Here is a 138,462-nt window from a genome sequence, read left to right as displayed (position 1 = left end):
AGAGCAAAAATCTTATCCCTGTGAAGCAATGGGACCAATGCACCAAGTGGGCTAAGAGGCATCGTGATAAAGAGGTCTTTTGGTTTTGATGGTAACAAGGCTTTTTATGTGATTATAAAACTTCTCAGCGGTGCTTTCATTCCAGGACTTTTGTAATACGCTCCAGCTGAAGTACCCTTATTCCATTTCGTTGATGTCAGCTGAAATGGAATGGGAGTGGGCTCAGAGGATTCTGGGGCTCTTGTGCCTCTGGAAAAATAACCAGAGTCCTGGATGAAGGTATATAAATCTGAACTGCTGTGCATGAGCTGAATGCACAAGGATGGATGCTATGATAAGATAAATTTGTATCACGCTTTATAGTACACTGTTTATAAAGACTTCTATATTCTACTGTTTTAATCCTAAAACATTTCTTAAGGTTAGCAGGGCAGGCTTTATTACCAACACTTTGCAGAGAGGTAAACTAAGTCTCAAAAGTGACTTGGCCAGAAGCAGATGGTTAGGAAAGTGCTGAGCCAAGAGTTACACCCAGGAGTTTGGTTTCAAGTTCAAGCCCCTTGGGTTTTGTAGCCTGAGCCATGGGACTCCCCTGAAATTGCTTGCCCTCTTTAATAGGGTCACACAAGAAAAGCCAAGTGCCAGTAGAAGTTTGAGGACATGGAGAACTGCTAGACACACAATCATCAAGTTACAATATCAGCAAATTCTTGAGTAAGACCAAATGCTAGAAATGAGGAGCATTTTGGGGGGAAATTTCTCAAGCTGTTATATAACCTGTGCTCCCAAGGGCATTGTGGGTTGATCTACACAAATGGAGAGTGCTCAAGACTGAGCAGAGAATAGCAAGGTTGTCCAGGTAGATGACCATAAATAAAAGCAGTCCAGCTCTGGCCATAAGCTCTCAGGAGCATGGGACCTGTCATATGATGAACCTGTCATATGATGAGTCTATTCAAGGCCCTGGTGATCTAAGACGTCCCTCAAAATACAAAATTACCGCAAAGAAATCAGAAACCATCTCCGGTTCCTCTCCCCACTTCCATGGACTATACTGCTAGCTTCCTTACCCTGTTCATCACCCCTGTCCCAATGTTCCGTTTTGCAAGCCAGGGGTCCTTTTGCAATTGTTTGAAAGCTTGTGGGTAATAGGCACAAAATCAGCTGATTTTACACAAAATTGTCAGTACTGGCATAGTTCCTTATTTTTTGTCTTCTCAAAGAAAACAAGCACCTTAGAATGTGTCTCACAAGCCAATAAAATGGAGAGATGAGACCTCCTCCATCCTGGAAGGCTCACGGAGAGGCCTTAGCTCCAGCCCAGACGAGAGTCAGCTCCCTTACTGGTGTCTGGGTTGAGCGGGAGATCCACACAGTGGACCCAGTGGTAGGACAGTGCTGCATTTCCAGCCCTGTCTCAGATGTTGGGGTACACTTATTCATCAAGGAGCTGAGCCTGGCCCTGGGTTGTCTGGGGTCAGGATCTCTTTATTGGGACATTCAAGACTGATGACTTCCACCAGGCTCATGTTTTACTGAGTGTGAAACTGGGGGGCTTCAGGCCAGTACAGCTATAGAGTGGCCCAGATGGGGAGCCAGGGGTTGGGGAAAGTGCAGCCCCGACTCCAGCATTCAAGGGGGAGGTATCTACCCGCACTTGTGGGGCCAGCCCCTTTCTGGGCCACAGCACATGCCTGTACATGAGCCAGGACAGGTGATCAGAGGCCAGAGCTGGGAATAGACAGAGGTGTGCTTGAGGGCTCGTGCCAGGGTTTAAATTCAGAGACCTGAGATTGAAAAGAAAGCAGATCAGCCCTGATAGCTCTCACATTCCCATTTTGTGCTCACGTTCATAGCTGGGCCCAGAACCCACTACCCTTAAGGAGTCCCAAGTCACCCTGTCCTCTCTGATCCATCCTCACAATCAGGGCTTAGCCTTTTCCCTAGGTTGAGCCCCACTCCCTTAAGGAGCACCTTTCTATCTGTAGTGCTCACGCCAGGCCGTGAACACAGCTGAGAAATTAGAACTTTACATCAAGACCTCAGAAAAAAAAGATACGGCCCTGCCGGCGCGGCCCAGCAGTCGAGCACTGGCCCCCGAGCCAGGAGGCCCCAGTTCCCTCTCGGTCAGGGCGCCCGCCCGGCTGCGGCTGCGGGCTGGTCCCCAGCAGGGGGCAGGCAGGAGGCAGCCGATCCCCGACTCTCAGCACTGATGCTTCTGCCTCCCCCCCCCCTTCCTCTCTCTGAAATCAATAAAAATGTATTTAAAAAAGAAAGAAGGATACAACCTGAAACTCTGCAGACCTTCTCCCTTCCTCATCAGCAGTCAGCGGCCCTGTCCCTTAAGTATCTGAAACAGGGTCCTCCTTCCACTATCCTTTCCCCCAGCTGTGGGGTGACGTGAGGGAGGGGAGCTCCCTTCCTGCATCCCGCTGGGGGGGCAGCTCAAGGTGAGCCGGGAAGGCAGCCCCAGGCACCATTTGCTGAGCCTGGGGGGGGGGGGGCAGCCCTGCAGCCTCCGGGCCCTGGCCTTGGTCTGCACCCCAATCCATGTCAGCCCTTTCAGGAGATTTTAGTGGAGATGAGCTCAGACCCGCAGCAGTCTGCCAGCTCCTCTTCTCCCAGCTCCTCCGTGGCTCTTGCATCACCTCTTCTGTCTCTCTGGACTCTGGACCAGCCCTCCATCAGGCCCCACCTATGAGCAGCTTCCCCCCCACCGCCTCCACCCCCAGATTCACATCTTCCTCGCTGTCCCTTTTCTCCATCAATCCCCTGCCTCCTAAATCCCTCCCACCCCTTTCTTCTGGTCCCCCAGGGCGTGCAGCTGAAGGGAGAGAGCCCCTGCAGGACTGATGGGCATTCCCCACCCTTCCCCTTCCCATCTGTCCCCTCCCCCAAGCAGCCACAGATTTCCCCCTACAAAAGGCAGGAGGCAGAGGCCGGTGAGATCAGCCGCTCTCAGTCTCCCTTTGCCCTCTGCTGGCCTGGCTGGGCTGGGCCTTTGCTCTTTCCCAGGTGAGAGTGGATACCTGACGTGTCAGGTCCCCCACCTCACTCCCCATGAATGCTATGGGAAGTCCTGAGGGGCAGGAGCTGCAAAATCTGGGGAGCAAAGCTTGGGACAACCCGGCCTACAGTGGTCCCCCCACCCCACACGGGACGCTGAGGATCTGCACCATCTCCAGTGCAGTGCCCCCCCAGCCCCAGCCCACGAAGCCTGAAGATAGACTCCAGGAGAAGGCACGCAGGACCCTGGTGTCCCGCTGCTGCCTTCAGATTCGTCGATGCATCAGAGGTAGCTGGTGGGGGAAGGGTTCTCCTAGGCTACCAGAGTTGGGAGAAGGGGGTCACCAAAAGCTTTGGGGGGAGGTGTGACCTGAAGAAGAGGTTGCATCTCAATGTCTTGTTGAGGTTTGTGAATTGTCTGTGTCAGAGCTGCATGCCCCAGAACACAAAAGCCAGCCTATGTTCCCCAGAGGAGAAGCTTGCAAGGTTGATCATCACTGGGAGGCCTAGAAAGTATGTGGGAGCTAGTCTGAGGAAAGACATGGGTGTAGGCTCCCCATCTGGAACAAGCGCCCCCTTCCCAGGTCTTCATTCAGGGCCTTTCATTGAGGAGGGCAGGCATGGTTAGAGTGGCTAGATTCAGCCAAGAGATAGGGTGATGGGTGAGGAAAGGGGCTGGGGTGGAAATGGGAGTAAAATACAGGGACTGATGGGTGGGAATAACTGGGAGGGGCCCTGCTGTTGGGGATCCTGGGCATCTTTCCAATGCCCCTTAGGACTTTGGGGAACAACCCTGACTGAGAACACAGCTGAGAACCGGGAACTTTATGTCAAGACCACCCTGAGGGAGCTTTTGGTGTACATCGTGTTCCTGGTGGACATCTGTCTCTGTGAGTAACACCTGTCTCTGGGCGCAGGAACATCTGTCTGTGAGAAGCATCTATGTGTACAACATCTGGGCACATACTTCGGCAGGCAACATCTGTGGGGACAGCATCCATCTGTGTGCAGGCTGTGTCCTGGGATCTTGATAGCAATAATAAAATTCTATGTATTACCCTTTCAGCTAAAAATATTGTTTGAAAAGAACTAGTCAAGAACTAGTTACTGAGTTTGGGAGAAGAAGGTAGATTGTTCAAAAGCTATTAATAGAAGTTGCTTTGTCCAGAGTTACAAGAAGAACCCGGTTTTAGAATTCAAGTTCCTGACACCTACTCAGCAGCCACTGGTTTCTGCTGGCGGGTGGAAGTTTTTACCCTTTTGAAGAGTGGAAGACCACTCCTTTCTGTTTGGAAAAAATACTTTGGTGGGTTTCACATAGTTAGTATACTACGTCTGTTCCATGTTTCTTTAGAGGCAGCAAGACAAGGATTCAGCAGGTTTTAGAGCTCAGATCCCTGGAAAAAATGGTTGGAGATACAAATGGTGTGGTGTTGGTCAATGCAGTTTAGGTTCTCCCACGTGAGATACCGATGCCACAGGCATTAAGGTAAGATGCAAGGCTCTAGCTATAGAAACAAACTGGGAAGATTTGGTCTCTAAGCTGAGAGAAGCAAGTGAAAAGATAAAATGGTGACTCACAAAAGGATAGAAGCAAAGAACTCCAAATCATAATGAAGTTGAGCCTAACAGAGTCTGCAAAGCCTGCAGATGAGAGTGCTTTGTACATTACTTCTTTACTTCTTTAAAAAATTTGCACAAGTGAGGTTTGGCTAGTTTCATAGACTAGTGTGTGTATGTGTGTGTGTTGATTAAAGCTGCAGCTTGGATCATACAACTAAGGTACCTCCATTGCTAGGTGGCCTTATGCCCCGCAGAAGGCTCTGGGTTTTTTGGTATGTTTTTTTAGGATGCATGGCTCTTTTGACAGTGGAATCTGAAGATCTGATAACATCAGTGCTGATGGAAATTTTTGTTATCTTTGTGTGAGCCCTCTAGAAAGCTGAGCAGAAAGCACTTGCATCTAGCTGTCTCCTGTTGGGACTCACTCCATGGGGACAGCAGGAGCATTTCTGAGTGTTTACCATGGGCCATCAGCATGGACTGAAAAGAGACAGTGCATGTGGGGAACAACAGTTGAGCCAGTGTGCATTTTGTGGGTCCCATTTGGTTCCTTTCAGCAAGGGACTGTCAGAAATTCATTTGTTGACATACTGATTTTTTGTTTTCACCATCTGCTAGGAAGGAGTGTTCCTCTTCTTTTTCACATCCCATGACAGCAGCTGAAGCCCACAGGCAGAGCCTTTCTCTATAGTAAATGACTTGAATGTTTATATTTCCAGATTAGCCTTTGGAGCAAGGCTGGGAGGTTTCTAGCTCCCCAGAGTTATGGGGAACCACTTCTGACTCTTCTGTAAGGGACTGGAAGGGGGTGGAATGCGGGTTCTGGAAGCCCATAGTCCCATCTACCCATGTTCTCCACTTTTCAACATCTTAATGCACTGCTGAATGCTAGGTGGTCTGTGACTCCCCAAAGTCTTAGTCATAGACTCAGTCCAATAATTACAGAATCCATAAGCTTTAGAGGTCACCAAGTAAAGGATGCAGAAATCCCTTCTCTATGATCCCTCCTCAGTGTCTATCAAGTGTCAAACCAGCTTTATTCTGGGGAGTCTCCATGGGGATCTCATCATTTCATGGGGAACACATTCTACTGCGGGCAGCTCTATTTCCATCTATCCATGGACCCCCATCCTCCGTGCCAGATTTTGGACTGAGGGATATAGAAATGACTGATTCTTGGGCCTTTCAGGGGCTTACCTTCTCCTTTTTAGAACTTTCTTCTCTTGAGCCATCTACCTCCATGTTACTCTCTGAAGCCCGAGTGGGTTCAAGGTCTGGCACTTCCAATTATCAGCTGTGGGATCTGGGGCAAGTTTGCTAACATCTCTTAGTCTTGGTTAATGATCAGATCCACCCAACAAGATTGTTGTAAAGGTTAAATAAAATGGCCCACTAATATGCTTAGTGCAGTGCCTAGCACATGATAAATAATACTTACTATCATTTTCAAGTCACAACAGACACTATTAAACTATACTGCAGTGTCATGACCCAACAAGTAAGGGAGGGTGATGGAGAATTAATGTGATACTTTAAACTTCTGAAAACCTCCAACTGCTGTGGGGTTGGGCTCTTAGTAAAAGACCTTGAAACCATTCAACTACCTGAAGATGTGCCATTAACTGCCTTTAACTTTGAGAATTCCCTGTCCACAAAGTGCCAGGCCCCTCAAGAACTTTCTTATGAAAAGGAATTGGAGGCTTTTACATGCTGATGGTCCCTACAATGTTCAGTCAGAGAGTACTGATGCTAGTTTCTGAGCCCCCAACCTCTCCTGGCCTCTTCCTTCTTTGGGGGCAGATCTGACAACATCCAGCCTTGGACATGGTCACAGTACGGCTACTTTGGTGCTCTCCAAGGTCCTGACCTCACCTTGCTGGCATCTCAACACCCTGGCAGCCTCCCTGAACTCTAAAGGGGTGCAAATAGTTTCTTAAAGGGCAAAAAACTTAGGTTTTATAATAGTTTTGGCCCTCCAAAGGGCCACAGTACATAGACAAATATAGAGTATATATGTAGTATTAAAATTTAATTGGGGTGCGGAATGATTAAAAAGAAAACATGTAAAGAGGCCCCTGGGTTGGGAAGTAATGCAGAAAGGCTAAGAAGCACTTAACTAGACCCATCTAATTTTGCTAGTAGTATTCTTTTTTTTTTTTAATTTTCACCAGAGGATATTTTTTCCCTTGCTTTTCAGAGAGAATGGGAGGGAGGGGGGGAGAGAGAAAATCATAGATGTGAGAGAGATACATCTATTGGTTACCTCCCTCATGTGCCCCGACCGGGGCTGGGATTGAGCCTGCAACCGAGGTACATGCCCTTGCCCAGAACTGAACCCGGACCCTTCAGTCCGCGGGCCAACGCCCTGACCACTGAGCCACGCCGGCTGGGGTGCTAGTAGTATCCTGACAAAGGGTGCTGGCGAAGCTCTTCTGCCTAAGAACAGGGATGCAAGCCTGCGGGGTGGCTGCTGCCTTGTCCTATCAGGGTGCTGTCTTCTAAGAGCTGCAGTGACATGTGGTTGGACATGCACTTTGACTAGTGTGCTTTTCCCTGTCGGCGCCTGTGACTGGGTTCAGAGGCTCCAGGGCCCATGTTCGGTATTAGGGTAAACACTGTGGCATCGTGGAAAGATGTGAACATTGGGGTCAGACAAACGGGGTTCAGATACCAGCTCTGCCACTCACTGGTTTTGTGACCTTGGGTACTTCCTTTTTGGTAGAACAAACATAGTCACTTATATGACGGAGAGACCTTGTACAGAGAATCTAACACAGTCACTTGTCGTAACCAGCTTTATATTACCTAATGGAATTTCAGAACACTCAGGCTTCTAGACCGATTGTAAAAAAAAGCCTTTCAAGGAGGAAGGCGATCTGAAAAGGCTACGTACTGTATGATTCTAAGTATATGGCGTTCTGGAAAGGAGAGACTATGGACACAGTGAAAGGACCAGCTCTTGCCAGGGCTCAAGGGAAGGGAGGGATGACTCAATGGAGCAGAGGGGATCCTTAGGGTAGGGAGCTACTTGTATGGCACTAGAATAATGGAAGCACGTTGAGCTTCTGTCAAAGCCCATAGAATCGGCAATATCAAGAGTGAACCCTGAAGTAAACCGTGGACTTTGGGTGATGATGACACGCCAGTGTAGCCCTCTCCTGATTTGTGCTTCGGCTGTGACAAATGTGCCTCTGTGCTGTGGGGTTTTGGTAGAGGAAGAGGCTGTGCTTTATAGGGGGGAGGTATATATAGGAAACCTCTGTACCTTCCACTCAATTTTGCTTGGAACCTAAAACTGCTCTAAAAGGTAAAGTCTATTTTTAAAATACCCAGTCTGTAGTTAGCGCCACATATAGGGGTAGTGTCCTTTGAGCAGCATCACTTCTGACATTGGACCTTTAAGTTAAGGCATTGTTTTCAAGAAGGCCTCAGTTTATCACCACCACTACCACCACCATCATTATTATTAACAGCACAAACAACAAGCCTTTACTGAATAATTTTTCAATGTGCCTAGCACTGTGCTATCCACATTACCTCCTTGATTACTCCTGATGATTCCATGAAATTGGTTCTGTTATCATTTTACAAATCAGGGAAGGATTAGATATGTCAAATAGCTCACCAAAGGCCACACAGAGAGCAAGTGGCAGAAGCAGGAATTCAATTCGGTGTCAGGTGGCCTGACTCAAATTCTGAGGCTTTTATCTGCTCAAGTCTACTACAGTCTCTCTGCATGAAGATGGGTCACACGTTAATTTAGCAACATCTTAGCAAGGATAACTCCCTGCCCCACCCCAACAGAAGCAGAATCTTGATAGAATTCTACTAGCTGATCGCTTTTCTTTCTTTGCATTGCTGTATTTAAAAGATGATATAAACATTAAAAAACATCTCAAAATGCAATTCACCTATAATTCACCACCACAACACCAAAGATATTTTCGCTTTTTCACATTACCAGTCCTTATCCATAGATTTACATATTTTACCTAGTTGTATCATATTTTAACTTTCACTTACAATTATATCATAAACATTTCCTCATGTTTGTAAGTAGTTTTTATATTTTTCTCTTTAATGATTAGAGTCACACCACAATTAACTAAAACATGTCTGTTATCTCGATACTTGCCTATTATAAGTAGGTACATCTGTCCTTGCTGCTCTTTTTTTCACTTTTGTTGCATCATTTCCTTGGGAATTTCCAGGGAGAGAGATGACTAGGCCAAAAGATAGGAATATCTTCTCAGTGCTTTCTGTGGGTTGTCATTTTGCCTCTCTAAGGGATCATACAAATTTATTATACTGCTAGGACTGTAAGATCACACCAATTTTGTCACAACCTCACTAACATTGGATATTCTTATTTATAATTTTAATTATTAAGTAAGCATGGAGTGGTACAATTTGCCTTCATTTATTTGTCCTGATCACTAGCAAGGATGGACACTTTTTTTATGTTTTAATTTATTATGTGTATTTATTTCTGTGTTAATTGCATATGAAAGATATGTTTTAAGAGAGGCAAGGGAGCAATTGGGGGATGAAGTTTGGAGCATTAGACCCCAGGTGAAGGACTAACCACAGGGGGTTCATTTCCAGGATCTGGGTTCCTGGGGCTGAAAAAAGCAGCCAACAAAGTTAGATATCACTTGCACAGCAATTTGGCCTGGGATGGGCCCTGGAAAACTATAATGGTCAGCCAGACTGACCACATTTCTTCTCCTTTGTGCTTTATTCTAGGAACGGGGTGGACCTAGACACCAGGGCTATTTGGAGTCTCATCTGGCTAAAATAGAGATATCTTTTTAATGCAGGCAACGTGGGTGAACCATCAATCTTCTCATAATAACCATATCGGTTCTGCAACCCTTTAAACCTTACAGAGAGCTTTCACACCTTTTATCTCATTTGATCCTGACAACAGTCCTGTAAGGGATAGATATTATTATTTCTCTTCCACAGATCAGGAAGCTGTTATTATTGCCATTATGAATGGTTGAGGGATGATCACAAATTCAGAATGGTCCCTGATGGGCGGAGTTGGTCCTTTCCCTAGGCAGAGAAGGTGCCGGAGAATGATCTTTCTGTCTCCACCCCTCCCCTCTCACCATCATGATATTTATGAAACAGCTTCCAGTCCTTTGTCTTCTTGGAAGGATGGCTGTGGCCTTTTGTTGATGGAGGAAACATTGAAGGTCTTTGTGTGGAAACAATAGCTGTTTGTTTTAGGAGACAGTATTGTTATCTCAAAGGTGCACCTGGGACTGGCCTTGTATAGGAGTGGCTCTGAGCCAGGACAAGGCTGGGTCTGGTCACCATGGAGTTGGGGAGGAGGGCAGAGACCCTTGGCCTTTGGTGACTTGTGACTACATGCCAATTAACATCAACTGGATGTCCTGTACCCATCACTGGCTATAAGGAAATGAGTGCCTCTTATCAGTCTACTTTCTTTTAGTGGATTTTAAGGTTCTGTCCATAGATTGGTAGAAGCTTGCATTAACAAAAGAGGTTGAAGTAAGCTTGGAGATCAAGAAGATATCTTTCCTTTTTTGTTGAGATATAATTGATGGATAATGCTGTATTAGTTTTAGGTGTACAATATGATTTGATATATGTATGTATTGCAAAATGATTACCAGAATAAATTAACATCCATCAGCATGCATAGTTACAATTTTTTTTTTTTTGGTCATGAGAACTTTTAAGATTTACAAATATACAATACAGTATTGTTAACTGTAGTCACCATGCTGTACATTACATCCCCAGGACTTATTTATCTTATAACTGGAAGTTTGTGCCTTTTGACCACTTTCACTATTTCACTCACCCTTCTCACCCCCCTCACCCCCTGCCTCTGACAACCATCAATCTGTTCTCTGTATCTATGAGTTTGGTGTTCTGGGTGTTTGTTTGTTTGTTTTTTAGATTTCACATATAAGTAAAATCACACAGTATTTGTCTTTCTCTGTCTGACTTATTTTTCTTAGCATAATGCCCTCAAGGGCCATCTATGTTGTTGAAAATGGCAGGATTTCCTTTTTGACAGCTGAATAATATTCCATTGTATTTATATACAGCACATTTTCTTTTTCTATTCATCTGTTGATTAATATATAGGTTGTTTCCATGTCTTGGCTCTTGTAATAATGCTGCAGTGAACACAGGGGTGCAGATATCTTTTTAAGATAGTGATTTCATTTTATTTGGATAACTACCCAGAAGTGGAATTGCTAAATCATATGATATGGTGGTTCTATTTTTAATATATATTTTTTAATTCTCACCTGAGGATATTTTTTCTATTGCTTTTCAGAGAGAGTGGAATGGAGAGAGAGAGAGAGACATCAATGTGAGAGAGACATCAATTGGTTGCCTCCCACATGTGCCTCAACCAGGGCCGTGGATTGAGCCTGCAACTGAGGTACGTGCCCTTGACCAGAATCGAACCCTTCAGTCTGTGGGCTGACTGACGCTCTAACCACTGAGCCAAATTGGCTAGGGCTATTTTTAGCTTTTTGAGGAACCTCCATAGAAGCTATCTTTCTTGACTGAGCATTCTTAGAATTGACATGGGAATGGAACAGAAATATATTGGAAATGTAGGAAATTGTGGGTGAGCTTCTATTTCTTATGTGGTACAGCCATATAATGATGGCAGAAAAGAATTGGTCACATAGAGCTATGACATTAGTGATGGCACAATGGTGATGGAGAGAGCATGGAACCTGGAATAAGATGCCTTGGTTCATATGATAGTATAACCCGTTATCATTAGCCATGTGCCTTTGGCAAGATAAGTCAAGATACTTAAATCTCTGGTAGCCTTGATTTCCTTATATATCCAATGAGGATAATGTCTGCCTTTGTGAGACTAGTGGAAACCAAATAAGGTACTTAGTATAGTGTCTAGCACATAGTGGGCTTTCAATAAATATCACTTGTCATTCCACATCAAGGTATCAATTAAAAAAACATTGAAAAGTAAGATTTAACCCACTGGAAAACAGATCTGTTTGAAAGCATCAGGATAACGCTTATGAAGGATCAGAAAGACTAGCCCTCTAGAAGCGGTTGCCAGAGATTAGGCGTGGCCATAAGATGACGATTTTATGCCTTTCCTAGCACGTTCAGTTACCACAGCCCATCCAGACACAGAGTTACAAAGTCCTTTTCTTACCAAGGTGAAATGACCTGAGCCAGCTCAACCTTAATGATAGGGATTTGGGCCCCACCAGCAGGCTTTGGCCTATACTTTCCGTAGCAGAATTTCTTGGTGTCCCAGAATTCCCAGGGCCCGGATTACAGTTACAACACTGGTGGGCCCGTGCATATCCTGTCGTCCAATGCTGAGTGACAGCCTGACATTTAGCTTTCTCCCATGTGGGGCTGTCACTTGTTTCTAGGAATAAAGTGGTACGTTTGAGTGCAAGATCTTGGGATCAAAGAAAGAGTTTTTATCAAGAACTCTGCTTTGATCAAGTACAGAAAAACCGGCTGCACTAGCTGATGAAATTTAGATAGTGTGGATTTTTGTAGATGGGATCAGGCTGTGGCCTTGCCAATGTAAGTGGCCAGAGAAAGAACACGTAGCTCCTGTTTGTAAGGCGTGAGTCGGAGTATGGCCTCTGCCTCTAGCCTGCTGAATGACCCTGAGCAAATCATACACACTCTGAACTTCATGATTCTAGAAAACTCCTCCTGAGTAAAGTGGAATAATCTGACAGGCTATTGGGAAACATTGCATGGGAAATTTCTCTGAATACCATCAAATGTGGTACACAGGTAAGGGAATATAATATCGATCACCTCTTTATGCTTTTCGGCTGTGGCAGCAGGAAGGCTAGGGTTTTTAGTTCTGGCAGATTCTCAGGACTGGTCAGAGTTTCTAGTCACAGGAATAAGGCACAGGGTGATGGTTCTCAAAGGTGTGCTCCAAGGGCCCCTGGAGCTTCCTGAGACCCGTTCAGGGTGTTGGTGAGGTTCTCCCTAACCCAACTACATAGTTTGACAGGTCAGTATTTCTTTGTATGCTTCGACCAGAACAACAGATTGCAATAGATTGCTGAAGTAGATAGGAAAATCTAGCTGTCCTCTATTAAGCCAGACATTAAAGAGATTTGCAAAAATATATAAAACAATGCCACTTTTCTCAGTAAATTGTTTTGCTTTGTTTTAGAAAATATAGTTGTATTTCATAAAACTGTTATTTATGTTTACATGTATTTGGTTTGTTACCTCTAGTATTTTTAAATGGATAAATAAATATTTACATTTTTTCCTAGTTTTAATTTCTATAAGGTAATTATTGATTCAGGCCAAATAAACAAAAACTTTTGGGAGTCCTCAATAATTTTTAAGAGTTACTAAGGAGTCCTGAGGACAAAACGTTTGGAGAACCACTGGCTTTGAGACAGTCTGATCTGGTCAAATCAGATTATTTCACAGCACGAAAAAGGACATGATGAGAAATGAGATGAGATGGTAAGAGCTTATTAGCAAAAGGTTCCAACTAAGTACAGGATTCTGAGGATTCACACACTCATTCATTCAAACATTTATGAAGTCCCAATGTGTCAGGCCCTACACCAACTATCACAGGTTTTAAAGTACACAAGACACAACCTCAGCCTTCAAGGAACAAAGGAGGCTGTCATGTTAAACCAATAGCGACATACAGCATGATGAACGCTGTGGTGGAGGGGGATCTGGGACCCTGGCAAGATGCGGGAGACAAATGGTCAAGGAGACCTAGGAATGCTTGCAGATCCCAGAGAAAGACAACCAGTCAAGTGGGAGGAAACCCCAAGTTGTCTCCAGGGAGTCCTAAAGTCATTGTCATTTGCATGCTTGTTTGTTTTAACATTACTGGCTCTCAGCCTGGAGGAAGCAGGGATGTGGGGAATCAACAGGCCTTGGGGCTTTGCCATAACCAGGGTCTTGAAGGTCAAGTCTGAGAGAAAAATGCAAGCGAGAAGAGCTCCTCATTCCACTACTAAATAATCCTACCTCTTCCCCCAAAGCCTGGGAATATCTTTAATTAAAATTGTATCTAATACACAGTCCTTGTTTTTTAAGAAAGCGAAATAATTTAGAGGATATTAAAGGTCACTGCTATTAACCAGTTAATACTTTGGTGTATATCATTTCAGCCATTTTCTAAGCACATGTAAACACACATGAAGTTTAAAGAGGAGGCCGTGGGTGGTTTACACAAGAAAGCTGTGAGAAGTAACACGAATGCTGCCTGAGACAAATGCTCAGAGGTCAAACCAGCGTGGGAGGCTCTGCTAAGGCGGGCGACGGGCTAAGTCGGCCTGGGCGGGCGTCCTGATGCGCTTTGTGGGAATAAGTCGCCCTTCAAAATAGCTGCAGGGAACGAACCACCTGCTGGCTCGCGGCAAAAGCTGGGGGCAGGAACCCCGCTTCTTGCTGGACGCTCTGCGCTCTGGACGCCCCTCCTTTCTTTTCTTCTCTCCCCTCGGGTGCTTTGCTTTCTTCTCACTGCCTCTGGACTCTTCTTTCCCCTTTGGTCCATTGTGCTATAGCCTTTCCCTGTTGGGAAGCAGGACACCCACAAAGAATATCTCGATAGGGGACTTCCTACAAAGAAAACGAAAAGGGTTTGCGTAGCCGGTAGATGCTTCTAACCAAGAGATTTGCGATAAGATTTGGCCTTTTTATTTAAAAAAAATTTTTTTTTTTTCAATCCTCACCTGAGGATTTTTTTCCATTGCTTTTCAGAGTGAGTGGAAAAGAGAGAGAGAGAGAGAGAGAGAGAGAGAGAGGGAGGAGCCTGGATGTGAGAGAGAAACATCAGTTGGTTGCCTCCCGTTCAAGCCCCGACCAGGGATAGAACCCGCAACCTGGATATGTGCCCTGACTGGGAACCAAACCCTCCGCCTTTCTGTGTACAGAATGATGCTCCAACCGGCTGAGCCACACTGTCCAGGGCTGGGCTGGTTTTTGGACGGAGAGTCAGAGTCCCTAATGAGAAGGATTTTGAGTAGAAGAGTGATAATTAATGTAATTAGAGTGGTGGCTAAATTCATGGTCTTTGGAGTAAGGCAGACCTGAGTTTAAAATCAAGTTCTACTTGCTTGCTATATGATCCGTGGACAAATTAGTTAATAACATTCTGGATCTCAGTTATCTGCATAAAATGCAGATAGTAGCTCCTACTTTATGAGGTGTTATTTTTTTCAGGAATATGGGAGACAATGTATGCATAGCCCTGTGAAAAACGAGTATCGATAAATGGCGGTTATTGTTATTATTCAGCAACTGTGAACAGGATCTGAGGCCAAGGTTAAAAGGCATGGTATAGTGTGTCTAAGAGAACTTGATTTCTGTCCAAGAGAAGACGAAAAAATCAGATAGTCTGTACTGGATCGTGAAGCCATCACCTGGTCTCTGAATTCTCTTCGTAGCATTCCCATGCAGTTATTGTCCCGTGTCTGAAAATTTCCTGGAATGAGGCCCTCAATACATAAAAAAGGTAGTAATATACTGACATACTGACATCTGATGTACCTACTCAAATTTCAACTCCTTCCAGCTCCCACCATCCTCTGGCCTAGTGTCACATTTTGAAACACACAGAGCACTTCCACTCCGTCACTGGGAGGAAGGAACCGGGAGGGCCAGCCACTGCCCATTGCAGGAGCCCCCTCCATCTGATCCTCGTCTTTAGCTGACACTCTCAGAGGTGAAACGGATGTTTGTGAATGGTCTGTTTCATAATTAAAAGCACTAGTGGTCACAAAGTTCAGTTCTCTGAGACTGGAAAATGGGAACAATAATAATTATATCTAATACATAGGGTTGTTGTAGGACTAAATAAAGTAGGTATGTCAAGCATGTAATAGGTGCTCTGCATATCAGTGGGCATTTGACCAGGTGAAACCATTTTTCTCACAATGCATAATCGTTTCCTGTCTTGGATATTAATCAGAGATGTTATGCCTCCATAAAGGGTGGACAGCCAGTTCGGAGCAATGCTCCTTCTGAGCAGCAACAGATTTGGAGAATTAGAGAAAAAGATATGGCAAAGAGTGTCACCTAGTGGCCATCCAGAAGGTGCAACAATTTAATCAGCCTATGTCATTAGGAAAAGTTCCGCTCACTGACCATCAGCTCTAACTGTGTAATGGAATAGGCTCTCAGCAGACAGAAATTTGTCTTCCAGCCCATTCTCCAGATCCAGAAAAGCTGAGTCTGAGTCTTCCAGCTACTTAGGATAGGGAATCACAGATTCCGGTTAAAGAGAAGTAAAGCCATTTCTTGGGCTTCATTGAATGGAATGGGGAAATGTGAAGTAACAAGCTTCCTTTTTGCTGATTTCCCCTTTGGAAAAGTATGAGGTTACTTGTGTCTAATCTGAGCCCACATTGGCCCCTTTTCCCTCCAAGACTGTGGACGAGCTCCAGGGCACCCCAAGCCTTTCCCTTTTCAGGTGGGGTGGTGGGAGAACATATAGCCGAAGATTTGAAAAGGAAAATTCTCAAAGGGAATTGCTTATTAGAGGCCAGCAAACCCTACTTACATTTTTTGATGTAATTACAGACTTACAGAAAAGTTGCAAGAGTAATACAAAGAATTCTTATATACAGTCACCTGGATTTCCCAAATATGAACATTTTACCATGCTTGCTTTCCTTTGTCATTCTCTCTACCTCTCTATTCCTATCTACATATACATACAACTGTATGAGAGTAAATTGCAGACAAAATGCCCCATTACTCCTATACTTTAATGTGTATTTTCTAAAAACAAGGACATCGTTTTATCAGTCAGAAAATTATCATTGATTCAATACTACCATCTAATGAACAGACCTTATTATAATTTCACCAATTATTCCACTAATAGCTTTTATAGCAAAAGAAATAATTATGGTCCAGGATATAATCATAACTAAATGCATATATTGCATTTAGTTTTCATGTTTCTTTACTCTCTTTTAATCTACAACAATTCTTTAGTCTTTCTCTTTCATGATCTAGCTAAAATGTGTAGTAACAAAATAAATCATAATATTAGCAAATTATAAACTACAGAAAAAAATAATCCAGGAATTTATACTGACATACATAAATTAAATGAGGAAGATGGGAAAGCTCTTCCTAAAGAGAGTGCCAACTAATAAATGCAGAACGGATGATGGAATGAGCAAATCACAATTTGACGCTCATAATAATAATCATCAGGCAAAAGTCATCAATGGATGCTAAGCCTAGTAGGTTGAAGATTGATGAGTAACAGGACATTGACGTAGTTTCGAAGTATTTCCCCACAAAGTATGTATTAATTACAAAGAGAAAAGTAATAATTTTACATTGAAGAAAGCTGGAAGACACTGCCTTAGCAGGAATCAAAGTTAATACTAGATAATATGTGTCTTTGGTATCCCTCACCAAAATGCATAACCTGAATTTAAACACAAGGAAACATCAGACAAATCTAAATGGAGGGAAAATCTATAAAATAAATGCCTTATACTCTTCAAATTCTGTTATACCTTCCCTTGACAGCCCTACTTTAGATTGGGTGTCTGTCTTAGGGTGGTTGAGGAGATCCAGTTCTTCAGGGCAAAGGCCAGGTCTTTTTTGATCTGGGTATGTTCTGAGTTCCTCTCTCAGGAGACAACTGTGCCCATCAGGATGTACTGGGGCCAGGGGTACCGTGCTTACCTCCGACTCCCGTGGCTGCAGACTCAGTGACTCCAGGGTCACGGAGACCACATCTCTACTATGAGGTGTTTGGCCAGGGTCCTCCCAGAATTTGGAGGTACTTTCCCAAGGCCATAACTATAAGACAAATAAAGGGAAGCACTATCTGATGCAGAAGGTGAATATTTTTTGGCTCCAGGGAGTAAAAATTAGGAAGTTAAGCTGACTTAGAAAGAGAAAAGTGAATTTTCAGAATGATAATGTTACGAGACATTTACTGAGTGGAGTTCAGTCTTTCTGAGGTGAGTTGGGAGGAAAGGAGGAGACCTTGTAGCCTCAATTCTTCCTTAATGCAGTCCTTGGTTTCCCCAATACCACCATCAGCCTCCCAGTCAACTCTAGGGGTGGGTCTGATGGGTTTCCATCTAGGTAACATTGCTGGCCCCAGGGCAATGGGATTTCCTATTTTTTTGTTTTGTTTTTGTTTTCTGGAGAATGGAGATGGAAACAGTGAGCAGGATTCCTCTTGGTTTGGTTTCTAGTGACCTATGGAATGACAAGCTCCAGTGCTTATTACTACACCAAAGTGATGTCTGAGCTCTTCTTACATACTCCATCAGACACCAGAGTCTCCTTCCAGGCCATCAGCAGCATGGCGGACTTCTGGGATGTGAGTATATCACCTCTACCCTTCCTCTCTCCTTCTCAATGGCCTAAAGGCCAGGGTTTAGGGATGTCAGGCAGCGGATGAGGCCATATCCAGAGAACAGGTCATTCCAGGATCAGGCTGAGTCAAAGGGTCATGAAAGAACTAATGGGTCAGATTAGAGTTAAGGTGGAGGTAGATGAGAGATCAAGATGACAATCGGGGGTCAAGTCAGTAATTGGACTAGTATTGGAAATCAGAGGTAAGGCTGAACTTCTAAATATATTTTAAATAAAGAATGAGGCCACATTAGGTCACAATCTGATCAACGTTCATGGGTCAGCTGAGGAGTCCAACAGAAGCAGACCGGAGACAAGCTAGGGGGTCAGAGAGTGAGGGCAAAGGTCATTCTAAGAGCAGGGGTCAGGATGAAGCTGGGTCGGGCCCAACCCTACTTGTGGTCTAGTTTGCCCAGGGCCCACTACTGGACAGTTTGTACTGGACCAAATGGTACAACAACCAGAGCCTGGGCCATGGCTCCCACTCCTTCATCTACTATGAGAACCTGCTGCTGGGGGTTCCAAGGCTGCGGCAGCTGAGGGTCCGCAATGACTCCTGTGTGGTGCATGAGGACTTCCGCGAGGACATTTTGAGTTGCTATGACGTCTACTCTCCAGACAAGGAAGAGCAGCTCCCCTTTGGGCCCCTCAATGGCACAGCGTGAGTGAGCCCCCCCACCAATGTTATAGGGCTTGTCCCTCTGAGCCTGACACCATCCCAAGGTCTGGAAACCACTTACACAGAGCCTTAGGGAGAGGTAGAGTAGAGACTTGGGGTACTCTTGGGAAATGGGATGGGGGCATCTTTCTGAGTCTCAACTGTGATTGTTTAGAGACCTTGGTCTGAGTCATTCAGGAACAGAGAAGGTACATTAGCAGACACAGCCATAGCCTCGGGACAACACAGATCATAGTCACATTTGCCCTACTCCAGAGGCAGTCCTGCCAGAGAAAGCATTTTTTTCTTGCCCAGAAGTCCCTTGGGGGCATGGAGAATTGAGGAAGCATGACACCGCCATATGAATCATGGTTGGAAGTCTGACCCTTGGAACTGATAGGGAGAGCAGCAAGGGGTCAAGTATGGATGACGAATTAGGCAGAAAGGGGGAAAGGATGCTAGGACAGGGAAGAAGGGGGAAGAAATAAGGGTCCAGGGTGGAAAGTTTGTGATCAGAACGGTCATGAGCTTACCCAGCCAGGTGCACAACCATAACAGCAGAAAGGGTCTTTTCTGGATTCTATGGGCCAGGTGCTTCCCACATGTGGACTACTCAGGCTGGGGTCAAAGTGGGGCTTCATGTCATCCATAGTCTTGGGTGACATGATGAAAAATGAGGAGATTTACATTTGACTTTCAGTTCGGCCACTAACTAGCTGGATAATCTCAGACATCTCTGAGTCTTGGTTCCCTCATTTGCAAAATGTGGATAATGTTTACCCTCAGTTCTCAAACAGTTGTTAACATCAAACAAGATAACACGTGAAATATACATACATGTGATATGTATATGTAATATATGTGAAACTGTAAAGCTCAGATAATCATAAAGTATTGCCGTTGCCTTGGGAGATCAGCTTTAGGTTGGCTCAGACATCTTCTCAGATGGCTTCTTCCTTGGCAGGTGGACATACCACTCACAGGATGAGCTGGGGGGCTCCTCTCACTGGGGCCAGCTCACAAGCTACAGTGGAGGTGGCTACTACTTGGACCTTCCAGGCTCCCGACAGGGCAGTGCAGAGGCACTCCAGGACCTTCAGGAGGGCTTGTGGCTAGACAGGGGCACTCGGGTGGTCTTCATCGACTTCTCAGTCTACAATGCCAACATCAATCTTTTTTGTGTTCTGAGGTGGGTCCTCTTTCCCTACTGCTTCCTTCCATCCATGGCTCCTGGTTCCTTCTCCTCTGCTTGACCCTCCCCTAAACATGTACCCTGTGGTGGGAATGGGGAGACGAGGGAATAGGAGGAACTGTCCCAGCCCAGACCCCACCAGACATCTCCCCCTCCTCTCACAGACTGGTGGTGGAGTTTCCAGCTACGGGAGGTGCAATCCCATCCTGGCAGATACGCACAGTTAAGCTGATCCGCTATGTCAGCAACTGGGACTTCTTTATCGTTGGCTGTGAGATCATCTTCTGCATCTTCATCTTCTACTATGTGGTGGAGGAGATCCTAGAGCTCCGTGCCCACCAACTTCGCTACCTTAGCAGCATCTGGAACATTCTGGACCTGGTGGTCATTTTGGTGAGGAACTATCTTGGATTTGGGACATAAAGGGAGGAGATGGGGGTTTCACCCTGATAGAGGCTCTGAGTTATTCCTTTTGGAGTCCCAAGTGCTCCTTATGACTTCTGGTCAAACCCCTGTGTAACAGCCCTCTAAGCAAGAGGCCGATGCTCCCCTGTCTCAGCCCAGGGAAAGCCTTGTCTCCCACACCCCTTCTCCCTCTAGTCTTGGATCCAGGCCCTGCTCCTTTCTTTACGTACTTGATATTCTGTTCCTCTTCTGTCTCTTGCCTTTATGACCTGTCCTTTTGAAACTCCTGCCTTTTTTCTTGTATTAAAATATCCTTCCTCTTCATCTCTGTCTCCTTCCTGTTAACAGGACACATTCATTTCCTGACCAAGGCTGGGAAGTGGTGGGGGAAATAAAATTACTTGGTTCCAGTTCTCTATGGTCCTTTACAACCTAGGTATTTACCACTGGCCCCAGAACCTTCTCTTGGGCTTTAACACACTCCCCAGTAATCCCATCCTGGGATAGTCAACTCAGCAGCAAAGGATGTTTTGTTTCCCACCTGTCGTACCCTGTGACTTCGTCATTGAACCTCCCTTGAGATCTCCTTGCCTTCTCTGACCACCCCCAACCCCTGTGATGACAGCTCTCCATTCTGGCTGTGGGCTTCCACATATTCCGAACTCTTGAGGTGAATCGGCTGATGGGGAAGCTCCTGCAGCAGCCAAACACGTATGCTGACTTCGAGTTCCTCGCCTTCTGGCAGACACAGTACAACAACATGAATGCCGTCAACCTCTTCTTTGCTTGGATCAAGGTACCCTGGGGTGCCTCCCTCCCAGTTTCACCTGAGGGCACTCATTCTCCCTCCTCAATACTTGTCTAACTTTCCTTGCCTGGTTTGGCAACTCCTGTGGCCTCCATAGTCCCCTGGAGTGAAGCTTAAAAGATTTTCTCTTTTCTTCCTTAATCGCTTGGTTCAACATGGTCCTTCCAGATATTCAAGTACATCAGCTTCAACAAAACCATGACCCAGCTCTCCTCCACGCTGGCGCGCTGTGCCAAGGACATCCTGGGCTTTGCCGTCATGTTCTTCATTGTTTTTTTCGCCTATGCCCAGCTCGGCTACCTGCTTTTTGGGACCCAAGTGGAAAACTTCAGCACTTTCATCAAGTGCATGTGTGTGTTCTGTCCCCTTCTCTCCTCCCTGGCCCCTCACCCTCCAGCTCCATGGGTGTATGCATCCTTGGGGAAGCTGAGTATATTCATGTGGGCATGTCTGTGCTTAAAGCACCTGTGTGAGGGCCTCTGGAGGCCCTGTGGGTGCGCTCCAGTGTCTGTGCACCTTACTCTGTCTCTCTCAGATCGGGTTGGAGGTGCAGTGAGGGGTCTGAGTCCACTGAAGAGCAGTTATGAAAGTGGATGGGGACATGGGCTGGGGTTGGGGTTACGGTTAGGCTCTGGGGAAAACCCAGACCCTGGTCTCTCAGTTTCACTCAGTTCCGGATCATCCTGGGGGACTTTGACTACAACGCTATCAACAATGCCAACCGCATCCTGGGACCTGCCTACTTTGTCACCTACGTCTTTTTCGTCTTCTTCGTGCTCCTGGTGAGGGTCCTTCTGAGAGGTGGGGATTTGAAATCTGAGGGGGGAGATGTAGAGGGCCTGCAGGGTGGGGTTTTGACACCCCCACCCTGCTCTGCATTCAGAATTACAATGGGTTTCTCAAATCAAGGATGGGGAGTGTGTGTGTGGAGGGGTTGGATCTTCTGAGAACTGGCTAATGCGATTGGTCAGTCGGCACGGTCAGCACAGTCAGGTAGTTTGCACAGAATAAGGGAATATGCTGGCTCCCTCACTAACATCAAATCCCTATCCCCCAAGGATGGAAAGAGAGAAAAATGCCTCATTAGGAGTGACTTCACCAAAAAGCTTCTATACCTATTCTCCAAAACGCCCCTTCTTCTGTGGATCGCTGGCTATTTTTACCACCACAGCTTTGTATTTGTAATCTCTTCCTGACAGCCATGAAAGATCTGGGTTTGATTTTTATTTAAAAAGCAGCAGGTTTCTTTATTTGATCAACGGATGGGGACACAGATATGGATTAGGGGTAGCTGACAAAGAGAGCACACTTATATTAACAACTTGAACAGTTTCTGGCTTCAGTGCTCCATGGGCCCTTACATGGAGGGGGTCTGTGGCATTTGTTGGGGTATCTCTCTGGCCAGGTTACTGCAGCAATTGAGTGAGGACACCAGGTTGATGAGGGAGCGTGATCCACCATTAACAGGACTGTGCTAAAAGGCTGAGCTCTGGGAACCCTGAGATGGGGGGGTTAGTGGGGTTAAAGCATTGGCCCCTTTAGAACATGTGTCTAGAACATTAATGGGGTCAGTGGGCTCAATGCTCTTAGTGCGTCTGGGGGTGAGGACCTATGTCCCTGCTTAATCCTCCAGAACATGTTCCTTGCCATCATCAATGACACATATTCCGAGGTCAAGGAGGAGTTGGCTGGACAGAAGGATGAGCTACAGATTTCCGACCTCCTGAAACAGGTAACTACTGAATCTCCTTGAGCTGCATATCTATCTCCGGGCTCAGGCCCAAGGCTCTGTGTCCTGGTCTGTTCCTGACTACCGTAGAGGCCTGTGCCCTTGTGTGCCTTCAATTTATCTCTAGAAGCGTGCCATCCTCTGGGGGGTGGCGGGGGCAAGGGACGATGAGGAGTTTGTGGGAACTGGTACCTGTTTCCTTTCCCCTTCCAGGGCTACAATAAGACCCTACTGAGGCTGCGTCTCAGGAAGAAACAGGTTTCGGATACACAGAAGGTCCTGCAGGGTGGGGAGCAGGAGATCCAGTTTGAGGATTTCACTAACACCTTGAGGGAGTGAGCAATCAGATCCAACTTTCTCTGACATTGGTCTGTAGGTCCTTGACCCTCAACCATACATCCTTTGCCTACAAACCACTGATCTTGGCTTATGGACCTCTGACCTTGGCTAATAGGCCTTTGACCTCCACCTATAGGTCTCTGATCATGTCCTTCAGAATCGTGTCCTTGGTTTAAAAGTCTCTGACCATGTTCTATAATGTTCTGGACCTTGTTGAACCAACTCTTGGGATTTATGTAATATAATTCCCTGATCATCCCTCACTCCCACAAAACTCTGATCTTGGGTCCATGCTCCCCCACAGATACTGGTCTATTCTTGTAGCCATTCTCTCCCAGCTTCCCAGTTAAACAAACACTGAAGAAATATATTGTAAGCATCAGCTGTAGGCCAGACACTGAGTCGTAACTAGTTGATCATTGCTAAGGTATCCAATGAAAGGTGGGACATAGCAGGAGATGAGGCCATAGAAATGGGCAAGGGCCACATTGGAAGAAGCCTTAAACACCACTAATCTATTCAAAGGATAGGGTGCCCAAGGGGCACTTTAAGCAGGGAAGGGATATATTTAGACCTGCACTTTAGAAAGATTAATTATTCTAGTTGCATTATAGAGAATGGATTTCAGGTAGGGAGTAAAGGGGAAGCTGAGGGAACGGGGGGGGGGGGCATGTTATTTAGAGGCAAAGAGATTTTGCACTAATCCCTGTAGGAGCTCACAAGGGCCCGAACTGAGTCAGCAGGAGACAGGGATAAAAGAAATGGATTCAAGTGATTTCTTGGGGGTAAAATTGTTAGACCTTGGAGATCCTGGCTTTCCTATGTGCTTCCCTTCTTCTCTAGAGAATGAGACTCTTGCCAGAGTATGGCTGAAAGAGTAGGGCGTCCATAATCAAGAGATCACTGCCATGGCATGTCAAAAATTATTTCATCACCATGCTCTCTTCAGACTGGGCCACGCAGAGCATGAGATCACTGAGCTCACGGCCGCCTTCACCAGGTTTGACCAAGATGGGAATCGCGTCCTGGATGAGAAGGGGCAGGAACGAATGCGACAGGACCTGGAGGAGGAGAGGGTGAGCCCAGCTGGGTGGTGAAGAGGTAGTATAAGGAGCTTACTCATCCAACCCTCCCTGTCACCACGTCCAGAACCAAAACCCAAACTGAAAACCCTCCAACAGATGGGCAGGAAAGAGCTCTCTAGAATAGTGGTTCTCAAATTGCTGCACATTAGAATACCTGAGAGCTTTTAAAAATCCTCATACTGAGCCCTGGCCAGGTGGCTCAGTTGGTTGGAGCATCCTCTCAAGCACCAAAAGGTTGTGGGTTCGATTTCTGGTCAGGGCACAAACCTAGATTGTGGGTTCAATACAGGAGGCAGCTGATCAATGAATCTCTGTGTGTGTATGTGTTAGGGGCCCCAGAAATCAGTATTTTTTAAAACTCCCAGGTAATTTCAATGCATAGCCAAGGTTGAGAACCATTGCTCTAAAACAGTCTTTAGGGGGAAAGGACCAATTGCTCAAGAATCCCTGACAATTCCTTCTTTTTGGGATTTTCAGACTCTTATCCTTAGCTGTCCCTACTATGCCTGCTTCATCCTTATCTAGTGTAGACCAAAAAATCAAGGGCAGGAGGGACAGTGCAAGGAATTCTGGTACTGTCCCTCCTTTCCCAAACTGAGTTGGCATCTAATTAACACCTCATTAATCAAGGCTCTTGTTTTGTTTTGTTTCTTTGGGAGGTGATTCCTTCCCAGAGGTTGGGCCAGCTTTGTGTCCAGCACCACTATTCTGATCCTATTGTCTCCAGAGTTTGGGAGGGAAAGGACATAGAAAGAGCTACAACCCAAGGCCTGTTCCTGAGAGCCCATTAGAACCAGAGCTGATGGCTTCCCAGAGTCACCTCCTTTCTGACCTCTGAATTCCTGATCAGGTGGCCATCAATACTGAAATTGAGAACATGGGCCGGTCCATTGTGAGAAGTTCACCAGGCAAGTCGGGTCCAGAGGCTACCGGAGCAGGTGACTGGGTTTCAGGAGAAGAATTCTATACGTACGTGCAGCCAGGGACCCAGGGCTGACTATGTTTAAATATCCTACCTTGAGCTTCTTTTCACAACCTTCTAAGCCCCTGTCCTAGCTTAGAAGAACCTTAGCCCCCCTTTAATTCTCCCTAAAGCCTGGGCCTTACCTTCTTTGCTCCCATCCAGACACACACCATTCCATCTGCCCTCCCTTGTAGACACTTGGTCCCCCAAACACATATTACTGCTTCCTCAGTCTCTCTCAAATCCTGCACAGGCTCACAAGGAGAGTTCTGCAGCTGGAGACTGTCCTGGAAGGAGTCATGGCTCAGGTTGATGCTGTGGGCTCAATGTTAAAAATGCTGGAGAGGAAGGGGCAGCTGGCTCCCTCCCCAGGCATGGTGAGTAGCCCTGCACCTGGGTCCTCTTGGCTCCCCACAGCTGAACCCTACGATCTGCTCTACTCAGTGGGTGGAGGCAAAACATTTTTGAGATACCTGTTTTCAGGTTATTGGGGCAACATGGGGCAACAGTAGTCGGTGTGTAAGGGGTTGGGGGAAGGGTGGGGGGAAGGCCTAAATGTGGTTTCTCTGGCCTGAGGGATGCCTTGGCCTCTAGGAGGTGGTCTGGGATTGGAGAATCAGATCCTGATAAAAGTGGGACACAATATCCTCTTCCTAATGACTTGTCTGTCCCTTTTTCTTCTAACAGGAGGAACGGGCATTTGGGAGCACCTGCAGCCAGCCCCAGCCGTCTGCAGCCCCCTGGGGAGTCCAGGGTGGGCAGGACAGTGGTGGGGGAGGGGTTCTAAAGCATCAGACAGCAGGCTCCTCTCTCACTGCCTTCCCAGAGGCCCCCTCTACACATGCCCTCTACTTCTAGGGCAACAGTTCCCACCACTGCTGCTGCTGAGTCCTACCCTGTGTTTGGTCTTTGGAGCCCATGTTTTTGTGTGTAACTGGGCATTGCGCCTAGGCTTGTGACTCAGTGTTTCTGTGTGTAGCTATGTAGCTCTGCATAGCTCTGTGAAATAATATTTCCCACTGGGCTCTCACTCCCTGTGCTTCCCATCTCTGCTATAGTGATTAAACAAACAAACAAACAAAAGGTCAATAACAGAATAAAGGAAGGGAGGGTAATGACTTCCCCAAGCATCTGGAGAGCCATGATTTTGGAAAAAAGTAGAAGCCAAGAGTAGCAATATCTAGATGTCTTCCCACTTGCCGGTGAGTCTTATTGGTTGGGTATCTAGAGATCTGCTGCTAGCACTTATTGGGGTCTTGTCTTCCCCATAGAGTTTCCCTGTAGAAGAGAAGGGGAAGTCATATAGACTTTCTCATGTGCGGAGGTTACAATGTTGCAGAGGAGTTGGAGTGATGATCTCCCCGAACCTGAGGAGACAGCCTATGAATGCTCAGTGGAGGGGCCCGCCCCACTCCCAACCTTCCCCAGAACACTGTAAACCACGATGAAGATGGAGCCTGAGGAGAATCAGGCAAAGAAATGACTTCGGGATTAAGAGATCTTTGGACTAAGATGTGTTGGGCTCTGATTCTATTCTTCCATTGGGCAGTGTGGGTTTCCCTGGTGACTATCAATAAAAATCCTTAGGAAAATCAAGACTTTGCTCTTGCTTCTGGGATTGTAAAGGGAAGAAGAGAGTTGGAACTGTGAGCCATCCTTGTACTTGGGCTGGGGAAAGCTCATCCCTGCTGGGAGGTGTGGAGTGAAGGCAGTGACAGTATGGAGGAGCTGGGCTGCTCCAGGAGTCCTGAAATAAGAACTTCTGGCTCATAGGAATGGTTTGAACTGGTGGACACTGTGACTGTACCATTAGAGACTGGAGACAGTGACCTAAGGAGACCTGGTCCTCAGGATGAAGAGAGTAAGGTAGCCCCCTTACTCTAGGGTGTGTGTGTAGGGGGTGTAGCTGCTGTGTGTGGGAGAGTGAGAGGGTGCAGATGGAGGAAAACCAGGGAAAAAACCAAAAACTTCTACACCAAGATTTTGGGTGTACAGGTCTGCACCCCAAGGCCTGCTATATATCCCCTTTCCCTGTGAGCTTTGTCCCTTCCTCATTTTGCACCTTCCATTGCTCCCAGTCGCTTTTTCTCATTCATTTCCTTCACTCACCCATTCTCCCATCCCATCTACACCTAGGTGACTTGTGAAATAGCTAAATGCAGTTATGATAACCACAGTGTATCCCTGGCCCTAAGCTTTCTTATAGAAAGGCTGATCAACCGAAGAGAAGTGGGTGCCAGCTTACATCTTAAGAAAACAGGGCCAAAGAGCCGGTGTTAATCCGGGACTTTGGAAGGGAGAGTATTTCGGCTCAGGAATCAAAGCCTGAAGGTTTTCCTAAGCCTGAATGAGACTACTTTCTCACTCATTTTTTAAAGAATGGCATTAATAAATTAATAAATAATAAACTTTATAAAAGGTAGCTTTTATATGCAACAAAATTATATAATTCTGGGATTATGCTAAAGTATCCAGTATATCAGATTTTAGCAAAAACTGGGAGCAAAAAGGCAAATTTTCAGAGAATGTAACTCTAAGTTACAACTTGTTAACTCTATGATTTAATACCCAGTTAAAAGTCATTCACACCATGCACACAGAGTTTCTCAATTTAATAACTCTGCAGCACCGTTTGGCTTTTTGGAGCCTTGTTTCAAAAGCGTGGGCTCCCGAAGCAGTCCTTGGCGACCAACACCAGCCCGGGTGCGGCGTCTGCGGAGGGGTGACCGTCTCCGGCGCCTTCGGTTGGCAGACGAAACCCAGGCAGGCGGCGAGTCCGACTAACAACCCCTCTAGGGAGTGGCCGCAGCGACGAGCGCATCCTCAGTACCAGACGTCGCGCCTCTTGGCAGTGGATCAACTCACGATAACCTTTCTTAGCTCCGGTTTCGGCTTCTGGTCGACATTTTATTGCTCATTAGCGGGCGGCACGACTTAACCCGGAGACAGCGTTGGGAACCCGGGGCTCGTGGGGGGCGGGGCGGGGCGGGGCGGGGCGGGGGCGGTGGCGCTCTCCCGGGGCGCATGCGCACGCATCCCGAACCGGAAGCGGCGCGGGCCGGAGCATGGCGGCGGCGGCTGCGGCGGCCGAGAGCGCCCCGGCGAGCCTCCGAGAGGAGCCGGTGAGAGGTGCGCCGAGTGGATGGGGCTGAAGTGTCCAGGGGGAGGCCCGGGGCCCCGGGTTGCGGCCCCGATGCCGGGGCTCGCCTGGCAGGAGCGCGCGGGGCGGAGGGGCGGAGCTGTGTGTGCGAGTGTTTGTCCCGTGTTCGGTCCCGGCGAGTGAGACGGTTTGGCCGCGGAATCGCGAGCGAGCTGAAGCCGGTGCAGGGAGCAGAGTTGATGTGACAGGAGCGAGGACGAAGTGAGGGGCTGGAAATTATGGCACAGGGAGAATTTCGCCGACTCGGTCGAGTGAGGACAGGTGGAGGGATGTGGGGAGCCGATGCTGTGGCTGGATTAGGACCGCGTGTGGGCGGGACACTTAGTCATTCTCCCTTGATCCAGACGATGCCGCCGTGGAGACGGCCGAGGAGGCGAAGGAGCCCGCGGAAGCTGACATCACGGAGCTCTGTCGGGACATGTTCTCCAAAATGGCAACTTACCTGACTGGGGAACTGACCGGTGAGGCGGGGTCTGGGTTGATTCGGGTGGTGCGGTGCACCCCGCGCTGGAGCTGCGGTTCGGCTTGGGGAGACCTGGGAGGTGCTTCAGCAGCATCGGCCAGCGCCCCCCCCCCCGCCCTGAAACTGCCTGTTGGAAGTTGGGGGCCATCATGAATGGGAAGGGGTCCATTCCTTCCCTGGAGGAATTCACGAACTATCTTTAGAAACACATAAGAACTTAATACAACTCTATAGGTCTCCGTATTGCAGACTATCGCTGAGAAAACAAAAAAGAATTCATCAAGAAGTGCTTCCTTGGGGGAAGAGTATTTTAAGCAGGGTTGTGAAGGGAATGATTGCCCCAAAAGTGGATTGCCCCAACTAGTGAGTGAGTGAAGTGGAATTAGTGAGTAGTGTGTTTGGCTAACACACTACTGTTATTTACTGGGGCGAAGAGAAAAGGGATTGGGGATTGGGGAATGGGGAGTGACCTGCAGGTTTAGGTACCGATTAGGTTGGTTTGAGGATTTGGTGACTCACCCCTTGGGACATGATTAAGTTTTTGGTTCATGGTGTATCTCCACATGATATATGTGTGGAGGAGGGTCCAAAAGGTGAAGTCTGGTCCAGTGTGGCCTCTCATAAGCAGTTAATTATATTGTTTTACTTCCACTGGAAATTGCTGTGAGCTAAATTTGGGAGCCAGAATCTATGAGAAAAGGCCTGATGCACAATAGAAGGGCTTGTCTCTCTCAGTCTGATTACCCATCATTTTGTCTATCTATGAGCAAGAGAAACCAAATAAGAAAATCTAGATTTCGGGCTTTTCTTTAAAAATTCTAAAGATTTGGCAATAATAGTCTTCCATTCTTGTGAGGCTATGATTGATTAGAGCTGAGCAGCTGTCTCCTTTAAATGGACTAGTGCTGCGCAGTTTCTCCCTACATTCCCTTTTACTGAGACCTAGTGTCAGTTGCCACTTGCAACTGTTCTTATATTGTGTTTTTAGTACTGGTGCAGAAGTGGTTTTCTGCACCAATATTTCTATTAAAATTGGTAAAGTAAGTGATAGAATAAGAGGACCACATATTCCAAGAAGTGGGAGAGAGCATATTCTTTGTGGAAGTGAGCTTTCGTAGGTGTTTAATATGCAAACACCTGACTTGCTTCACTCATTTACATGATCTGGCTGGCTCCTAAGTATTTGAGTGTCTGTTTTAAAGAGACTAATTTGATAGTAGAGACTATGGCTATGGAGGAGAGAGATGGAAACAGATGAACAGTATTTCAGGTGAAAAGTAATGGTGGTCTATGACAGAGGGGTGGTAAAGGAATGGAAAGGAGGTCATGGGTGCAAGAACATTACAAAAGTGGAATTTATAGAACTTGTTAAAGTGGGTATTGGGTGATGGGAGTAACTTAAGATGGATGTGTTTGAGCTATTAAGCCTGGGTGTTACCATCAACCAAAATAGGGAACTTGGAAAGAGGAACCATGTTTAGTGTGAAAATAATATTTTCAGGTATGGTTTGGCTGATTTTAGATATTACCAAGACACTCAGTTGACTATTATTAAGACTTAGGTGACTTGCACACATGAGTCCAGAGTTCAAAGAGTGATCAGAATAGGAGAAACTGATTTGGGAGCCACCTGGATAGTGCTGTGAGCTGAGGCTGTGCAGGATGAGATTGGCAAGGAAGAGCTTAGAGGTAGATAAGAGCGCCTTGACTAAAATCTCAGGGAATGCTGGTATAGGGCAATTAATTTGTTTTTAATAACAGTATTTAAAGTACCCAGGTTTTCAAATGATTAATAAAATTAATATTAAGCAGATTGTAATTTCCCCCGATTGTCATTCTTACTTGCACAAATGCTTTTTTGAGTTTGAAAGGGAGCACAATGGGAATGCCATGGGACTGTGCCACTCATATAAACATCAGTTATATGTCACTGCTGAGAAAAGCTGAGAACCGATAGTTAAGGATGTTGGATTAAAAAGGATCTGGATAGAAACCTAAAAAGAACCATTAGAAGGAGATTTAAAAATCAGTGTAACACAGTGTACAATGCTCTAGCAGCCAAGGGAGAATTTCCTGAAGAGAGGGAGATCATAGTGTCAGATACTATAGCAAGGTTCAGGAGAATAACTATGGATTTCATGGTTAGGAGAGCACTGATGACCTTGGAACATGTAATTTCTCAAGATGGTGGGGACAGAGGCCAGACTGCAAGGATTCACGTGGGTGAATGGTGAGGAAGAGGAAGCAGTGAGTGTAAGCTACTCTTTCAAAAGGGTTAGCAGTGAACTTCCTTTGCTTTTCTGAGCAAATGAATGCTTTTGGACTGGAGGAAACCTGAATATATTTCTAGATAGAGAGGAAGATCCAGGGTGGAAAGAGTTTGGAAATACAAGAGAAAGGAGATGATTGAAGAGAAGCCCCGAAGAGGTAGAAGAATTGGAGATCAAGAGCACAGCAGGAGGAGTTGTCTTGGCAGGAACAGGAGCACTTCTGCCTCTTGGGAAGATATTAAGGTACAGAGAAATTTTGAAGTGAGGCAAAAAGCTTATGTAAGTGGGCTTGGCTTTCTGGAAAATTGGAGTAGAAGCCATGTGCTTTGAGTAGGGATGGGGAAGAGAATTGAGGATATGAGAAGCAGGCAAATGGTTTGGAAAAGTCAGTGCATAAAATGCAATATAGAATCACACAGTAATAAGTGAGTTACTAAGAAGTGATGATGTCCTAGTTTTATATTTATATATATATATATATATATATGACACAGTTCCCCAATTTACATGTTTTCACACTAGAAATACCAAGACTATTTCACTTCTCTTTTCTCAGGACATAGTTTATCATATCCCTTGCTAACCCAGATCCTGAAGTTTATGGACTTACTTGGTTTAAATAGTTTGCTGATTGTTGCCTGAGTTTTTACTTAGACATTCAGAGTACACAGGCTGAGTATAAACGTCTTAGATCAAAAGTGGCTTCCTCCTTTGACATTCCTTAGATCCTGCCTTGAACTACCACTTGGCCTCTAATTCCACATTCCAATGATATAAGATAGATATTAAAAGCATTTTATCTTCTGTTTGTTTTAAAGCCACCAGTGAAGACTATAAGCTCCTGGAAAATATGAATAAATTAACCAGCCTGAAGTATCTTGAAATGAAAGATATTGCTATAAACATTAGTAGAAACTTAAAGGACTTAAACCAGAAGTGTAAGTAATAATTTTTATAATTAAACATGTTTGTAATAAATGTTCTTTTGTGCTTGGGGCCATGGAGAAGGAGAGGGAACATGGCCCCTGTACTCAGGGAGCTCATTTTCTAAAAGTGAATTACAAAGTTAAGGTGAATTTCTTCCATTCTGAGGAGCAGCATGTTTTGGTGGTATGGTTATTTCTGCTTCTAAATCTTGATTTGATCAGGTTATTCCTGGAAAGGGATGGGGGAAAGAAAGTGTGGCCAGATTCTGATTTAACAATGAAATCAGTGAATTGATTTAACAATGAAATCCATAAAGGACTACGCTGTAAACAGAAAACCAGAACCTCTATAAATGGAAATTGCTAATTTAGACTGGTAGAATATTTTTTCCCATTAGCTTATATTTGTGTTCTCTATCCCTTTCTTGGTCCGGGAGTACCCAAGAAATGGAATCAGTAATGGAAGGAAAGATTGTTTGAGGAACAAGGAATTTAAAAGAGACAAAGTTAATGGATGAAAGAGACTTGCTTTGTTTAGGTCACAGTCATGCCTGATCAGCTAGCTACTGTCTTGTAAAGCATTTGTCCTGCTAATGATCAGAATCATGGCCTCCCACCTTGTGTGTCTTAGGCAGAGCTGGAGAGACACTAGCATTTTTACTTTTCACTATTTTCTGTTCAACTTGTTGAGACCATATAAACATGTGGTCTGTCTTTGTTTTTCAAGATGCTGAACTACAGCCTTATCTGGATCAAATCAATGTAATTGAGGAGCAGGTAGCAGCTCTTGAACAGGCAGCCTACAAGTTGGATGCATATTCAAAAAAACTGGGTAACTTTTTATTTCTGTTTTGATTTAATAAGAGTACCTGCCAGTATGACCTTAGCCAATATGATTGTTAATATTTATGGTGTACCGACAATGGTCTTTTTAAAATCCTCACCCAAGGATCTGTTTAGAGAGAGGAAGGGGGGGAGAGAAAGAGAGAGAGAAAGAGAAAGAAACACTGATATGAGAGAGAAACATTGATTGGTTGCCTCCCATACTGGGCTCGACTGGGGATTGAATCTGCAACTTACATACGTGCCCTGACCAGGAATCAAACCCACAACCTTTTGGTGCACAGGACATGCTCTAACCAACGGAGCCATCCAGCCAGGGCTATAGTGATCTATTTTAATCTTCACAAAAACCTAGCGAGAATAATCTAGTAGCAGCAGTAGTAATACAAATAACATTTCCTGGGTACTTGCTATGTCAGGCGCTGTTCTTAAGCTTTGCATATACACTGCTGTTTATCCTTCCAGTAACCTATGAGTTAAGTACAGGATTTTATCCCCATTTTATAGAGGAGGTTGTGTTTGAAGAGGTTAAATAACTTACATAAAGGTACAAAGCTAGTATGTGGAAGAGCTGTATTCCAAAGCAGGTCTGATTGATTATAGAGCTCAAGCTCTTAACTGTGGTTCAGCAGGCTAGAGCTAGAGCATCTTTAATAATGTAGATACATATGTCTTAAAAAACAGAGTAGTCAGTCAAGGGCTTTCTTGAAATATTACTTTTTCTTTAAGGTGGAAGCTGTACTTTTAGTGTTGATGGCTTGCTAACTGGTCTGGCTCATATCTATGACTAAAAATAACAAAGTTGTTTTTATCCTAGATATAATTTTCATCATTGACAATTGTTGACTACTTCAAGAGAGTGGTTTATAGCAGACTGAGATTTGATGTGGGTGGTGATTAACAGTTTCATTGTCTACAATTAAATTTACTGAATGGTGACTGTGAACCTTACTATATAGAAGGCATTGTACCAAGGTGCTTTTAAGGTTTTTAAAGAAAAAGGGAATTCATTACATTAGAAAGCCTATTTGATGATTTTTTAGATCTTTATATCTTTCAAAATTGCTTTCCGGGGATAAGAAAATAAAAGGTGAAACATACATTTATACTTCCTGAGAATTCCAGTCCAGCTCCCAGAGGGTGCCTGGTGCAGTGCCTGGAGAGGCAATTTCTCATGCTCCTGGTGGCTCAAGTGCCAGTAGATCTGCTTACTCCTGGTGGAACCATCCAAGGAGGTGCTGTTGACAGGGTTAGAACATAGTAAACTTGTATTGGGTCCTTTATGTGTGTGTATTTAACTTCTTACCTTAACCTATGCCTATCAATAAAATTTTGATAGATATCCAAATATCTGTCCTTAGCTAATGCGGTAGTTAACATTTATTGTGTGCCTACAATTTGGACACAGTTTGAACAGCTGATGAGACTGAAGCCAATACATTTTTTAAAAATGTAACAGACATATTTTAGCTTGCTAGGAAGTGCTAATGAAAAAATATCTTTGTAAGAGCCAGTTTTAAATACAATTTCTCCCCTCCCCCCCGCCCGCTGCACAGAAGCCAAATACAAGAAGCTGGAGAAGCGATGAAAAACTTATTCCTGTGGAACAAAGTCTTTTTTAATGTGGAAGAATGAGACCTGAATCTTGAGGCTGATGAATTGTCAAAACTCCTCAAAAGGAAACCATGCTGGCCATCTCAGAAACATCCCACTACTGGAGTAAACTGGAGAACTGTGGCTACTCCTGAATTTCTCTTGGGCCAGTATCCTTCAGAAACGCACACTTAAAACCCCTTACCTTTTACTTGAATGCTTAATTATCCATTTAGGACACAGAGTCTCTGAAAGTTCAGGATAAACCTGGGCTTTTCAGTCGAATCAAATGAGGGGTTATTTTCTCTACGTTATTTTCTTAAGTGGCTGGATTTTGAGTTACTGTGTAAATGGTGGTTTTTTCTATTGAAGCTAATGTATTGCTAACAAGAATCTAAAATAAAAAAGGAAAACAAAACAAACTTCTTTACAGTTCATCTTGTGAGTTTCAGTAAATTTACTTTTCCATAACATTGCAAATAATAGAAAATCTTAAAATAATTTCAGGTGAGTCTTCCAGACTGAGCAGAAACAGTGAAAGGGGTGTTGCGGTAGCTTGGTGTATGTGATGGGTCCCTCCTGTCTCTTCTTTGTGTGAGTCAGGTGTCTGGGGATGGATGACATCCTGACATGTACTCCCTTTTGGAAATGTGATAAAGACAAAGACGGGATGTGTATGTGTGAGGTGGGCTTTGGGGCTGCCACTCATAAAATAAAGCATTTTATAAAATACTGTCCTGCTTGTGTTTGCAGGGTCAGGGGGGCTTCTGGGAACCTGATCATCTTCCTCCCAGACTAAAGTAAAGACGTCAGTGGGTGTAGGATACTGACGCACCAGTCTAGTTTAGAAGGCAGGTAATCTTATGCAGAGTTGGGTGTTAGCAGCAAGGAAGGTGCCTGAGGTCCCAGATTCCACCTCCAAACAGTTCTTGTTTCCATCACTTCGGCTGTCTCTGTCCCAGACCACCACTGTTTATCCCCTACTCTAGATTCTCCTTTATTTCCGCTCTCATTTCCTGCCGCCTTCTAACTCTAGGCTTAGTTTACTCTTCTAGTTTCTTGAGGTGTAATGTTAGGTTGTTTATTTGAGGTATTTTTTCTTAATAATGTGTAGCTATAAACTTTCCTCTTAGAACTGCTTTTGCTACATCCATAAGTTTTGGTATGTTGTGTTTCCATTTTCATTTGTCTCAAGATATTTTTTTAAATTTTCCTTTTGATTTCTTTTTTGGTTCATCGGTTCAGGAGTGTGTTGTTTAATTTCCACATATTCATAAGTTTTCTAGTCCTCCTGTTAATTGAATTCTAGTTTCACACCATTGTGGTTGCAAAAGATACTTGATAGAATTTTTTTTAAAAGATCTCCTTTGAAATATTTTTTATTTTTTAAATTATTATTTTTTAAAATACTGATTTTAGAGAGAAAGGAATGGAGAGGGGGAGAAAGATACATTGACGTGATCTGTTGCCTCTGGCACACACCCCATCAGGGATCAACCCCACAACCCGGGCATGTGCCCTGACCCAGAATTGAACCATCGACCTCTCGGTTCCCGGGCTGATGCTTAACCAACTAAGCCACACCAGCCAGGGCAATGTAATTTCTGTCTTCTTGCATTTGTTGAGATTTGTTTTGTGGCCTAACATATGAACTATCCTGGAGAATGTTCCATGTGCACTGGAGAAAAGAATGTGTATTCTAAAGCCAGACTTGGCGTGCATGCAAGGCTCTTGTTTTTTTTCCTTTTTTCAATTATATTTTTTGTTACTCTGACACATTGTGCTTAATTATCTTGATCTAAATTCTTGTGGATGACTTTCTTTTCATAAACTTTCTATTTTAGCATAGTTTTAGATTTGCAGAAAAGTTTTGAAGGTAATACAGAATTTCACAGATGAGTTTTCATTTCTTACTGTTGTTTCCTTTTCCTGAAATTATTACCCCTCCCTGTGTGGCAAACTTCTACTCTTCTTCAAGATGCAGGCTTGGTCTCCACTCCTGAGCTGTGCTGTATTACCCCAAAGTGGAAAAATACGTGCTTAGTTTGCCAGCAAAGCAGGGGGATCAATATTTATGAGGCAGGGAACTTGATACTGCCCAAAAAAGCATTGCAGAAGTTGTGAGGAAAACCAGAACTTTGCTGTTTTTCCTTAAACTTATTATAAGATGTAGTTAATTTTGAATTGCTTGGCTGCCCTTGGTGAGTTTCCCGTGCCCCTCAGTTGTCAGGAACTCTGGCCTTTGTTTCCATTTCTTTAAACATTGTTATCTCCTACCAAGTGGCCTGAACTCTCCAAAAAGTCAGTGTCATGAAAAACAAAACCAAAAAAGTAGGTGGGTATTGTAGATTAAAAGAGACTAGAGCTAGAATGGAACGCAAGTGTGAAACTTGGATTCCGAATGAAAACAAAGCTATAAAATAAACTTGGCGGGGGGGGGGGGGGGGGGGCAAACGGAGAACTCTAAAATATGGATGTGTTAGGTGATAGTATGGAATTAATGTTTACTTAGGTGTGTTAATGGCGTTATGGTCTATAGGAGGGTGGTCCTTTTTCTTGTGAAATACACGCAGAGGTATTCTTGATGTCTGCAACTTACTTTCTGTAACTGTGCACCTTGAAGGCGATGGCTATTATTTTAATTTTTCTATAGGTTCAAAACCTGTGAAAAGCGTGTGTGGAGGGAGCGTCTTGCTCACTAGCGTGATATGGTCAGGCTAGGCTAGGCTAGGGTCCAACACCGTGCTGGGAACTCTCTAGCAGCTCAATCGCTTCAACTGCCCTGAAATAAAATATCATACTGGGATTCCTTTTCGCATTTTCCTTTTTTACTCCCTTAATGCCTCCTGGAGGAGAAGCCCCCTGCGGGAGGAGGGCTTCTGTCCCTCGGCGCTGTCCGTAGATCCCTGAACCTCATTGGCTGGGACGCGCTGACGTCTCGCTGCGCTGCCGCCGCAGTTTTCGGAGGAGCGTGGGTGCTGCGTCCTGATTTTCCGTGGTGGTCTCAACTCCGGCGCTTGGGACAGATGGCTGAGAAACCGCTGCGCCTGTGAGTGACCCTGAATCGGAAGCGCGCGTGTGCGCGCGCGTGTGTGCATGTCCCCGCGTGCCCGCGCACGTGCGTGTGGCCACCCGCGGGTTGTTCTCTGGAGATGCGAAGGCGGGAGGAACGCGCGGGGGGTGGGGGGGGGAAGCGGCCGCGGCGCCGGGGCTCCGGTCGCGTCTTTGCCCGGCCGCGCCGGTCTCGCTCCTCGGCCGTTTTCGCTCCCGGCGGAGCTGTCGGCGACACTGGCGGAGAGAAGCGGAGGCTCCCAGAGTTAGGCCTCTTCCCAGCCAGGCTGCCGGCCTTGGACACATCACTTCCCCTTCTTTCCTCCCGCACTCCATTTATTTAACCAGGATTTCCAGGCATGGGGCTGGTTGAAGGGCCTGGGCCCCGGCGGACTGAGTGGATGGGTGGGGCCTCTGCCCCGGCGCGCTTTGGGGGGAGGTGGGGGGAGCGCCCCTGGGACCCTGGAGAGGACTTCCGTTCATCCATCCAGCCAACAAATATGTGTTGAACAGTTGCGCTGTGCCAGGCGCTGCACAGGTGGAGATACTGCCTTGACGGAGCTCATAGTGAAGAGAAACAGGCAGTATTCAAAGAATCCGGATGCGTGTACAATTGCGGGAGTGATCAACGTCAGGCAAAAAAGGTTCACAGTTCTGGGAGGGTGTATAATGGGAGTACTTGGCTTTATGTGAGGGATACGGGGAGTGAGGATTGAGGCTTAATATTTTTGTTTTTATCCTTAAAAAAAAAAAAGCCATTGAAATGTTTAAGAACAACTTGTCATGATCAAATTTTCATTTCGGAAAGTGACTCTGGCTGCTATGTGGAGAAAAAATTAGAGCCAAATTAGAGAACAGCAGCTAGGATTAGACTGATGGCAGAAGATTCATAGTTTATGAAGGGGATGAAATGAACAGGGCTTGGAGATGATTTGATTGTGAGTACGGAGTCTGCACTGCTGAGATCCTAGATTTTTTCTTTTTTCAATTGGATAGGAAACACTGGAAAAGGGCCCAGATGAGGAGATGGTGAATTTTGAGGTAGGTGTTCAGTGATGTACAAACTGAACCATGGCTCTCCCAGAAATAATTATAATTCCATGTGACTACTGCTGTGATAGAGGAAGTGTAGGATCCTGTGGAGCACCAGGAATTGGTGACTGATAGGGACTGGAAGGCTTCCTAGAAGAGGTGGTGCTGAGAAGGTTAAAATGCTTACTAGGTTATTAGCGAGCTTGCTCTGAAATGCTGTATGGGTTTCTGAAGTTGAGAGAGTGACTTTCTGACCCGGTCAGGAAGACTTAGAAATGTGCCAGGGTTTGAAGCATGGGGAAAACTTAGACTCAGGATTGGACGGGTGGGACTATTAAGAGAAGTAACTACCCCAGGGGATAGCAGAGGCAAAGAGGGATCAGATTGACAGAAGGGAAGATTTCTGTTAGGGAAACTTGGAGAAGTCACTGGGAAGAAAGATCAGGGACTTGTGGAAGGCTGTGGTTCTGCACGCAGTGGAGTTCTCTTAATGTTTTTGAGGAAAGAACATTAAACTGTTGGCTTTATGTCGGATGGATAGGAGGAAGAGAAGGCATTAGAGGAAATGTAAGTGTATTCTCCACTTTGTGTCCAGTACCAGGTTCACTGTACTGCTGCTGCCCTTGCCATGTCACAGGACTCAGCCTTGCAGCTGTCCTCTATTCCTCCTCCTCCCTCATTTCCCATCCTACTCCAGTTTTTGTCCAGGTCTTCAGAATTTGTATTCCCCGTCTGTTTCTCTCTTCGCCATCTTTGTTTGACACCCATCATTCTGAATGGATGCTGAAGCCTGTACTAAGATGATGACAGTGGACATGAGGAGGACAGAATGGATGTGTGATGTGTTTGGGGGAAGGGGGTCGATGGGACTGAGTTACTGGAGGGGAGATTTTTGACTCTCCATGATTAGGTTGGTGATAGGCCCATCCACAAAATTTGGGAAGTGAGGAGAAGAAGATGATTCAATTTTGGAGGAAATGATAAATTTTAGATATGGTGAGACTTTCAGGTGAAGTTGCCCAGTGGTCAGTAATAGTTCACGTGCACCGAACTTCTCAGGTAGCCTCAGGGACACTGGACCACATATCTGCGTGACCCAGGAAGACCTGGCAGGCAGGCCTGTTCATGTTTCCTGAATTGCCTTAATGCTTACCTCTTGTTTGCAGCTTGGCTTGTGGAGATGTTGAAGGGAAGTTTGATGTTTTATTCAATAGAGTTCGAGCAGTTCAGAAGAAAAGTGGAAACTTTGACGTAAGATATTTCCTTTCTCAGAATTTTATTTTACTCTCAACATACTAAAGTTTGGGCTCCTTTATTCATTTCTTGCATACTCCCCTGGACCCCCTCTTCCCCATCCCCAACTTGAATTTGACAGTGAGACGAAACATAGTAATTTATACAATTATTACTAAAGAATTATGTATTGAAATTCTGCAGATTGATTAAGGAAAAAACCTGGTTTGAGACCATTACTTGGATAATAAGCTGAATAATGTTACTATTATGTGCCATTTGATATAAAAAAATCTCATATATCTGTTTAAAAAACTCATTTTAGCTGCTGTTGTGTGTAGGAAATTTCTTTGGCTCCACTCCAGATGCTGAATGGGAGGAGTATAAAACTGGCATCAAAAAAGGTATAGAAATTATTTTTTATTTAACAAATGATTTCTAATAAAGTTTCAAGACTACAGTTTTTTCTGGGTTGTTTTCACAAGTGTTAGTTCTTTAAGAATTTCCCCTTGAGCTCTGCATTGAGCTGGGAAGGATGCATATGCATCTAAATATTCACATGTGGAATTTGGTTGGAATTAGTTCCAGAAAAATCATTCTCTTCTAAGTAGGCAGGAATTGAATAAATGAAACCACATGTGTTCTTTCCTATTAAGCGTTTTAGGGACTATGTTTCCCTAATTATATAATGACCATCCTCTTTAGGATGTCACCTCACCATCCTAGTGATACTATTTAACAATCAGGGCACAAGGCTGGATGTAGGGTATCCTAACTGGTGATCACATTGCACATGTAGGATTGCAGACTCTACTTCAGCTATGATGATTTTTCCTGTGGGGAAGCATCCCTCAAGTTCCAAAGCAGATCTGCTAACTCTATGGTGTCATGTCTGTTTCTCTCACTAGCTCCTATTCAGACATATGTGCTAGGTGCCAATAACCAGGAAACAGTAAAATATTTCCAAGATACTGATGGGTGTGAATTAGCTGAAAACATTACTTATCTGGGTAAGTTGTTATTTTTTTGTGTTTGTAATGAACATAATAAAGTTTCCCAGGAAATTTGTGGCTGGATTCTGCCATTACTGTCTGAGAGAATGGGGACCAGGGGGGTTCTTTCCCAAAGTCTGAGTCTATACTTAAGACTGTAGCATTTTTTCCTTTGTGGTTTGCCCCATTTCCCTCCAATCTCCTTGTGTTCCCACAACCAAATACATACTCTTTCAGCTAAACAGAGCAATAAATTACTTGACTAATACAGGGTATTTAAGGTATAAATTATGTTTTAAAAAAGCCTAACCATATAACATATAGCTTACTTGTTAGATTCCTAACTAGCTGTATGTAGTTCAGGATCTCGCTAGGCTTTTGCAAACTGAAGTTTTTAGTGCTGATTCTTGGTTTTTCACTCACTTTGTCCTTTCTCTGGTTCCAGCTTAAAGTTGTTTCCTCCTACCCTGTGACTATCTTTTAGTGGTTTTCTCAATGTCTGGCCACTTTTGTTTCTTTTCACCTGTTGTCAGTCTACAGCCTCTTGGATCATTCAGCTCATTTTCCCCCTAAAATGGCTCCACTGCTCTTCACATTTCCTCTTTCTTGGCCTCTCATTTCTCTTCTAGATTTTCTTTGTTGTAAATTTCCTTCTTTTCCCTGCCCACCATAGTCCATCTTGGCTTTTATTTGATTCTTTGCATCTAACTATGGCCCTCCTATAAGCATTCTCATCTTGTTTCAATCATCTGGGGCTGCTTTAGGCAAAAAATTGAGGGACAGATTTTTGTTGTTTTTAACTACCATTGTGAGATATACATTTGGAAATCATTTTGTTGTAGCTCTTTATGTGGGCCTGACTTATGGCAGTTCTCACTGTGGTTATTAGATTTGGGTTAAGACCACTGCTGTAGATATTTATGGCAGCCATTTTACCATATAAATTTACTGCTGGAGTGGAAAGAGCAGCTGAGGTATTTGACTTATTTCTGTGAAAGAGATCTTTTGAGATCCAGCAGGAGAAGCAAACAATGAACTTAATAGTGAACATGTGATACTGAGCTTGAAGTGCTGGCAAAACTCCAACCTATTGTAAGACGTGATCTTTCTAGAGTTTATAAACAAGGTTTGTGTTGAAGAGTATAGATTTTGGGGAGCTGGTCCCATAAAGATGACAAAGCTGAGAAGAAGATCACTTTATTGAGTAAGAAATATAATGAGAAGGGAAGCAGGCAGATAGTATCTTGTGGTGGGGGGCATATATCTTCATGTAGAAGATAGGCATACAGGTGAAAGTAATTAGAGAAGTGTTGGGAAAGGTAAAGATATTATCTAGTTCATAAACTAAGTGAAGAGAGAATAGTTTTAGGAGTAGAGACCATTGGTGATTCATGACCTTTAAGAGAATGGTGGGAGAGGGAAACTAGGTTGCAGTGGGTTAAGGAGCTAATTAAGAAGTAAAGCACTTAGTACGGACTACCCTTGAAAAATTTAAACTGAAGAGCAAGAGTTTTCTTTATCAGTTAGTATGTGTGTTCCTTAGTATGTATGCTTATTAATTAGTATGTGCTTTTATCAATTAGTATGTATGTTAATTAGTATGTTTAACATTCTATTTCCTGAATGGAAAGAACCAGTTGAGAAGAAGAGATTCAGTAGAGGAAAGGAAGGTGAAAATTGATGGAACAATTTGGTCTTAAAGACGCAAGCCAGGAATAAATTTAGGAGGGTAGTTTCTAATTTTTCCCAAACAGTTGTTCTTTTGAAATGTTTTCCTTCAATTGGAAGCTGCTGCCCACATGAAGATTACATCTATTCTAGACTATACCTTCCTCAGAACTGCAGTTATTTTTTTCTTTTCATTGCTTCTCCCAATGTTCAGGTGTTCAGTTTCTTTTAATCCATGTAGAATCTCCTCTAGAAGGTAGAAAGCCTATTTTATTCAGTGCTTCCCAACTGTTTTCATTAGCACCTGGGATAAACAGACTGGCTAGTGGGCTCCAGCAGCCTCCATGTAGGGCACTCTTATTGAACAGGAATGCTGTTGTAGCCATCCAACATTGAGACCTAGCAGCGAGAAGGGGGCTCTAGGAGTTTACACTCATTCAGACATGTAGAAAGGCAGGGAGGTAGAGTCGTGGCATGGGGAGATTCATCACCATAATGACATTTCATGTTGCAGTTTTGATTGAAACTTTTCCATTTTCCTTTGAACCCAGGTCGGAAAGGTGTCTTCACAGGAAGCTCGGGGCTGCAGATTGTGTACCTCAGTGGGACAGAGTCCTTAAATGAGCCTGTCCCAGGTTACAGTTTTGGTCCCAAGGATGTGTCTTCCCTGAGAACAATGCTGTGTTCGACATCCCAGTTTAAGGGTGTTGATATCTTGCTCACATCCCCTTGGCCCAAGTATGTGGGGAACTTTGGGAATTCTTCTGTGAGTAGTGTTTATTCAGTTGGAATTTCTAAAAGCAAATTGCACTGGCTTAATCTGGGCTTTTCCTGCTGTTTATATTAAGTATTTCAGCTCTTAGTACCTTTCAGTAGAAATTTTTGTGTGAATTTTTTCAGGATATTTAAAGCTATATTAACTGACCAAAGCAAAAGTCAATATTATGAAAGCTTGATTCACAGTTGAGATTGCTGAAATCGTAATTATAAATGAATGGTTCTTTAAATTATGTTCGTTGCTTCAGGTGCCCTCTCTCAAGCTTCCTCTTAGTATGTTTTGAGGGTTCACTAATTTTCAGTGAAAGGATTTACAGCAGGTGGCAGTTCTGCAGTTGTATTTTTTCCCCTCCCATTCCAGATTATAGCTTTTTGGCTATCAAAATATTTTTCAGATGGAATCATTATAGGATCAAAGATAGTGATCTGAAGACATAAAGATAAGAAATGAGATATTGAAAACTTGGTACTTCTCTAATGTGAAAGCTTTAATGTTGGGATGCATTGGAGCTCACCATAGCATTTGATTTTAATATATTTTAAGCATTCTAGAAGAGGGTGTGCACCTGGTTGATGAGTGACAGCTGTCATGGGTTGGGAAATACTATATTGGTGGAAATGAGCCTATGAAGACCTGGAGAGTTTGTGAGTGAGGGCAGAAATCATCAGCTGAACTTCAGTGAAGGGAAATGTAAGAATGCATTTAGAGGCAAATATTAGTTGATAGATGCAGAGTTATCAGTGATGGTCCAGAAAAGGGTCTTGTAGAGCACTCTCGACGACTTTAGCACAATGTGTCTATGACCAGGAAGGCCAAAAAGATACCAGGCATTGTTAGGCAGGGTGTTGAAAGGAAAAAGGACAACACTTTCTTCCCCTTCCATAAATCCAGGGTTATTCCTCACCTAGACCACAAGGGGTAGTGCTGATGCAGCGTAGAGAAGATACAGCAGAGCTAGGGAGGATCCAGAGGCCTGCTAAGCAGACGATGGGAGGATGGCATGTGATACTCCGTAAGGAAGGAAAAGAAGAAAGAGGCTCCTTCATTTTGGGGGTGCTAAAAAAAGATTTTGATTCAGGTTTATAAATAGCTATACAAGATATTTATAGGGGAGAAAAGATAGTTCACCAGTCCCTAAGATACCACAACCAACCTCAAGGCCAATTCCCTGCCCTTCAGCAGAAACCTGAAGGAGACAGGCAAAAACAAAGGGGAGTTCTTGCTTTACTTACTGGAAAATTAATTTTGGTAATTGATTTCCAGCTAATATCTTCTCTTAGAGTTCATAGTTAACATTATGGATGAGAGGTCACATAATTTGTTGTTAATGGAAGCTAGGAATGTTCTGGGAACAAGCCTAACTTTTGGTAAACTTTATAACAAGGACATGATGTGCTCTTCCACAAACCATACCTTCCTTAACTGAAGCAAATAAAGGATTGCATGCTTACGGGATGAAGTCCTTGAATATTCCATACCAAGTATTCTATAGGCCCTAGGGGCTCTGAAAGCTAGCTTTAAGTTCTGTTTTGTGCTTTAATAAATTATCTGCATTGTCAGAACTGTAGGTACACAACAAAGTAAATTATAGAAGCATAGTCTGTGGGCTTCAGACATAGAGCTTACTTTCCAAAAAAGATTTGAAGAGGTTTCATAAACCCTGTTTTGGGTATTAGTATGGAGGACTTACCTTTAAACCTCTGGCTTCTGGCAGTTATTCCTATTTCTGTATTCATAATAGCCCCGTTCCTCTTGTATGTTTGAAATTTCTCTGACTGCCATCATATGGAATTTACTTTGCAAATTCTGCCCACATTTGTATCCACATACAAATTTCAAAGACATTTCAAAGTGGTGTTATTTCTTTGCATTTCTTGGTTACTCTTAGGTCTGTTAGGATGACTGAGTTTCTGTTTACTAGGGAGAAGTGGATACCAAAAAATGTGGCTCTGCTTTGGTCTCCAGTCTTGCCATAGGCCTGAAACCAAGATACCATTTTGCTGCTTTGGAAAAGACCTATTACGAGAGACTTCCATATCGGTGAGTAACATTTCATTCTTTTTAAATTCTTGAAGAATTTGCCTTGCATCTTTTGTGTTAACTTCTTATGTTCATTTCAGCCATATAACATGTTGGTTCCTTTTAGTTACTCAGGCACTGAAACAGGTGACTCTCATATCATTCAACTTGGTGTGTGGGCTGATGCTCTAACCACTGAGCAACACTGGCCAGGGCATCCCTAAAATAATGTATAAAAATTTTTTTTTTACACAAAAGTAGTATATGTGTTGTTGAAAGTTCAAAAAATATAGCTGAGCAAAGAGGATAACCTTCCTTTTCCCCATAGTACCACAGTGTAAGACATAACTTACAGACTTTTCTGTTACGTCTCCATATGTGCATTCCAGAAAATACTGTTCTCTAAAACCATGCATTAAAAACAAAGGTTATGGGAGCAAGCCACTCAAAACCTATTCAACTTTTAAGGATCTGAACACATATTTCTCTGAAGAACATATACCAGTGGCCAGTAGGCACATAAAAAGATGCTCACAAAACCACAAGGAGATACCATTTCACACCCACTAGAATGGCTGCCATCAAAAAGGCAAATAATAAGTGTTGGCAAGGTAATGTGTTGGAATTGGAACCCTCACACATTGCTGGTGGGAATGTAAAGTGGTGCAGATGCTTTGAAGAACTGTTTGGTATTTCCTTAAAAGATTAAACAGAGAGTTACCATATGACCCAGCAATTCCACTCCTGTTCCAAGCGAAATGAAAACATAGGTCCACACAAAAGTTGTACACAAATGATTTTAACAGCATTATCCATAATTATTCATAACAGTGGAAACAACCCAAATGTCCGTCACCTAATGGATACTTCTCAGGATATTCCTTAATGTCTTCGTGTATTATTAAAGCTTCCATTTAATTTTGAGTAAACTTGTTCCCGTCATTACTGGTGGTGATGGACCTAGGACTCTTTTCATGGCCCCATGGAGTCTACATATTTTATCATTGTAAATCAAAAGTAAAGTTTTTTGGTAACCTGTAATCTCTCAAATATATTATAGAAACCACATCGTTCTGCAGGAAAATGCACAGCATGCCACCAGGTTCATAGCTCTGGCAAATGTTGGAAATCCAGAAAAGAAAAAGGTAAAGATTTGAGTATTTGAGGGTAGGTTAATAATCATTGTCTGTCTCATGTTTCCCAGTTTAGCATTCATGTCTTTTCCTCTCCCCAACCACAGTGCCCCAGCACCTCAGTGACTCCTCTGTAAGGATATGGTAATGAAAGGTCAGGTGTTCTTGTGTCCTTTGTAGGAGATTTTAGAGAAGGGTTTGGGAAAATAGGCCTGGGGAACAAACGCAAAATTTCAAATGAATGATGTTTCTTCCCACGTCCATGTGGTGGTCTCTGTGGGTATTCATGAGTTTGCCCTCAGAAGGTACTCTTACTTTGCTTCTTTTAGCAACTTTATTTAGCAGAAATAATAAAATCCTCCTTAGGAGATTATTTCACTATAACATGCCATAAACAATGTACATGCAAAAGATAAGTGAATATATATTTTGCATTTTCCATAATATCTTAAGTTTTTAAGCCCAGTGCATTTTTAACAAGTTTAGATTTCTAAAATTTTTTACTGTCTTTTAAAGACCAAATATCATTCATAGTATTTTCAGTCTGTTGCTTTACTCTTAGGGATGTGTTAGCTTCAGCCCTAAGCAACTCGTACTTCCATCTAAGAATATGCACATCTTAAAATTTGGGGAGCATTATTAAACTCGTCTCAAAATTTTGCTCCAGTTTACACCCCTATGAGCAGTGTATGAGTTCATTTTCTATCCACATTCTCACAGGGTAGTGTCAAATTTTTATTAAGAGTTTTTGCCATTCTGATAGATGAAGATGCTGTATTGTTAATTAGTTGCATTTCTGTGATCAGTAGTGAGGTTAAGCATCCATTCATATCTAAAGTCCTTAATAACTGTGCAATTAGTCTGAGATTCTAGATATTCCTATGAATATTTACATCTTTGCTACTAAGAAAATTTATCAGTATATACAGCAGAAATTATATGTCAGAGGGAACACTTGAGTTGTCCAATTTAGTTTTCATTAGAAAAAAGAATGGCAGTGCCATGATTCTGTTGACGAAGTACACGAAGATACAGGACTCAGAGAAAGAAGCAGTTTGTCTTCAAAGGTTATAGAACAAGTCCTTCTGGGCTTTCTAGTGACGGTTGTTTTGTGTAAGGGTGGGGACTTTGATTTGTTGCTCATTACTTGTCAGCCCTTGGTTAGCCCCTGCAGAGATCACTGAATTGGCATTTGATTTACTAGGTATTCTCTGAGCTGCAGATGGGCCAATTGCTGCTCTTTTAATTTTACTTAGTTTCAGAAGCCTCTGGGAAATCTTCGCAATAAAATAGATTGATTACATTTGGATAAAGTATTTCCCTTAATGTTACTATGTTGTTTTTCTCCAAAGTATCTTTATGCCTTCAGTATTGTTCCCATGAAACGAATGGATGCAGCTGAACTAGTAAAACAGCCTCCAGATGTCACTGAAAATCCTTACAGGAAATCCGTGAAGGAAGCATCCACAGGAAAGCAAATTCCTGCCCCTGAGGTATGTTCTGATTGAGAAGTAGCATCTTCTGGGCAGGATTTCCCTTTACCTGTGTTATAGTTTAATTCGTAAGACAAGTTTAATCCCTAGAATCTAATTTTTCCCCCCTTAGGAAATCATGGTGCTGTTTAGAAAGCCTTAGTTTTTAAGTAAGGTCAGTGGTTTTTTTAATTGTAGTTTGAGCTTAACAGTTTCATAGTTTCACTTTTTTTTTTTTTATATCTAAAGTTGATTCTCTATTCTTAACTTTTCAGGCAAGGATCCAACAACTGTTTAGCAATGTAATCTGTGATTTTATGAGTGCTAGTTAGGTAAATAAGATTCACTCTAAAGAAATTCCTAAATATTCTCCTTCACTACAATAAGGAATGAAAATGAGGGGAAAATTAGTATGCTTTCTTAGACTTTTTTTTTCTTTATGAGCAACCTTCTTATCTTCTAATTAAAATCTCAATTACAGTTCTTTGAGCTGTGAAGTGTAGGACTGCATTGAGAGGGAAAGGGAAAGGAATTTGGATGAGTTCATATTGTTGTTTTAGACAAGAATTACTCTATAACTTGGATTTTAACTTGCTTTTCCAAAGAGATGGATTTGGTGGCAGCTTGGATAAGTGCTGAGGAATATGACTGAGTCCAGACACCTTCTTTAGAATAGGCAGAAAAGGCTGGGATAAAAGATAGACATTATATGGCAGGAATGTTCCTTTGTATGTGAATGGTTGGTACTTGACTAGAGGTTAGTTTATTAACATCTACTCTTCTACCTTTGGCCCTTCCAGGAAGAGTCAGCTTGTCAGTTTTTCTTTGATTTAAATGAAAGGCAGGGAAGGAAGCGTTCATCTACAGGCAGAGATAGCAAGTCTCCTCACCCAAAGCAGCCTCGCAAACCTCGTAAGTACCTCAGTTCCAGACATCTCCTGTGTGAGCAATAACTGGTATTTCAGGTCTTGTTTGGGAAGCAGCATTGCTAAGAGAGCCTCTTCTGGCAGAGGAAATTATACAATGAGTCATTATGACCAGTAATAAAAATGAAATTTTACAAAAATGGCCTGACTTTGAGGCTGAGACTGTTCCTATGAGAATTATGGAAACAGCTTCTTTCATTCATGTTGTAAACGTGAGCTAAAGAGCCTACAAAACTAATGTAGGTTCATAAAATAATAGGGTAATCAAAATGGTGGGAGAGACGTTAAGACTATTTCATTGAGATCCTTTTTATCCACCCCCACTTTTCAAAGATGAAGAAGCTGACCTTGGGAAATCTTACTGCCCAGGGTCATGTGGCTAGCTAGTGGCAAAGCGGGGACTAAAATCGGGGCTCCTGACACCCAGTTTAGTGTTCTTTCATTGCAGCCTGTTGCCAGTCACATGCTACTTTAGCCAATATGTGGTTGTCACTTGTGGATCACCTACCTGTGGAATGGTTACAAATTCAGAATTTTTCTAATAGAGGTTTAGTTTCATTGATAGTGGTGATCGTGTAGGAGTCATAGTGAGCACAGCAGGCCCAGCCCATTGTGGCAGTGCTATATACCAGTCTTTGTAGGATATAAAGATCAGACAAGGGTGGTTATATGCTGGAGTGTTTAGACCGTAGTAACATTTGGCTTTCTCCCATGTGAAGCTCAGCCTCCAGGACCCTGCTGGTTTTGCCTTGCCAGCCCTGAAGTGGAGAAGCATTTGGTGGTCAACATTGGCACACATGTAAGTTACTTTCATGGAGCTTTTACAGAGAAAGAGACACGTGTTTGTTTTGTATCACTTTATTGAATCAACATCTGTATCATGAAATTTGCCCACTTTAAGTGTACAACCCAGCGGTTTTTAGTAAGCTTACCAAGTTGTGCAACCATCACCTAATGCCGTTTTAGAACATGTCCATCACTCCAATAAGATCCCATGTGCCCATTTACAGTTAATCCCCATTTCTACCCTCAGCCCCAGGCGAACACTAGTCTGCTTTCTGTGTCCATGGGTGTACCTTTTCTGGACAGTTCATAAAAATGGAATCACAGAATATGTGATCTTTGTGTCTGGCTTCTTGCATAATACTCTTGAGACTCATCCATGTTGTAGCATCTATCGGCATTCCTTTTCAAATAGTATCCCATTGTATGGATATATACTACATTTTGTCTATGTATTCATCAGTAGATGGACATTTAGGTTCAAAATGCCATGTTGGGGAAAAGAGACTTGGAATGCTAACTTAGCCCAGTGCTGCTCTAGGCCTCATGAAGAAATGTCCTATCCTTTCAAGTCACCTTTCTATTACCCAGGGAATGAACTTAGGGGATAATCAAGGGAACCTGTTTGTTTTTCTCATTTGGACCTGAAATTAGAGGGGCAAGGAGCATCCTAGGTCTTGATTGTGGCTCAGCTTAGCACCCCAGGTAGGAGGCCACATGAGGATTTTAGCACCTACCTAGTAATCTACACTTACCTAGCTGTCCTTGGTCTGGTAGAAACCTTCTGGAACCTCTGGCGACCTTTGTTTGACAAAAGGTTTGGAGTCCCCTCTCTACATCTATTCCTCTTGATCTGCTTTCAGTACTTTTCCCCTCTGGCTTTCTCTGTCTTTGCCATGCCTTCCTCAAGGGATGTACATAAAACTATGCTAATGGCCCATGGCCACAAATTGGTCAAAGGAGGAGAAGGCTGCTAAGAGTCCAAAATAACTCCTTCAAAGTCTATATATTTTACTATGGGGGAAGCATTCATTCAGGTCCTGTTTATACATTTGAGGTACAATTAGAGATAATCAAGTATAGAATAGATTAGAAGGTAAGAGTTTGAAAGGGGGGTAAGGAGAGTGGGCAAGTGTGAAACTATTCACAAGAATTGGAAAGTACTGCATTGGGGTTTGCTAGTTAGTCTAGACTAGAAAGCTTCAGTAGCCTCAATGCACATCAGAGTATAAAAACTGCTATTTATAGCAGTGGCCCTTTGACATAACGAGAGGTCTAGAAGACTCAAGCTTCTGGAGTAAGCTTTAAAAAGAAACAATCAAAAACAGTTGTTATAAAAATTAAGAAAATGCATTAGTGCTTATGAGGTTTTGATGAACTGTAGTCATCTGGAAAATTAACTTTGTAGATATGTTCAATCCTCTGTACTAAGTAGATCAAGGATGATCATGCTTTAGTTGGTTTCTGCCACCTGCGTTGCCATTCTATTGGACTTTCTCAGTGTAAATGAAAAATAAATGACTCCTTCCTTCAGCCGTAACTGAATCCACCACACTAAAGGTATACTTTGGATTGTTCTTTCTAAAGCTCTAGTACCCTTCATTTGCCTGCACTGGTATGCATTGGCTTTTCTCTACTCAGTGTTTTTTCCTTCAAAGAATGTCTGAGTGTAGAGCAGTCTTACATGTTGTTTGTTTTTTTAATCCTCACCTGAGGATATTTTTCTACTGCTTTTCAGAGAGAGTGTAAGGGAGGGAAGGAGGAAAGGAGGGGGAGAGAGAGGGAGGGAGAGAAACATCGATGAGAGAGAGACACATTGACTGGTTGCCTCCCACAGGTGCCCCAACCAAGGGTGGGGAGCAAACCCGCAACCCAGGTACGTGCCTTTGACCCAGAATCAAACCAGCAACTACCCTTTGGTGCTGGGCCGATGCTCTAACCACTGAGCAACACTGGCCAGGGCCATGTTTTGGTTTTGACAAGTATTTTTAGTTGCTCTTTTAAAAAGCTGCCATTGTTGGAACCATAGTTTTCCACCTTTTTGGATACACTTCAGTTTGAAGTTTCTCATTCTTCCGTCCCACCTATTAGGTCATATGTTTGCCTTCATTTTGTAGAGGTTAGTCAGCAGCTTAAGGCTGTAGGGACATTGGATGCTTCATGTCACCTTAGCCCTTTTTGTTAGCCTGGGAGTGTATTTGGTGTGGGATGGATGTTACTCTAGGGAGAGTGGTCATTTTGAAATCAGAAGTGGTATCTTTCTGTGGCTGAAGGTGATAGTAACTGAAAAATTGTTTTTAAGTTTGGAGCCTGGGAAGAAAAACCAACTGCTTGTTGTTCTGGTCCCTTTTGGCTCTGGCGTGTTTAAAACCAAAAGCCTGTTTGTGTGCTGCTCATTTGCTCCCAATACATTTGATACTTGCAGAGAAATTTGTTGCGTCTAATCTCATTCTTCAGCAGGTACTTGAGAACATTGTTGTAATCTCTAAAGTTAGGTTTTTAAAAATTGGAGAATTTCTGTTAATAGCCTCGTGAGCTCTCTTTCCACATCCTCCAGGCTCACTCTTTGAATAGGCTTTTCTCCCTGAAGACATACATGCAGTATTGATGTATCGCTGCTGTGTGCTTCATCTTCAGTGCTACCTTGCCCTGGCCAAAGGAGGCTTATCTGATGACCATGTCCTTATCCTGCCCATTGGACACTACCAGTCAGTGGTGGAGCTTTCAGCAGAGGTGGTGGAAGAGGTGGAGAAGTATAAGGCTACACTGAGGAGGTTCTTTAAGAGTCGAGGGAAACGGTGTATTCTGTTTGAGAGAAATTATAAGAGCCATCACCTCCAGCTACAGGTAGGTAACCTCTGACCAAGAACTTGGAAGGGCCCTGTGGGGACCTAGATATTGATAAATATTTAAATGATGTTAATTTTAATAATTTGATTAATATTTAAATATTTGACTCCAATTTAAAACTATTTTATATTTAAAAATTTTAACCTGAATTTTCATATTAATACTTAAATAATATTCATTTAAAAGGTTAAAGAGTCTCTGGTGGTAACTCCAGAGAGTTCACAGGGAAGTGCATGGTCAGTATAAGTGAACTGCACAGACGGTAAGCGCCTTGTTTAGGAAAGGAATGGGTAGTTGAAGAAGGTTACAAGAAAGATTTGGGCCTGGATAGGTAGAGCTTGGAAGAGATTGGGTATTTGTGTGAAGCCCAGCACGAGTGACCGCTCAGAGGTAGGAAATAGTGTCAGAGCCTGTTGGGCTAGCAGCTTAGTCGTTTGGAGATTATTATGGATAATTTGTTTGTAGTTGTGGTGGTTTTCTTTTTGGCACATTTGTTAAGTTTTCAAATGGGCCTGACTCTGCCACATATATTATAGAGGAGCTGGGAAAGGCCTGATGACAAAAAAAGCTCTCTCTAGCCTTTTCCGCATCAGAGATTGGCTCCCACATCTGGCAGGCTATCTCGTAAGTTTAAGTCCTTACAGACAGGCTGACATGGACCTGTCTGGCCTGAGGAGAATCTCTGCTGAGGGGTGTTTTTCCACCCCTGTGATGGATTTGCTATTTCTCAGGAACTGCAGGAGGCATGACCTCTCTCGGACCTACATGAAGAATTTTTCCTATCTCCCCTACCCCCACCCCAGGTCATTCCTGTGCCACTCAGCCGCTGTGCTACTGATGACATTAAAGACGCCTTCATTACCCAGGCACAGGAGCAACAGATAGAGCTGTTGGAAATCCCAGAGCACTCTGATATCAAGCAGGTAAACAGAAGGGCAAGGTGATGTTCAGGGAGAAGTAAAAACCTGGTTTCTGACACATTGAGCCTGAGGTACTATCAAGGAGTTCCAAAAATGTTAAATAGATGACAGCTTGGAACAGGAGCCTGGAGTATTGATTAGATGAGACAAAGATGGCAATGCCTCAGTACTTTCCTGGGAAGAGCAAGAAATGAGAAATTTCCTAAGGCAGGAACTTAGAAAGATGGGTGCCACTGGGAGGGTCTTTAGTATCTGCCAGTTTGTCTTTTTGGGCCGGGATTTTAGATTTTTAAAGCACTATTCTATGTCCTCATGCAACTCTGTTTACTTTAGATTGCACAGCCAGGAGCAGCATATTTTTATGTTGAACTTGACACAGGAGAGAAGCTTTTCCACAGAATTAAAAAGAATTTTCCTTTGCAGTTTGGAAGGTTTGTATAGTTTTCTTGTTTTAAATGTATTTTTACTAGACCTACTCTGAACAAAGTAGTGGGCTGCTTGGACAGTTAAATAAAAAGCCAAATAAGAAAGAGTTCTTGACCAAAGGAAGGAGTAGTCTTAGGGCAAGTCAAATATTTACACATATGACAGTAATGTGAAAAGTACCATAACAAAGTTTTGAGGAACAGTGTATTTTAGAAATTCAGAGAAGGGAGAGCTCATATCTAATATGTGAAAGGGTTGAGGTTGAGCAAGAGAGAGATTTAGACAGCAAACATTGGACTGTCAGAATTCTAGCCTTGGAATAAAGTACTACCATTAATTGAACCATTAATCTTCATCAGGCACTGTGCCAAGAACTTTACGTGCATTGCCTCATTTAATCTTTCCAACTCTGTAAGGTAGGTACTGGCACCTCAGTTTACCAGTACAGAAAGTGAGGCTTTAGAGCAGTACCCAATAGAACTCTCTATAGTAATGGAAATGCTCTATAAGTCCGCACTGTCCTATGCAGTAATCACTAGCCACAAATAACCACTGAGCACTTGAAATGTGGCTAATGTGGTAAGGAACTGAATTTTAATTTAATTTAAATTAATTGGGATTAAAATTTAAATGTCTGTATTTGAGTCCTGGCTCCTATAGTGGACAGCATGGCTGTAGAATGGTTAGCTTGTCCATGGCCACACAGTGGTAGGTTCAAATCCAGGCCAGTTGGACCACAGAATGTGAGGTCTCAACCTCATTATTCCATAGTATCCTGAAGGTTTGGATGAGGCTTAATTTTCTTCTCCTCCTATCAGGCAGAGAATGTGACTGCAAAACTGCACAGGGAGTGGTATGAATTAGGCAAAGACTAAACACAGGAATTTGCTGACCAGAAGAGAGAGGTTCTTGAGGGGAGTGGGAAATGGGGAGAACAGATTATCTGCCGCTGGTGCCTGTGAATTGGAGCTGTTTTTCTTCCGTGGTTGGAACAGCTTTGAGTCAACCTTGAGCCCTTCTTGGTCTAATTTGGAAAGCCTCCAAGAGATTTCCACCATTGGATAAGTCCAGTAAATGTAGTTGTCTATATTTTCAAAAAGATAATTGACAAATGACCAAGTATGTTAAAAGCTTCGAACATTGGACATTATCTTTTTGCTGTTGCCTCAGCAGCAGATGCACATGTGGACACTGATGACATAGGCACATGATGGCAAATACACACAGGTACATAAGCCTACAAGAGAGAGATTCTCTGCTTTTATGCTCATGATAGTTGTATTTTCAACATTTTGAGTATTTTTCAAAATGCTAACTTACAGTTATATAGCATTTTATAGTTAGCAAAATACATGAAAAGACACTTTTTCTCCCTGTTGTACAATAAAGGTGATTCCATCTTCATTTTACAGGTGAAGAAGTAGGTTCAAGGCAGCTAGAAATTACACTCAGGTCCTTTGACATTTAGAAGACTTGTGATTTGTTTTCAACTCTTCTATTTATTGTAGCTTCAGAGTGCAAAATGAACATATAGATACACAAATAGAGTTATTTCTAATATAGCAAAATAAGTAAAAATAAATATAAAGCAGTGGCAATTAAAAGCTAGCTTGTATATGTGTCTGTATGTAGTTATTTTTTAATTCTAAGAGCCAAGATAAGTTGTTTTTATATTGAGCCCATGTTTTTGTGCCTGTGTAGGCTTGAATCCTCTAAAAGGAGAGGCAGAAAGAGTGGGTTATGGTACTAGGTGCCTGACTTTGCACCATGCCCTTAGCAAACTCCTGGTCTAATTGGGATGACAAAGCTAGAGTTTAAGGGGTTTGGTACTTTTATTATGTTATCTCCATACCTCACAAACCCCTTATTTTGCATTTCATAGTTGAGAAAATCAAGACTCAGATGAAATCATCTGTTCAAGTCATAGACAGCAAGTGGCAGAGCTAAGAATGGAACTCTCTCTGATATTTCTGGCACCAGGCCTGCCCTCAATTCTCCTGTGCCATGTGGCTTTGCTAAGTACCAATAAATGTAGTTCCAAGTTCAGAGAAGTAAATGGGATTTGAGGGGTTAAGAAAGAGGTAGGACCTGAGCTGGTCACTTAAAATGGATATGATTTTGATAGAATAGCAGAGGTGGCACTCAGGGCATGAGGAAATGGTGTGAGTAAAGTCAGAGGAATTTGTAGGTCGTCTTTGGGTGATGTTGAGGAGAGCGCTCTGGCTGGAGAGGAATGGAGGAGGGAGTTTCAAACTGATTCTATTTTTACTTCTTTGTGCTTTTTCTGCAGGGAGGTCCTGGCAAGTGAAGCCATCCTTAATATTCCTGACAAGTCTGACTGGAGGCAGTGTCAGATCAGCAAGGAAGAGGAGGAGACTCTGGCTCGCCGCTTCAGGAAAGACTTTGAGCCCTTTGACTTCACTCTGGACGACTAAGCAAAGGGAAAGGCACTTTATGAACTTCACAGGATGTAGTAACAGCCTGTTTTTTAAAGAAACTAGTCTCCCATGGGGACTGTTTCCCTGCCTCTTTTTGGTACATTCCCATGGAACCTGTCTGCAGCAAGAGGCCTAAGATTGAATCTTTTTGGAAAAAGTCACATTGTAGGATGAAAATCCTATGTTAAAGCATGTTTGTCATCCAGCTCCAAGTACAGCTTTTGTTTATCAACACTTCCAAAAAATTTAAATTATCAAATAAAATCCAGATACTTTTCCATGCTTGGGAGGTGCCTTATCTTTATGTTATCTATAACCATTGAAATGAAGTGGTATATGATAGGAGGAACCAGGGCTTTAGGCCCGGCTGTTATCCCCAGATCTCACAGGTGGTTTCTCCCTGAGCAACCTAGGATGGAGAATGGACCCAGGGCCTTTGCCATTCTTCTTATAGCATTCATCTTATTGATGCAAAAAAGCTCATTCAGTCTTTCAGCAAATACTTACCTCCTATGTGCCAGGTATTTTTCTAGGCTCCAGGAGTATAGCTATGTCCTAACATGGTCTCTGTTGTCCCAGAGTTTACAGTCTAATTGGGAAGAGAAGGGGCAGATTTAAGAAAAGAAAATGAGTTCTGCTTTAGATATGTTGAGTTGGATAGTTATAAACTCATGGAGATCTGGGATTGGTGATAGGGCTTTGGGGATCATCAGGGTATTGGCCACAGATGAAATTACGAGAATGGATGAAAACAAGATAGGGTGAATACAGTCCTAAGCTGAAGATGACTACCTCGGAAACAGAGTGATCCAACAAGTATATGGAGAAGAAGCACAGAGAGAATACAGGAGAATGCCATATCTTGAAAGCCAAAAGAAAATAATTGCTTCTATATATTGGGCACTTAATGGCCAGACACTATTTCACTTAATCCTCACAAAATATCTATGTGGTAGGTACTATTACCTCCATTTTATACTTGACAAAACAGACTGGCAAACTTGAATATTAGGAGCCTGGGGTTAATCAGCCCAGGATTTAAAAATAAACTGTGCAATGTCTATGTGAATGGGGATGTTCAAAGAGCGAACTATAGGAAATAACCAGGTTCCTGCAAAGATGGCCACTTCAGGGTCAGTCCAATCAGAATCCTCAGGTCCTCAGCATGTCTCCCTGGCTCTTCCAAGTGAGAATTAGATTTCGGTCCCACCTGTGGAGATCAGACACTCCAGTGCTAGCTATGCTATCCACCTAGCAAATGAAGGCTTCATACCATTAGTACAATCTTCATCACAATCATCAGTGCAGACTGCCCAGCTCTAAGGGACGTATTCTTAGAAGTGCCATTTGCAATCACCTCCAACTCTGACTCTAGCTCCATGGCTACGAAGCATGTATGGGAAACCAGAATTTCCAATGCCACACATTACTGATTACCTACAACATGACTCTCTTTGTATCATGCAGTGCTCAACAATCTGAATGCACTGTTCAAGGATTTTGGTGACGAGACATTTGCTTTGCCAAAAGCCGATTCAGTGCTTTCAAAGTAGCCAGAGACATTGCTGTGGTGCAGACAATGTATCCGCCTTTAAATGTCATGTGTTACATCTGTGGTGGCAAAACTGTGTGTCTCAAAGTGTTAGTAGGAATTCCAAGTACTGAGTTCATGGGCCAAGCTGTACAAATGATGGTCCAAGTGCACATGATCTCAAAAGAGACTCAAATGACCATGCTCAACCTAAATGACACATTTCTTCAGAGAATTTGATTCCATGCTGATTGTGATACCTGAAGTGATTGAAGAGCTTCTCCAGTTACAGAAGTGTATGATGACTCCAAGCAAAAGCGGTGGGCTGGTTCCCCTATGCTAAGGGATTCCGCCACTGGAAGCACTTGTTTTTGAACTAAAAGTATTCCCAAAGCTTTCCTCTGCGGCCCTGCCTGCCTCAGGCATGAGACAATCCCCACCATGAGGAGCTAGGGCACTGGCACACTGTAGGACTACTTAACAGCAATCTCTTGAAGTCAGGGGGAACGTTCTTTGCTCTGAAACAGCATCACATCCTCGAGAGTTTTGGGATTACAGGGATATCCTGGCAGTGTATAGGAAATCAAGCAAAAGAAGAGCCTGACTAGTCTATGGAAGACGATTAATCATATTAAAAAAAAAAAGTGAACTATGAAGGCTAATGTATCAGTGGGCCTGTTAGCGCAGGATTCTTTCAAAAGTTCTTCAGATTCCGCAATATTTAAATCATTGATGGCCTTAGCCAGTGCCAGCCCAGCGGGTGGCGGGGTTGACGAATAGATGGCAGAGGTAGGAAGGTGATGTGTAGATAGGGGTGGAGACGACGTGAAGTTTAGAAAAGACCAACACGGGGCAGACTGGCTTGGAAAGTGATTTGAAGGAAATGTACGGCCTGGAGAGATCTTATATTTTTGAAGACTGGAAAAAACAAGCGGGTTCTCTCGGCTAGGAAAACGTCCAGGGTACTCACCGATTGAAAGGCCCCCGTTTCTCCCAACCATCACTCCCGCCCGGAGGCTGCGGCTCGAGGGAAAAACGCGGGGCGGGGCTTTCCCTGAGGCAGTTACCGGAAGTGACGAGCCCATATCGCGAGAAGAAAGACGCGCGAGCCTCGGCGGCCCGGAACCGGCCTTGAGAGAGTGGTGGAACTTCAGGCCGCTCGCCCTCCCGCCCCATGGAGCGGCCCCCAGGGCTGCGGCCGGGCGCGGGCGGGCCCTGGGAAATGCGGGAGCGGCTGGGCACCGGCGGCTTCGGGAACGTCTGCCTGTACCAGCATCGGGTGAGGCGGGGCGCGCGAGGGAGCGGCGGCGGGTGTTTGTCAGAGCGGCTGTGGAGCACAGCGACTGTCAGTTTGTGAAAGATTGTCGATGAGACCTGGGGCGGTATTGTCGGCCGGTGAGCCTGTGTGTGTGTGTGTGTGTGTGTGTGTGTGTGTGTGTGTGCGCGCGCGTGTGTGTGCGTGCGTGTGCGCGCGTGGGGGGGGAGGGGGGGAGAGAGAGAGAGAAAGACAGAAACAGATTGAGAGAGAGATCCTAGGTCAGCGTGTGCGGGATAGAGCTGTTAGGGAGAATTAATAGTATTGAGTGTCAAGATGTGACAAGGTGTTTACCGAGTGCGGCAGTGCGTATGGGTCCATGAGAACGTAGAGTGTCAGGGTGTGTGAAGCAGAGTGTGCATTGTGAGCACGAGGGGATGAGAAAATGGGGCCGAAGAGGGGGCTTCCTGCTGGAAGGTGTGCGTACTTGTGTGTGCCTGGAGGCCGTGTGGCATCAGTGGGGCTGGAGTAGACGAGGAAGGTTTCACGGTGGGGCCACAGTTAAGCTTTTGGAAACATTGGGTAGCCTTTGGAATTGGGAATGGGTTTGAGGTGGGAAACAGTATGAGGATCCGCTGTTGAAAATGACCATGGCTTCCCCAGGGAAAGGAGATAGGTTGGGGGCGAATTGCTCTAGTGGACAGAAGACAGAGAACATCCAACTTGGGAATTTTGCCTTGATTTAATTAAAAATGTTTAGCCAAATGAGCAGCAGGTAATAATCATGTTTGAGCTATGCACTTTTTGACATACCAATAAAAGCTATGAACCCTTTCCCCAGAAAAATGCACAGAGGCACATTCACACAATCTTATGCATTGCCATTTGAGGAATTCATGCTTTCCTGAAGGACATTCACAGACCTTTTAGATGTATAGACCCTGGACTAACAACCCCTGCAGTATAGTCTTTGTTTGGGCATCTGTAAAATGGTTATAATAATGTATATGAGTCTGAAAGTTAAATAAGATAATGTCTGTAAAACTAAGTACAATACAGATGTTAGCTCCTGCTGCTGCTGTGTTGTTGGTATTATCATCATCTTCATCATTAATTGGCCTTAAAAAAGGAAATGCCTAGTTAAAAGTGGTGTTCTTGGAAGATTTTTTGTGTGAAAGATAAATCTGAGTGGAAAAACTTATGGGCCAAGATGAACAATAACGATATTACTAGAATGCTTGCAATTGGCAGTGAATGGAGAAGTGAATTCAAGAGGACAAGTCATGATTTGCTGTCTTAAGAAATACGGGTGTGGGTAGAGCGCCCATAATATAGGGTGGGAGATAGGGGAGATGAGAGTGTACCTGGTAGGAATAGGCATGTTTGTGTGACAGTTACAATGACAAATGTCACTGATAGAACTGAGGACATTTTGTGAGGTAGGTTTCCAGATAGAGTATAGGAGGAAGACTTGGAGAGAGGGAGAATGGAAGGTGAGGACTAAGGCATTAAGTACTTTGACAGCCAGACAAGCAGTAAATTTAGTAATTCTCACCATCAGAGAGGACATAAAGGCACTCGGAGAGAAAAGGAGGGGAGCCACATATTTCCAGTGGATGTTGCCTGTGGTCTTTTTATTGAAGCCTGACCATCATCCTGATCATAAGAAAAAGAAAGTATGCGTGCTGGCATGCTTTGTAACTGCTTTTCTTGGTCCTTGGCTGGGGATGGATGAATATATCACTTTGTAAAAATTTTGTGGTAAAATATATGTGTATATATATGTTTTATATATATATATATAACATAAAATTTATATATACATTTATATATATAACATAAAATTTTCCATTTTAACTATTTTTAAGTGTACAGTTCAGTGGCTTTTAAGTACATTCACATTGTTGGGCAACCATCACCACCATTCATTTTCAGATCTTTTTCATATTCTGAAACTGAAACTCTGTACCCATTAAACAATAACTCCCCATTTCCTCCTCCCTGGAGCCCAATGTTAACCACTGTTCTACTTTCTGTCTCTCTGGAATTTATCACCTTTTAAATGGAAGAGATTTTGGTCTTCTAGAATCCTAGAAATCTCTCAGGAACTCTGTAGGTGTCCAGAGTGGACTTCCCCCAAACTGGGACATTTGACAGCTGAGCCTGTATTGAGAAGAGAAGAAATACCTTGTCATAAGACCGGAAACCGCATCATTACTTTCCCAAGCCTGACTTACAGTTTGAGTTTACAGCATTCAAGATCCTTGCATTTTAGTGGAAGCCTTGTCCTAATGTTTCATCTGTACCTCTTAAATCACAATGAGGAAGAGGAAAGGATGTGAGACGGCTTATTTAGCTGATTACTGTGCTGGTGCCCAAGCCAACAGAATAAGTATTTTTTGCCCTCAGGGAGATTTCAAGTCTAGTGGGAGAGGTAGACACAGAAACACTTAAGTACAGTTGGTAACCTATTAATGAAGGCATTTGTAAAGTAATATAGGAGCATGGCAAAATAACCAAAGAACTCTTCCTAGGGAATAGGGTAACAGTTTTCAAAGTGTGTCTAGAAAAGTGAATCCCCTGAAACACTTTGAAAAAAGGATACTATGGTCAAATACATTGGGTAAACGCTGCATAGATAGGGTGTCCCCCAAAAATGTATACACACACTTTGAATAATGATAAAAGCAGTGTTTATTAAAATACTTTTCATTTTCAAAATTGAGCTATCAGCTGTTAAAGTGTGTATACATTTCTTTGGGACACCTTTCCTTCATTGGAAAGTTATAACCCACATTAGCATATTAAAAGCTCTGAGAACTCCTCAAGAAACCAATTTAACTTAGTATTTTCCATTTTTTTATTGTGGTAAAATATACATAACATTTACCATTTTAACCATTTTTAAGTGTATAGTTCTGTGGCATTAAGTGTATTTACATTGTTGTACAACCATCACTGTCTGTCTCTGGAATATTCCCATTTTTGTAAACATAGAACTTTTTTTTTTTGCTGGACATCTACAAACTTTCCACAGAACATTCTTTGTGAAAAGGTAGAATGAGGAAAGCCTTTAAGATCAGGTGAAATAGAAACTGAGGAGTTGAAGGATCTTACAGAATGGGATCTTTTTGAAATAGATAGCTTCCTGCCTCATTCATGTGAGAATTTGGGTTTAATGTTTAAGGTTGTACCAGATTATGTCCATGGTGGTAAAAGCTTACTTGGGACCTAACTACAGCTGGTACCTGCTTAAAACAAAAGAAAGGTTGAAGGGCACAGGACTGTGGTTAGCCTAGCCTAGATTGTAGTCTTAGTTCCTTTCTTCTCTCTCCATACATCTACTATCTTATCTCTAGTGTCTTCCACCCCCATTTAGACTATCCCATACAAGTTATGTCTTGATTCCTCATCTATATATTTTCTTTCTTTCTGTTTGATTCTGACTGCTGTTCCTGAGCTGCATTATTTTTGTTGCCAGAATGTGATGAAGTCTGGCTATTTCCTGTAATGCACATTAGGTTGGGTTTAGTTTCACTCAGAATTGGGTAAATTACTAACTATAAGAGAGAGCTGTTAGGTTCATTTTATACATATGAAAACAGAAGTACAGTTATTGTTAGGATTTTTCTATGTCATTTGAAATGCAAAGAAATCAGGAACTAATTTGGAGATTTTTGTATTAGGTTTGGTCATATTAAAACTATTTCTTGCTATTGAGGCCAGAGAGCCCTGAAGTATCCTCTTCATTCTAGCTCTGCTGGGAGGCTGGTACCTTTGCTAGCTGTCTTGACTAAGTTCAAAAAGGGGTTTGTTGGGGAGACAGGGTCTTTGTATTTCCTAGCAGTATTTTATGAGACAGTATTCTGAAGAGATCTGTTATAGGACCAGCCTCAGTTACTTTGTGCTTGTGTGCTTTGTCTGTTTGATCATTTTTAAAACATTGGTTCTCATGGTTTACCTAGCAAAAGCATTGGCTCAAGAGAGCTGTGGACAAATATGTTTAATTAGTAAAGGTAAAGAATTCTGTTTCCCCAGGTTGGTATTTCTTTGGTAGCAAGTAAATCTGCACAAGAACCTAATTTATATTTTTTCTGTTAACTTTCTATTTTGGTAGGAACTTGATCTCAAAATAGCAATTAAGTCTTGTCGTCTAGAGCTGAGTACCAAAAACAGAGAACGGTGGTGCCATGAAATTCAGATCATGAAAAAGTAAGTGTACTTGACTTGTGCTTCCTAAGTTCTGCAGCGCAGCCAGAGGTTATCACAGAGAAGGACGCCAGGCAAAAGTCAGCTAGGTATTATCAGATTCAGCTCTATGAGTGCAGAATATGTTTCTCCTGGATCTTGGGCAATGCTCATCTGTTTAACTTTCTAGTTAAATAACAATAACTATTCTCATTTCTTACTTTCACCTAGTTTTGTTAAATAGTGTATCTATTGCTTTGTAAAAAATTACGCCAAAACTTAGTAGCTTAAAACAACAAACATTTAGAATCTCACAGTTTCTATGGTTTAGGAAATTTGGGGATGACTTACCTGTGTGGTTTTAATGCAGATCTTTCCTGAAACATCCCAGAATGTTAAGTGGAGCTGTAGTCATCCAGAGGCTTGAGTGGGGCTGGAGTATCCACTGCCAAGCTCATTTATATGGCTGTTGGCTAGAGGCATCAGTTTTTCACTATATGGGCCTCTTTATAGGGAAGCTTGAATGTCTTTCTTTTTTCAGATTTTAATGAAGCTTTATTTTCCACAAATGATATTTTTGTTCAGTTATCAGCATTAGGTTTTAAAGAATAGAAAAGCATTTTTAGTGAATTGAATGTCTTCATGACATGGCAGCTTGCTTTCTACAAAGTGAGTGATCAGAGAGAGAGAGCAAGATGAAAGTTGACATATCTTTTATGATCTTTCCTCAGAAGTTATACTCCATCCTTTCTGCCACATTCTGTTTGTTAGAAATGAGTCACTAAGTACAGCCCACACTCAAGGGGAGGAGAATTAAACTCTTGAAGGGAGAAGTGGACATATTTTAAAACCTCCACAGGTAGTGTGCTAAGTGCTTTACAAGTTATTCTTCTAGTTGTCACAGCAAACCTGTATTTAGTTAGGTATTACTCGTATTTTATAGATGAGAAAGTTGAAGCTCATAGAGCCATAAAATTGGTAGGTAAGACAGTCTGGCTTTGAAAGAAGCACTTTCTGACTTTAGTATTTGTTTTCAATTCATTTTAATGCTTCTGAAACTTGGCTTTTGACAGAATCACCAGGAAAGCTTGATAACAATATAATTTTTCATGTCTATTCATAGAGTTTCTGTTTCTTTAGGTCTCTAGGACCTGGGAATCTATTCCAGTTTTGAGATCCACTGCATGGTGATGATAATGATAATTATAATGGCTGGGATGACATATTTTAAGTTTAAAATAAAAAGATGTTAGAAAACAATGTATAGCATGATATAGTATTTATTGAAAAAATATATTTGTGCACAGATTAAAAACTGGAAGGAAATTTGCCAAAATTTTAAGTGTTCACCTTTGGGTAATTCTATGATTATAGGAGAGGCAGTATGATATAGGCTTTGGAGCCAGACTGCCAGATTTTAATCCTTACTTGACCATCTACTTGCTTTAAGATCTTACGTTACTTAATCAATTTGTGCTTCAGTTTTGTCCTGTGTGATGAGACTATTAATAAGTCTACATATAGTAAGATTATATGTCAAGTAAGTGAGTTAATGTATATAAGGTGCTTACTACTTGGCATATAGAAGTATAATTGTAGTAATAGTGATAGTATTTTTATTTATTACTTTTTAATTATACAAATGAGAAATTAGAATATTACAAATAATGCCAGCCTTTCTTCCCTCACTGCCCCTCAGTTAACTACCATTTCAAACCCAATTCCTTTTCATTGGATAAAAAATTGTGATTATAATGTTTTCCCCTTTTTGTTAGGTTGAACCACTCCAACGTTGTAAAGGCCTGTGATGTTCCTGAGGAATTGAATTTTTTGATTAACGATGTGCCTCTTCTAGCAATGGAATACTGTTCTGGAGGAGATCTCCGGAAGGTAGTGTGGATGCTTTGAGATGATGAAATAGTAAATCATGACCTTTAACAGTGTTTGAATCACATTCAGTGTGATAATCTAGAGTAAGGGTCAGTAAACTATGGCCTGTTAACTGTTTTTATGGCTGCTTTTTGATTACAGCCACAGTGTTGAGTGGTGGTGACAGAGACTATCTGTCCTGCAAATCCTGAAGTATTTATTGTCTGTCTCTTTACAGTGAAAGTTTGCTGACCCCTGATTTAGAACATGCATTCTTTTATTAGTGGTGGTGTTTGTAGGGTGGGACTGTATTCATTGTGTTAGATCAAAATATCAATGTTTAAGGTGTTTATAAAAAAGAGTTTCCCCCCCAAATCTTATCTATTGTAAATAAAGCTGCTATAGAACCAGAGGCATGGATACATGGATAGGACTGGTGGGGAGGACTGGATAAAGGAAGGGGAAGTGATTAGCTAAGGAATATATATGCATAGCCCATGGACACAGACTATAGTGTAGTGAGGGCCATGGGAATAGGGGCGGGGGGCTGGGTGGAGGTGGGCAAAGGGGCGAAAATGGGGGACATCTGCAATAGTGTCAACAATAAAAAATTTAAATTAAAAAAGTGGGGTTTTTTCAATTACAGTTAACTTTCAATATTATTTTGTATTGGTTTCCGGTGTACAGCATTGTGGTTAGACAATCGTATACTTTACATAGTGATCCCCTCAATATTTCCAGTACCCACTGGCATCATCCATAGTTACCGCAATATTATTAACTCTGTTCCATATGCTTTACTTTACATTCCTGTGACTATTTTATAACAACCAATTTGTACTTCTTAATCCCTTCACCTCTTTCTCCCAGTCCCCCAACACCCCAACTTTTAGGGTCTTTTCTAAAAGTATTTTCTCTATTGCAAATATTTCTTTCGCATCTTGTTTTAAATCTGCCATATGGCCTGGCCAGCATGGCTCAGCAGCTGAGCATCGACCTATGATCCAGGAAATTGCAGTTCAATTCCTGGTCAAGGCACATGCCTGGGTTGCAGGCTTGATCCCTGGCAGGGGGTGTGCAGGAGGCAGCTGATCAATGATTCTCTCTCATCATTGATCTTTCTCTCTTTCTCCCCCCCTCTCCCTTCCTCTCTGAAATCAATAAAAGTATGTTAAAAAAATAAATCTGCCATATGGATTTTTTTATATACACATGTCTGTGAGATTTTTCAACCTTTTTAAATTTCAAATACTTTCTCCCTTTATCTTTACTTGTATGAGCCTTGTCATGAAATTCACATGTTCTTTGTGTGGATTTGGCAATTTCCCCCTCTTATATTTTCTTAATCATGACTTATTTTCTTATTTGAATATTCTCTTAGAATATAGTGATTAATGTGTCACTGTTACTGCCCAGCAACATTGGCAGTATACATTTTTAGACTTTTTTTTTTCTTTAGCTACTCAACAAACCAGAAAATTGCTGCGGACTTAAAGAAAGCCAGATACTTTCTTTACTGAGTGATATAGGTATGTAATCAATATGAAAATACCATCATGATTTAATTCCCTCTTGGTTCATAAAAGATTCTATATACTACTATAAAGCATAGATTTTTAGCATCTAAGAAATTATCAGAAAAATGTAACTGTTATCGTTGATGCTAAATTAAAACTAGGATATTTTCTTATTTTTTGTTTTTGGCTTGGAGTCAATTTTTGGCTAATAGATGCTCCAGTTGCTGACAAAAAATGGTGTTAAATGACCTAATTTAGTTTTACTCTCCCACCCTTCTTGATTAACATAGTAATTTTATTTATCAGTGACATTGCATCTGTTAAATAGATTCTCAAGTCAACTCTTAGGGTGAGATATCTTTTTAATCAGAACAATTCCTAGAAAAATCCCTAAAATAATCAGTACCTAGGCCCTTGGAGCAAGCTCAAAAGCCAAGAATATGTTTCCCTATGTATTTCGATTCTGCTTCTTTTCCTGGGTCATGGAGGCCAAAGCTTAGTTGAAAAGGGAGGGAAAGGTTACAAGGATAAATGCAGGGTTTTTCTAAATTGCTTTTTCCATTTCTTTTTAATGTTAATTCTCATAAATTAAATGAACATATAATTCTGTAGTATTTGTTAAGTGTTACTGGATTTTCTGTGGAGAAAATATGAACTGCTGTAGTATTAATTGAGTAGTTGTGATAGTCCCTATAAATGTGAGCATTAGAGAAGTACAAAATGGTAGATAATTTTTTTTTAAAGTCAGTGTTTTCTCTTACCTCAAAATACATTTTAAATTTTACTTAGGGTCTGGGATCCGATATTTGCATGAAAACAAAATTATACATCGTGATTTAAAGCCCGAAAACATAGTTCTTCAGGATGTTGGTGGAAAGGTAGGTGAAAACTGGAGAAATGTTCCATGACAGTTGAATATAGTATCCCTGAGGTAGGTAGTCTTTGAGGTTTGGTGCCCTTCCATAGCACTCTTACTTTTCCTACACAGCCCTCACTACATTGAACTATGGTTTTGTGTTTAGTTGTTTGTCTCTGCTAATACAGTGGCTCCATTAGAGAAGGAACCGCGCCTGTCTTGTTCACTTCTGTTTTTCCAGCACATCATCTAACAGAGATAGTAGGCAGTGAGTAAGTAATTTATTAATCCTTACGAAGGGCATTAAAAAAAACAAACACATGCATCTTGAGTTTGCTTTACTTTAAGAAAAAAAAGTACAGTTACTTAAGTATGTTTTATATTAAAAAAACAAAACACCTCATTCTCCACAAAATTCCTAAGTTCTATAATTAATATTCAAAACCTTGATTTCTCAGATTCTTAAATTAGTTATCTTGAGAGAAACCAGAATTTGTGAATTGACTCCTGAAATATTTATTTTTATTAGAATAATTTGAGCAGTTTTTTTGCTTTTTGCACTGAAGTTCCTTCCCAATAAATACGCAAAGCCAAAACTCTGAACTTTAAATTGGATTGTGTGGTCTTGTAGTTAGTTAAGATGGTGGTGAGTTGGAAGTTATGAACCTCGATGATGCTTTTTCCCTTAGGAAGCTTTTGTGTGCACTTGGCACCAACTATTTCTCCCTTTTTGTGTATCCAAAGATTTCAGGGTATTTTTGAAGTTAGATGGATATTTACATTGATCCACTGTAAGATGGTATGCTGCTTCTTACTTTGGAAGTCACCTTTACCTTTACATTTCAGTAGAATGGATCAAGTTTATTCTTAATATACCAAAATAAAAATTAATAGCCAATCTATATTTAATTTTTACCATGTACCAGGCGCTGTATTAAATTATTATTATTTTGGCTGTTTCATTGAATCCTAATAACAGTTCTGTGAAGTAGGGATTGTTAGTAGTATCGTTATATATGAAATCAAGAGAAGTTAAGTAACTTGATCAAGATCACAAGGCTAGTTAAGTGCTGGAGCTCAGGCCTGAGTCACATCTGTGTTATTCCAGAGCTCAAGCTCTTTACCACCCCCCTCTCCAGAGCCTTATCAGGACATTGTTGCCTTTCCATTTCAAATTTTTCAACCTTTTAATGCTTATTATTTTGCAGATTATACATAAAATAATTGATCTGGGATATGCCAAAGATGTTGATCAAGGAAGTCTGTGTACATCTTTTGTGGGAACATTGCAGTATCTGGTAAGACATGTATTGTTTCTTTGAATTTAAGTGTTCAAGATTCTCTTTATTTCTGAAGGTCATAATATAGTAGTTAAAAAATAAAGTAAGCCCTGCCTGGCAGGCTCAGCAGTTGGGCATTGACCTAAGATACAGGAGATCACGGTTCAGTTCCCTGTTGGGGCATGTGCCCAGGTTGCAGGCTCAGACCCCAGTTGGGGCGTGCAGTAGGCGGCTGATCAATGACAGCTCTCTTGTCATTGATGTTTTCTCTCTCTCTCTCTCTCTCTCTCTCTCCCTTTCTCTCTCTCTCCCTCTCTCTCTCCCTCCCTCCCTCCCTCTCTCCCTCCCTCTCCCCCTCTCCCCCCCTCCCTCCCTTCCTCCCTTCCTCTGTCTCTGAAATCGATGGAGATATATTTAATAAATAAATAAATGAATAAATAAAATAAATAAATAAATAAATAAAGTGAAGTAGCTTTTCTCTTATAGTATGATGTTTAAAGCATTTTTTCTTTTTAAGGCCCCAGAGCTCTTTGAGAATAAGCCTTACACAGCCACTGTTGATTACTGGAGCTTTGGGACCATGGTGTTTGAATGTATTGCTGGATATAGGCCTTTTTTACACCATCTGCAGCCATTTACCTGGTAAGAAATGGAGAGCTTTGGTGTGCTTAATGGGAATGAAAATTTTCAGTTGCCTGTTTTTTTCCTTCTCTATTTAAGTAATTGCCTTTTAAACACATAATTGAATAAAATTAAATGGCAAAAATCTTAGCATTTTCTGTGAGTTAGTTTGTCTTCTGAGGTAGTTTTTCTGTTTTTTTATAGGCATGAGAAGATTAAGAAGAAGGATCCAAAGTGTATATTTGCATGTGAAGAGATGACAGGAGAAGTTCGGTTTAGTAGTCATTTACCTCAACCAAATAGCCTTTGTAGGTAAGTGTATTTTAGTTGAGGAAGTTCGCCTCAGTTTCTTCAGGGTCGTAAAAGGACAGTAGAGTTGTCTGTTTCAAGTAGCATCATCCAGTAGAACTTTCTGCGATGATGGAAATGTGTTATATCTGCTGACCACAATGAGGCTATTGAGCACTGAAAGGTGAGTAGTGTGACTGAAGAACTGAATTTTAAATTTTATTTAATTTTAATTAATTTCAGTGTAAATGCAGATAGCCACTTGTGAGTAGTAGCTTCCATATTGGACCATACAAGTCTAGTGGAAACAATGAATGCTGCCATTCAACTGATTGGCTTAGATAATGAGAAGACTCTTGGGATACTGACGTAAATGAGTTCCTTGGAGAATGGAACTTACTGGAATTGCCTCCTGGAGTTGCCAGTAACTAACTTACGTAAATAGGTTTTGGGTTTTTTTGTTGTTTTTTAGAGAGAGAGGAAGGGAGAGGGAGAGAGCAAGATAATAAAAAAATCTATGTGAGAGACAAACATTGATTGGTTGCCTCCTATACACACCCCGACCAGGGATTGAACCTGCAACCTAGGCATGTGCCCTGACCAGGAATCAAACCCAAAGGGGATGAAGTTCCAACCAACTGAGCCACACTGGCCAGGGCTGGTTTTTTTTTTATGGAAAAAGTTTGTCCCCTATCATTTCATGAATTATTTGTTTTTCTTTTTATTTATATTTATTTATCCTCACCTGAGGACATGAGAGAGAGAAACGTTGATCAGTTGCCTTCTGCATGTGCCCCAACCAGGGATTGAACCCAAAACCCAGGCATGTGCCCTGACTGGGAATGGAACCGTCAACCTTTTGGTGCACAGGATGACGGTCAACCAACTGAGCCACTCTAGCCAGGCCATTTCATGAATTATTTGAAAGTAAGATATAAAATAATACAGACAAGTAATCAGAAAGGAAATGGACAACCTATAAAATGACCTTTTTTACAGTACTAAAGGAAAATTGGAACAAGGATTTTTCACCCCATTTTTGTGTGTTTTCTAGTTTAATAGTAGAACCCATGGAAAACTGGCTGCAGTTGATGCTGAATTGGGACCCTCAGCAGAGAGGAGGACCTGTTGATCTTACTTTGAAGCAGCCAAGATGTTTTGTATTAATGGATCACATTCTAAATTTGAAGGTTAGTTTCTTATGAATGGGGTCTATTTCATAAGACTTGCATTGAAGTTAATAAGTTTATTTGGAAAATCAGCATAAATGTATTTTAATAATATTTTCCTGATGCTTATTTGATAAAAAAAATTATATTTTTAGAGTGGATGTATTTTTATTATTTTAGTAAGCATTCTCAGTTTTACTTTAAAGTGGTCTTTTTGATTACTCCTTTGAAGCATCTTTTGGATTTTCCCCTTCCTCAGATTGATGCTATCACCACCTCATTCATTTAGGTCTGGATTTGGTTTGGTGAGAAAGGTTTTTACCTGGCTTACATGCCTTTATAGTTCTACCCATCTTGTAATCCATGCAGCATGAATTGCCCTTTTCATCTTCTGAAAACACTTTTTAATTCCCTGTCCAAGAAACCAACATAGTTCTTCCTTGCCTATTAAGTAAAGTCTGATCTGCCTTGCTTTTGGGGGCTTTCCTAAGGCAGGTCCCCAACCAAGTTTTTGCCTCGTACCTGCTTCTTTTACCCTTTACTTCACTCAGGACCAGCTTGTGACTGCTTCTTATTCCATCAAACTCATCATCTGTGTTTGTTATCCATGTTGCTATCCTTCTGCCCAGAATGATCTCTATCTCCGTGTATCTCCTCACCTACACTGCGTATACTCAACTCTCCTTTTCTCTTAATGGTCTCTGCCACAGTTTGTCATTTAGTCATATTTACTATATTCTCTTAATTGTTTCTCATCTTCCACTTATTCCTTTCCTTTCTCTTCTTCAATGCTGAGATTGTTTTTACTGTTTTTAATTAACAATTGCCCACCCTACCACCATGCCATCCCTACCCTGGCATTCTGTATAAAGCAGAGCATGTACCAGGTTCTCAGTAAATCTTCATTGATATGAATGAGAAGTTCTTTTATGCTATATACCCAGCAACAACTCTTATCTGCAACCTGCAGTCTTTCCATATTTGTTGGTTTCTTGTAGTAGATAGGGTTTCTAAAATTAAATGAAAAAGTATAATCATATAAGGTTTTACACTAGTCTTAGAATACTTTTTTAAAATGGGGGAACTTATGGTCATGCTGATGCCATTTGTGACCTACACTGAAAAGATACCTGGCTTCTTGATTTGATTTTCTTCTACTGTCCAAGGAATAAAGCACCCCTCAGTGTGTTAGCCAAGCAGGACTTGGTGATACCTTTAATTCTCTGTTACCACCAGTAAGTTTTGTTTTTTATCTCAGACTTTTTTCAGACTTTTCATGGTAATTGTAACATCATTTCTACTTTGAAGGGGTTTCTGATCGTCTGCTTGTTGTAGAGTGTATGGAAAGATTCCTCCCTGTGTATTTCGGTCTATAGACTTTAGTCATAGCTCAAATACAGTAATAGCTTCTTTAAAGGATCAATGTTATTGTGAGGTTGTCCAGTACAAAGAACATATAGGGTACTATTCATAGTAGTTCAGGGATACTTCCTATACATGAAAATAGGACTGCATTTTGAAGGATGAGTAAGGATTAATCAGGGGAAGGGCAGGGGCAAAGATGAACAGGCAGAGGGATATGGACACAAGCATGAACTGCAGAATAGCTTGGTGTTATTCTTCTGAAGTATTTATTACATTGTTCAGTGAGGGAATGGCATCTGTTTGGTTTTCATGTAAAAATAAACCAACGAAACAATTACTAAAATATTTCTTTAAAAAAAAAAAAAAAAATAGTTTAGTGCCCTGGCCAGGTGGCTCAGTTGGTTGAAGTGTCATCCCATTAGCTAAAGGTTGAGGGTTCATTTCCCTGTCAGGGCACATACCTAGGTTGCAGATTTGATCTCCAGCTGGGGCGCATATGGGAGGCAACCGATAGATATTTCTCTCTCACATCGATGTCCCCCCTTCCTCTCTCTCTAGAAATCAGTGAAAGCATATCCCCAGGTGAGGATTTAAAAAAAATAGTTTAGAGAGTCTGATTGCATGTTTTCCAACTATTTACTATGAAAAACTTTAAATTTGTAGAAAGGTTTTTGAAAAGTACACTGAATTTTCCACTAAGGATAAGGTGAAACAGGAGTATTTAATTTCCTCTTTGCCTCCTCTTCCATGCCGCTAACTATATCCTAAAAGTCTCTTTTTGGTTTTCTCTTTTTCCATGTTACTTTTTCTTCCGCCATTTCTTCAGTTGTATAACTTTAACTATAAACTGAATATGTATAACTCTCAAATTTTCTCCTCAGTTATGAATTTTCTGCAGAGTATTTGTAAGTGTTCTATCACTACACCTAGTGGTCCCACTGGCACCCAAGACTTAATTTATTAAAAAGGAGCATATTTGCTTCATTAAATCTACATCTGCAGGATTTCCTGTGCCTTTTGCTTGCACTGTCACCTTTCCAGTTACCTCGGTTGGAAACTTTGGCTGTCTGTTCCTTCTCCTTCCATCTACGTATTCACTTATTTTCTCAGGTTTATCTTTTGAATGTTTTAACAATTCTGAGCTTGTCAGGTTCTTAATTTAGAAAGTTTTCCATAGTTCCTTTTTTGCTTATTGAATTGAATCTAAATCCTTACACTGGTATTCAGAATCTATGTTGGTCTCATTTCAGCCTACACTTCCAGCCTTATATTAGGCCCTTGGGGGCACTGTTTTAGGTTCATTTGAACTGGATTATTTATATTCTCTGATTATGCTTATCCCTTTCTACTTCTCTGCCTACCTTGTTTTGCCTCATAGAACCTTTCTTTCGGTTTTTCTCATTCTAATCTTTCTTCCTTTTCAAAGTATAGCTCAAATTGTGCCCTTTTTATAAAAAGCATCCCTTTCCTCCTACCAAGTAATCTCCTTTGGAATCTGCACAGTACTTTATTATAGTACCTACTGCATTTTGCCTTGTATTTTAGTTTTCTTAATGTCTTCTTTGTGACTATTACCCTATGGAGGGCAAGGATCATAAGTTACTCAATTTGCTTACTCACTGTCACCACAAAACAGTTGATAGTATGTTTACTATAATAGGCACTCATTAAATATTTGAGTCAACAAAAGGATAAATTTAAGTTATATTTCTTTCCTTTTCTTTTGCTCCCTTCTCCTTCAGCTTTGATAGTGGGATGCTATGGTCACTTACCCTGGTTTGACATATACCCCATATAAAAGTAAATGTTTACCTTAGGGTTTTCATACTTGTACTGTACACCCATGTCAACTTTGAAGATTCCCTTCTCTTCCCCCCTACCTTTTTTTTTTAATCCTCTCCTGAGGATATTTTTTCCATTGCTTTTTAGAAAGAGTGGAAGGGGGAGAGAGAGAGAGAGAGAGAGAGAGAGAGAAACATCGATGTGAGAGAGACACATCAATTGGTTGTCTCCCGCAAACTTCCCCACCAGGGCTGGAAACCGAGCCTGCAACCAAGGTACGTGCCCTTGGCCAGAATCGAATCCTGGACCCTTCAGTCCACAGGGCAATGCTCTAACCACTGAGGCAAACTGGCTAGGGTTCCCCTCTACCCTTTTTAAACATAACAAGTTATTATATATTAAAGGAAAGTTAATGCTTTACCTCTGTAAGAAGCATTTCCAGGAGAGATCATTTTAATCATTTGAATACAGGGGTGGGCAGAAGTAAGTTTACAGTTCTGAGTATGTGAAACAGTTTATTCTTGTAATATTATTTCCTTATTAATTATTGTATTACTTACTGTTATTATTAACCTACTTTTGCCCGCCCCTGTACACTGTCAGTGTAAGGCACTGGAGAAACAAGCTGTTATCTTTATATAGCTCATCTAAGGGTAGTGGAAGGAAGAGGACTTAAAGTCATGTGTTCAAAAGGCTGACCTCTAACTCTGTGACCTCTGACTCTGTTACCTTTAACTCTGTGACCTCTGATTGTTGGTTACCTGGGTAGAGCCCCACCTAACTCAGTTTCACACTTAGTTGGCCTGTATTAGGCTACCCCTGCTTTTAGTGGGTCTTTAGGTAAGAGCAATAAGACTATTTTCTTATCTAATTTTGGGCCCTTTGGTAGATCACCACAGTGGGATTTGGTTTTCTTACTTGAAAAATGAAGATAACAATACCTCTTCGTGTTTAAAGAGAGGCCTAGTTCTTCTATCATGATTATTTCTTGAGACGATGTAAGGTAGTCAGACAGATAGGAGTTCAGATCTAAGCTCTACCAGTTATCAGCTGTGTGATCCCTCAGAGCTCTGTTTGTTTTTTTCCCCCTGCCAAAATGGAGATTAGAAGATCTAATTAACAGGGTGTTATGTTAAATATAACTTTGCTAATTAATGGAATGTTATGTTAAACATAAAGTGCTTAACTCTGTGGTTGGCATCTATTAGGCACTTCATAAATGGGAATGTTTCCTTCCAGGTCTGGGATATGTTTCTCAGAATAAATAAGTGTTGCCTTTTTAAATTGGGGTTTTTGTACATTCCTAGAACTTTGTGCATATGTAGAACTTTGAAACTTTATTCCTTGGAACTAACATCTGTTGTAGAAAAGTAAAGTCTTGAGTTTTCAGATGTCATTTTATAATTATAGAAGGAGATTTCACTTTGGAAATTGAATCTTGTGTAGTACAGAGATAATGCCTTTTGCTCATATTTCCTTTAGTATCTAGCACTGAATTTTTTATGTAGCAGATGGTTAATAATCATTTCTCTTTTTTCTTATTTATACAGATAGTGCACATACTAAATATGACTTCTGCAAAGATAATTTCTTTTCTCTTACCACCTGATGAAAGTCTTCATTCACTGCAGTCTCGTATTGAGCGTGAAACTGGAATAAATACTGCTTCTCAAGAGCTTCTTTCAGAGACGGGAATTTCTCTTGATCCTCGGAAACCAGCCTCTCAATGTGTTCTAGAAGGAGTAGTAAGAAAATTCTAATATACCTAGAAGAATATAAGAAATCTGTTGGAGTAGAGGGGTTGCATGCCCTACATTTTTGGATGTGTATTTGGGGGATGATGCACATCTTGTAATTCTTTTAGTTTTATCCTACTCATTTCTCATATTGCTTTGCAAGGTGAACAAGATAGAAGTGAAACATTTGTTATTTTGAACTTGTTATGACTTTCTCTTTGGTGCTAGTTCTCTCCTCCCTTTTTTCCCCCCCTTTTGCACTTGAAATAGAATCTTGAAATGAGAGGATAGATGGATGGTAAAATGTGATTGTGGTCATGACTTTTTTTATTTTGTTTTATTTTATTTATTTATTTTAAAGCATCTTTATTTATTTATTTTTTAATCCTCACTCACCCAAGGATATTTTTTCCATTGCTTTTCAGAGAGAGTAGAAGGGGAAGAGAGAGAGAGAGAAAAACATTAATGTGAGAGAGACACATTGATTGGTCGCCTACCGCACTCACCGCTGGGCCAGGAATTGAGCCTGCAACCCAGGTACATGCCCTTGGCCAGAACTGAACACAGGACCCTTCAGTCCGCGGGCTGACGCTCTAACCACTGAGCAAAACTGGCCAGGGCTCTTTTTTCATTTTATTTGACTTTATTGAGGCATACCTTATATATTATATACCCATTTCAAGAATATAATTTAGGGTTTTGTTTTTTGTTTTAGAAAATTTACTTAATTGTGTGGCCATCACCATAAATCAGTTTTAAAACATTTCTATCTCAGTAAGATTTTTCGTGTCCATTAACTGTTGATCTCCATTCTGCCCACCCCAGGCAATCACTAACTTACTTTCTTTATCTATAGATTTGCCTTTTCTGAACATTTCGTATGAATGGATAATACAACCTATAGTCTCTCGTGTCAGACTTTTTGCACTTAGTATTAAGTTTGCATTATGAGGTTCATTCTTGTCATAACATGTATCTGTACTTTATTCCTTTCGGTTACTGAATAGTATTCCCATTCTATGGCTATATGTTGTTAAGGCTTTTTTTTTGCTTTTGTCCTCTTGGGTCTGGTGATTGATTTTCACTTTAACCCATACTGAAGTTACTTATTTTTCCCAAGCATAAGTTTAGACCTTAAATCTGTAAGATGTATGCTAATGAACATTGACTTTGTTCATTTGCATTCCAGAGGAGGAAGTCACATGGTACTTGGAGAACCTATAATTATCAAGGATTTTTTTAAAAATGGTTTCTTTCTTTTTCAGAGAGGCTGTGATAGCTATATGGTTTATTTGTTTGATAAAAGTAAGACTGTATATGAAGGACCATTTGCTTCCAGAAGTTTATCTGACTGTGTAAATTATATTGGTAAGTCTAGTCCATTTACTGACTGAGATTTAAATCTGAAGTAATATAATTTTGGTTCAACATGATTAGTAGAAATGGTCTTTGGTGTTTTTGTTGAGTATCTCATGCCTCAGCTTCCTATTTATGTGAAAAATGGATCTCTGTCATTTGGAATGTGAAAAGATAGGCTTTAAATCGCCACTCCTAACCTGGAGAAAAGGCTTACTGTCCTGAGGATAGGCCTCTCTCAGATAGAAGAATGAATCTCCATTATTCAGTAAGCCCACTTTTTTAGTTTCTTCTTCATTATGTAAGCATGTTCAAATACTGCATTTTACCCTATGAGTACTGCTTAATGTTCAGTTGTTTTCATTTATCCTGTGAAGATCAATCTTTTCTGTTGAAGAAGGTAGTGGTCAATTTCTGCCTACCCCAAACTAAAATCAAGCACAGAATTGTAAAATCAAGAACAAAATTGTGCATAAGGGGTAAAATTATTTAATATTTCCTCTATGCTACCTTTTTATTAGTTTTTTAAGGACATATTTACAGAAAAAATGAGCAGATTGAGTTTTCATGTTATCCTCCTCCCACACACATAGTTTCCCCATTTTTAACATCTTACATTAGTGTAGTACATTTTGTTACAATAAATGAACCAATATTTATTATTTACTAAAGCCCATACTTTATTCAGAATGCCTTATGCCTTAGTTTTTATCTGGTATCCTTTTTCTGTTCCAGGATCTCATCCAAGATACCACGTTGCATTTAATTGTCATTTCTTCTTAGGCTCCTCTTGGCTATGATAGTTTCTCAGACTTTCCTTGTTTTTGATGACTTTGACTATTTTGAGGAGTACTGGTCAAGTATTTTGTAGGATGCCCTTCTGTTGCAATTTGTCTGATTTTCCCCCTCATGATTAGACTAGGATTATGGGGTTTTGAGAGAAAGATCACAGAAGTACCATTTTTATCATATTATATAAAGGATACATACTGTCAATGTGATGTATGACTGTTGGTGTAGACCTTGATCACTTGGCTAAACTAGTGTTTGTCAGGTTTTCCCACTGTATAGTTTAGTCTCTCCCCACCCCCTTTCAATGCTGTACTCTTTGGAAGGAAGTCACTATGCTGAACCTACACTTAAGGAGTGGGAAGTTATACTCTCCTTCCTTTAAGGTAGGACACCTACAGAATTTATTTGGAATTCTGCACATGAGATTTGTCTCTTTGCTTCCATTCATTAATTTATTCAATTATTTATTATATCAATGTAGATTCATGGATATTTATTTTATACTTTGGATTATAATCCAATACTGGTTTATTTATTTGGTTCAAATCATTGCAGCTTTGGCCATTAGGAGCTCTTTTAATTGGCTTCCTGTGTCTCTTTTACTTGCCCCATCAATGCGAGTTTTCTTTTTTTAGCACTTCCTTACTTCCTGGCACTACAATATACTCCAGGCTCATCTTGTATGTTTCCTGCTCCAGTCCTGGAATCAGCCGTTTTCCAAGATAGCCTGGTTCCATTATTGGAGAACAATATTAGAAAACAAGATCTGGACACTAGGTGTGCTTCTTGCTACTGGGGTATAATTTCTTAGGCCCTTTTAGGCTTTATCTTTTGAGAGGGAGAGAGATTATTTATTTTGGTCAGGCTTCCCTCTCAGACTCTTTTTTAAAAAGTGTTTTGGTTTTGTTTATTGTAGGAAGCCTCAGGAATAAGTGTGGGTATATAAGAAGAAAGGGTAATTAAGGCTATTAATTATTAGGGGAGGCAAAGATCTTTTTAGATATGTAACTTTATAATTTTGAAGTCTGCTTTAGATAATATATTTTCTCATTATGAACCCTAGTGTAGCAACCTTTCTCTGAAGGTTTTCAGTGGAAAAAAATAACAATATAATTGCCACCTTCGTGTACAGGATGACTCTCATTTTTGGAGAACATCTACATAATTTTGTAATGTTAAAATGGGATTTCATTGAACTTAACATACATACATACCTGCCATGATTTTAGAAAGTAGCATTCCCTTTATCAAAGAAAGAGCAAGAGAATCATAAATAGATAATTTCACAAGTCTGACAATTGAAGAAAGCATATCTTATTAAACTGCTATTTACCCTGTATGTTTTCCTGAAGCTGGGTTGGTAGTCCAGGAGATGAAAATTTATTAGTCAGAGGCAGGAAAGACCATGGAAGACTGTGGAAGAGATGGGACTTGATTTAAAAATTGAAAGAAATAAAGAATTTCTATCAGAGAGAGAAAAAACAGTATTCCAGGTTGGAGGAATGCAAGAAAAAAAAGATACAGAAATAATCTCAGGCTTTGTGGTTACGTAGTGATTATGTCTTACTCATTTTTATTTCCCCTAGTATTGGGAGCAGGGTTTGTGTATTGCAGGTGCTCAGTAAATGTATATTGAACTGAATGAAACAGTGACAAGTGATTCTTTCTAGCATCCATGGGAATGATATTTGGAAGGGCTAGAAATCACGAAGAATCATTAATGAACTCTAAAAGTAACGCTTATCTTTTTCTCATCTTCTTACATATAGTACGGGACAGCAAAATACAGCTTCCAATTATACAGCTGCGTAAAGTATGGGCTGAAGCAGTGCACTATGTGTCTGGGCTAAAAGAGGACTATAGCCGGCTCTTTCAGGGACAAAGAGCAGCCATGTAAGTGGATTCTGTTGTTTATAGGGGCAGCATCATGCCCATTAATGTTCAAGAATTAATCTTGCCAGTTTTCACTAATCAATGTTCCATACAATACTAAAATATTGGGCCAATTTGAAATGTACTATTCTGATCAGACTTGTAGATTTCTTACTAATGGTATGAAACCATCCAGTTGCAATGGCTTAAGAGTAGTTTCTGAGCAGAATGTTCTAGTATAAAGGAAATTGTGTTACCACAGGCAGAAAGTCTTTAGAGAGCAGGCTCTAGAGATCAGCTCTTTCTCATAGATTGATAGTAGAAACTTAGACTTTGGGCTTATGGCAACTTAAGTTTTTAAATTTTTGTTCAATGTTTATGAAATGTTAATTTTTATTTTTTTTTGGCTATGGTTTAGGTTAAGTCTTCTTAGATATAATACTAACTTGACAAAAATGAAGAACGCCTTGATCTCAGCATCTCAGCAATTGAAAGCTAAACTGGAGTTTTTTCACAAAAGCATTCAGCTTGACTTGGAAAGATATAGTGAGCAGATGACTTATGGGATATGTAAGTTTTTGGGTAATGTATTTGAAAGAAGTGTCTAGTCTTTTGAAGCCATCTGCTATTTTGCCTTCTTGCCTTATACCCAATTGTTTCTCTTACATTGAACATTAGAACAAGAGACAGGGCACCTTAGATCATCATAGACGATGTTTGTTTTGAATGTTAGCTTTTATTTTAACGTTTAGTTGAGCAACTTTACAGCCCCCCCCCCCATAATTGGTCTAAAGTTGTTTAGCTCCAGAAAAATACAAAAGTGATTTAAGAATTTGTGATTTTCAAGTTACATATAAAAAATAGATACAAAATCCATATTGGAGTGACTTCTTAGCCAGGGAAGTCCTAAACTACTTGTCTTTCTGTAAATAATAACACAAATAATTCTGGTTTTTTTCCTCAAACCACATACTGTGTAAATCCCACTTTTTTAGTATACATAGCCCCCAATTTTTCAGTATTTTTTTTAATTTCAGGCTTGTTTCCCTTCGGATATACTAAGGAAATGTAAAGAGCAGAGTTAAAATCAAATAATAAACTGAAGAGGTCACCACCACCAGCATTTCTGTTTGTTTTCCATTGAAACATCTTTTTTCTCCCCTTTTTTTTTGGAAACAAATCCTGTGTGTATACTTGTCTTGAACAAGGTGTGTGTATCTTAGAATAAATGATCAGCAGTGTCCAGTTGGGTGAATAAGTTTACCTACTAGAGCCGGTTATGATTGATGTTTTATATCTAGTTGTGTATTATAGACATTCTGGTGAATGGCAAAACATTATAATTATTTCATCAAATTATCTTTGACTTATCTTGTCAGTTGTATATCTGATACCGATAGAAAAAGAATGAGGTAGAGGGAATCCTTATCAGCTATATATAAGATTATATACAAAGGTGTCACTCAAAAAGTAAAAATAAAAAAAAGAATGAGACCTATGTATGCTGATATTAAAAGATCACTTGGACCTTTAATGACAGTGATATTTTAATTTGGGGGGGGAAAGCAAATAAAGAAAGGTATGTATAGATATTCTCACTTGTGAAGGAAAGGGTATGTGTCTGTATAACAGATGATTAAATTAAGATCACATAGGATGGAGTGTGGAGGAGAGGAAGAGAGAGTTTTCTTTTTACATCCTTTTATAATGTTTGATTTTTTAAAAAAACTCATTTTCAGGTGTGACTTTAATGATTTTCTTTCTTTTTTAAAAGAGAAAACTATCTGTATTAGTATCCTAGGGCTGCCATAAAAATTACTGTAAACCGGGTGGCTCAAAATAACAGAAATTTATCATCTCACAGTTCCAAAGGCTAAAAGGCCAATGTCAAGGTGCTGGCCAGGCCATGATCCCTCTGAAACCTGTGGAGAGGAATCCTTCCTTGTTTCTTCCTGGCTTCTGGGTGGTTTATCAGCAGTCCTTGGCATTCCTTGGTTTGCAGCTGTAGCACTTTATTCTCTGCCTCTGTCATCAGATGAAGCTCTCCCTTCATATGACTGCATGTCTATTTTCTCTTCTCTTCTTTTAAGGACCCTAGTCATATTGGATTAAAGGTTCACCTACTCCAAATTGACCTCATCTTAATTTAGCCAACTAGCTGCACTGACCCTATTTCCAAATAAAGGCACATTCTGATGTACTGAGTTAGGACTTCAGCTTCACTTTTTTTTTTTTAACATACTTTTATTGATTTCAGACAAAGGAAGGGAGAGGGAGAGAGAGATAGAAACATCAATGATGAGAGAGTCATTGATCGGCTGCAGCCCACAACCCGGGCATGTGCCCTGACTGAGAATCGAACCCTGATCGCCTGGATCCTAGGTTGACGCTCAGCTGCTGAGCCACGCCTGGCTGGGCTCAGCTTCACTTTTGAGGGGACAACTTAACCCATAATATGGTTTTTGATGTTGATAGGAAAGGAGGTGGGTAGGTCAGTAGTTTCTAAGATATCCAATTAAGGCTTTTTTTTTTTTTTTTTTAGCCTCAGAAAAAATGTTAAAAGCATGGAAGGAAATGGAAGAAAAAGCTATCCACTATGCTGAGGTAAAATCACTGAGCTCATTCTGTGTGTTTTTCAATTTCTGATGTCTCCCTTAGAATCTTTCTTTGGTTTTGGTATGTAGAGTATTTTTCATGTCATCCTGAATATCAGATATCTAGTACATGTTTTGTGTATATAAAGGGAAGTACCATAGCGGATAAAAATAAGGGTGTTGGGCAAATGAGACTAAACTAAAGCCTCAGTGAGCTTTAGTTTCTGTATTATATTATGGGGACTGTATCTTTTCTAGTAAGGTTATGCAGATTAAATGGGAATAAATAATAAGTGGTTGTTATCACTGTAACTGGTTTAGATAGGATGGCTGCACATCCTGGTTTACCTAGGACAGTCCATTTATACTTGTCTTGCCATAATTATCAACAGTACTTTCACTCTCAAAATTATGCATATTTGAACAATAAATTATATGGTCACGCTAGGTATAGATCATTCTCTAGGTGACAGGTTCCTTCCTCAGATCTTCCATGGTCCCACTAAGTTGTTGCTGTCCTTGGTGCCAGAACTTACCCTGAGGACACGGTGGGGCAGTTGGCATCCTGGGGTGGGAAATCTAGTGTCTATTTTTCTGCATCCTTATTTCAAGGCAGTCGGGAAAAAGAGGCAATCAAAATCATAGGACTGAGATGGCCATTTTTTCTCTGTTGTTAGTGACACATATCTTTTTGCTCCTCAGGAAGGGAAAGCAAATGCTAGTAGTTTATTGTTGTTAGGAAAGAAAAGTGAGAAGCATAGGAACAAGTATGTTCTCATGTGAAAGATTGTCAGAATCTGAAAGATAAAGCGGCTTGAAAAAAATTGGTGTTTCATATTAAATCACTTAGTTCTCCTACAGCAGCAACAAGTCAGTCTTTGTCTGAGTTCTCTGTGTTGTGTGGTGGTAAGCCTGTCACTTCTTTTATGTTTCATCATATTGTAGGTAGGTGTCATTGGATACCTGGAGGATCAGATCATGTGCCTGCACACTGAAATCATGGAGCTACAGAAAAGCCCTTATGGAAGACGGCAGGGAGACTTGATGGAATCTCTGTAAGGACATATCCATGTCGTTGGTATCTATAAATTTTTGCAGCAGATTGTTCTTTCTGTTTACATAAAGCCTATATGTGGTTATTTTCTATAGTTCTCCTTTCCCCAAATATGTTGGCATCATATTTAAAAAGAAGGTTTTTTTCTTAGTCATCGGAAATATTAGAAGTAACTCTTTGGGTTGATCTTTACTGTTTTAATCAAAGAATCTTTTCGTGTGAGTGTTAAGAATTTTTTAAGTATTCCAAGTTATACACTGTTTCCCTACTTACCATACTTATGGTCCAAGGTATTATCTATTAAATGCCTGAAATAAAGTTAACTTCCTAAATGTTTGGGTTAGAAACTTCAGATGTTTTTTTCTAATCACAGGCCATAATTTTTGCCCATTTAAGTGTTTCTGATACAAGGATCAGATATGTGGTGGTAGACCACAGCAGATAAGAAGTATATTAAACTTTGCGTTTTAATTATGCAGTGAAATTCTCTGTAAAATATTCATTGGCAATATACACTTGCTTTAAAATTGGATCATTACTCTCTTCAAATAATATTGTTCATTTCAAGTTGTGGATCATTAGTCATTATCTTCACATAGAAGCATGTTTTCTCTTTCTTAGGGAACAGCGTGCCATTGATCTATATAAGCACTTAAAGCACAGACCTTCAGGTAAGACACTTTCATCACAATACACAAAGGCATTTTAGGAAACCATATGAAGCCTAACAAATTCTGGGGACTAGATTTTAAACTAGCTGCAGAATAAATTCCAGTTTTGGTATTTCCTTGAGATGTTTATGGTGCAACAGCCTTTAGTTTGTGAGAATTTATGAGATTAAAAAGGCAAAAGCAGGAGGAGATGTGGCTGGATCATAAAGGATCTGGTATGTCATGGGTAACAAGTTTAGATTTCATTATGGTGAATGCCAAAGAGAAACCCTAAAAAGTTTTAAGTAGGGAAATGGCATGATCAGATTAGCATTTTAGAAATACTACTCTGTTAGCATGTGGATAATGGATTAAACTGTGGCTAGGCTAGAGACCGGGACATTAGTTATGAGGTGTTGAAATAATCATAGTTCAGTATGGGGTGAACCACGAGGTAAGGCAGAGAGCCTGAACTATGGCAGTGGGGTAAAGAGGAGGGTAAAGGCAAGAGAGATATTCAGGAGGTAGAACTTAAAGTGTTGGTTGATGGATTGAACATGGGTGGCTGGAGATGGAGTTAGGGAGTCATGGATGCCTCCTAAGGTTCTGGCTAGGGCAGCTGGGTGCATCGTAGGACTGCTCCATAATAGGAAGTAAAGGAAGGATGACAGATTTGATGGGAAAAGAAGGCGAGTTCATTTTTGTATGTGATGTTAAGGTGTCAGTGGAACATTTAAGTAGAACTGTCAAATAAACAGTATTAGATATGTATGTATGTATGAACAGGAAGTCTTTAATGTCATCAGTAGGTTCTGCAACTTTAAGTGAAATGACATATAGCGAAACCAATTTTACGCTAGGCTGGTTGATTTAAACAAAAGTTAAGTTCCTATGACATCTTGTCAACTTTATAACCAAATGATGTTGAACAAAACTATGTTATTTGCGAACCTGCTATATATAGAGGTATATATGTACATATGTACACACACACACATATACACATACATACATATGCATATGGATTTAATAGAGAAGTCTGAGCTAGATATTCAGCTGTTTTGAGAGTATTTAGCTGTAGGAATAAAGTGGTCATCCTGAAAAAGAAGGTTGAGTAGGAAAGCCAGGGTGGATGGAATCCTAGGAAGTACCAACATTGAAGAAATGGCTAGAAGCAGAAGAGCCCTCCAAGAAGATTGAGAAATGCCAGAATATGTAGAGGGAATGACATGATAGGGTCAGGACAGAGAGTTTCATGAAGAAAGTAATCAGGGTGAAATGCTACAGAAGTGTAAGTAATAAAAATGATAAAGAAAATATTCGTTGGACTAAGCAGTTTGGACTTCATTGTGATTTGGACAAAATATATGTGATCTTGGCCTTTTGGGAAGAGAAACCATTGTAGTGAGCTGAGGAGGGAATGGGACAGGAGGAAATGGAGAAGTCAGTCTCGACCAGCAGTTCAAAAAGTGTGTTTCATGAACACCTGAGGATCCCTGAAACCTTTTCAAGGAGTCAGTGAGGTCAAAACTGTTTTCAGGATACTAGGATGTTATTTGCCTTTTTCACTATGTTGACATTTTCGCTGATACTGCAAAAGCATTGGTGGGTAAATGGCTTGCATCTTACTTAGCATGAATCAAGGCAGTAGCACCAAACTATGCTAGAAGTCATTATACTTTTCACCACCATGCAGTTACAAGGTTTTTTTAATGCCAGTTTCATTTAAGTGTCCTTGATAAAGCAGTAAAAATTTTATTTAACTCTCAACCCTTGAGTACATGTCTTTTTAATATTCTGTGTGATGAAATGGAAAATACTCATAAGTGCTTCTGCTGTGTACTGAAGTATGATGGTTGTCTTAAGGAAAACCACTTCAGCAATTGTTTATGTTGCTTATGGACTGACTTCTTTAACGGAACACCATTTTTACTGTCAGACAAACTGGTTATTCATATTTGGGTATGTGGCATATATTTTCTCAAAAATTAATGAAGCATGCTGCCTGTCACTTTCAGGGAGAAATATCCAACAATATTAGTTGTCAATGATAAAGTTCCGTGTTTCAAGCAAAATCAGAATTGAAGAAAACTTGTATCCAGCAACTAAAATTTTTTAGCTTCTCCATACTTAAAAGACTTTTCTGATGAGATGAGTGGTAATATTAAAACAATTTGCAAAAATGTAAAACAATGCCAGTTTTCTCACTACATTTCTTTTTGTTTAGGAAAATAGTTATTTTTAATAAAAATGTTAATAGTTTGTTCTTACTTTTAAATGAATAAATATATTTTTTTAATTTCTCAGTTTAATTCCTGAAAAATACTCTGGTGTTTTTAAGAGTTTTTTTAGTGTAAAGGGGTCTTGAGATCAAAAGTTTGAGAACTGTTTATCTAGGCTATTTTTCCCCCCCAGAAGCTTGGCGTTTAAGGAAAGAAGAGAGGTGAATAGCTATGAGGAGATGTAGAATCAAGGGAGGTCAATTTTCAGAAGGAAGACTTGTGCATATTTATGTGCTTGGGGCCAAAGCCTGTGAAGAGGGAGCTCCCTGAACAAGTTTGAAAGGCTGACTCTATAGAATAGTGCAGGGATTAGGCTTGCTGCCACTGGCATTAGAGGAAGGATGGTGTAGATACAGACACTTTTGTGAGTGTAGGGGTTGGAAGGTGAGGGTCTTATGGCCTCCTGTCCTGAAGTGAGAAGTGAGGTTAACTGTAATGGATGAGGTGATGACCTCATAGATTTAAGGAGTCTGCTAAAGATTTTAAAAAGCTGGTATGTGCAATGGAAGATGTTGCTGACCCAGCACATTTATTAAGAATCCAGAGAAGAGGTGAAAACCTGTGAATTAATAGTTGACAACAGAGGGAATGGTAGTATACTTTTTTTTATTGGTACTGTTGTAGCTTGGATATAGGAACTGATAGAGCAGATGGTTAGACCGATCCAGGGCTAGGATTTTACTGATAGAATAAAAGGACAAAAAGTTGAAGATATTGACAAAAGGTAATAGAAGTGATAGAAGTTGTGGTTAGAGTAAAATACTAAAATTAAAGATATCAAATAGAGAAGTCTAAATCTTACTTTCTTAAATTAGTATTCATTACTCCCAGTGTTCTAGCCAATGATTTAGATATTGCAGATGAAGATATATAACATTCCATTGATCTACTCAATCAAATTGAGTTTCCAGTCAGTGATAGCATTTATTTGGATGATTTTTATAAAAACTTCACAGTACCCATGAGAGCATGTCTGCGTATCATAGGGCCCAGAGATAAAAGTCCTATACAGGTAATTTCTTTGAACTGAGAGTCACCTTAAGTGACAAACTAGTTAGTTGTAACAAGTTTCATCTATTGTTGTGGCTTATATAATCACACGATATATATTCTGGTGTCATTTCTAGCTTAGAGTTGACTTGAGACTCCTGTTCAGTGGAAAATAGTAAAAACCAACTTTCTTCATTCTCTGTGTTGGAGAAGGAAAATTCTGAGGTCTTTGAGCATCTGAGAGAGTTTGTTCTGTGGGAAAGCTGTTGGGCTTCATCTGTGGGATTAAGGAAGGAGTGCTCTTTGGAGAGGAGTCTTTTTGGAGCCTCCTTATCTAGTTGTTGGTGAGAGAGAGACAGAAAGATGTGTGGGAAATAGATAAGGTTGAACTATGGGGGAGGTCTTTGCAGTGATAACAAAGGACATTGTACTTTTTCTAAACCTCTTGGTATTCTTCTATAGTAAAATGTTGATAACAACAGTAGCCACCTTACAGGACTTCTGTGAGGGTTAAATGAGAAAATTATAAGTAGTTAATAGCAAATAATATTTTTGTATTTGAGATTGTCCAAGGAAATGCCAGCATGATCCATGAGCAGCCATCTGATTTTTTAAAACTTAGCCATTTTCTGAAATATAACAATTAATAGTTGTTGTTTTTTAAATTAAAGTAACATCTAAAAACTGTAGAACTCACTGTGAGCACATAACCATCCCATTTGAGGACATTTGTCAGCTGCCAGTTTGCCTTAAGATGTTATCCTATCCTTAAACTGAACTTTCAGGGTGTCTACAGGTCCTTTTAGTAGTGTATGAGATTTGGCTTAAGTCTGTCACTTTTTCTAAGTTTTTATGGGCTGCGAACAGATGAATAAACCTGAAATTACATGCAATCTAGTTAGGGCAAGGGCCTCCTTTTTCTCAGGCAGTGAAAGTTTGATGAATTGTCCTACTGTTTCTAAATAAATGATGTTAATCATCCAAGAAAGATTGCTCTCTTGGCTAGAAGGCTGCATGTGTGTCTGGGGCTTGGGTTAGTATGAGTTAAAGATAGGTAAAGCTCTTTTCAAAACAGGCAACTAAGGTTTCTGAAGATACAATGATAAATGTATATATATGTGTATATATATATATATATATATATATATATAATATATGCACAAACACACATACTTTTAGATATATGATTATAGCTATATGATCTTAAAATCATCTTAATCCAGTTTTGAATTTAAGTGGAGATGTTATTAATTAAAACTAGTTTCAGATTTTTAGGAATTTTTTGTTTTGGAGGCTGACATGTTCGTGCAGAAGAGAGGTTATACTCACTGACTGAGTTCTTTTATAGATCACTTCTACAGTGACAGCACGGAGATGGTGAAGATCATTGTGCATACTGTGCAGAGTCAGGACCGGGTTCTGAAGGAGCTGTTTGGTCATCTGAGGTAGAAAAATCACTTTATTTCCTATTGAGAAGCCAGGGTATTTTTATCACCTTCCTTTCAAAGTGTAATACCCCTTTTTGGTAAATACAGTAGACCCAGGAAGAGCTCTGGCAGTACCTTGGGTCTCTCGACCACAGCTATGCACATTTAGGTGTCCTGTTTTTGTGCACTGCTTTGAAGATCAGTCATTAAATCTGACTCTGATTGTGGTTTATTTATTCAGCTGGGTTTGGGAGTATGGTGTATAGTCTTGGGAAATGTGTAAGTTTCTAACACCAATTTCATCTCTCCAGCAAGTTGTTGGGCTGTAAGCAGAAGATTATTGATCTACTGCCCAAGGTGGAAATGGCCCTCAGTGACATCAAAGAAGCTGACAGTACTGTCATGTTTATGCAGGGAAAGAGGCAGAAAGAAATATGGCATCTCCTTAAAATTGCCTGTGTAAGTAACTTTTAATGAATTATTTAATGTGACACTGATATGCTGTTATTCCCTGCAAAAGGGGTTTTTGTCAGCATGATCTGGATCCTTTTGAAAACCTGTATATTTTGTGTTGGGTTGATGCTCATATTCTTTGCTTGGCGTCTGACAACAGTTCAGATGCAGGACTTCATGATTACCCTTCATTGTCTTGCCTTTCCAGTCTTCTGTTTTTATACCCCTCTCAGTCCTAGACCACTGTGGTATCCCAACCTGATTTGGGGATAGATGTGCCTGACTAGTTAATAAAAAACCCTTTGTTCAAATGGTGTTTTTTCCTTCTCCAACTAAAGTGGAATTAGGTGGGTAGATACATTTGGTTTTCGTCAATAAAGATTAGGCCTGGGGACAGAATTAGTAGTGGTATGTAATACCCACTACTGGAAATAGTTTTGTGCAGAGATACTCTGGTTATACACATAAGTTGTGATAGAAGTGTAAGTCTTAGGAATATGTTAGGAAATTGTATAAATCAATGGAGATGCTCGTCTATAATCTTATTTTTTAATTTTCCTTCAGACACAGAGTTCGGCTCGGTCCCTTGTAGGATCCAGTCTAGAAGGTGCAGTAACTACCCCTCAGGCATCAGCATGGCTGCCCCCGACTTCAGCAGAACGTGAACATCCTCTGTCATGCGTGGTAACTCCTCAAGATGGGTGGGTTCACTTTGTAACAATAGATAGTTGTATTTCATAAGCAGTAATAGGAATGAGGCAGTAGAGCATAGTAGTTAAGGCATAGTCTTCAGTGCCCTATAGACTAGGGTTGAGCGCTGACTGTCCCTTTGTAATAACCTTGTGCAATTAACTGGACTCTTCTAATGTTCACATTTCCTCACCTGTAAGATGGGAACTGCTGTGAAAATTAAATTAAACAACACATATAAAGTACTGGGAAGTAAATACGTATTCAGCAAATGTTACTTATTAGTTCAATCCAAGTTCTAAGTTCTCTCTCTGTTGTTGGCTTATTGGTTCTTTTACCGAAACTTTATTCTTTCCTTAATCATTTATCTCTGAGAAATTATGCTGTCCTTTTGCATTTACCATTTTGGGGTCTTGATCACCCTTTTAATGAATTGTTGAGTTTAATCTACTCTATTTTATAACTTAGTATTCTAATATCAGACTTTTTAATGCCTTAAATCAGTTTTGCAAATAAGAACTGAAGTGTGAAGCCCTATATTTTCTTTTATTAATTCCTGCTCTTCTGCTAAAAGCTGAATGACTATCCATTTCTGTTATTTTTCTCAGCATAAGATGTGCCGTATCCAGAGCCAGTGGCTCTTTGCTAGCTTGTGTATTGTCGCTTTTCTCACAACTCATGGAGACCTCTACAGCACCAGCATTTCCTGGAAGCTCTGCCCATAATTAGTTTTGCAGAAGTGCAACCATGTTACATCACTGCTCAGGAGGTCATGCAGTTTGCATATTCTGTACTCTACTTTTATGAGAGAAAAGCACATGGCAGGAAGGCAAGCTGATAACAGGTATTTTATTTTTTTAAAGAAAGCAAGTTCCAGGTTATATCTTGGGGTCATTGTAGATTTGGCCCAGTGTAATACATCCATAGCTACAGCACAGGCTATAATTAATTATATAGACTTTAGGAAATAATTCCATCAATCAGAGTTAAATTAAATAAAATTTAATACACTAACCTATTTTCATTAAAGGCATTTAGGTTTGTTAGGGGATGTTAATGGTTGCAGATGTCACCTCTATACAGTGAATTTCAGATTTGAGGTTGTGGTTGTTTGTAAAAGTGTATCTGACAGGAATTTTAAATATATTTTCCAGTAGGAATACAGTATAAAGGAAAACTAGTTTCAATTATTAATGTACCTGTGGTACTTAGCTACCAAAGATTGGGAACTGTTGGCCTCAATTTTTCCATCTGTTGAAAAGGAGCTGAATTAGAATTTAGTTCTAAGCTAATAGTGGGTATCATCCATGACCTAGAACTGATTCTAATAGGGTAGAGAGACTGAGGAGTGGTAAAAGGCGAGAATGGAGATCATATGGAAGAGGAAATCATGGAAGGCAGAAACCAGAATTTAAGGATTTCCTTAAATATAAACTTCTAGGAATTTTCTTGGTTCTGGGCAGCTCCCCTGTCACACCATTTTCTTCTGCTGTCTTCAGGAATCAGCTTGCTTGTTTCGTCTTTGCATTGCTGTCATCTGTAGTTTTCAACCAGAGTTTTTCACATTCCCTGATCTTTGCAGAACAGATTGTACTTTTGTATCTTCTCCCCTGCATTTGTGTCTCTGAAAAGTAAGCATGCTGATGTTCTTAATACTTGTAAGGAAAGGGAAATATTACAGAAACAAAAAGAGATCTTTCGTCTGTCTATGCCACAAGGATCTACCCCTCACCCCCACCCAGTTAGCATTTCCCAGGAGGGTGAGGTGGATGTATATAAGTACCACTTTTATTTCAAAGGAAAATCATATTGGAGTTATAGTGGACTTCTTATTGTTAAAGCTGGGCAGAGGCAACAATTGGAGTAACAAGCAGGGCTGTGCCTCTGGGTGGGAAGGGTGAGGAAACTGAAGACTACAGGAATCAGCTGTATTGTTGGGGGGCAGGAAGGGCATCGATCATCCTCACCCTGAAGACCAAAAAGTAGAGGAAATTCATAAGCACTTCGCTGAATTTGAAAAGGCTTCTTTTTCCCCCCATCTCACAGGGAGTCCTTGACACAAATGATAGAAGAAAATTTGAACTGTCTTGGCCATTTAAACACTATTATTCATGAAGTAAATGAGGAAAAGAGTAGTAGGATGATGGTAAGTTTTATATGAATACGGATGTGTATTTTAGGTATTTGAGTGCAAAGCATTTAACTTTTCATGCTAGCCTTACCTGGCATTTGGGATGCATATGGGTAATAGAAGAACTCAGAGGAAAGAGAAAGAACATTTGAGGAATATCCTTTACCCCAAATCCCCATCTTCTCTTACTCATGCATGTACTAGGATTATGTCATCAATAATCTTCAACAATAGCATTTTTGGTCAAATTAAATGATTGGTGAGCTTCCTTTGCAATATGACCACTAAAATTGAATGGTATGTACCTTTTTGCTTCAACAATCAATTTTCTTCAATAAGATGGGGCAGGATTTATATTATAATTCAAATGTAGTAACTGCTATATACAAATGAATACTGTTAATATAGTTGTAATTAATAGAAGTATTTATATTAATAATATTTAGTAACTGAATTACTGATTTGTTAAAACTTGGAGAAGCTACAATAAAATATTTACTGGATTAATTTTTACTACATTTAGTCTCAAGGTCAACTTTTTATATTTCCTCTTTCATTAATTATTTGCTTCAAATATTTATGAAAACTGAAGTATTTTTTTAATTAGCAGAAAATAAGGTAAACTAAACTCTATCACTTATTTATGCTTTTAATTTTTAAACTTTTGACTATATAATGCCCAAGCATACTTAGAAAACTTGTAAAAATCAACACCCATAAACCTACCCCTTATAGTCAACATCTAATTGTAATTTTTTATGCCTGGTTTTAGAATCTTGACTGGAGTTGGTTGACAGAATGACTCGCCACTTATTCACTGCACCCAAACCAATGGAAGTTGTTGCTGCACGTGTTCAAAATTGGTTTTCTCCCATGAAACCATTCTTCAGACACTAATCAATGGAAGAAATGGCTGTGATCAAAAACTATGCATGGTTTTACATGGGTAATATTTTGGCTTTGGGTAATTTTAACCCCTGAACAGATAGAATTTTATGTCCGTGAACTTGTTTAAATACTACAACTAGTTAGGAGCGTCACTGCAACCTATTTGTTTTTAAACTTTGTAAAACATTACTTAACTGATTAAAAATACCTTTCAACATTTAACTTTTGGGCATAAGGCCAAAAGTAATATATACAGAGAAGGAAACCTCAACTAACGTGTTCCAAGTAAACATTGTTTGCGTGTGTTTCTGTGGCAGAGACAGTTCAGAAGTAAAATTGTACTTCTTGAAGAATAAACCCTACCTCCTTGTGTTGCCCTCAACAGTGCTCTTTTTGGCATCATAAGGAGTTGGGTCATGCCCATTTTCAATTTTATTACACCTTTGACAGTGCATCTGTGCTGTTAATATCAGTGGGCTGTCATAAGTGTGCTATGTGTATATGTATTTAAGATGTACATTTAGTAATATCAGAGATGTCTGTTAATTTATAATGTATTTGAAAACTTATCTGTCTTTTCATCTGTAAAAATGAGTCATTTCTTTTAGGAATCTTTCATGTCTCGTCATACAAATAGAACGGTCTGCACTCCCTTATCTGTAATTCCAAAATCTAAAAAGCTCTGAAAACAAGGTTTTTCATAAGCTTGGTGACAAAACTCATTTGCTGCAAATCTAACTTGAACTGACAATTGAATTTACTTATCCCATTTAGTGTGAATCTTCATGTATTTTGCTGCAGAAATATTAGCATGTTTGATTATTTGGTGGAGAAGGCTGCTGCCACAGACGCTGCTGGGTGTTTATTTAGTATGGTATATGCACTGAATATTCTTTCAAAAACCTGAAAATTTCATAATTCTGAAACATCTGGCTCTAACAACTTCAGATAAAGGATTGTGGATCTATCATCTTGTTAAGTAACTTAAAAGATGCTTGTTTTTAAAAAATGTGAAATGCTTTTGTATTATAGACAGTTTTTCACTTGGTGTATTAAATGATTTTTAAATTACTTTTTTATTGTATTCATTAAAACCAGATGAATAGAGTTAGTTGATCCTTGAACAACACGGGGGTTAGGGGTGTCAACCCCTCCACACAGTCAAAAATCTGAGTATCATTTTAGTCTCTACAGTTGGCCCTTCACATCTGTGAATTCAACCAACAGAGGTTGGGAATGCGAAAATACTGTTTTCTAGCCATGGTTGGTTGAGTCTGCGGACATGAAACCACCAAATATTTTTAAAAACTGTATATAGGACTTTTGGGTAAACACAGTACTCACCTCTTCCCACAACCACATCACAATCACAGCTAAACATTCAGAACTGTCGGAAACCTGGCTGAATGAAAGTCCTACAACTAGCGAATTGAAGCCATGTGGAGACTGCTAGGAGGGGCGGAGATGCAGAAGGGGCTGGCCCCAGACCCATGTGTGGTGGATAAAAATTGGGAGGGATAGCTCAGCTACAGTGGTCCCCCCTAAGGAGTAAGTTCCCAGCCCCACACCAGGTCCCCCAACCCAGGGTTTCAGTGCCAGAGAGAGAAGTCCTCATAACTTTTGGCTGTAAAAACCAGCAGGGATTGAGGCTGAGGGAGACAGAGGCTACAGGGGTTCCAGGAAGTTCTCTTACAGGTTCTCTGCACAGACTAACTCGGACTCGCTCCCTGTGAGCTTCAGCACTGGGGCAGCAGCCTGATAGGCACCAGAGACTTACGGGAGGAACTAGATTCTCCAGCATCAGGGTAAGAGAGCTTGGGGTGGTAGGGCAGCTTTCCCAGAGAGAAATGCTGGCAGCAGCCATTTTTCCTTTGATGAGCCCTTCCCCCACAGAGCTGGCAGGCAGGCACCAAATCTGTGACTCCATCAACTTGACTCACACAGTTTGCCCCACCTTGGTGATTCCCTGAAGCCCTGCCCCACCCAACTTTCAAGCCCACCCAAGCTGCTTCAGTGGCTGTTCCATACAAATGGCCTGTCTTGGCTCAGGCTTCAGATTTTCCTAAAATCTCTCTAACAAGCAGTATCTGTCCTCAGTGTGCCCTGTACCTCTTGCTAAGTGTCCCCAGCAATGGCACTAGCTGCCGGCCTTGGTTTGCAACTTGGTCTCACCTGGACAACTCCAAGTCCAGCGTAAGTAGCAGTCATCTGCAGATTGCTTTGTAGTGCATGTCTGGTGGCCCCAAGCAGAACACAGGCAGAGGCTGACCTTCGCCTGCACCTCCTTGGAGGCCTCAGAGCCAGTATACCTAGTGGACAGCTTTAGACCACGTTGAAGCATTACCATGCAACCACCTCCACAGGGAACACACAGGGTGGACTCAGAGCTCCACTAAAGTAAGTCTCACTCTGTGGGGTGGGCCCCTGCACAGCTGATCCTCCACAGTGGTCAGAGGTGGATGGTCACAGCCAGTACTTGCAGCTCATCAGCCTGGGAATAAGTGCATCCTGTTGAGGTGCCAACAGCAATGAAGGCTCAGCTACAAGGGGAGAGTGTACACAGCTCACGTGGGGGGATGAGGAGTGCACCGCACCTCAAGTGCCCAGCTTGCGTGATCAGGGAGGCTGTGCCACTGGACCCTACTCTGCCTGGGAGATGTAGCAGCTCTACCTGATATATAGAAATAAATACAGGGAGGCTGCCAAAATGAGACAACGAAACATGTCCCAAATGAAAGAACAGAACAAAACTCTAGAAAAAGAACTAAACAAAATGGAGACAAGAAATCTACTGGATGCAGAGTTTAAAACACTGGCTATAAGGATGTTCAATGAACTTAGAACCTTAACAGCATAAAAAGGACCAGTCAGAAATGAAGAATAACTGAAATGAAGAATAATTTACAGGGAATCAATAGTAGAGTAGATGAAGCCAAAAATCATATCAGTGATTTGGAATATAAGGAAGCAAAAAATACCCAATCAGAAGAGCAAAAAGAAAAAAGAATCCAAAAAAATGAGGATAGTGTAAGGAGCCTCTGGGATAACTTCAGGCTTACCAACATTTGCATCGTGGGGATGCCAGAGGAGAAGAGAGAGAGCAAGAAATTGAAAACTTATTTGAAAAAATAGTGACAGAAAACTTCCCTAACATGGTGAGGGAAATAGATATACAAGTCCAGGAAGCTCAGAGAGTCCCAAACAAACTCAAAGAGGCCCACACCAAGGCACATAATAATTAAAATGCAAAAGGTTAAAGACAAAAGGAGAATCTTAAAAGCAGCAAGAGAAAAGCAATTAGTTACCTACAAGGGAGCTCCCATCAGTCTGTCAGCTGCTTTCTCAACAGAAACTGCAGGCCAGAAGGGATTGGCAAGAAATAATCAAAGTGATGAAATGTAAGGACCTACAACCAAGATTACCCAGCAAAGCTATCATTTAGAATCAAAGGACAGATAAAGAGCTTCCCACACAAGAAAAAGCTAAAGGAGTTCATCCCCACCAAACCAGTATTACATGAAATATTAAAGGGTCTTCTTTAAGAAGGAGGAGGGGGAAAAAAAGATAAAAAATATGAACAATAAAATGGCAATAAATACGTATCTATCAACAATTGAATCTAAAAAACAAGTATAACAGAAACAGACTCAGATACAGGGAACATTTTGACAGTTGCCAGATGGGAGGGAGTTTGGGGGGATGGGTGAAAAAGTGAAGGGATTAAGAAGTACAAATTGGTAGTTACAGAATAGTCATGGGAATATAAAGTACAGCATAAGGAATATAGACAATATTCTAAAAACGATGTAAGGTATCAGATGGGTGCAAGATTTACTGGGTGCGTGATCACTTAGTAAGTTATGTAATGTGTAATCACTGGGGTGTACACCTCAAACTAATGTAATAATGTATGTCAACTGTAATTGAAAAAAAATGAGGAAGGAGAAAAAAACCCCACTATGTATAAGTGGACCCATGCAGTTCAAACCTGTGTTGTTCAAGGATCAACTGCTGTTGAATATGGTTTGGGAAAATTGGAAGTTTACATGAAGTGGAATTGGAGCACAGAATAATACAATGAGCTTTCCTTAGGAATTATACAGGACTTACAGTAAAGACAGTATTTGTGGCTGCTTTAATATAGTCTTTTCACCTGAGATGTCCTATCACCACTATCCATGTCTAAAAGCAATGCTCATATTTTGCCCTAACAAATCAATGTCTTAGTCACACTGTTACCTTTTTGCTTGTAGTGTCATTTTCCCAGTTATCTAAGTTTGAAACCCTGGGGTTGTCTTCTAACATTTTAGTCATCTGATGCTACTGTTTCTCTAAATATAGAAATTTGTCAGCTGTTACAATAGGCAGTCTCACCTTTGCTTCTCTAGTTATAGAAGGTTTTAATCAAGAAACATTTATTGGGTACCTATAGAAGATATTGAGCTAGATAGCAAAATCAGAAATAGTTAATAGACAGTACAGTAAGAAAGAATGCTTATCTGGGAGTCTGAACACTAAGCCATCCAAGCACTGAAATTATTATTATTATTTTAAATGTCTTTACTGATTTCAGAGAGAGGAAAAGAGAGGGAGAGAGAGAGAGAGAAACATCAATGATGAGAGTCATTGATTTGCTGACTCCTGCACGCCCCCGGATGGAGCCCGCAACCCAGGCATGTGCCCTGACCTGGAATTGAACCTCCATCTCCTGGATCCTAGGTCGAGGCTCAACCGCTGAGCCATGCCCAGCCAGGCAAAGGATTTTTAACATGATCATGTATTGTCTAAATAATGTAATACCTGATAAAAGATCTGCTGTAGGGTGGGGCCATTTTTATGTAGTGTGGCTGGGGTGATGGATGTCAGGGTAGCCTGACCAATATGATATGGGCAGGTAGTATGAGTCAGGACAGATTATTATATTAAGATCACCTCAGACTTGCTTTTGATGCATGAGTTGGCCACTCTATTTTTTTGCTGGGTGACAACTTTTGAGTTGAATGGCAGTTGTAAACTGTATGCATTTCATTCTCTAAATCAAGCAATATTATGAAAAACTAGGAGAATCCATCCAGAAAACAGGAGCTGGAACAAGTTATTTTTTTCATTCTTTTTGCTTTTTAGAAGTTAAAACAGCTAAGCTCTACAAATATCGTTGATCTGGAACAGACAAGGTCCCAGATATTCCTAGGTAATATAAGGCAAATGAACGAAATAGGTAAGTATATTTATTGAAAGAAGAGGGTAGAGTGGTCTGGGAGGGCTTTCTTTAACGAAGATTTGAAGTCTATTTAACCCTTCCCATTTCCACAGTTTTCACCATTGCAACTTTGCGCCTGCAGCTTCTAACCGCTTCGCTCCCTGCCTCCAATCTATCTACACTCTATACCATTTTGCAGACTCATTGGACCTAAAGCACTCCTTTCCCATACTTCCCTGCCCAAGAGGTTACAGAGCCCTCCTACCCAAGTCTCCTTGTCCAGTTATGGTCCCGCTGCTAGCCTTTGAAGGCTTACAGTAACCCTTACTGCCTAACCTACTCTAATATGCTGCCCTAATTTCCCTGGAATTCGTCCATCTCACTCCTGTCTCTACTCTTCTTTTCGTTAACATATGCACATAATGCATATTTTTAAAAGAACAGAATATACAGTAAAAAGAAAGCCTGTCTCTTTCTATTCTCTAGCCATACAGTACGCCGTCCCTGCAGAAAAGGGGCATTGGAGCCTTTCAAAACCTGGCCTAGCCTGCCATCCCACTCCTTTCCATCATACTGGCTTCAGGGAGGCTCACATGCTCACTGTACCTTTTCGTTTTCTTAGAGGATCCATTCCTATTGCTTGGATGGCCTTCATAAAGCCCTCACGAGATTAGCATTCCGGCACAGTAAGAGATACTCCGAAAAATACTTGATGAATGAATATGAGGTTAGATTGAATATCTGCCTCTTCTAACCTTCCACTTTACTTGCAAAAGTCTGGCTGCTCCTGAATTCAGTGTAGGTTCCATTCTTAAAGCACCTGTTTGCCACGTAGGCTTCGGTATAAACCACAAAAGTACAAATAAATAGAACAGCTACCACACTGAGTGTGAGGGTGGGTCTTTGCACAAGAACAAACTGACCAGTCCCTTGTCGTAGAAGCCCTCTCCTTCCTCAGCTTTCCCGTTTACTCGGGAAACTGCGCCTCAGGCAACCCGGAGAATTTTGTCCCGTCCGCTCCCCGTCCCTTTGGTCGCGGGGCGAGCTCTGCGTCGGCGTGCGTGCTCGCGCAGCCGCAGAGCGGGGCGAGTGGGCGGGGCCGGCTGTTGGCGGCGGTTGGCACGGAGGGGAGGCGGCTGCACGTGCGGGCGGGGGCGATGCGTCACTGATCCGCGAGGCGCGGTGGAGGGGTCGGCCTCCCTTCGGACCCTGCGGCTGGACCCCCGACTTAGTTAGTACCGTCTGCCCGGGGAGCAGCCATTGAGAGAGGGGGTGTCACGACGCTCACCGAGCACGGGCGGCCCGCGGGGCGCCTTCGGCTGAGGGGTTACCGAGGGGTGAACGGGTTCTGCGAGGAGGAATGAATGAGGGCAAAGGGGCACGGGACTCCGCGGCTCGGCGTGCGGAAGGGAGCCAGCTGTCTGGACGCGGAGGGTGGAAACCGTGCAGGGTAGGCCTGTCTCTTACGGGGCTGAGGGTCTTTTCCTCCCTTATTCAGGAGAAACAAGGATGAATATGACTCAGGTCCGGGTTCTGGTGGCTACAGTGGTGGGTCTGGTGGTCGTCGTCCTCTACGCCTCCATCCACAAGATCGAGGAAGGACACCTGGCTGTGTACTACAGGTGAGCCGCGTGTGCAGCCAGCGCAGGTTCTGGAGCAGGTAGGAGGAGGACGCCCGGTAGAGCGGCGTCTAGGAAGTTACTCCCTCTGCAGCGTCGGGGGAGCCCTCTCCTGTACTGGGCAGCGATTTTTGTCCCAGCTGTAGGGAGACTGTGGGCGCCAAGGCAGGCTTTTGCAGAGAACCCTGCAGGTGTTGGGCAATTTTAGTGCTATGTATATTTTGTGCAAACGTTGAGTCCCTATAGTTATTCATTGTAAGCTCAATTATTTGTAGAAAAAATGAAGGCAGGCTGTGGTCAGTCCACCTGTAACTGAAGAGATGGGTAAATCGTTGTATTCCATACAGCTCTACAGGCTTTCAGTTTGAGCTTTTTATGCTCTTTAGAAACTCTGGTCCTATTTGTGATGGTTCTTTAGATTTTTTTCTTTTTTCTTTTAACAGCACCTAGTGTCTGGTTTTGGCTTTTAAGGCCAAAACATGATGACCATGACAATTGTTATGTTCCTGGACCTGGAGACACATAAACATAGGGTTGTTGTGTCCGTCCCGCCCCCCCCCCCTTTCTTTTCAGGATGAGGAAAGGAATGGTGTGGAATGTGTTGCTCTCTAGTTGAGCTCAAATAGCTTTTTCTTCAACATGGTACCACCAGTTCCTTTTGACCTAGACAGAGAGAGAACAATCTGGAGAAATTGCGATAATGATGTACTTGAAAAGGCTTCAACTTTTTGCTTGTTTCCATCATCCTCCAAAAGTGATATTTCTACTTTTAAATCCATCCTGAGTCTTAGAAGCAGTCTTCCCAGTGAAGCACTAGTTTCAAGTGCCATTTTAGTGATATGTCTTAGATAGAGGTCTAGCATAAAAAATGACAGATAAGTCCATATTTCCATCAAGTTCAGCATTGTCTTCCTAGTGGTAAAATCAAGGAAGGAACTTTTCAAGGTATGGTTCTCAAAGAATTAGGGGTAGACTTCTGTTTATCTTTTCTTAATTATTTGCTATGAATTCTTTGCAAACCTACTTATATTTTCACACAGAAAGCGAAGTTCTATGAAGTTACTCTTCACTGTGTAAAATAGGACTTCTTTTGTATATTTGCCCCCCAAATGCCTCTTTTTTTATGATTTCCAAGATGTGCTGTCATAGTTCTCACATTCCAGAATTTGGTGAACAAGTCCACAGTTATAATCTCTCTATTTTTATTCTTATTCTCTCACCCTTTATCTTTCCATCGAATTTTTGGTTTTGTTTTTTTAAATAAACTTTATGCACCCAGTATTTTAATTGCCTTAGAGATTAAAAGAATCTTGAGCCTCAAAAATGTTCTCCTTCCTTGAAAGTTTGTGTTTTCTTTTTCAACCTGGTGATTAAGTGCATTATATTTTGAACTGGCTCATGTTATGCACAGTTAAAATATAGCAACTAAGAGCCATTAGAATTTTTTTTCACAAGTATTTTTCAGACAGTTAAAAATCAATGAAAATCCTTTGTACCTGCGAGCAATGCTGGAGACCCAGAGGTATGGTCAGTCCAGCTTATGAAACAAAGTGTAACAGCAGTTTAATGTGATTTTTTTTCACCTTCTTAGCTGTGGCAGATATTTTAGGGACCAGCAGTTGTTTATCACGAGTAATTCATATTAGTGAGGCTTTAATAGGTCAATAGCATGAGTAAGAGTGAATACTTATTACAGCATTTTAGATTTGGAAAGAGAATTTCTCTCTTTATAATCTTGTCAATTTGAAACATCTTTTTGCAGGGGAGGAGCTTTACTAACTAGCCCCAGTGGACCAGGCTATCATATCATGTTGCCTTTCATTACCACATTCAGATCTGTGCAGGTGAGTGATTTCTAGGGAAGCCCCTATACTGGATAGACAGGTGTGACAGGAACAGTTGCCACATTTATGGGTGGAGATAGATTTCCTTATTGCTTAAGCAAGTGGTGGTATTTACTTAAATGCAAGAGTTAAAGTACAGAGTACAGTTGTCATAGCACAGGTTATGATTTTGAACCACCTCACTCTGGTGAAGTATGTTAAAAGTAAGAGCTAGGCAACTTAGAAGAACTGACTTCTCATATCTGTATAGTGGTATGTAGCAGGTTTTCTTTTGCTGCTGTCAAAAGCATTACTTCAGAACATAGCTAGATATACAAACCAGTGATTACTTGGTTTAGAACTGTTTAGTTTCTTTTGAGGCAAGCTCCTGGACTACTGTTAACTTGGAAGATCTGAATTTAAAAAAAAAAAAAAAAAAATTATTGACTTTCAGAGAGAGGAAGGGAGTGGGAGAGAGAGAGATAGAAACATCAGTGATGAGAGTCATTGATCGGCTGCTTCCTGCACGCCCCCGGCTAGGGATTGAGCCCGCAACCCGGGCATGTGCCCTGACCAAGAATCAAACTGTGATCTTCTGGATCATAGGTCGACGCTCAACTTATGAGCCATGCTGACCAGGCGGATCTAAATTTTTATACACAGCTTTTCTCCCTCACATTTTTGCCTGGAACATTAAGCACAATTTTATGTGGAACATTAGGGAATGTTCTATTATTTTGCTGTTGTTAATCTTCACCTGAGGATATTTTTTCCATTGATTTTTAGAGAGAATGGAAGGGATGGAGGGAGGGGAAGAGAGGGAGAGAAACATTGATGTAAGAGAGACACATTGATTGGTTACCTTCGACACGAGACCTGACTGGGGCAGGGAATCGAACCTGCATCCCAGGTATGTGCACTTGACCCGGAATCGAACCCATGACCCTTTGTTGCTCAAGCCAACACACTGGCTAGGGCAGGAATGTTCTATTTTCATAACATTCCAGAATATTTGAAGTAGCATCTTATCATTGAGAAGTGTCTTGGCCATAAGAGACACTTAGTAAGTATCTTTTGATATGACAAAATAGTATTAGATTGTGACTACTTTTGTAAACTCAATGTGATCATAAATCTTTGGATTCAGAAGTTTGTCTGCTATCTGCTAATTTCTCAGGACTGAGGAAAATTTAATATATTTAATCTGGTAATTTAAGCCTTGGCTTCTTGCTAAGTGAGAGTTTCATTATGAATACTTAAATCCTCCAGGCCTCCTTCCAATTTGTTTTTAGATGGCTTAGGGCAAGAATTTGTATCTGTTGAAGTGAAATGTGTTCTTCCTTTAGTCAGACTTATTTCCATGTTGTTTTCCCTATCTTACTCATTCTTGCCTTGGTTCATGCCGTCACCTCGCCTCTCCCCATCTTTCCCTTCATTTCTTCTCTACTGTCTAAATCTTGCTAGCCTTCTTAAGGCTCATTGCAAATTCCTCTTCTGATCTATAGGTCTGAAAGTCTGTATTATTAATTTTATCCCTTGGTCTTATTTCTTTTAATAATGTCTTATATTCTTTAAATTTTTGTGTGTATTTTCTTTCCAGAAAATCTCTAAGCTCCTTGAAGGCAGGGATTGCAATCCATTTATATTTCTGGGAAGGTTGTTAAATTGAGCAGTATGGTGTAGTGAACGTGGAGCCAGAAACCTGGAGACTTAGGTTCTGGCTCTGACACCAAGTAATTACATGACTTTGCAAAAATGGTTTCACTGATACAGACTTCAGTTATTCCTCCGTGAAAGAAGGAGTTTTAATTGCATGACCTCACTAACAGCCCAGTTTATAATGATAAATGGCACCATCATACCCTTAGAGATTGGGGACTTCTGTAGATCTTTTCAAAGCCAGGCAGATCTGTCTCTTGCCTTCTTAGAGCTTAGTATGTTGAATCATACTGATGCAGAGATAGATGTACAGAAGAGATACAGATAATAAACATTAAGTAGATATTAGAGCTTAATTGCACATATAAAAATACAATATATAGTGTATATATATTCATATATTGTAATAAATTATCATACAAGAAATGGAAATTAGTAAAGAGTTTTTAGTGTCAACAAATATACTTTGCATTTACAAAAAAATAAATGGTGGAGCCAGTGTGACTAAATAGGAATGTTCTTTTTAAATATGTGTAACAGTAACACTCTAAGAAAGAATTCTATTAATAAAAGCCTTTTAAGAAATTGTTCTTATACAAATGAAACATAAAACATTTATTTTTATGAATTTTTGGAACACATTACAAGACATAGCCTTCTTTGTTGATGCAGAATATGGAAATTGAATTTGGTTAATGTTTTAAAATTGGATTTAGTTAACGTTTTGAAGGAAATACAGTAAATTGAACTCATCTTTTCATTAACTTCTCTCACTCTACCTAAAACTTGTCACTATGTTTACCATCACCCTATCTCTCAATCCCAGAGTTACATTCAATTCTTTTCCCTCCTGGAATTTTATATGCAACCTGTTATTAAATCCTTTCTCCTGGGTTGACAGCTTTTAATTTCCATGTGCCTTATTAAAAATCAGCCTAGATAAATTAATATTTTAGCTTCCCAACTGTTTTTCTTGCCTCTAAATGTGACAGACACTGAGAACCACATCACATATGAGCACAGGAATTAAGGAAAAAACATATTTTTGAAAGGTTTATTTTGTGGCTGTCTGTAAGATAGACTAGGGAGAGCCCAAGCCCCTCCTTAACCCCTGTGAACACACAGGGCCCTCTACCTAATGTCACCGTGTTCTCTCCTCAGAATTTCATCTTTCATCTGTATTGCCCCTTCTGCTGCAGGCAAGCCAATCTGCTTCCTGTTGCTTGTACGTATGGCTTGCCCTCAACTTTGTGTATATGAATAGGATATTCATTGAACCTAAGATGTTCCTCTCCCTCATCTGTTCTTATTTCTCCCCCTCTAGACTTGGCTTATAAATACTTTACTTCAGAGAGCTTTTCAACCTATCACTTTACTCTCTGCCATTTAATACCTAACAATTCAGTTTATACTCTGTTATTTTATACCTGTTATAGATTGCTTTGTAAGGATTTTATCTCCTGTGTTGGATAATGAGCTCTTTGGAAACAGGGACCATGCTTCCATTCTCCTTTGTATTCCATAAAGTAATATGTTGCTGTGTGCTTAGTAAGGTGCAGTGTGTCTAGAATGTACTCATTAGGTATTCATCTGGAGGCCTTAGAGTGCAATAGAAAATCATTCTGGATTCAAACAAAGGGGCAGAGTAATTAAGAATCAGGTTGTTGGTTCACTGGAAGAAAGCATTGCTGCTGGTGGCACTTTTAAATTTACCTTTTAAAAGGGAAATTGAACAGACCATTTGCAAGATTTCTAGAGCCTAAACTGAAATATTGACTATAGCTTCAGAGAAAAAGATTGCATATAATAGTTATCTTTTACCTTCATCATAAGCATTAATATTAGCAGTAGAATCAAAGTTCAGAGCACAGGTCCTCATAGTAGCATCCTTGTAGGTAAGCCATGTAGTTCGTAATGCCAGGCCAGTTCCAGGCAAATAAGGGCTCTGCGAGGGTGAACATTAGAACTTTCCGAATGCATCCTGATTTAAACATCAGCTATAAAATATTTTGTCTCAAAGCTTTCATGTCTACTAGGATACAAAAAGAAATTACTTTGATAGTTAATCTTTGGTGACTGAAAATTTAGTGGAGCTTTCTACACCTCTCAGTAGTTCTCTGGAGGTTTTTCATCTGGGACCAGTGGTTCTTTGATGATTTGTGTCCTGAGTATTGATGAGATATTTTTTCCTCCCCAGACAACACTACAAACAGATGAAGTTAAAAATGTGCCTTGTGGGACAAGGTAAGCTTTCTCCTCACTTACCAACCTCCCTTTAGTTTAGATGGAGTTTCTGTTCATAAGCTGTGATCACTTAAACATCTTTCTAACAGGCATGAAAATAACTCCAGGAGATTTCTCTTTTGAGCAATATTTGAGGAAAGCCTTGTCTCCAAATGGGAGCTTTCCATCTTGAGCCATTAGGGCACTATTGAAAAGAACCAGTAGATCTAACTTCATATGTCATCACTGCCATATCTGCTTTTTTGAATTTTTTTAAACTATATTTTTTTAGAACAGTTTTAGGTTCATAGCTAAATTGAACAGAAAGTACAGGGAGTTCCCATATACTCCTTGCTGCCACACATGCCTTTATTGATTTTGCTAAGCTTACTTCCCTCATTTGTAAAAATCAGGTAAGAAGACCTATCTTGCACTTACACTAAGGAATAGAATTAGTGTATATAATGTGCCTAACCCAGCACTTGATCAAGAGTAAATGCTCAATAACAGATAGTTTAAAATGAAATCATCTAACCTGTCATCTGTAGTATTAAAAGCCATCTAATTTAGAGTTTCTGATTCAGTAGGTCTGGAATGAGGCCCAAGAATTTTCATTTCTAGTGGAAGTTCCTAGATAATGATAATGCTACTACTGGTCTTAGGAGCCTACTTTGAAAATGGCTGTGTTAAAGAGTTTCAAAGAGTTTTAAGGAAAGAAAGGCAAGCAAGGCACAAGTTATTTCTAGAATATAATCAGTACATTGAATTGTATCAAAAAAAGAATGTAAAATTCAAGGTATTTTTAGTGCTCTATTTTAAATGACTTGTAAAATATCTGTTACAAGCCTATATAAAAGAAGCTTTGACATCAATAGAAGGACAGAAATGCTTTTTAAAAGGGATCAAGTTTTCTGTGTTTTAAGTTAGCATATGTGATAAGTTCTCCCTAGGTCTATCTGTAACTTTCTTTTATGGATTCCCTTTAGAGATTACTCAAAATTTGCAGCTGGTGAGATTTTGGGTAAATTTCATGTTCATCTTTTTTACTTTCCTATTTTTTTCAGATTTTTTTTAGTAAGCATGTATTACTCTTTTTTTTTAATTGGGAAAAAATGTAAGTTGGTAGGAAGGCCTAGTTGTTTACTTTCAAAATCTCTTCAAGTATCTCAAGTTGAAGTTCATATGCCCCTCACGGTAGGCTAGAAAGTATAGGAAGCCACTGTCTTTCTAGAGTGACAGTTTTACTTGAGGAGAAAAAAAAATTATTATTTTTTTAATTCTTACCCAAGGATATTTTTTCCATCGCTTTTCAGAGAGAGTGGAAGGGAAGGAGGGAGGGAGAGGGAGGGAGGAAGGAGGCAGGGAGGAAGGGGGCAGGGGGGCGGGGGGGGGGGAGGGAGGGAGGAAGGAAGGGAGGGAGGGAGGGAGGGAGGGAGGGAGGGAGGGAGGGAGGGAGGGAGGGAGGGAGGGAAGGAAGGAGATGAGACACATTGATTGGTTGCCTACTGCACACCAGGGCGGGGAGAACTTGTAACTGAAGTACGTGCCCTTGGCTAGAATCGAACCCGGGACCCTTCAGTACACAGACTGATGCTTTAACTACTGAGCTAAACCGGCTACGTCAAGGGGAAAAATTTTTTATACTAGAATAAATACAGATAAAATGTAAAAGCCCTTGACGAATTACTAAGATAAGGTAAGAAACCAAAAGATTTTATACTGTGGCTAGCCTCCACACCTCTACTTGGTTTCTTGATGGAAGACTTTGAGAAGAGCACTGCTTTATCTGTTGGCTTCAGTTAATAAGGGCAAAGTGCTAAGTCACTTCAGATTATAGGTTTAGTCTTCATGTGAGCTGAATTGATCACAATAGTTGCAGGGGTGAACCTTTGTTATGAGAAGAACTAAGTGTATATATATATAGAGTTATTTGAGTAGTAATTAGTGGAGTCATTTTAATCAGTAGTATGTCTTTATATTTTCTTTATAAATTTCTATCACATGTGCTATATTTGATGATCTGGGATTAAAATAGATTTGTATTTGGCTCACACTTTTTCCATTTCTTTTTTTTTCCCCCAGTGGTGGGGTCATGATCTATATTGACCGAATAGAAGTGGTTAATATGTTGGCCCCTTATGCAGGTATGGTACTGATCTGTTCGGTTGTTTTTATAGTTATAATCAGAGAATATATAACAGATTCCCTGAGGAATAGAAAGGTACTTGTAAAGTCTTATGACCTCATTTATTTCTGATATGTATAAAAAAATAATCACTGGGATATTTTTCATTTCTAGGGAATGGTGGCAGAAATAGGTCACAAGTCCTGGGAAGAGTTGACTTTCTATAACTGAATGGGTTACTTTTTTTTTTTTTTTTTTTTTAGAGCAAGATAGTTATTGATTATTTCTAGAAAGTATCATTTTATCCAGTCAGAATGAGAGATCATAAATGCATGCTAAAAATCTATAATTGTTCAATTCCTAGGCCACATTGATTTGTGACCATAGAAAAGTCTTTTCTGGTTGTGAGATTTGCTATAACTTGCAAAGCAATCTGAAAGTCCTCCGTGTGGGGAAATCATTTTCTTGGTAAAAGATGAAAACCCAGAAATGGAGTGGGTACTGTTAAAAAACTTAATTAGTTCTGAAGAAAATCTGCCTTTTTTTTGTTTGATTTTCCCCCCTGTTTTTGGTTGTTGCAAAATACACATAATATAAATCATCTTAACCATTTTTTAAGTGTATGGTTCAGTGATATTAAATACATTCACATTGTTATACAACCATCACCAACTCCATCTTTATAACTCTTTTCGTCTTGCAAAATGAAACTCTATATCCATTGAACAATAACTCCCCATTTTCTCTTCTCTTCAACCCCTGGCAACTGTCATTCTACTTTCTGTCTCTGATTCTGACTGCTCTAAGTACCTTATAGAAGTGGAATCATACGATTGCCTTTTAATGGTTGGCTTATTTCACTTAGCATAATGTTCAAGGTTCATCCATGTTGTAACATATATCAGGATATCCTTTTTAAGGCTGAATAATATTCCATTGTATGTATATACCACATTTTGTTTATCCATCATTCGTCATGGCCACTTGAGTTGCCTCCACCCTTTAGCCATTGTGAATAGTGCTGCTATGAATGTGGGTATACATGGGTCTCTTCAAGACCCTGCTTTCAGTGGAAAGATATGCTATTTTATCTTTATCCTTATTACTAAAATTGGCATGCCTAATTTGTACAGGATACTGTGTTTGGAAAAAAATTAAAAAGGTGAAGTTGGAACTTATGCCTTAAGGAGACATGATACCAAATATGTATTGGAATGTAAGGTCATACTGAATTTCATGTCACTGAACAGGCACAAAGAGCAAAAGGATTTAGAGCAGAGAGCAAGCTGTATTACAGCCAAGTAGATTTGGATTGTGTTTTTCAGTGATTAACTATTTTCCTTGTCTTTTTCATCTACTTTCCCTGGTAACAAATCAGTGGAATGGATTATGATTGGGAAAATAGAAGAAGGGGAGGTTGCTGTTTTGTGGCCAGAGATAAAGAGGAAGCTATTGGATTACCAATTCATTTGGAAATGACCAAGCAAATGAATTAGTCAGCAAGTATTTATTGATGGCCTATTATCAAGGGAAGGCCAGTGGAGCACGTCTTTGGGTTTGAAGGGAAGATAGCAGCATGTTGCTGTTTTTTAATTTTTTACTTTTCAATTACAGTTAATGTACAATATTAGTTTCAGGTTTCCAACCCAGTGATTAGACATTTATATATGTTATGAAATTATCACCTTGATAAATCTAGTGCCTATCTGACATCATACATAGTTATTAGAATATTGTTGACTGTATTCCCTATGCTGTAATTTACATCCTGATGACTATTCTGTAACTTCCAGTTTGTACTTCTTAATCCCTTCACCTTTCTCACCCAACCCCAACCCCCATGTTTTAATAGTTAAAGCACAGGTACAGGTATGGTCTAGTATGTGCCCTTAGGCACATTTCTGAAATTCTCTGTTTCTCAGTTTCCTCAATTAGATTTTTTTGTGAGAATTGAATACTTATGTATGTAAATTGCCTGACATAAAGCCTGACCCAGTAAATGTTTGCTTCTTTCCCTTCTAGTCTGGTGTCTTTTTTTAACAGCCTTTAAAAACTGCCTTTTTGAAAATGGTCTTTTGCAGCTGCTTCCTTCTTTTATTCTCACTGTTCCTCAAGTAGTTCAAGCCCTCTACCACTTAGCTAAACTTTTGCTTTGCCATATGTAATTACCTTACACTGTCCTGCCTCTGATCTTTGTGCCTCACAATTCATCTTCATACTGCTGCCAAAGTACAAATCTGATTGTATCATGCCCTTGCCTGAAAACTTTCAGTTCCTTATTACCTCCAAGATATGTCTACTCTTCTTAGTATGGAATTCGAAATATGCCTATTAAAATTACAAATGCAGTAATATCTGGAAAATTGAGCACAAGGAACATATCAAGGTTTGTGAGTTGTGTTTCATTGTTTTCACTGTTTTGTTGGCACTTTTCCACATATGTATTATATCTGTGTAACTTTTACCTTGGCTGAATTAGAAGATGCATGGGTAAACATGGACTCTACCTCTCTCCTTCAGTGTTTGATATTGTGAGGAACTACACGGCAGACTATGACAAGACCTTAATCTTCAATAAAATCCACCATGAGCTGAACCAGTTTTGCAGCGCCCACACACTTCAAGAAGTTTACATTGAATTGTTTGGTAAGTGTCTTACTTGTTTTGAATACGTAAGTAACCAGTTGGAAATCTTGTTCAACTCATTTATGGACGTTCTAATAACATTAGTAAACATGCTATGTGAGCATTCCTTCTGAATTTATAATAGAGCAGCTGTCTTTAAAATATTCTTTATCTTAAGCTTAAATTTCTTATGATTAAATTAACTAGTTACTCAGACAAGGTGTTTTAAGAATAACCATTTTCTGAAGTATGTAATATATAACTTAGTGGAGACTAGAAAAAGATCATCACTAACAGACTGTGTTCTGTTTTTACTGTGATAACTTACTAAAAATTAGCTTTATTTCTATTTTAATAGATAATTTGGGGAAATTTAGAAGTCTGCGTCTTGGAGTTTCCCAAGATCCACCTCCACCTTTGATTTATTTGCTGGAAGGACTAACAGGACTCAGTATATAGTTGTACTCTTAGCTAAGATGTATTACAGCAAAAGAATGCAAAGCAAAATCAGCAAAAGGAAAAGGCACATGGGTGAAGTCTGAAGGAAACGAGGCACAAGCTTTCAAGAGTGTTCTCCCAGTGGAGTCAAGCGGGATACGCTTAATTACGCCAGCACTGAATAGTGACAACACATGTGAAGTGTTGTCTACTTAGGGAAGCTCATTAGAGATTCACTGCCCAGGATTTTTTTGGGGGACTGGTCATGTAGGCCCCTTCTGCCTGGTGCATATCAAAATTCCAGACTCCCAGAAGAAAAGCAGATGTTTGGCATAAAGCAGATGTTTATACATTGTTTGTATAAACAATTTAGGCACAGCGAGTCATTCTTACCAATTCTGGGATTGGTGGGAATCCTCTCTGAATCCAAGTTCCCAGTTGACAAGCCAAGGGCCAACTGGTAAACAGGCCTTTCTAAGGATGGCAGCTTCAGGCCTCCTATATTTACTCTTTTTTTGCACAAATTACTTTTCATTTATAATAGTGAAAACTCTGTCTAGGGGTTGGGTTGTTGCTATTGGCTGCTCACTTTTTCTTCCTGGAATTCCTAGTGAATTTCTTAGAGGCAGGTATAGGGATGGTTAATCAGTTTAGAAATCTACCAATTGATTCCTTGATGATTGACAACTCTTGGGATAGTTTATGAGAAAACTGTCCTGATTTGTCTCGTCACCTGTCTTTTTAATAATGGTAAAAGTACTGTTGATGTGGATTGAAAATTCATTAGTTATAAGGCCAAGTGAAGTAACATCTTTATTATTTATTGTCCATTTTTGTGTGCTGCAAAGTCCTTCCTGTGAGCCTCTCCCCCACCCCCCATGTCCTTTCTATTTTTAAATCCAAAATAATAGGCAGAGATCCATGAAAATGAAATTTAGTTATTTGAGGATTTGGGGTAAAGACTGACTGAAGATAGGAATTTTTTAATTTATTTTTTATTAAAATTTTTTTTTAATTTTTAATATATCTTTATTGATTTCAGAGAGAGGAAGGGAGAGGGAGAGAGAGAGTTGAAACATCAATGATGAGAGAGTCATCATTGATTGGCTGCCTCCTGCACACCCCCGACTGGGGATTGAGCCAGCAGCCGGGGCATGTGCCCTGACCGGGAATCAAACCGCAATCTCCTGGATCCTAGGTCGATGCTCAACCGCTGAGCCATGCCTAGCTGGGCAAAGAACTTTTTTAATAGAATCAGGACATGTGTTAAGTAACAACACTGAATTGATATTGGAAACTTAGATTCTCTATTTATTGGATCAACTTGATTTCTTTGATAATTCCTCACATTTTCTCCCACACAAAAGGAAAACTAAACATATATAGAATATATATATACATTTGTTTTTATATATGTGTGAAGCTCTATGAAAGAATAGTACCATGGAAGCTTTAGGTCTAATAATGATTGGTTTTGTTTCAATATTAATATGGTGTAAAAATAAATTTTTGAATGTCATGAGAGCTGTTCCTTTTGGCTTCAAAAACAGATCAAATAGATGAAAACCTGAAGCAAGCTCTGCAGAAAGATTTAAACGTCCTGGCACCAGGCCTCACTATACAGGTAAGCCTTTTTCTTGAGAAATTCTCTGGGAATTTTGAGAGCTTTGAATTTAATGGGCCTTTCATTAGACTGTTTATTCTGCAGTTATTTAATCAAAGTGCTGTGGTAATTCATAGGACACCTTCCTCAGTTTGACTTTAGGTCTCTGCCGAAATAAAATACTCTTACAGCTTATCATGAACTATTAGAGGGAACAGAGAAGTTGAGGCTATTACAAGGAAATAAAATCCACATACTGCTACGTGTGAGGCATTACTAAGATAAAATAATGATTATACATCAGTGTAAGAGTAGTCCTTGCCCTCAGTAGGATTGTGAAAAAGGATTTCAAGTATAAGATTTAAATAATAATTCTAGACAAAGATTTCCTGAAGTATTAATTGACAGACAAATTGGATTATTATTGCTATAAGAGTTCAGAGAGTCTGAACTCTTTCAAGAGAGTCTTCCTAGAAACAACTGTGATTGAGTCAGGATTTTAGATAGATCTGTAATTAATAGGATTTATAGAGGGGAAAGGAGTAAAGAAGGTATTTCAAGTGGGTGGGATGGCCTGAGTTAAAAGCAAGGCAGCAGATGAAATTAATGGTGGCAGTGGTGGTGGCGGCAGCGGGCTGCAGCATTGGGAGATAGAATGGTGAGCGGTTATATGCCTGCTTTTTTGGGTCAATATTTTTTTCAGAATGGGTTGAAATCCATAGTGGGTTCTAAAATCAGTTTTAGTGGGTAATGACCAGCATTTAAAGTAAAATGGAGTTGAATAGGAAATCAGTGCATGCCATCTAGTAAGTTTAAGTCATTCTGTGAAATTTTTGTTTTACATAAGTATGTGGATAGGTGTTTATATTGGGTGTCACTGTAAAATGTGTTTCTTACTGTGGTTATGATCAGTAACATTTGAAAGCCATGGTCCTGGATCTGGATTACCTGAGAAGTGGTAATATGGCTTCTCCAATATCATTTCTCAGAGTTTCTAGGAGATCAGTTGATCCTTGTAGTGAACATTACTGCAGCTAAAGATAAAGCTTTGTTTGGTGTCACATGTCTCAAGTGTTGCATTGCTACTGAGAGTGTGCATTCACTGTGAGTGATCGTGTGTTATCTCATAAACAACACTGGAAAGATGGCTAGAGTTTTGCCTGTCCTCATTCATATTGTGCCATTATCTCTGATGGGTGCCTGAGGGGGAGCCACCAAAGTTAAGGGGTCATTTGAAATGTCCAGAGCTAACTTTGCAAAATCCGATTGGTTGTACATTTAGTTGTGGCTGGAGTAGCTTTTCATGTTTAAAGATAATAAATGTGACTGCCAAAGATTCTTAGATTCTGCACAGGTGTTGCTTGGAGATGTAGCTTATTCTTTTTAACAGCTGCCTAGAATTCCTTGTCTTTTATTACATAACCATTTCGCTAGTGTTTCTTTCTTTTCTTTTTTTCTGTCAGTAAGCAATAATGCAGTGAACATTCCTGACACATCTCCTTGTATGTACAAATTATCTTTCGAAGTGGCTGTACAATTCTACGTTCTTACCAGTAGTATGTGTGAATACTTGTTTCTCTACAACCTCACCAGATTTGAAGCAATCAGACATGTTAATTTTTGCTAAATGGATAGATGTGAGGTTCTCTCTCTCTTTGATTTGCATTTCCTTAGTTATTAAATGAGCTTGAGCATCTTTTGATTTATTTATTTATTTTTGTCATTCCTACTCTCCTCTCTCAGTTTCCCATTTATCTATTGGATTTTTTTCTTATTGATTTGTAGTAATACTTAGTATATTCTGGGTATTTTTATACACACATGTTATACACTATGTTGTAAAAAAAATAGATATTTAGGAAAAGATGAATAACAAAGTGAAATTAACCAGTAATCTTACTATGCAGAGATAAGAGTTTATTGTATCTTCCCAGATTCTTTTTAATCTAGAGGAACATGTTTGTTTAAAAGTATAAATAATGTTAAACTAAAGTAGAATCATGCTATAGCTGCTTTCTTTCACTTACAGTATATATAAGCATCTTTTCAAGTCATAAATAAAGATTTGCCGCATTATCACTGTTTTTTGTTTGTTTTTTAATTTATCTTTATTGTTGAAAGCACTACAGGTGTCCCATTTTCCCCCCCTAATTGACCCCCTCCACCTCCTTCCCACCCCCTCCCCAGGCCTTCACCCCATCATTGTCCGTGTCCATGGGTTATGTATATGTGCATATAACTTCTTTGGTTAATCTCCTCCCACCCCTCACCCCCCTTCCCTCTGCCCTCTAAAATATGATTGTCTGTTGCATGCATCAATGTCTCTGGATCCATTTAATTTGTCAGATTCTTTTGTTCATTAGCTTCTTCTTAAAGAAGACCCTTCAGCATTTCATGTAGTACTAGTCTGGTGGTGATGAACTCCTTTAGCTTTTCCTTGTCTGAGAAGCTCTTTATCTGACCTTCAATTCTAAATGATAGCTTTGCTGGGTAGAGTAATCTTGGTTGTAGGTTCTTCCTTTTCATCACTTTGAATATTTCTTTCCACTCCCTTCTGGCCTGCAAAGTTTCTGTTGAGAAATCAGCTTACAGTTGTATGGGTGCTCCCTTGTAGAAAACTAACTGCTTTTCTCTTGCTGCTTTTAAGATTCTCTCTTTGTCTTTAACCTTTGGCATTTTAATTATGATATGTCTTGCTGTGAGCCTCTTTGGGTTCCTCTTGTTTGGGACTCTCTGTGCTTCCTGGACTTGTAAGTCTATTTCTTTCCCCAGGAAGAGGAAGTTTTCTGTAATTATTTTTCCAAATAGGTTTTCAATTTCTCATTGTCTTTCTTCTCCTTCTGGCACCCCAATAATATGAATGTTGGGCCACTTGAAGTTGTGCCAGAGACTCCTTATACTATCTTCATATTTCTGGATTCTTTTTTCTTTTTGCTCTTCTGGTTGGGTGTTTTTTGTTTCCTCACGTTCCAAATTGCTGATTTGATTCTCAACGTCCTCTACCCTGTAAATTATTCTTCATTTCAGTTTGTGTAGCCTTCATTTCTGATAGGTATTTTATGAGGTCATCGTCGATGGTCTCACTTGTTTTCATAATAGTCTTACTAATATCCTTAAGCATCCTTATAACCAAAGTTCTGAACTCTGTATCTGTTCACTTGCTTGGTTCTATTTCATTTAGTTCCTTTTCTAGAGATTTCTTCTGTTCTTTCCTTTGTGACATGTTTCTTGACCTCCACATTTTGGCTCCTTCCAGGTCTTTGTTTCTGTGTATTAGGTAGAGCTACTATATCTCCTGGAGTTTGTAGAGTGGTTTTGTGTAGTAAGTGTCCTGTAGGGTCCAGTGGCTCAGCCTTTCCAGTCACCTGAGCTGGGCCTTCTAGGTGCTCCCCTGTGTTGACCATGTGCACTGTCCTGTTTTAGTTGAGCCTTGGTTGCTGTTGGCGTCACTGGGAGGAATTGTCCCCCAGGCCAATTGGCTGTGAGGGCCAGTGCAACTACAGCCAAAGAGCTGCTGTGCTGGAGACACCCCTGGGGAGCAGGATTTACTTCAGAGGAGCTTTGGTGTTTGCCAAATGAGCCCCTTGAGTGTGTCACTCGTGGATGTGGTAGGGTTGTAATCCAGTGTGGTCGAGTCTTACCACCAGGTGCACTGTCTCTGGGGCCTCCTGGGAAGTGCAAAGTCATCCTCTGCCAGTGCCTTGCCCAGGGCCACCCAGCATGAGCTATACAGCAAACCGTAGTTGGCTGCTACTTGTGCTGAGCTTGGAGGTGTCCAGGAGAGGCCAAGCTATGAGCCAATGAAGACCGCCACTAGTGCCAGGCCTAGGGCCACTTATCAAGCCATATGGGGCACGCTGCTGCTTGTTTGAGAGATTTTAGGAAAGTCCTAAGCATGAGGCTCGAGAGATCACTTGCACAGAAAAGCCCCTGGAAATGGCTTGGATGAGCTTGCAGGTAGGGAGGGGCGGGGCCTCCGGGAATCACCGGGGCAGGGCCAAAGGTGTGAGTCAGGTGCTAAAGATTCAAATATGGTGCCTACCTGCTGGCTCTGTGGGGGGAGGGCTCGCCAAAAAAGCAATGGCCTCTGCCAGCTCTTCTGTCTCGGAGAAAGCTACTCCTCCACCTCTTGCACCGATTTCAGGCAAGTTAGCTCCTCCCTAAATGTACCAGGTTTCTTTCAATCCACCACCACCTGGCGCTGGGGCTTAGAAGGAGTGCATCTGAGTGAGTCCATGCGAGGGTGCTTTAAGAGGAGCTGCCTGGGATTCCCTCAGCCTTCGTGACCCTCAGCGACAGTCCCCGCTGGTTTTCACACCCTGAAGTTGTGGGGACGTCTCTTCCCAGCTCTGGTCCCCTGTGCTGGGGGCCTGATGTGGGGCTGGGACCCCTCACTCCTCCAGGAAACCTCCACCACCGAGATGACCCTCCCGGGTTTAAACTGCAGCACCAGGATTTAGGCCCTCCTATCAGTCTCGGTGCTTCTTCAGTTCCCTGGTTGTAGGGCTTCTGTTCAGCTAGATTTCAGGAGGTTCTGAGTGATGGTTGTTCTGTATTTTAGTTGTAAATTTTATGTGGTTGTGGGTACAGGTGTTACCTATGCCGCCATCTTGTTTCTCCTCTGCATTATCCTTGTTAATGGTTTTATTTAATCTCTATGACTTCCAATTTTTACTATTATATACATGTTGCAGTGACCAAGCTTATAAATACATCTACTAACATCCTTTCCTTAGGATAAGTTCTTAAATGTAGGATTGATAAGTCAAAGAGTATGCCCCATTTGGGACTTTTTGGTACATATTGCCAAATTGCCTTTCAGAAAACCTAGCAGCTTAAACTCTCTCATCAGCAGTGTTGGTGAGCTATAGTTTCGTACATATTTGATCGTGTGATTAGACTCAAATAATGAGCCGATGCGTGCCCACTCTCTTAATCCTTTTGGAGAAAATCTGGTCTTTTGTATTAATTATTGAGGTTGAATTCCTAGGCTATTTGTATTTGTATTTCATTTGTAAATTGTTTATTGTGTTTGCGCATTTTTTAGTTGCTGTTCATCTGCTTTTTTCCTTGATTTAAATAAATCATTTTTAATAAGTTAATCACCACAACTCTTTTTAAAATTATGTTGTAAATTTATGTGATAATTTTAGTATTTTTTCTTTATGTGCTTTGCTATGCTGGCATGCTTTAAGAACCTTTCACCACTTTTAAAATATAGAAATTTTAATAAAATCAAATTATATTTTTCTTTGCTTTGACTGTTGTATTTTTAGCTTTAAGTCTTTAATTCATCTGGAATCCATTTGGATGTCAATAGAGAGGTAGGGCTCCAATCACCCCCTCACCCCCAATTTGATAACTACAGTAATTACCAAATAATGTATGCCCCAATCTCCCTCTTTGTTTGAAATGCCTTTGTATTGTATGCTAAATTCCATTATATAGTAGTCTTTTTTGGACATTGTTCTGTTCCATTGATCTTTCTGTTTTCTAACCTTTCATCAGTTATTGAGCCCTTGGTCTTTTCCTATCAAATCTCCTCTCCTGTTTTTTCCTTCTTGTTAGTAAATGGCACCTTCTTCCCCTAAGACCACTCTAGATGTATGGGAGGCATCTTTGACCCCCTTACCCTTAGCATCTAATCATTCCTCATATCCTATCAAAGAAATCCATCTAACACTGTTCACACCTCCATTTTCACTGCTACCTCCTTAGGCCAAGCCACAATCTCTTGGCCTTCTATAGTAGTCTCCTATCTTGTTTCCATACTTTCACTTTTACTCTTGTCCACATCGTTTTCTGCACAGCAGCAAGAAGGATCTTTTAAATTTAGTTAGGTATTTGTTGTTTATTATAAAAACAGTTATTGAATGAAAAAATGTTGCTTTATAATGCGCGTTTAAACTGGTAGATCAAGATCTTCATAGGTTTTGATTGCTTTAATCTTGTTAAAAAATAGTTTCTTATGATAGTTGCAATGCAGTTTTAGAACTTTAAGTCTATTTTTCAGCCTTCCTATTTTTAACATATTACTATATGGTTATGATAATTCAATGTTTTATTCACTTAAAATCTGTAAGTTACATTATCTTTTCAAAAAATAATGGCCATTGATATTTCTGCCAGAGGAGTTTCATTATTGATATTTTAACCTATATCAAGTACCTCAAATGGTGTATAAGTTTTAAAATTGGGAGCATAGTTTATGGCTTTACTTAATCACATCATCATTTTTGTTTCTTTTAGAACTTCTGACCTAGGTGAGAAAGTCCTATCCCAAACTAAATTAATTCTTATGGATTTAATGAGTCTTAATGCTGTCAAATATGTAGTTTGTTTTTTTTAAGCGTTTAGGTACGCAGATGATTCTTGGTGAATTTATTGTGTATCTACAAGTGTGCTGAATTCACTGTTTCTAGTAAATTTTTTGGTTAATTTCCTTGTTTGGGTGGGGCGTGTTTGTGCTAAAAACACTGAACATGAGATCTACTCTCTTAACAAATTTTTAAGTGTACAATACATTATTATTGACTATAGGTAAAATGTTGTACAGCACATCTCAAGAGCTATTTATCTTGCTTGACCGAAACTTTACGAATTTCCTTAGATCTTTTTAGTTCCATGATTATGCCAAAATAAAAATCTTTATTTCCCCTTCCACAGCCTAGTATTTCCCAGTCTCCAAGTCATCCTATTTTAATTTTTCACATAATACTTGTATCTGAAATTCTCTTGTTCATTTATTTGCTTTTTCTTGTTGTCTGATGTGTTTTCTCCCTCTTTAATTTTAAATTCCATGAGAGTAGTCTTGCCTTGTTTTTTGGGGGTTTTTTGCCTTGTTTATTGATGTATCCACAATGCCTAGAACAGCAGCACTTGGCACAGACTAGGTAGCCAATTAATATTTGTTGTCAAATGAATATTCTCTGTAACAATCAGTATTTTAATTTTTCCCTGCGCTATATTTATATCCCATTTTTCTTGAACAACTACTATGGCAAATTAGAGTGAAAATAGGCATTCTTGATATTTTTTTCTGTGTTATTTAGGGGAGTGACTATATTATATGCTAGCTTTTGAAAGTTTAAAATACATGTTTATAACCCAGGAGTCAGTTTCAACAGATAAATTTATTTCATCAGTGTTTTTTTTCCTTGCTCCATTCGCTATGTCTGTGTGTGTGTGTGTGTGTGTGTGTGTTCATTTTGGTCATTGTTTTTTAGTATGTTTTTTATTTATTAAATCTCATGAGACAGTTTACTCATGGTATCTATTACAAGTGTTCGTAATTTCACATATTTGAAAATGATGAGATTTCCCAAGATTGGCAAACATGTAGTATGTTGTTAAGCCTCATACAGCAAGATAGACATCTACAGAAAGCACTTCTAATTTATGCTTCTTTTTGTAAGACTAAAAAGACAGATGGCTAGGCTCTTAATTAAATGCAAATGACAGTGCTTTCCTTTGAATCATATTAAAACATGTTGGATGTCATCTGTATTTCTGATATTTACATGGTGAAATCTGGCCTCTCTCACCAATTCTGGTTCTGAATTTTTGTCTTCTGGATATCTCCATGAAGTTCTTCCTTATGGTCTTACATGCCTCACTTTCAGCATGTAATGAGTGTTTTCACCATAGTCCCCAGTTTCTTAATCCATTTCACTCTAATTTTTCTATTAAGTTATGATAGTCCTCAAAATTATATAAAGATTTGACTGTTCTCTTTCACATGTTGCTTAAATATTTTAAGAAGTTTTTTTCCCAAATGCCTTAAAAGAAGGGTATGTATTTAAAGTCTTTGTTGCTTAAAAGTTTATCCAGTTGAATAAGTAAGTAAATAAGTAAATAAATAAGCAAGCAAGTCCTGGCCAGTGTGGCTCAGGTGGTTGGCTGTCATCCCATGGACCAAAAGGTGGTTTGTTTGATTCCTAATCAGGGCACATGCCCAGGTTGTGGGCTCGATCCCTGGTAGGGGGCCTGCAGGAGGCAGCCAATCAGTGTGATGTTTGACTCACACTGATGTTTCTTTCTCTCTCTTCCCACTCCCTAAAAATCAATTTTAAAAAAATTAAAAGTTTAGCCAGTTTTCAGAGGAAAATTAACTTCAGATCAGGAATGTGTTTTGTGTATGCTTGCAGTGTAGGAGGGAGTGAGGGATGTTTAGTAAAACCAAAGAGTTGTAAGAGATCAGGTCCTTGATGTAGAAAAGTCGGCCTTCAAAAACTGTATTTCTCAAGTATGTCAAAGTACAGTGGTTAGGAAAACAAAGTTTCTAGCAAACAGTGTCTACAAAGGCAAGTAGACTTTGTGCTAAGTGAGATTCTAGAAAGAATAGAAGCTATTAATTGGTATTTGTTTTCCTTCAGTCTTTGGCTGTTTGTTTATAGCCAGTACTGAGTGATTGCTGTTTTAGAAAGTGATAAAGTCACTTACTGCTCACTGTGTTAAGTTGCATGTGCTGACCTGGGTTTTTGGTTTTCATTTTTGTTTTTGACTGTTTTCTACTCAACAATTTAAATCTGGGAATTTTGCCTTTTATTTCTTTTGTTTGCAAATTGGGAAAAGGGAACAAAATATCCAACTAAAGGGCTTTGTGAAAAGACTAAAGGTCTTGTAAGAGAGAACTTTTTCCCTAGAGGAATTTATTTCCTCAACTGGTAGGAGTGGTTTTTCCTGTAGCCAGGCCTTTTTTTTTTTAAGAAAACAAGAAGCAGCTTATCTTTGGTTACTGGTGTGATGGCTAAAAAGTAGATTTTTCTCATGGGATCCCCACAGGTATTAGGCAGCTAGCTATGTCATAGTTGTGTTGTTAGTTTCATTTGAGGCGCTCTTCTGTAGAAGATTGAGTTTGAAGATTTATTTTTCAAATATACTTTGGCTTTTTCACTTTTATTTTTTAGGCTGTGCGTGTTACAAAACCCAAAATCCCAGAAGCCATAAGAAGAAATTTTGAGTTAATGTGAGTAATATGCATGGGATCCCAATATTTTATTTAGGGCTGTCTGCATATTAATATACCAGTCTAGAGGAAACGTCTATGTGAGATATTACACTTTGGGGTGTGTTATGTGTCTGCCTTTCATACTTTAATTCTAGTAATACAGTCAAACCTCAGTTCTCGAACATCTCCCATCTTGAACAATTCAGTTCTCGACCAAGTTGTTCACAGAAAATGTCGCAGTTGTCAACCAAGACATCAGTTCTCAACCCAACAACCCTTTCATGCTGATACTTGTGTGATCAGTCATGAGTCTCTCAGGCAGCAAAGGAGAGAATGTGCAAGTATGAGTCAGTTTACTGCTAAACCTCCCGTTGTTAACATCTCAGGAAATTGTGCTGTGAATATTTTTGTGGGCTTGTTTTTTGGTGTGGTTTTTTTTGCTTCTGTTGCTGCTTATTACTATTGAATATGTATAGTAAGTCACCATGGGTCCTAAGAAAATTAGTTATAGCAGCAAAGTGGAAAGGAAAGTTGTGAGAATACGTTAGAGTTTAAAAAAAGAAATAATTGCAAAGTATAATAGATGTGTTTGCATGAATGATCTATACATTTAATTTCATTTCTGTTACATTTTCATTTACATTTCATGTCGTTTTTGTTTTTAAAGTGTTTATAGATTAAACAGTGCATTAGACATGTACTGTATATATATAAGAAAGATTAAAACAGAATCATTAAGGGTCTGGAACAGATTAATTCAATTTACATTGTTTCTAATGGGGAAAAAATAATTCAGTTTTTAACAAATCTCTTCTCGAACAGCCTTCTGGAACAAATTAAGTTCCAGAACTGAGGTTTCACTATAATGCCTATTCTAGTGTCTTGATTGCCACTAGACTCTTATAAGCTTTTTCTTTATGAATGGACATTTCAGGAGCAGCTTCAGTGGCTAAGGGTGCAGTTTGCTGTAGAACTATTGTTGGAAGCCTAAGGAGCTATAATTTTTTTGTGAATAATACCTTGAATTAAACATGAATAGGGGAGAGAAAGAATTGTAGCTGTTAAGGTTGAAGAGAGTGCCTATATTTTGTTACTGTGTTACAATGGTAAGAATAGACACCTTGTTGGTGTAACTTTCTGTTTGTATGTGATTGTGTATCTAAATTTAGACCTGGGTCTTTATGGTTTTCCTCTGGGGAAGCTTTGCCTGAGTTGATTCCTGGTAGTATTCTCTTTTTATGTGTCCAGGACAGACTGGGTATGAGAAGTTACTTGCTTGACATGAAGTTAGTTTCTAAGTGTTTTTAGAAGATCCTTTTAGGGGAGTACTTACCATAGTCAAAATGGCAATATTATTCTCATATGTCAGTAATGAGAAGAAGAAACAAAAAAGTCTTTAGGAAATTTTGCTGACATGTTAAGAGGAAAAATATGAAATGCTGTAAAAGTAACTTTGCAAAAGTTAAGAGTGCAACAGATAAATACAAGGAATCCAAGATGTAATAATACTAATACTTTAAGGAGTGATATACTTCTGAGGCCTATTGTTCCCAAGTCTGTATTTTTTATTATGCAGAGTTTTATTTTCTCTTTTTTCATTATAGAAAAGGAACTCTTTTTAAAACTGTAAAGCACAGGGTGCCAGGCTGAATAGATCATGGGTCTGATCCAGTTATAGAATAAAATATTTATTGAAGGCCCAGTATGGTCTTAGGCTTTCAAATATGGTACCTTTGGGTGATGGAAAGATGACTACTATGTGTTCTCTGCCCTCAAATTCCTCATCGTATCCAGAATGTCATTTTATGTCTTTATCAGTGTTGGCAGGAGGAAGGTGGGGGAGAGCTTTGGGTAAATGTTTGAGGAAACCATTGGAATTACTTTCAGATAATTCTGGATCTTTCCTAATTTTATAGACTATTGGATTTACAGAATTAAAGCCACCTTGGGACCATCCAGTCTAACCTCCCACTAACAGTAATTTTTTTAATACCATTCTTGCCATGTGGTCACCCAGTTGCTACTTAATGCATACTTTTAGTGATAGGCCAGCTATTTCTTAAAAAAGTCAGATTCTTAGGAAAAATTTTCTTACATTGAGCCCCAGTTCACCACCTAGTAAAATGCCATCTAGTTATATCTTTTGTAAAAATATAAGGCCAGTGCACAAGGGCGTCGGCCTAAGGAGGGGCTGCAATCCAGCTCCATTCTGCTTGCCGAAACATGCACCTAGGGACTGCATCTACCCAGAGGTTGGTGTTTTGCTAATTGGCCTAGAGGTACTGTGTGGGCTAGCCAGGAGCCTAACAACAAAGGAAGCATTTATATATTCCAGATACTTTCAAATCACAGGCCTTTCCATGATACAGTTAGAGGAAAAACTCAGATTAAAATTCGAATGTACTAAATTTGATTCCTGTCTCTGATTGACTTGGGGCAAATCATTTAACATTTCAACCTCAGATTCATTATATATAAAATAAGGTAACATCTCTCTTGCCTACCTTAATGAGTCAGAAAGTTCTTGTTGAAGATGGTTCTCTGACCCACTATAAAGTCAGAATTACTGCCTATGACTGCACATCATTTCTAATTTTTATTTTATTTTGTCCACAGGGAGGCTGAGAAGACAAAACTTCTTATAGCTACCCAGAAACAAAAAGTGGTGGAGAAAGAAGCTGAGACAGAGAGGAAAAAGGCTATTATAGGTACTTGGATTTCTTTTTGAAATGGTTGTCTCTTAAGTACATGTGTGGTGAGTTTGTCCTCTTCTTTGTCAGCTTCATGTTAGATATTGATGGGACTCAACTAAGATTGCGTCATACATAGGTTAGAATTCTGGAAACTTCTTTATACAGTCAGATGTTCTAAAGTCTTTAAAAGCAGATGAGGCCAGTACTTAATGAAGTGTTTTGGCTCTCCACCATGTCATTGGCTGCCACAACTGTTGTCTTTTTCAAGGACAAGGAGAGTGAATAGGGTTTGGGGGCAGCTCTAGCCTCTGTGGAGTAGGAGTTTTGTTTATATAGATTTAGAATAGGGGAGTTTCTGGCGAAAGCTCAAGATTATGGTATGCATCCTTGCTGGTACATGCACTTAGTTTTTTCTGGATAATAAATAATACCACCTCTGAAAGCAGCAGGATTGCATACAGCTCACTTTGAATCAGTGACTTCCCTGACACTCCTGGGTACTGTATATTAGACTGCCACCTTAGGCTCCCAGTTGTTTGCTCCTTAGATGCTGAAAGTTTAAGGATTTTTTTATTAAATATGTCAAATATGCAGAATGTACAGAGAACAATATAATGAAGACTTAGCTTTTTGTCATATTTCCTTCAGATCATATCTGCTTTAAGAAAAAATTTATATAACTGTTTGAAGCCTCCCTTATACCCTTCCCTGGTCTTATTTTTTGACCTGTCTTCACAAATTAGCTTCTGTTCTGAAGTTGATGTATATCTTTCTGCCCATAGTTTTATGTTTCACTAAAAATATGTAATAAACAATTCACAGATTGTTTTAAACTACCAAAATGTTATTGAACTCTACCTTTTATTTCACAGCTTGCCTTTTTAAACCAGCATTGAGTTTTATTCATGTTGCTACGTGTAGATCTATTTCATTTCTGACTACTGTGTATTTTCTATGAGTAAACTGCAATTTATTCAGATGGATTACTAATGAAGAGTTAAGTAGTTTCTAGTTTTTCCTTATTATGGAGAGTGCTGCAGTAATGTCCTTATCCAGATCTTTGCACACATGCAAGCATTTTCCTAGAGCTGTATTACTCAACATGTGGTGTGGGTCAGTGCCCTGTCACCGGCTTTTTGTTTCTGATCCACAATGAGAGGAGTACAAAAATGGAGAATGGGTGTTTAGAAGTTCTTACGGCTATTTTTATACCTGTTGAATCTAATAACTTAAAACTGGAGCTTGTGCTTTTGTTTTTTAATATTTTTTCTAGTACTTCATTTTTATTGTAATTTATAAAATATTGGTTCCTAACAGAGTGAAATACCCCAAAAGAAGTGTGCTTTCTTGCAGATTCCTCTAGAATACATATCTCAAGGCAGAATTGCTGGTTGACAGATACACATCTTCAAATATATAATCTATTGCTAAATTGCTCTCCAAAGTGAATTTTCCATTCTACCTTCTCTTCCTCAGTATTTGAGTTCCAGTATCTGTGCTGCCTTATTGAATTCCCATTTCTTCACATCCTCTTCAACCCTTGGAGTTATCAAACTTTAAAAATTTATGCCAGTTTGATGGTAGACATTTTATCACATGATTTCAGTTGAGTTTCCCTTATTACTGTAAAGTTGAACATTTTTTATTGGTCATTCAGGTTTCCCTTTTTTGGTTGTATGTAAATTGCCTGTTAATATCATCAGTCCATTATTTGATTACTTTTCTTGAACTGATTTGTAGAAGTTCTTTATATCCTCTGGATATTAATCCTTTCCCACATTTATATACTGCAAACATATTCTCTCAATTTGTGGCTTGGCTTTGAACTTTTTGATGTTTTTGACACACATATTTAATTTTCAAGTAATCAGATTCATTAATTATTTTCCTTTCTGGTTTGTGCTTTTCCCGTCTTGTTTAAGAATTCTTTCTTAGCCCCAAAGTAATAATTCTAAAAGTTTTATATTTCTGCTTTTCATATTTATGTCTTGAGTCCATCTGGAATTTTAGTGTTTAGTGTGACATAGGAATTCAGTTTTATTTTTTTCAAATGGCAAACCAATTGGCTTCAGACTAGTTATTAAATAGTTCATTATTTCCTCTACTTATTTCTAATGCCACATTGGTCAGATAACAAGATTCTGTATATGATTTGTTCTGTTGCTCGGGTTTCTATTTTGTATCAATTTCTTGGTCTAGCTTTCTCCAGTTATCCTGTTTTAATTATTGTAGATTTTTATGTTACGTCTTACTATCTGGGAGAGAAAGTTTCTCCTTAACTATTTCTCTTAACTTTTCCTAACTATTCCTAAAATTAGTTTGAACTATCCTAGGCCCTTCATTCCTCCTTATACATTGTAGAGCCAACGCCTCAAGTTCTGTAAATTACAGTATTGAGGTTTTGATTGGAAGTTCATTACCTATATACATCACTTTGGAGAGAATTATAATAATATTTATGATACTAAATCTTATAAATCTGTTGTATTTCTCCATTTATGAGAAATGTCTTTCAAAAAAGTGTCACTTTCTTCTTAAAGTTCTTGCATATTCTATATTTATTAATTTTTTTGCTATTATAAATATGCTCCCTTTTTGAAGGTACTTTTTCTAACTTTTTTGCTTTTGTGCAGGTATGCTGTTGATTTTTTTACTTAGCAATCTTGCTTAAAATGCTATTTCTAATAGTCTCTTGGGTTTCCTATGTGAGCAATCATATTGTCTTCAGATCTGTTCTGTTTTTTTCTTTGTAGTCCAACACTTTTTAGTTCTGTCTTACTGCTTTCGGCTGTAACTTGTTGAAAAGAAAGATGGTGATAGGGCACTCTTGTCTTGCTCCTAACTTATCCCAATGATGTTAGTTATCCTTAACTTCTATTGGGTTAATGAAGTTTCCTTCTGCCTCTTGCTTGCAAGAGATTTTATCGTGAAAGGCTGTTAAAACTTAGAATTTTTTTCTATATCTGTTGAAATGACCATATACTTTTTCTTTTTAGAGCTGTTAACATGGTGAATTATAGTAATAGATTTTCTATTACTGGATTATTTTGTCTTCCTGGGATAAACCCACTTGGTCATAACATTGGAGGTTCACCCCTGTACGTTTCTCTCTGTGGTTTGCTGGTGATTTCTGTAAAATGTTTACTTTTATTTTCATAAATGAGATCCACTTATAATTTTTTTCCTTCTCTTTTTAATGTCAGGTTTTTGCTTTGTTTTGTTTTTGTATCATGGTTACACTGGCCTCAAAATGAGCTATAGAACATTTCTTCCTTTCTGGAACATTTTGTATAATATATATATTACCTCCTCTTCGTAGATTTGTAGATTTGTAAAAACCATCTTGGTCCAGTGGGGTTTGTGCTTTTTTGTATGCTTAGTTTTTTTGTGGTAGTAGTTAGCCTACAGATTTAATTTCCTTAGTGTGTATAGGGCTATTCAAGTATTTGTTTCTTTTTGAGTCAGTTATGGTGGTTATATTTTCTAGAAAATTGTCTGTTTCATCTGCTATTTCAAATTTTGGGTCATACATTTGTAGAATACTCTTTTGATTTTTAAAACCCTTTACCAAATCTGTATGCTCCCTTTTTATTTTTAATATTGTTTACTTGTGCCTTCTTTTTTGCTGAATCAATTTTGCCAGAGGTCTATCTTATTCATCTTTTCAGAGAACTGGATTTTAATTTGGTTGATTCTGTTGTCACTTTCTTTTCAATTACATCATTTACACTTAGTTTTATTATTCCTTCTACCTCTTTTGAGTTTACTTATTGGTTCTTTTCTAACTTATTGAGTTACTTAATTCTTTAGTTTTCAGCCTTTTCTAATGGAAATATGTAAGACTATGTATTTTCTTCTAAGTTCTGGTTTAGGTATATCTCAGGTTTTGAAATGTAGTTAATTGTTGGTATTCAGTTTTAATTTTTTTAAAAAACATTTCCATTATGATTTCTTCTTTGACTCATGAATTATTAAAAGTATGTTTTTAATTTCTGGTTGAATGGGCTTTCAGGGGACTACCTTTTTAGTGTTGATTTCCAGTGTTATTGCATTATAGTCAGAAAATATGATCTGTTACGTGGATCCTTAAGTACTTGTTGGAATTTGCTTTGTGGCCTGTCAATACATGGTCCTTTTTTGGTAAATGTTCTGTGTACTTGAAAAGATTGAACGTATATTTACTATATGTTAGATGCAGGTTTCTCTATATACCCATTAGGTCAGGCTGGTGTTGTTCACATCTTCTTTATTCTTCTAATTTTTGCCTTCTTGAGCTATCAGTTACTGAGAGAGGGTGTGTTAAAATATCCCACTATGACTGTGGATTTGTTAACTTACAGTTTTTTTCTTTATATATTTTGGGGCTATGTCATTAAGAGCATTCAGGTTTAGGATTATTACATCTCTCTAAAATTGCACCCGTTATGTAATAACCCTCTTTATCCCAAACATGGTTTTTGGCGTAAGGTCTATTTTGTCTGATGATAATACAGCTATACCAGATTTCTCTTAAATAGTTATTTTCTTGATGTATCTTTTCGCATCCTTTTACTTTCAACTTTTCTATGTCATTATGTTTTAGGTGTGTCTCTTGTAAACAGCATATAGCTGGATTTTGTTATCTTATCCAATGTGAGAATCTGTCTTTTAACTGGTGAGTTTAGTCTTTTTATATTTATTGTGGTTACTGCTATGTTTGGATTTGTTTATATCATTTAATTTTGTGCTATTTACCATGCATCTTTTTCTCTGCTTATTTTCCCACTTTTCTGATGGGTATTGAATTAATTGAATTTTCTTTATTCTTCGTTTTACTTGTTTGGAAGTTTTACATTTAAGAATGTGTAACTAGTCATGACCTGTAAAATGTTAACAAGCATACCTGACTTGACAAAGTCTAAAGATAATCATTCTTTCTATCCTCTTCTTGAGCAGTACCTTAGAATGTTTTAATTCTTATCTCTGTCCCCCAATTTTTCATATTACTGTTGTCCAGTATTTTAGTTTCATGTTCTTTTTATTCCCTCATTGATTATCATCATCATTGGTCTTTACAGTAAACATTTATTTATTTACATGTGTTATGTAATTTTTTCTTTTCCATTGTTTCTGGCAATTTATTTTTTTCCTGCTAGTTTTTTTCAGTGAAGGCTTAAGAGTGGAAACTTACTCAGTCTTCCTTGATCTGAAATGCTTTTGTTTCATTCTTGAATGGTAATTTAGCCAATGGTTCTAAGATCAACTCAATTTATTATTCTTTGTTACTTTGGCAATATTATTTTATTTTTGTTTTGCCTCTTCTCTTTCTACTTCAATATTTTTCTCTTTGTCTTTGTGTCTTCTCCAGTTTCACTGTGATGTGTCTCAGTAGAGGAAAGCTTGCTTCTCACTGGGCTGGTAGATAGTTTTTAGTCTCACTGGAGTTGCAGCCCTTTAGCTGTGTCTCTATTGTATACAGGAGTCTCTGTTCCATCATCTCAAGGCCTTGTCTCTTGGCCTTGCCTGGGCAATAACCCAAGTTCTTCTCCCTTGCTTGTCTAATAACTACCCCAGGGGTGCCACTATACAGGCTCTCAGCTCTCCCTTTGCTTATGTCTTAAAAAACAAATTCTTAGAATCTCAGTCATGCATTAAAAAAACAAATTTGTTAAATTTTATCTTGCACTTTAAGGCAGCGATTTTCAGCTGGTGTGCTGTAAGAATTTTTAAAATATGCAGTACCTATTTAAGTTAGGGGCACTGACCTCTTTTCCTTAGATTGTCAAATAAAAAAAAATCACAACAGCCAAACACAATAGCTATCCAGTGTGAATGAATCAATAGTATTTCTTTTTTGTGTGTGTGTCAGATTGGCAAAAAATATATATTTGGTGTGCCGCAGAATTTTAGTAATTAGTTTATGTGTAGCATGAGATGCAAAAGGTTGAGGATTGCTGCTTTAAGGTGTTAGCTGAAAGATTTTCTCGTTAGCCAACTCTGCCATTTTTCTAGACTAGAAGTTTGGTCATACTCTTTATGGGTTTATGCCCACAGGTCAGAGAGCAGTGTTAAATGGGATTATGGCAGCAGTTCTCCTATGTTAAGACACCATTCTCTGTGCATGTACCAGATCCCTCACCTTTTATTCAAGTTTTATCTTGAGTTTCTGCTTATAGCTAAATTTCTAGCCCAGTTGAACATAGTCTGTTTTTAGGATGATACGATATAGATTCACTTTATGCTCATGGGGAAATAGGGAAGTATGCCCTGGAGTAGTTGATAAAGGCTACTGTCTTCTAGAAAGAAGAAACCATTTGGAAATTTTCTTTCCATTATGCATTTCCCCTGGGAAGTGCATGAAATGTGTTAAAATACTCACCTTCTTTGGCTGACAAGGAGAATTTCTTCAAGAATTGCAGTGATTGAAATGAAAGTGTAATTAGAGCCTCTCTCCCTCCATCCTGGATCCTTTGGCTAGACCAGAGGTTTCCTAAGTGTGTTCCGCATTTTCTCTGCCTGTAACAGCCTGCTGCAGCTGACTTGTCCACTCTCAACACTGTTTTTACATCTCAGATGAATTATCTTGCTTTCTCTTTTATGTTCCACAGCAGTCAGAATATTCCTTCTCTGATATTATTTTCATTGAATCATTTCCTTGATGGCAGTTTAGCAGTTGATCCTGAGTATATTAAAGCTAAATTCCTTAGGCTCTCACTCAAGACAGGCGCCTTCTAGCCCTCTTTCTATCCTTACCTTTTCTTGTATCTCTTGTCAGCCGGCTCTGTATTACGTCTTGCATTGTGACGTGCTCATTTTTACCTTCTTGTCCTTTGTTTATGCCTCTGCTGTGTCCTCCTAGGTTATGTCCATTATTTCCTTTAAGGTTTCTTCTGGAGCCTTCCTTGGTGTAACTTATCTTCCTTTCTCCCGCCACATTATATAATTGTCCTACCTTGCCATGCATTTACGTTGCTCTGTTTTTGTTCTGAGTACTTTCATGAGGTATCTTTTTTCCCCATTAGCTTGTGGACCATTGCTATTTCATCCCCTGAAGGACAGGAACTATTATTACCTTTTGTACTCCCCCTTCCCGCAAAATTAGCACTGTCAAAATAGAACAGTAAAGTAGGAAATAAATTCCCTTTTTTCCCGTTGAGTTGTTTATAGTCTGGGTAGATAAAACTTAATGAAGCAGTTATTCTAAGTACCTGTGGAACTAGGGAAATGTTTTTGAATATGTCTTCTTTTGTGTATAATTATAGAAGCAGAGAAGATTGCACAAGTATCAAAAATTTGGTTTCAGCAGAAGGTGATGGAGAAAGAAACTGAAAAGCGCATTTCTGAAATTGAAGGTATATCCGGGAAAAAGAGATTCTGCCTATCCTAATCTGCCTCTCTGCCCCAGGGATCAGGCTCTGGTGGGTGGGAAGGCCATAGACAGAATAATCTAGTCTGGAGGAAGTGGCTGACCTGATATTCTAGACAAATTTTTTGAAAATTGCCATTATATACCTAGCTCTTGGTTTGGTTTGTGACTATGGCTAACTCAGCCTTTCCTTTTCCTACTTAAAATGGGGCTTATTAGCTCCCACTTCGTTTGCAGGAAGTATGATAGTTACCCATAATCACTTGTAAAGAATGTTCAATATAAGAAACCCCACCACAACCAGTTTCTTTTCTACCTGTCAACCAAAAAAAACACCAGAAAATTAGCTGGGAAAAAAGAAGTCCTGGTTTTCACAGAGGTTCTCAGACTCCTTGATTTCACAGTGAGATGATGTTGTTCTCAGCTCACAGTCTTGAAGACCAAATATTCAGCCTCTTCTGCTTATATATACTGCTGCTTTCTAACATTTGGATCAAATGTAGAGGGGCTGGAGACAGTGCAGTAAATAGAGCTTTCATGTCTGGATTTCATTCTTTCACTTGAAGCTGAGAGGAGTGGGATGTGATGCTTTGGGTGATGGGGGGTAGAGGAAAGGAAGAGCAGTTTTAGGTGGAAAATGAAGTGGTCTCAGATGAGCTGAGTGTTGTTCAACATTGATAAGAGTATTTTCCTTTAAGAACAAGCTGCCTGAGGACTGGGATTTGAAAACTGCTAGAGTTATGATATGTCTTTAAAGTAAAGTAAGTGATCAAAATATCAGGCAGTGGAGAAAGGGACTCTTATTTAAACTAGAGTCTGAACTTGTACCCAGCTGAGGAAATAGATCACAAGTTTCCTTTGTTTTAAATACCCTGGCTGTTGTGCTTGCTAGATGCTGCGTTCCTGGCCCGAGAGAAGGCGAAAGCAGATGCTGAATATTATGCCGCATATAAGTATGCCACCTCAAACAAGGTGACTGGTTCTCCGTGATACAGTTTGGGGTTTTGTTTTCCCTTGTGAGGAGCTCTAATGTGATAGAGGAGATTTTATCCAGTGTCAAGGAAATATAGTTACTGTCACAACCTCTGGAATAAACCAGTCACTTAGTAAGCTATATTGCACACTCATTGGATAGGAAATTTTATATATTTGCTTATAAAAATGGGGAGCTATGGCAAAGGCAAACAGATATATAAAAACAAATGCCATATAGCCATTCATTTGTACTGCTATATAAGAGCTCAATAATCAGGATAGTTGAGGGACTTCTGGAATGACAAGAGGGATAGGAGAAGAGTAAAGTTTACTTAGAATTGCTTCCCAGAGAAGATAGTTTTTTTTGAGTAGATGCTAAGCTTGTTTGAAGCAGTGTTTCTCATCAGAGACATTCTTGGCATTTTGGAGTGAGATAGTTTCTAATTGTTGAAAATCATCTCATGCATTACGGGATTTTGTGTCCCAGGCTCTTGCCTACTAAATGTCAGTAGAGCTTGCCAATTATTTTAATAGTCAACACCCCTCCCCACACACATGCATTTCCAAATGCCCCTCAATTGAGTACTGCATGTTACTGGATTTTTAAAATGTTCTAGTCATGAGGAATTTTATATGTAATAACTTGAGAAAGGAGGTTGGGTGATATATGGGTGACCAGTTTTTGTGTAGGAACTGGGGTAAGTTTAGGTCTAGAGAATACAGGCCTAGTTAGCAGGATTTATTTAATTAAGAGGGTGCTAGAACCCCTGTGGTACTCTGAGAAGGGAAAGATATGACCAAGGTTTATAAGGTTATTAATTGTAGAGTGGATTGGGACAAAAAGAGTGGAGACAGAGGTTGCTAAGGTGTATGATACAGTTTGAAGAATTAGAGTCAATATTGAAGGTACAGACAGGGCTTAAACTCTCTTGATTTAGAAAAGAACAACATAGTCTGTATTCAGAAGAAATGAGACATGATAGGTGACAGAATGAGAGTTGTCAGTTCTGTGAAATTCAGTATGGATTTAGAAATACATTTAACATATTGGAGGATACAGTTCTATAGAAACAGAGTGGAGTTTGGTCAAGATGAAGGCAAGATGGGAAACTTGAGTTTGCAAAACATTTCAAATCTGCCATTGGAACGGCTGACCAGGCACAAATATCCAGACCTTGTGATTGAGGTCAGTCTTAGGCCAAAAGGGCAGCAAGTAGTTTTTATGCCACTTTGAAAAATGCCATTCAGATATTTACCTACATCAGTAAGGCTTTAGGAAGTAATTTGGGTATGCACTGCAAGCAGGTTAGATGGCAGTGTTTCAGCGGAGGATATGAGTCAGGTGGAAAGGGTGTGGAAGCCAGGGAGTGGAAGATTCGAGAGAGCTGTGAAGGACAAGATGGGCTTTTGCCTAGAGGACAGGCTGGGACTTGGGATGAGGAGAGAATCACTAGGGAAGGTTCTGAGGGGCTTTTGGAGTATATTTTAAGGGTGATTGGAAATGAATGAGTTTTAAACCCAGAGAGAATGTGGTTGGATATATCTTAGCATCATGATTTAAACAACACTGTGACAGGGAGAGAGACCTAATAGTTCACAAGCATCTGTCCATCACACACAGTTTCAACATCCAGTTTCTGGGTAGAGGCAAGAGGCCAGACCAGGTGATCTCTTGAGGGATTTTCCAGTTCTGAAATGGGATCAATAAAAGCAGAATCCCACATGGTGGATTATAAGGTTCTGAGTCCAAGCCCTTCCTCTGAAGCTCTGCCACTCTTCTCCATTGACCTGTTCACTTCTCAAGAGAACCAGCGAAATTCCAGACTGATTCCAGGTTGATTCAGCTGGATGAAATGAGAAAGTATGTATGAAAGTACTTTACCGGCCACAGGTCACTGTGGAAATGTTATTATCATTACTTAGTGAGTTATCATTCATTGTTCCCCAGAACCACCCCATCCTCCACCCCCCTTTTTTTAATTAAAAAATAAACAGCTTCTCCTACATTAGAACAACTTGTTGAAGGAACTTCAAGTCTGGAATATAGCTATTAATGTGATAGCCACACTTTGAAGTGAGAGAGGATCCTTGGCAACAATTCAGATTACAATAATAATACTCAGTGGAGTAATAGGGAAAGTGTGTGTAAGGGAAGAGAGGGGTGAATATTGCACCAAAGGGTCCTGATACCTCTGCTCTTATTTACCCCCACACAGCACAAATTGACCCCGGAGTATCTGGAGCTCAGAAGGTACCAGGCCATTGCTTCTAACAGTAAGATCTACTTTGGCAACAACATCCCTAGCATGTTCATGGACTCTTCTTGTGCTGTGAAATACTCAGATGTTAGGACTGGAAGGAAAAACTCTCCTCTCCTCTCCAAGGAGGCTGTTGAACCCTCTGGAGAGAGCCCCATCCAGAAGAAGGAGAGCATAGGTTGATGCAAGAAGTGGAAATGCTCTCCCATATCAAGATGTGGCCCAAGGGGTTCAGTGGGAACATTGGTTGTGTGACTCTCTGACTCTCCGTGCTGTGTTCTGCTCTCCTGTGGTAGTCCTGGCTTATCAGTTGATTCCAAGATAGAGCCAGCTGACTGGCACCCAAATGGTCTTTTCAGCCGCAGTTTTATCAAGTATGCTGTGTGTGTTCCTTGCTAAACTGGTACTCATGAAAGAGGGAAAGTCTAATGCTAAGATACTGCCTGCACTGGAATGTTAAACACTAAATACATAACAAGCTGAGTTTTTCTAAGCTGAGATCAATTGAATAATGTTTACATTGGTCCCAGGGGAAATGTGTATTCAGCCATTCAAGAGACAGGAGGCCAGAGTGAAGACGGCTGGGATGTGGTTAAGTGTAAAGAAGACTCACTGCACCTGGGACCCAGGATCCCTTTAGGGTCCAGTTCCAGCGTTCATCCATGTGATTAGCATCTAGTCTGCTGAAGTTCCCCAGGAAATGATCTTATCTTCCACTTGAGCAACCATTTACTTGATACAGTTTGCACCTATTTGTTTTCCTACAGTCAAGTTGGTGGCCTACTGGGACATGCACCTTGCCACTCAACCAGATTCCTTGTAGAAATCCCTAATCACTAGATTATTGCACTAGTAGGCTCAGAGATAGAGCTTGGCTTGAAGTTTGGGGTGAGATGAAACCTTGACTTTGAACCAAAGCTCTCAGTACCTGCATTCTCTTCCATTGGGTGATAACTGTCTGTGTCACTGCCTCAGGCTATATGTTATTAAGGTACCCGGTTTCTAGTCACAGACAACTCCTTATATGTCACCTCTCAGCTCTGGCTGGGCCAAGAGCAAGACAGGGCTTTACCCAGAAATAGGAGCAGCATATAATTCCTAGCTATTCACTGCACAGTATTGTATCATAACTGAAGGAAGTTTTTTTTTAAAACTGGATTTGGGGTACATTCATTAGCCCCAGTACCTCTGCCTAAAGGCTATATTCTAGGCTGCCATGGTTACTAGCACACTGATTTTCCTCAATATTGTTGATCAGGAGCCCACATAGTGTGGAACGAAGAGTAACTTAGCACCCTTGGTCATTTTTGTCTCTCTCCCTCTTGGCCCTGAGATGCTGAAATCAAAGTTGATCTCCAGCTTCACCTTCCCTGGGAGACCACTGACTTCCTGGGCAGCCAGTGAATTTAATCTTCCATGAGAGGATGACAGAATTAGGCTTAGGCTGTGGCTGTGGGAGACCTATTTCTCCTGGACATCTTTCCCTTAAAGATGATTAAGTTCCCTTAACTTAAGTTCCCTTAACTTTCCTGATTTAATGTGCCCCATAGTTGGCCTGAGTATGTGCAGCTTGTTAAGACCTTTTGTGTAGACTTTGTTCAAGCCAGACAGAGAAGTCATGGGACCACCTCCAGCAACCTTTCAGCTGACTGTCAGTCTCATGACAGTTGTGGATTGTGCCAAACACTTTATATGGGAATGAAATCCCAGATTTGAGTGGGTCTTTTCCCTGGGCCTTGTCATAGAGAGGAATTTGTAATATGGAAAGAATAATTTTTTCATTTTTGCTCATTTAATTGTATACATTCTCTTTATGAGTGAATTTTGTGTTCTCTAGCCCTCCTTAAAAGAACCTTTGAACTAAAAATAAGCTCTTCCCCTGTCATATTGTTGCTGCAGATAATAATGATTGTTGTGGGAAATTTGGATCATTGATCTCTGTGCTTTCATTCCTAAAGATACTTCCTATTCCCATGAGCTAAAAGCTGCTTCCCCAAAGTGATAGATGTGGGTTATCTTACAAGCCACAAGCCCTGGTGGCAGAGTTGAGGAACAGGGAAATCCATTGTGAAGTTTTAAAGAAAGTACTTCCACTTGAACTCCCCATGGAGTGTGCTTCCCTGTGCTCACTCGAGCTCTAGGTCTGTCCCTCCTTCAGGGATGTTCCTTTTGGCAAATACACACTGTAATCTTGAGTCTAAATTTATATGTGAAATGCTACCTTTTTTTAAAAAAAGAAACTAAATAAAATTATTTTACTATCAATGATTTGTGTTTTCCATATGTCTCCGTTCTTTTCTGTTGTCCTAATATGCTCCCAAGACTTTCTTGCCCATTTCACTAGGTAGCCACTTTATTTACTAGTTTTATTTAACTACAGAGGCTTTTCTTATACCCTCCCCAGAACACTGCCTCCCTGGTTTGAGAATTTTTAAAATAATTTTTTTATTTTTAAATTACAATTGGCATATATTAGTTTCAGGTATACAACAGTGATTAGACATTTATATAACTTACAAAGTGATCACGAGTAAGTACCTGGCATAAGAATTCTGAAAGCAGGATTTCTACTCTTTCCTGACTCAGGATTTAGGGATGTTCCAATTTCTTGTGGGATGCGGCCAGCTGCGGAGCAGGGAGGTGGGAGGAGGAAGCATGCCCCTCGCAGGCTGCCCAGGAGTTGGAGGGGGTGTGGAGGCAGCTCTCCTGAGGCAGAGGAAGGACAAGCTGGATAAATTATTACTGGCGATGGTGTTGTGTAACTAACTTCACTAATTCCAGTGTCAGCCTAAGAGCCAGGGTTGGACCTGCTCTTCCCAAGCTCTCAGCATTGCCTTCTGGGGACAATTTCACAGTGATGTTGGAGCAGCAGGGCTTGGTAATTGGGAGTTTTGAGGAAAGCAGCACTTTACTCGGGTTCCTATAGGCTCCAACCCCACAGTATCCTACATCTGCTTCTGCAGACAAGGGAAATTTAATTTGAACCAATTATCCTATAGGCATTTGGTAGGTATTAAAATGAAGTGATTTAGAATTAAATGATTTCCTCTTGCTGTGGAGAAGGAATTTTATGATTAGAAGTTGTGACTGACTTCTGATTGCTTTAGAATTAAGTCTCAAATTGTGTATACAAGGCTTTTTGTGATTTGGCCCCCACTGACCTGTCTAGCCCAGATCTTGAATGTACCTTCTCTCGGTCTCTGCATATATTGTTCCGTCTGCCTGGCCTACTTTTTCTCCTGTATAGCTCCAACTTTCCTTTGCTGATTCCTAATCGAGCCTTCAGTTCTTCAGAGAGGCCACCCTGCCTGTTTGCCCAGGTCAGTACCCCATGATTCCGTTTGTAACATTTTACATGTCTCACATTTTCTGCTTAATGTTTGTTCTCACAAATAATCCAGCTCTCCGGGCGCGGAGAGTGTGACCGTGGTCTTCACTGGTGTATGAGTTAGTCATTTTGTTGCATGAAAGAACAAAAGGGTGGATGTGAAATGCAGGTTACATAACTAGTGGGGGGAAAGGCCATACAAGTTAGGCTGGAGTGTCCATGTCAGGGCTTAATGTGAACCATGGGCAGCTACCTAACATCTCTGAACCTGTTCACCCATCCTTGCAGGGCTCTTCAGTGGATTCAGCAAGATACATTTATGTACCTAGTATAGTGGTAATTGTTGGGTGTGTTAGTTCACACACTCTGTAGGAGTCAACATATGTTTCTATCTCTGAGTAGACTGTAAGTTCCTGTAGTGGAGAGAGCACAGGGCCTGATGTATAAGAGTACTGTATACATCATAAAAGACACTGAATTATGTCTTCAGCAGCTGTGAGCTAAGCTGGCTGGATTTTAAACCTTAACCACAGCCCTCCAGGAAAATTTCAACAAGCTGACCAAGCTTCTCAGCTTTCTCCTGGTCTCTGGTCTTTAAGCATTTAGAACTACAGTTGGCCCTTGAGCAACATGGGGGTTAGGGGAACTCACCCCCTGCAAGTAAAAAATCTGTATACAATTTTTGACTCCCCAAAAAGCCTTATAGATAACAGTTGATTAACACATATTTTGAGTTAATCTATATTATATATTAAAGAAATTGTTAAGAAAATCATAATGAAAATACATTTACGGTATTTATTGAAAAAAAATCCAGCCCAGCCAGGCGTGGCTCAGCAGTTGAGCGTCGACCA

At 40.3% G+C, this 138,462-nt stretch overlaps 5 protein-coding genes across 23 annotated transcripts; all 5 read left to right on the top strand.

The window, feature by feature from the left end:
• Window positions 1-3,045: 3,045 nt before the first annotated feature.
• Window positions 3,046-26,723, top strand: PKD2L1 (polycystin 2 like 1, transient receptor potential cation channel). Its single transcript, XM_081158152.1, has 15 exons — window positions 3,046-3,295; window positions 3,783-3,896; window positions 17,790-17,917; window positions 18,360-18,613; window positions 19,575-19,799; window positions 19,967-20,195; window positions 20,833-21,003; window positions 21,184-21,365; window positions 21,677-21,797; window positions 22,649-22,747; window positions 22,958-23,079; window positions 24,033-24,159; window positions 25,019-25,137; window positions 25,386-25,509; window positions 25,820-26,723. The coding sequence occupies exons 1-15, from the start codon at window positions 3,061-3,063 to the stop codon at window positions 25,988-25,990; spliced, it is 2,421 nt and encodes an 806-aa protein (XP_081014278.1). The 5' UTR covers window positions 3,046-3,060; the 3' UTR covers window positions 25,991-26,723.
• Window positions 26,724-28,135: 1,412 nt separating this feature from the next.
• On the top strand, window positions 28,136-35,120 carry BLOC1S2 (biogenesis of lysosomal organelles complex 1 subunit 2). 2 transcript variants are annotated; one of them, XM_081157996.1, is made up of 5 exons: window positions 28,136-28,261; window positions 28,637-28,753; window positions 31,844-31,963; window positions 32,679-32,783; window positions 34,351-35,120. In XM_081157996.1, the coding sequence occupies exons 1-5, from the start codon at window positions 28,198-28,200 to the stop codon at window positions 34,380-34,382; spliced, it is 438 nt and encodes a 145-aa protein (XP_081014122.1). In that variant the 5' UTR covers window positions 28,136-28,197; the 3' UTR covers window positions 34,383-35,120. The 2 variants fall into 2 exon arrangements, with proteins under 2 accessions (XP_081014122.1, XP_081014123.1); XM_081157997.1 differs by having other exon boundaries at window positions 28,173-28,254.
• A 2,195-nt stretch (window positions 35,121-37,315) lies between these two features.
• CWF19L1 (CWF19 like cell cycle control factor 1) lies at window positions 37,316-56,391 on the top strand. Of its 7 annotated transcripts, XM_081158723.1 has the most exons (15): window positions 37,333-37,436; window positions 37,952-38,082; window positions 39,637-39,721; window positions 40,029-40,107; window positions 40,612-40,713; window positions 42,915-43,129; window positions 45,063-45,181; window positions 46,221-46,305; window positions 47,646-47,786; window positions 48,566-48,677; window positions 49,411-49,490; window positions 52,112-52,321; window positions 53,128-53,247; window positions 53,578-53,675; window positions 55,961-56,391. In XM_081158723.1, the coding sequence occupies exons 6-15, from the start codon at window positions 43,040-43,042 to the stop codon at window positions 56,103-56,105; spliced, it is 1,200 nt and encodes a 399-aa protein (XP_081014849.1). In that variant the 5' UTR covers window positions 37,333-37,436; window positions 37,952-38,082; window positions 39,637-39,721; window positions 40,029-40,107; window positions 40,612-40,713; window positions 42,915-43,039; the 3' UTR covers window positions 56,106-56,391. The 7 variants fall into 7 exon arrangements, with proteins under 7 accessions (XP_081014847.1, XP_081014849.1, XP_081014848.1 ...); XM_081158721.1 differs by lacking the exon at window positions 37,952-38,082 and having other exon boundaries at window positions 37,316-37,436; XM_081158722.1 differs by lacking the exon at window positions 37,952-38,082 and having other exon boundaries at window positions 39,685-39,721.
• A 2,331-nt stretch (window positions 56,392-58,722) lies between these two features.
• On the top strand, window positions 58,723-93,815 carry CHUK (component of inhibitor of nuclear factor kappa B kinase complex). Of its 6 annotated transcripts, XR_014000247.1 has the most exons (23): window positions 58,773-58,918; window positions 63,012-63,106; window positions 63,814-63,941; window positions 64,858-64,972; window positions 66,411-66,480; window positions 67,258-67,346; window positions 68,533-68,622; window positions 69,122-69,246; window positions 69,430-69,537; window positions 70,568-70,703; window positions 75,380-75,574; window positions 76,831-76,933; window positions 79,483-79,606; window positions 80,004-80,155; window positions 82,128-82,189; window positions 83,125-83,234; window positions 83,855-83,904; window positions 88,504-88,600; window positions 88,894-89,041; window positions 89,600-89,736; window positions 90,334-90,569; window positions 91,772-91,871; window positions 92,629-93,815. XR_014000247.1 is itself a non-coding variant. In XM_081158027.1 (22 exons), the coding sequence occupies exons 4-21, from the start codon at window positions 64,940-64,942 to the stop codon at window positions 91,838-91,840; spliced, it is 1,881 nt and encodes a 626-aa protein (XP_081014153.1). In that variant the 5' UTR covers window positions 58,737-58,918; window positions 63,012-63,106; window positions 63,814-63,941; window positions 64,858-64,939; the 3' UTR covers window positions 91,841-91,871; window positions 92,629-93,815. The 6 variants fall into 6 exon arrangements, 4 of the variants coding, with proteins under 4 accessions (XP_081014151.1, XP_081014150.1, XP_081014153.1 ...); XR_014000246.1 differs by lacking the exon at window positions 63,814-63,941 and having other exon boundaries at window positions 58,730-58,918; XM_081158027.1 differs by lacking the exon at window positions 90,334-90,569 and having other exon boundaries at window positions 58,737-58,918; window positions 89,600-89,719.
• A 5,212-nt stretch (window positions 93,816-99,027) lies between these two features.
• Window positions 99,028-136,547, top strand: ERLIN1 (ER lipid raft associated 1). 7 transcript variants are annotated; one of them, XM_081159045.1, is made up of 12 exons: window positions 99,028-99,175; window positions 99,443-99,566; window positions 101,326-101,407; window positions 105,243-105,289; window positions 107,351-107,412; window positions 109,914-110,039; window positions 112,007-112,080; window positions 120,969-121,027; window positions 123,626-123,717; window positions 130,944-131,033; window positions 131,940-132,019; window positions 134,239-136,547. In XM_081159045.1, the coding sequence occupies exons 2-12, from the start codon at window positions 99,454-99,456 to the stop codon at window positions 134,461-134,463; spliced, it is 1,050 nt and encodes a 349-aa protein (XP_081015171.1). In that variant the 5' UTR covers window positions 99,028-99,175; window positions 99,443-99,453; the 3' UTR covers window positions 134,464-136,547. The 7 variants fall into 7 exon arrangements, with proteins under 7 accessions (XP_081015171.1, XP_081015172.1, XP_081015173.1 ...); XM_081159046.1 differs by lacking the exon at window positions 107,351-107,412 and adding an exon at window positions 106,255-106,277 and having other exon boundaries at window positions 99,033-99,175; XM_081159048.1 differs by lacking the exon at window positions 101,326-101,407 and having other exon boundaries at window positions 99,050-99,175.
• The last annotated feature ends 1,915 nt before the right edge of the window (window positions 136,548-138,462 follow it).

The sequence above is a fragment of the Miniopterus schreibersii genome (genome assembly GCF_964146895.1).
Source record: "Miniopterus schreibersii genome assembly, chromosome: 14".
NCBI classification, from domain to species: Eukaryota; Metazoa; Chordata; class Mammalia; order Chiroptera; family Miniopteridae; genus Miniopterus; species Miniopterus schreibersii.
This window is presented reverse-complemented; position numbering and strand designations above follow the sequence as displayed.

Excerpts from the sequence above, each read along its gene's own strand:
- PKD2L1 (XM_081158152.1), top strand. The coding sequence starts at position 3,061 with ATGAATGCTATGGGAAGTCCTGAGGGGCAGGAGCTGCAAAATCTGGGG. Across the intron at positions 17,918-18,359 it reads GCATGGCGGACTTCTGGGAT|TTTGCCCAGGGCCCACTACT; the intron begins GTGAGTATATCA and ends CTTGTGGTCTAG. Across the intron at positions 21,798-22,648 it reads TCGTCTTCTTCGTGCTCCTG|AACATGTTCCTTGCCATCAT; the intron begins GTGAGGGTCCTT and ends TTAATCCTCCAG.
- BLOC1S2 (XM_081157996.1), top strand. The coding sequence starts at position 28,198 with ATGGCGGCGGCGGCTGCGGCGGCCGAGAGCGCCCCGGCGAGCCTCCGA. Across the intron at positions 28,262-28,636 it reads CCGAGAGGAGCCGGTGAGAG|ACGATGCCGCCGTGGAGACG; the intron begins GTGCGCCGAGTG and ends CCCTTGATCCAG. Across the intron at positions 31,964-32,678 it reads AAAGGACTTAAACCAGAAGT|ATGCTGAACTACAGCCTTAT; the intron begins GTAAGTAATAAT and ends TTGTTTTTCAAG.
- CWF19L1 (XM_081158721.1), top strand. The coding sequence starts at position 37,414 with ATGGCTGAGAAACCGCTGCGCCT. Across the intron at positions 46,306-47,645 it reads GAAATCCAGAAAAGAAAAAG|TATCTTTATGCCTTCAGTAT; the intron begins GTAAAGATTTGA and ends TTTTCTCCAAAG. Across the intron at positions 53,248-53,577 it reads AGCACTCTGATATCAAGCAG|ATTGCACAGCCAGGAGCAGC; the intron begins GTAAACAGAAGG and ends TGTTTACTTTAG.
- CHUK (XM_081158024.1), top strand. The coding sequence starts at position 58,814 with ATGGAGCGGCCCCCAGGGCTGCGGCCGGGCGCGGGCGGGCCCTGGGAA. Across the intron at positions 69,538-70,567 it reads CAACCAAATAGCCTTTGTAG|TTTAATAGTAGAACCCATGG; the intron begins GTAAGTGTATTT and ends TGTGTTTTCTAG. Across the intron at positions 82,190-83,124 it reads AAGCTATCCACTATGCTGAG|GTAGGTGTCATTGGATACCT; the intron begins GTAAAATCACTG and ends ATCATATTGTAG.
- ERLIN1 (XM_081159045.1), top strand. The coding sequence starts at position 99,454 with ATGAATATGACTCAGGTCCGGGTTCTGGTGGCTACAGTGGTGGGTCTG. Across the intron at positions 112,081-120,968 it reads CACCAGGCCTCACTATACAG|GCTGTGCGTGTTACAAAACC; the intron begins GTAAGCCTTTTT and ends TTTATTTTTTAG. Across the intron at positions 121,028-123,625 it reads AGAAGAAATTTTGAGTTAAT|GGAGGCTGAGAAGACAAAAC; the intron begins GTGAGTAATATG and ends TTTTGTCCACAG.